This window comes from Monodelphis domestica, chromosome 8, assembly GCF_027887165.1.
Source record: "Monodelphis domestica isolate mMonDom1 chromosome 8, mMonDom1.pri, whole genome shotgun sequence".
Lineage (NCBI taxonomy): Eukaryota > Metazoa > Chordata > Mammalia > Didelphimorphia > Didelphidae > Monodelphis > Monodelphis domestica.
Window position 1 is genome coordinate 233,125,520 of NC_077234.1, and position 144,179 is coordinate 233,269,698.

General features: G+C 37.1%; 2 long non-coding RNA genes across 3 annotated transcripts; both read left to right on the forward strand.

Moving 5' to 3' along the window:
- The first annotated feature begins 17,017 nt into the window (after positions 1 to 17,017).
- Positions 17,018 to 94,274, forward strand: LOC103105253 (uncharacterized). Of its 2 annotated transcripts, XR_471130.3 has the most exons (4): positions 17,018 to 17,418; positions 79,375 to 79,522; positions 93,036 to 93,202; positions 93,529 to 94,274. It is a non-coding gene; the product is annotated as an uncharacterized LOC103105253 (long non-coding RNA). The 2 variants fall into 2 exon arrangements; XR_471133.3 differs by lacking the exons at positions 79,375 to 79,522; positions 93,036 to 93,202; positions 93,529 to 94,274 and adding an exon at positions 32,055 to 32,499.
- Positions 94,275 to 110,351: 16,077 nt separating this feature from the next.
- On the forward strand, positions 110,352 to 119,090 carry LOC103105139 (uncharacterized). The gene is made up of 3 exons (XR_471129.2): positions 110,352 to 110,908; positions 117,727 to 117,889; positions 118,303 to 119,090. It is a non-coding gene; the product is annotated as an uncharacterized LOC103105139 (long non-coding RNA).
- The last annotated feature ends 25,089 nt before the right edge of the window (positions 119,091 to 144,179 follow it).

Here is a 144,179-nt window from a genome sequence, read left to right on the forward strand (position 1 = left end):
TAAATATCTATAGGGGAAAGTCATCAGCTTAGAAGAATCAAAGAAGGCTTCTTGGAGGAAGTGATATGGGTGGGACCTTGAAGGAAATAAATAATTATAGCAAAAGATACTGAAGAAGTGTGTTCTAATATTGAGGAGAACAGTTTGCAAGAATATAGGAAAGGTGGACCAACTATGTGGCTCAGTGAATAGAGAGCCAGGCCTGGAGCTGGGAGGAGAACCTGAATTCAAATCTGGTCTCAGATACTTCCAAATGTCTGAGCAAGTCACTTAACTCCAATTGCCTAGCCCTTGTTGTTGTTCTTCCTTGGAACCAAAACTCAATATTGATTCCAAGATAGAAATAAGGTGTTTTTTTTTTTTCAAAAAAGAATATGAAAAGAGATAGCAAGATCGGAAGATGAGATTGGGGAATATTTTTAGCTTGGTTTGAATGAACTAAGTAGAGCTTAAAATATAAGTTGGGCCCAAACCAAGGCTTCTGTCTTTTATTCTAGAAATAATATGGAGCCTCTGAAGTTTGTTGAGCAAAGAAGTGACATGCTATATAACGAACTTTAGGAAGATAATTTTAACAATTGAGTCAAAGAAAAATTGGAGAAGGGATGTACTAAAGATGGGGAAAGGGAAGACTATAAAACTGTGTGTGCCCTTTGCTTCTGTAACACTACTACTGGGTCTGTATCCCAAAGAGATGATAAAAAAGGGAAAAGGACCTACTTGTACAAAAATATTTATAGCAGCCCTTTTTATGGTGGCAAAGAATTGGAAATTGAGGGGATGTCCATCAGTTGGGGAATTGATGAACAAACTGGTATGTGTTGGTGATGGGATACTGTTGTGCTATAAGAAATGATGAACAAGTTGGTTTCAGAAAGAGATAGAACTATCTACATGAATTGATGTAGTGAAATAAGCAGAATGGGGAGAGCACTGTACACAGGAACAGCAATATCATACAATGAAAGACTGCTTCTCTCAGCAATATGATGATCTGGCACAATTCTGAAGGACTTAGGACAAAGAATACTATCCATCTTCACAGAAAGAACTATTGGAGTCAGTTACAGATCAAAACATACTGCCTTCCACATTAGTTTATTGACCATTTTATTTGAGGTTTTGGTTTTATATGAGTATTCTCTTATAACAATGACCAACGTGGAAGTTTGTTTTGCATACTTTGTATAACTTGGATCAAATTGCTTACTATCTCCAAGAGGGGAGAGAGAAGGGAGAAAGGCAATTTAGATCTTATAATTGTTTTTACATGTAAATGAGAAAAGAAAATCTTTGATTTAAAAAAAAGAAAGGGAGAAGAGTTGCAAGACCATTGGATATAGAAGATAGAACAGTAGACTTTGGAAAACCTGAATTCAGATACTTATTAGCTATGAGATCCAAGAAGTTCTTTAACCTCTATAGACTTCAGTTATTTCATCTCCTGGTTACTATTTCAAGGTATTGGACTCAATGACCTCTAAGATTTCTGCCCGCTCGAAATCTGTGATTCTGAGGGATGATGAGGGCTTCCGTTAAAATGGTGGCAGCATGTGCAGGGAGGAAAAAAGAACTGTGAGAAATAGGATAGGAGAAAAAAAGAGGAAGAACATTACAGAGAGATTGTGAAAGTGTGACAATGGAAGAGGGAAAAGTCAAATATAATTTCAGTCCTGAGTGTGTTGGAAGGATGGTGGTGTCATCAACAGAAATATGGAAGCTCATAAAAGGGGCAGTTTGGGGAAAAGAGTGAGATCAAATTTTAATGCATTGTATTTGGGGTACTGGTAGACTGTCCTGATGAAAATGTCCAACAGGCAAGTGGAAATGTGAACTTGAACTCAGAAGAAATATTTTGGAGTGATTTTTCATAGAGTTGATCATTTAAAAACTGAAAAGGATGTGAACTCCAAAGGAGAGACTGTTAAGGGGGAAATATAGGGAGCAAAAGACAAAGCTTCAGGGAAAGCAACACCACTTAGAGGATGGGAATAAAAAGGAGTCTTAAGAAAGAGCAGTCAGACAGGTAACATGAGAAACATGAGAACAGGGTTACAGAAGCCAAAAGAGGATGTAATCAACAGTAGCAATTGCTGCAGGGAAGTCAAGGAGGATAAAGACTTAGAAAAGATTATTAGATTTGGCGAAACTTTGGAGAAAATAGTTTTGGTAAATTATAGGGTACTGAGGAATGCATAACTAATGTGGAAAGGGAAGCAGCTAGTGTAGACTAGTTCTGGAACAAAGTAATAAAAATCTTTGATGATTAATTAAGAGTAATAATAGGATGGGTAGCTAGGTGGCACAGTGGCAAGAGTGTTAAGTCTGAAGTCAGGAAGACTCATCTTCCTGAGTTCAAATCTAGCCGCAGACATTCACTACTGTGTGACCTTGGGCAAGTCACTTAACCCTATTTGCCTCCATTTCCTCATCTGTAAAGTGAGCTGGAGAAAGAAATGGAGAACCACTTCAGATTCTTTGCCAATAAAACCCTAAACAGGGGTCACAAAGATGTGGACAATACTGAGAAATGACTGAAATGTGATGCTAATTTGAAAGGATAGGGTCATGGGTAGAGTTGTTGATATTGTTGTTGTGTCTGGCTGATCTGAGCATGTCTGTAGGAGAGAGAGAAAAGTGGAAGAGGAAAAAAGAAATGATTTATGAAACAAAATCCAAGATAACGTGGGAAGAGAAGGACTGGGATCAAGGGCACACATAGAGGGATAATTCCTGGCTATAGAAGGTCCTTTAAATCCTCCATGCCTAGGGGAAAAAAGAAAAGAATTGGTGAATGCAGAAAGGTTTCAAAGTTGGAGGACTGATTATGAGGGAGTTCATGATGCATTACCTAAATCTTCAACTGAAAATGAGATGTGGAATTATTAATTGATTGTGGGAGGAGCAGAGTGTGACAGAGGAGTTTAAGTTAGAAAATTGATTCTTAAATTTTTGGGCCCCTAGATTAATTTACACTCTTAAAATTTATTGAGAACAAACCCAAGTAAGCTTTTGCTTCTGTTATATTTGTCAGTATTTATCATATTAGAAATTAAAGTGATACACTTAAATATTTGTTAATTAATTTAAAAATAACAACTCATTTTATGTTAACAAAACATATTTTATGAAACAAAACAACTATGGTTTCGAAAATAAACTAAATTAGTGAGGAGTGGCATTGTTTTTACACATTCTTGCAAATTTCTTTAATATTTGGCTTAATGGAAGACAGATAGATTCTCATATCTGTTTCTGCATCCAATCTGTTGCAATATATTCTTTTAATTGACATAATATATGAAGAAAATTTGGCCTTGAACAGACACATAGTTGGAAAATGGAGAAATATATTAGTAGAAAAATAATATTTTAATATAACTTTTAAAATAGTTTTAACCTCACAGATTCCCACAAAGGATGTCTCAAGGATACCGAGAGATCTGTTGTCTACCCTTTGAGAGCTGATGTGTTAGAAAATGAAAGAACAGAGGAGAAATGTCTTGAAGATGGCCAAGTAGTGAGATGAATAGACTTGTCATTGAGACCTAGGTGAAATTTTTGTTATTGTTAAGATGTTTCAGTTATAACTCACCCTTCATAACTCCACTTTTGGGTTTTCTTGACAAACATATTGGAGTGGTTTGCCATTTCTTTCTCCAGCTCATTTTATACATGAAGAAACTGAGGCAAATAGAGTTGAGTCACTTGCCCAGGTCACACAGCAAATAAGTGTCTGAAGCCATATTTGAACTCAAGAAGATGAGTCTTCCTGATTACAAACCTAGTACTCTATCCACTGTACCACCTAGCTGCCAAAATTAGAAATTAGATAGTATAAACTTGTATTGAATACAGTCAGGAAAAATTAATTGTGTCTCCAGAAATGTTATATAGCTTGGGAGTAGAACTAGTCTATGGAGAGTGGGGGTGTATCAGGACTTGGCATTGAAAGGAAAAGGACAGCAGAACAGGAAATAGAGTATTCAAAGTTGATGGCAACATTTGGTTGAACTAGCTTAGTATAAAAGGTTTAGAGTGAAGGAAGGTAAGTTAAATATAAGGATGAGTGATTGACTAATACGAAGAAGATAAGGGAAGAATTAAGAGCCAGAATAGAGGAGAGCAAAGAGGAGGTCCATGTCGGAAAAGGCAGAATAAAAAAAAGGAAAGGAAAGGAGATGGTAGTCAGAAAGGATAATCCACTGGTCAAGAATATAGAATTATTGCAGTTGTATTTTAAATTTATATTCTTCTAATCGAAAAGAACAGGTTGATGGGATGCTTTGCTTTGATTTAGGATAAAAAGGGCATCTGGGTAGATTTACATATTCCATAGTGCTCATGTGGATTGATTACTGTGGTCCTCTGTAGGGCATGATGTTTGAAAAGAGAGGAGCATAGTAACAAGCATCAGTGACATGAATGAGAATCCTGAGAAGAGAGAAAGAGCTATGATTAAGAGAATGATAAAAGGGAATCCCACTAGAACACGATGCCTTCTGATCATCATCATCAACACCATTATTATTATCAATAATTCTAATCAACCACAACAATGATAATGATGATGAAGGCAAGTAGGTGGCACAGTGAATGGAGTGCTGAACATAGAATTGGGAAAAGCTGAGTTCAAATATGGTGTTAGACACTTCTTATAGCTGTGTGTGACCCTGGGAAAGTCACTTAATCTCTTTTCCTCAGTTTTCTCATGTATAAAATGAAATAAAAAATAATAAAAAATAAAATAAAAAAATGAAAATAATGATAACCCCATCTTATTGTTTAGATCATATGAGATGATATTTGTAAAGTGCTTTACAGACCTTAAAGCATTCCATAAATGCTAGATATTAGATGATGATAGGAGGCAGTTAGGTGATAAAGCACATAGAGTGCTGGGTCTGGAGTCAGGAAGACCTGAGTGCAAACTTGGCCTCAGATACTTACTAGCTATGTGACCCTGGACAAGTCATGATTTATGTTTGCTTTAACAATTGGAGTGTCTGAGTAAGGAGATGGCAAATCACCTTTTTTTAATGGACAGCTAGATGGTATAGACTTTGCAGGAGGAAACAGTATGATCCTGGTGGCCATATAGTCAGAAAAGAGATAGGGAGGTGGCTCAGTAGATTGAAAGCCAGGTCTAGAAATGGGAGGTCCTAGGTTCAAATCTGACCTCAGACACTTCCCAGCTGTGTGGACCTGGGCAAGTCACTTAACCCCCATTACCTAGTCCTTACCACTCTTCTGCCTTGGAACCAATATCTTTTATTGATTCTAATATAGAAGTGTAGTGATTAAAATAGTGGAAGACATAAACTGTTGCTGATAAAAGAGTTGGAGCCTTAAATTGTGACCTCAGAAAATATGTTTTCAAGACAGTGTCTTGTTTTTAAATCAAATATAAGGTGGTCGCCAGGAAGAAATTTCCAAATATTAAATATACCCAAGTGAGCTGGGTTTTTTAGAGATTTTAATTAATACAAATGAGGAATTAAAGAAAGAGATAGAAAAGGAAATAATGGGAAAAAGATAGGCCAGCTCAGGCCAGCCCAGGCCAGCCCAGTCTTAAGCCTTAAGAGAGAGATCAGTCAGTCTTTAATCCACACACCACAAGATTTGTCCAAGCAAGGATTCTAGTGTTCATAGAGACACCAGTTCAGCTTTGGCCAGCTGCCATCTCCAGAGAGAGTTCCTCTGAGACTCCCTGCTCTCAGTTTCTCATCTCCTTTTAAAGGGAATTTTCTCTTATGTCACCTCCCCTGAGTTCTCACATCTACCAATCACAGTAGACATTTTCCAAAGGACAGACCATTCTTATTCACACCTAAGAAGGCTAAACTTTTGAGTAATTCAGGCCTGAGAAAACCTCTGAGTAAGTTCTCACCTCTTTTCTCCTTGTAAATTCACAAGTTGCCTGACCTTTATAGGTACTTAGCACCCTTTTGTATTAGATCTAAAAATAGACACAGCTTAAGAACTTTTGCCTTACTATAAGTATGGGTTTAAGTATTTTTCATTGTTCAGCAAGGAGTTTCTTCCCCTAAAGCAGGCTTAAGTAGGGGTGGAGTAGAGATCTCACATTCCTGATCTAAGTCCCTTCATTGTTTAAAATGGGGAATGGTCTTAACCAAATCTTATGAAGTAGGGTCTGAGAATTTTTAAGATTCACAATAGGTAAGAGTTTAAAAGACAAAAAAGAAGAGAATTTTTTAAAGGAGAGGAATGGGGAACATGGACCAGCAAAGGACTACAGTTCTGAATCTGAGGCTCTAATAGAATGTCATAAATGATGCTATATCAAAAGTTGAGTCAATATGAATTTTTCTTGTTTTGTTTTTAATTTGAACCCAACACCTCCTGTCTCCAAGTCTGACTTTCTATCCATTGAGCCACCTGCCTGTCCCATCTGTATGATTTTTAAATATTTCATTTTTCCTATTACATGTAAAAATTTTTGTATTCATTTTTTAAGGTTGATATAGTTAAGGGGTGTGTCATGTACAATAAGTAATTGCCCCAAGACATTCTTTGCCTTTCAGTCTGAAGTCACTCAGGGTTTCCCTGTCTTTTTGAATCCCTCTGGATTTGAAGAACCCTAAATGTAATCTGACCGTAAAGATGCTATGATAGAAATATTTTCTCCAAATAAATGTGGAGCCTAGAGAGAGATTAAATGTATCAAGGGCCATGGACCACAAACCATTTTTCCCACATAATATTCATCTCCACAACATAACCCAATAGGAGATCAACTAGTCCTTGCTGGAAGACCTCCGGTGCTTCCTGTTCTCTCCCTGTTTCTCTGTTCCATTTTGGTATAGTTTGAATTGTTAAGAAGTTTCCCTCTTCTATCCAGAGGATTCTCACATCTTCTCAACCACCATCCTTTGCTCCTATTTCTCCTTCAGGGGTAAGGCAGAAGAAGTCAAAATAAATCTTCCACATGACAGTTCTCCACATACTTTGATACAGGTAGGTAGGAGGTGTGGTATAGTAGAAAGAGCACCAGGTTTGTACTGAGTTCAAGTCTTAGCTCTGCTGCTCATTATTTGCATGACTTTTCTCAAGTCATGTCTCCTCTCTAAGCCTCAGTTTCCCCATTTATAATTTCAAAGACTTGGACTAGATAACCTTCTGAGGTCTCTTCCAGCACTTAAAATGTGAGCCCATGATCTTATTGATGACCTAGTTCTAGGTCAGGATACTTGCCTCTTGATTTTGTCCCCAAGCTTCTTGTCTGACTCTAGACAACATATGTAAACCTTGGTCTTGCTGTGTGCCCACATTGGAAGTCTTATTCCACTCAGGGAAGAAGACTCTCAATGGCTACCTCATGAGAGGCCAAAAAACTGCAAACTGTGTTTTGTCCTGGTGTATTGATTTCTTTATCCACTGTCCTCAACAACTCAATTCCTGGGATGTCTTATGAACCCCAATTTTTGGATTTGGGACTTTGGAAATTTCATGGTTTCCATAAAATTCTTATCCTGGCTTAGTAGCTAAACTTTAAGTCTTTGCTATACTGATTCAAATTAGTTGATTTTCTTCTGGTTGTGTCTGTGGACTGGATGGGTGATGTGCCCCCTCCTGGCCCTAGTTCCTCTTTTGGTCTCACTATATTCTTGCAGTCTCACTGAGGTCTTAAAAATTTTTTAAACCCTTACTCTCTGTCTTAGAATCAATACTGTGTATTGGTTCCAAGGCAAAAAAGCAGTCAGGGCTAGGCAATGGGGATTTGTCCAGGATCATACAGCTAGGAAGTGACTGAGGTCAGATTTGAATCCAGGATCTCCTGTCTCTAGCCCTGGCTCTCAATCCACTGAACCACCCAGCTGCCCTCATTGGCCTTAGATCTTGACATTTTTTCCATAACCTATTCTTGGAGCATAACTTTGTGATATTGCTTTCCTTGGATTACTGTTGCACCTTTAATATAAATTCATTTCAATCATTTCACATCAATTCCATTCAAGAAACATTTATTCAGTACCTTCTGAGTGCCTGGCACTATGCTAGGTGCTCTAGATATAAAAACTATTCCTGCATCAAAGTAGCTCACATTCTATTGTAAGAAAGCAACATGGATATAGGAAATTTCTTAGGGGACATCCCAGGTCTAATAAGAAGGGCAGTTTGTTAACAATTAAAATAGAATGTTCTAGAGGATATATAATGAAAGGGTAGGGAGCAATGGGATAGAGATATGGAAGGATTGATTTGATGGGTATGGGTATCCCAAGAAAGGTCATTCCTCCATGACAGATATTATGGTCCTTCTGGGCTAATGGTAGATGGTCCTCTTGAGTTTCTTTGGTCACTGAATCTATATCCTAAGCCTTTCCAATTATGTAGGCAACAAGACAAACAATCATTTTTCATTAGATGTGAATATATATTTTTGCTTCTCAGCCGTTACTTTGGAATATAATATTGTCTACAGGACTGATGCCACCATTGTCATAAGCATCCTGACTCCCAATCCTTTTTTTTTTTTCATACCTCATCATATTCCTGGCACTAAAAGATACTCTAAAACTTAATATAATTTAATTTTCTTTTTCTTTCTCTTCATTTCCCATCTCTTTTTCTTTCTAAGGGTTAGTTAATACAGATGATAATGTGTGAAAGGGAATTAAAAACAACACTTTCAATAATAGTAGGTCAAACTAGAGATTTCATCTCAGAAATATTTTTACAAACATTAATTAATCTTCGCAACTCCCAATGGGGCATAGATATCTACATCACTCTTAGATTTCCTGGCTTCCCCAAAGACAAAAAAAAAAGCAATGATATTCAAAACCAAGGCATCCCAGCACTGAAATTAGCCTTCTGAGAGAACAAATGACTTAGTAGACTTATAATAACTGAAGAAGCAATGATGAAATGAAGTTATGCTTAATAATTCTTAGAGAATATAACTTCCCTCCCTCCCTTCCTCCTTCCCTCCTTCCTTCCTTCCTTCCTTCCTTCCTTCCTTCCTTCCTTCCTTCCTTCCTTCCTTCCTTCCTTCCTTCTCTTTCCTTCTCTTTCCTTCCTTCCTTCCTTCCTTCCTTCCTTCCTTCCTTCCTTCCTTCCTTCCTTCCTTCCTTCCTTCCTTCCTTCCTTCCTTCCTTCCTTCCTTCCTTCCTTCCTTCCTTCCTTCCTTCCTTCCTTCCTAATGTATGATTGAAAATCCATTACCCTAAAGAAGAACCACATATCCCAAGAGCTCACCCACTTCCTATCATTACATACTTCCTGTAGACAGAAGATAAAGGGTATGGGCTTTGGAGGCTCCAGCTCTCTGATGTAGAATCAGCATTGATGGTGGTGAGTGGGGTTGACTAAAAAAATGGCTAACCAGCCATGGGCATGTGGTCTTTATTTTGTAACTTCTTTATTCCTTGATTTCTAATGATCATTAATAAATTTCTTAAAATATAATATTATTATTGAGATTTAATTTTAACTTTTACATTGATGGCAACCACTAGTCAGAGAAGAACCTCTCAAAATTTTAAGACAGCCTAGATAATTTTTTTAAGCCACATTTCTCCTGCCAAGACTTTTTGCCCACCCCACCCACCCTCACAAACTCCAACTCTCTTTGGAGCTGCTGCATTTTTCTTTTACTACTTTTTGCCCAGTTGCTTGCTCTCCCTACTGGCCGAGCTATTTTTATTGGGAGAACTCTTGGCGAAGAAGAAATAAACCACTTCTCTCCTCCAACTGCTTGAGTCCTTCGTTCCTTGTTCCTCCTCACTGCTGACTCTGGTGTTGCTGATACTGCTTCCTCCTGATCTTCTGGACCCAGATCACTCATCTGGCTCCAGCTCCTGGCCTCCAGAAATCCTCCTCCTGTTCTCCATCTCTGATCCTAAATTGGCCTCCACCCCAACCCTGATCACTGTTGCTGCCTCTGCTGGGCTGATTGCTGCCATTGAGAAGCTAGGAGTCCTTGGAGTTACTCCTCAGGGCAGTTGGGAAAAAACAAAACAAAACAAAACAAAACAAAAAACCAGGGCGTTTTTTTTTTCTTCATTAGGAAAAGATTAGCCTCCTAACTCCCTCTGGGGAAACTAGCATTTTACCTCAGGGGGGACAGGGAGAAGGAAGAGACTCTTCCAAACAGGAAGTTGATTACAATCATGACATATTCTTTGAAAGAGCATTGCATTACCTATTTCAAACAGCTTCCAGCTTTAGGATGTTTTTTGTTTATTTTCTACAACTGATCCTTTCAATTATCTTGCCTGAGATTCAGGAGATAAATTCATCCCCCTACAACCCTTTGCCATTTGGGCCTGCCCAGTTTGAGATTCCTAAAACTCATGTTCTCCCTCACTATGGGAGATACCACAATGCTGACAATAGGGATCTGAATTTTAGAAAAGGAACTTTAAAGGGTCTGGGGGTGAAATTTTAAGCCTTTTTGGAATCCATTTTTTAACGAAAGTCTCTGTATCTTATTGTATTTTGCTGATTGTTTTATTTAAGATTTAACTTTGTTGTTCTAAGTTCATATATTAATGTATCTGATACTGTTTTGTTACACTGAATCATTTTAATCTACTGTGTTTTAACAATTAGATGTATTGTTACCTTTCCCCTATGACTACAGAACAAAATATTGTAAAATATTGTAAAAGCCCATAAACAGCCTTTTTTTTCCATTTTGCATTTGTTAATTGCCACATAGATGATGGATGGACTTAACCTGGCTAACAACCTTTAGAGAACTTAGTAAGCTAAGAATTTAATTGTAATGTTAAGGGGTCTTCAGAAATAATTTTAATTAACTTGTGGTTTTTGAATGAATGAGTTTTTTTTATATTTATATTTTAAAGAATGTTGTTTTAAAGGTGGAAAAACAAAGAAATGTTCCTACCAAGGTATTTCTATGAAGCAGGAAGCCAAAATGAGCACCTGCAAAATTCTTCAGTTTAATTTACTTCCACCAGAACAATCTAGATTTCTTGGTGATGTTCTAGACCCAAATAAGCTTTACTTTGTTTAAGAATATATTTGCCTAGGTTGAAAGATTTGCTATATTGGTAAAAATTGTGACAAATATCCATCTGTTTATAGTTTTTTTTTGTCATATAGCAACTTATATGAAATATGATAGTGAGTTTGTTTGCTATTGTAATTAAATGGGCTTTAGGGATTTTGATACCCTTTGAAAGTGCATTACCTATTGTACTACTGTTCTTTATAAAAAACTGTTAGTGGATCATGGCCAAATTTGAAAAAGAAAATGGACCTCAGTTTTTGATAAGAAACCTTTGTATTCTACCTTTCCTTAGCTAACACAAAGTGTCAATAATTGTAAACTATATATTTTTTATTTTAAAAACATTTTTATTATTGATTTTGCTTCTATGTGCAATATACTATTTCAGTTTTATTTTTTCTTTCCTTTTTGTATTTGAAGCACATCACCAGAATTGATATTTTCTTTAGCTTTTTTGATTTTGCAGCAATATACGTTTAAAATATATTTGCTAAAATGTCAATGCATGCCCCCAAAGCTTGAGACTATAAAAATGATGCTACTGATTGCTTAAAAAAATAATTATGGGACCTTGCTTAATGATTCTGTCTGATTCCAGGACAAGAGAATACAAAAAAAGCAATTACACAGTGCCAAAGAAGCACAAAACTAAACTGAATAATGCCAATCGAGCACAAGGTCAAAGAGACCAACCAATCCCAATGGGATTGATGAAAATTTCAAGACAAAATAAGAGGAGTTGAACTTGTTTGGGATTCAAGGCTAGAGCTGTTTAACATGTCTTAAAGGCAGGTCTTCCCTGTCTCACATTCTACCAAGTATCTCAAATTTGGCTTCTACCTGGCTCCTATAATCTAGTTCCTTTTCTGTCTTTCATGGGGCGACAAACTTTCTATAATCCAGACAACTGATTGGGTAAATGCATAATTGCTTAAATCATTTTAATTGGGCCCTGATTCAAGGACATGTTATGGATTTACTTTTCCTTTACTTAGAATTTTTATACATAAGACTTTGATAGTCTATATTTCATCCAGAACTTATTTTTTATTTGAATTTTTTAAATATCATTTATTTATATTTTTATTTATTTCTCCTGCCAATTGATTCATATACCTCATAACTCAGCCAGGCATACCTAAGTGATCCCTGTGCTTTTCAACACTCCAATTCAGGGGGGAATGTATTATTATTATCTTAAATTGCAAATTTTAAATTCTTTTTTAGAGTAATTTTAGGTTAAGAAACATGCTACCTCTCCAAATCCAGAAAATGAACTCTTCTTAGAAGGCACCCTGAAGATGCCTCCACAGACCACAAGCTACATCAAGAAGATCTAGAATGAACTTTGGGTGTGGTTGATTGAACATTTAATTTGAATGTATACTCTTATGCCAAAAGGGGACTGCCCCCTAACTGGCTTTTTGTCAATGCACCTAGCAATTATTGGTTTTGTTCTCTTTTCCTTTTATCCTCAAATTATTGCAATTTCAAAGTTGATATATTTACAAGACCCACTAGAGAGACTAGTCTTCCGCAGGCCTCAGAAGGGAATGTATGATTGAAAATCTGTTACCCTAAAAAAGAACTACATATCTCAAGAGTCCACTGAAGTCCTGTCATTACATACTTCCTGTAGACAGAGGATAAAGGGCTTGGGCTTTGGAGGCTCCCAACATTCATGGTGGTGAGTGGGGTTGACTAAAATATGGCTAACCAGCCATGGGCATGTGGTCTTTATTTTGTATCTTCTTTATTCCTTGATTTCTAGTGATCATTAATAAATCTCTTAAAATATATTATTATTGAGATTTAATTTTAACTTTTACACTTCCTTCTTTCCTTCCTTCCTTTCTCTTTCTTTCTTTCTTTCTTTCTTTCTTTCTTTTTTCCTTCCTTCCTTCCTTCCTTCCTTTCTTTCTTTCTTTCTTTCTTTCTTTCTTTCTTTCTTTCTTTCTTTCTTTCTTTCTTTCTTTCTTTCTTTCTTTCTTTCTTTCTTTCTTTCTTTCTTTCTTTCTTTCTTTCTTTCTTCCTTCCTTCCTTCCTTCCTTCCTTCCTTCCTTCCTTCCTTCCTTCCTTCCTTCCTTCCTTCCTTCCTTCCTTCCTTTCTTTCTTTCTTTCTTTCTTTCTTTCTTTCTTTCTTTCTTTCTTTCTTTCTTTCTTTCTTTCTTTCTTTCTTTCTTTCTTTCTTTCTTTCTTTCTTTCTTTCTTTCTTTCTTTCTTTCTTTCTTTCTTTCTTTCTTTCTTTCTTTCTTTCTTTCTTTCTTTCTTTCTTTCTCCTTTCCCTCCTTCCCTTTTCCTTGTTTCCTTCAAACACATCTTCATTAAAAACATAGTTATGCAAAGTATTGTGTCAGATGGGGCAGGGTATAAACAAACAAACAAATAGATAAATAAGACAACTTCTATCCAAAGAAATTGATAATCTAGTAGGTGAAATAGGTAAATATAGGAATACTTAAAATAAAAAAAAAAGGTATGAAAGTATGACACGGAGACAAAAAGTGTGAAGAAAATTAAGAAAAGTGAGAGAATATTTAGGTAGGAGAGGAATTAAGGAGGCTTGAAGGAGTTGGAAGGTGATCCTGAAATCTGAGAAGAAATTAGAAAGACAAATCAGGGAAGAGAAATTCCAGACAGAGAGAACAAATATGAACAAAAATATCAATTTTGGAAACTGTTGGACATATTTGGAGTTTAAATTGATGAAAGCAGAAGCAGGCATGTCAATGAAAAGTAATGAGTGATAAGTTAGATTTAAGCAATATCATGCAATAAGGTTTTGGAGTTTAGAATTCAGCCAGTCCTCTAGAGCTACTGCAAGGTATATTTTGGTGGTGAAGAGGTTAAGGGTGACATAATTAGACCTGAATTTAAGGAATGTACTCTGATAACAGAGTGCCAAGTGCAAAGAAAGAGTAGGAAGAAAAACATTGCAAGCAGGAAGAACAATCAGATTACTTAAATAGCCTCACTGGGAGATAATAACATCTTAAATTAGAATAGTGATAGTAACTGAACATTAGGAATGAATATGAGTGATATTAGAGCAGCAAAATCAAAATCAACAGGATTAGTAACTAACAATGTGTCTGAGGGAGAAAGACAAGTTAAAATTATTCTAAAGTTTTAAACTTAGATTTTGAAGTTGTCAGTGGAGGTACCATTAACAAAAAAAGGGAAATCAAAAGGAGAGGTGAGCTTAGAGGGGAAGATGATCTCGTAAGTTTTGAACATATTAGTTTTGAGAATGGGACATCTTGGTAGGGCTGTCCAAAAGCAATTGAAAACTGGGGTTAGAGAAAATTGGGTTAGAGCTTGTTAGAGAGATTGGGTTTAGAGATTCTGATTTTGCATTCATGGGGATCAAAATTATAGCTAAAAGTGGTATCAGTGAGGGCAACGGTGTAAAGAAAGAGAAAGAGAAGGAAGCAGAGGATAAAAGAACAACAAAAGTTAGGGAATGGTAAAAGGAAGAAATATTTGCTCATTGAAGATCCAGAGGAGTCAGAGAAAGTGGCTAAAGAAGAGAAACATTTGGTACTTTACATAACACCTTCTTTTACAAGTTCCTGTTGTACTTTTGTATCACATCCCCTTTCTGAAATGTAGATTTGCAGAAGGTAAGAAAGATATCCTACTGCATTCCATTGAAAGAAAGATCGCAACTACAGGGATAAGGACTCACTGTTTGACAAAGACTTTTGGAAAACTGGACTGCACAAATATACCAGGTGACATAGTAGATAGAATGCCTCACCTAAAGTTAGGAAGACTCATCTTCCTGGCATTGAACATTTAGTAGCTGTGTGACCCTGGGCAAGTCATATGACCCTGTTTGCCTCTGTTCTTTACATCTACAAAATGAGCTGGAGAAGGAAATAGGAAAATATTCTAGTATCTTTGCAAAAAAAAAAAAAAGAAGAAGAAATGTAGAAGGGCATGTAGCTTCGGTATGACTAAAATCACTGAACATCAAATGGAGAAAATTAGGTTTAGATCAAAGCCCTGAGTGACTTAGATTTTAAAAGTCACATCATAAACAAATTAGATAATGTGAAAAAATTATCTACCATAACTGTTGATAGGAGAAAATTTCATGAACACAGGACTAGAAACACTCATAGAAGATAAAATGGATAATTTTGATTACATAAAATTTAAAAGTTTTTGCACAAATACAAGAATCCAATAAATTTAAGAATAAAAGGGATACAATTAACTGATAAAAAACAAATCTTGGCAGCAAGTTTCTCTGATAAAATTCTCATTTCTAAGATATATAAGGAACTGATTCAAAATGTATTATTATAAGAACTATCTTTCAAATGAAAAATGGCATAAGAATATAAACAGGTCGTACTCAAGGAAAGAAATTTAACTTATCTATAGCCATCTAAAAATACTCCAAATCACTGCTAATTATAGAAATGCAAATTAAAGCAATTCTGAGACTCCTCCTTATACCCATAAGATTAGCAGATGTGATAGAAGAGGAAACTGATAAACGTTGGAGGGACTATGGGAAAACAGGTACAACCAACATCACTGGTTGACTCATGAATAAGCAAAACTATTCTGGGAAGCAGTTTGGAATTATACACCAAAAGTTATTGCACAACACATGCCCTTTGTGGTTAAAAAAAAATAACCACAACCCCCCCTGGTAACTGAAGGGATGCCCATCAATTAAGGAATGGCTGAATAAGATGTGTCATATCAATATGAGGGAAGATTATAATGCTGTTAGAAATTAGGAAATATATAATTTCAAAGAGACATGGAAACTCTTATATGAACTGATGCAGAGCAAAGTAAGTAGAATTAGAAGAGCTGTTAATGTTATAACCTCAACATTAATAAAGGAACACATCTGAAGAATTTTATAACCTGAAAAATGAAATAAGTAGAACCACAAGAATAATTATTTAGTGCCTATTCTGCACAATTCAATATGCCAATTGTTTTTAAGTCTGTCTTTAAAACAAACAAACAAAACCCTTTTTAAACCCTTACTTTCTGTCTTAGAATTAATTCTAGTCCTAGGCAATCAGGGTTAAGAGACTTGCCCAGTGTCACATAGCCAGGAAGGATCTTGAACCCAAGTTCTATCTTGAAATCATATTTGAACCTAGGACTTCATGATTCCAGGTCTGGTTCTCTATCCACCATGCTACCTAACTGCCCCAAAGTTTGTCCTTTTTGGAGAGGGTGGAATGAGAGTAGGGAAAGTTATTAAAGACTGAAGATTTTAGGTTAGTGACCTTTTCTTGTGAAAACTCACTTCAACAGAAGAGATCAGCAATTAAGCTGTGGTCTACAGTCCTTGGTAATTGCTTGGAAGTACCTGGAGGTTAAATAATTTATTCATGGTCATATCTAGTATGCTTCAGAATCAGGACTTGAACCCAGGTCTCACTGACTCCAAGGCTGACCCTCTATCCACTCCATTCTAGAATGGGGGAGACACAATAGTAAGATATCATTTTTTTTATGCAAACCAGAAGTAGAAGTGGGACAGACTGAACTATTTCCTTGAGCTCCTGCAAAGCTCAGGGACATTTCAGAGTTCATCTGAGGGAAATTTGAAGGAAATTTTGAATTTGCTAGTTGTTTTTGTACCTGTGTATTTATTGTCTCTGCCCTACAGAAAAGACATTTGCAAGAATATTTGCTACAAAACATACAGAGAGCTTGGACCCAAACTGGTAGCCATATCTAGTCTTAAATGCCCCAAGCAGCTTAAAAATCACTGACCCTGCTTGCAGAAACAAATAAACTCTTCAGAAGCGTTTATACATCAAGTATTGAGAAAAATGAAAATTGAAACAGAATGACAAATTGTTTCATTTGGAATTGTGAAACTTGCTGCTATTTTCCCCATTTGCACCTCTCTCTCTCTCTCTCTCTCTCTCTCTCTCTCTCTCTCTCTCTCTCTCTCTCTCTCTCTCTCTCTCTCTCTCTCTCTCTCTCTCTCCCCTTCCCTCACTCCTTTCTCTTCCCCCTCCCTCTCCTCCTCCTCCTCCTCCCTCTCTCCTTCCTCCCCTTTTCCTCTTTCTTATCCTCTCTCCCTCCCTCCTCCTCTCCCTCTTTTCACTTTCTCCTCTCCCTCTTCCCTCCCTCCTTTGTCTTTCCCTCTCACACCACACACACATCCCTACACAATCTATGCTTTTCTATAGTCTTGGGATAAAAACGGGTATACATTGAAGCACAAGAGTCCATTAACCAAAAAGCTCTGCCCTGCTGCCAAGGTTTTAAATTTTCACCGCAGCTACAGACCATGCATTTGAGCTATGGAAAACTGCCTTTATCTCTATGAGATCATTTTGGCGCGCTGTTGTGCGTCAGGAGCCATTTTCTTTCACTGGTATCTGTTAGCCCGGTGGGGGAGGGTCAGCAGTGGAACTTCAAAGGTAAGAAAAAGGAGGCTTGGGTATTTATGATTAGAGATTGCCCCCGGGATTTTTACCAGGCAAGGCGAGTGGTCATTTAATTAGGAGAGGCAATGTAAGCATCTCTGTTACTGATCTTTGTACAGATGCCTTCTTAGTACTATGAATATCGGGCGACAGAAGGAGAGGAAAGGACTAAGACCTTTGATGAAGGGAAACATGCCGGCTCTGGGAGGCAAGATACCTTCCCTTATATGAACATTTCTGGTATATTTCCTACAGAACACAATTCCTGCAGCATGCCCAATCCCTTTAGTCTCAGGACTCCTTTACCCTCTTTGAAATCGAGGACCCGAAAGACAGCTTTGAAGTCCAGAAGTCAGTCTTTTACCTTTAGTATTTTAACCCCGATGTACCTAATAGAGTGTCTTGACCGAAACAGAGGCTTTCAGAAGGCTCACTGATGAATTAGTTCCTGGGATTCTGCCCCTCTCCACTAGAAATGGAAGCTAGCGGCCCATAGGTCTTTGAGCTTGCTCCTTTAGGCAATAGGGATGGTTGGCTTGGAAGCAGAACATCTTTACCCTGGAGGCTGTGTCGGGATCTGGATTTCTGAAATTTCAAAGGCACGAGTAGGAATGAAATTTCCTCTTTGTACTGGTGATCCAGCAGCCATAGCAGGAACTAACCCTTGGGGGCCCGATCAGAGTTTGCTTGTTTGTTTCAAGAGAGGAGATCTAAGTAAGCAGTAGCATTGAGAAAGGGAAGAACATAAATAAGAGGGAGAGCGAGCATGGCGTATGATTCTGATTCAGTGTGGATAAAAGCAGTTAGTGTGAACGGAGTGATGCTGGGGAGAAATGAAGCATGTCTGGGAAAATAGAGACCCAGCAGAACTGGAAACACTACATGTCGGGTCTGGATTCTAGTGCTATTCCATGCAACAATATGAATTTGTGTGTGTGTGAGAGAGACAGACAGACAGACAGACAGACAGACAGACAGAGACAGAGAAAGACAGAGAGACAGAGACAGAGAGACAGACAGACAGAGAGGGAGAGAGGGAGAGAGAGAGAGAGAGAGAGAGAGAGAGAGAGAGAGAGAGAGAGAGAGAGAGAGAGAGAGAGAGAGAGAGATTATACTTGGATTCAAAAACATCAATGTGGGAGATAATGTTTAAACAACAATGCATTTGGAAAAGATCTGGGAGAATTTAAAGCTAGGTAGAGGGAGGGAGGTGAAGTAGTGATTAGAATGCTGGACTTACATCAGATCAAATCCAGATTTATATACTTACTAGCTGTGGGACCCTGGGAAATTCACTTAGCTTCATTTCCTTAACTGTAAATTAGTGCTAATAATATCATCTCCAAAAGTTGTTGTGAGAATCAAATGAGATAATATTTGTAAAACATTTAGCATAATACCTGGCACATAGTAGGTACTTAATAATGGCTTAGTTCTTTCTATCCTTCCTTCAAAATCATTATGAGACAAAACTATTCTATGGTAGTCCAAAAATAGTAAATTGGTTTTAAGACTGCACTGAGAGATATAGTGTCTACATCTGACTCCAGTTGAGAAAACTGAAGGTGTTTAGCTTGAAAGAAAGAATTAGGTGGGCTTGGATAACTGTTCAAGTATTTAAAGAATTTTTTTCACATGGAAAAGAAGTTGGCCACAGTGGGGAAAACCCAAATGCAGTGGATAAAAGTGGAAATGGGATTCTAGGCTTGCCATAAGAAAAAAATAATCAGCTTCATAGGTACAAGATATAGGAGGTATATTTGAACAACAGTTCATTTGGAAAAGATCTGGGATTTGGGGATAATTTAAATCTAGGTTGAGGCAGGTAGGCAGTATAGTGAATAGAGTCCTGGACTTGGAATTAGGTAGACCTGAATTCAAATCCAGCTTTAAATATAGCAATTTGAGCTAAACAAAAGGATGAGGAGGAAGAGAGAGGGAGTGGTTCTCCCTCCCTAGAGGCTTGATAACTTCTTTGGGGTGTCATAAAGGGAATTCTCATTTAGGCATGGCTTGTTGTAGTAGTAGATAGTTCTCTGAACTTCTTCATGCCCTAGCAGCATTCCCACCCTGAAAGAGCTCTTGATTGCTTTAGTCCACCCTTCCAATTGGTGAAAGAACTTCCATTTTGAGGGTGTTACCTAGGCAGATCATGCTCAATCCTTCACTCCTTTCATGGCTCTGCTCCTGACTCTTCCCACTTTTCAGCTCCTTTTTATATGTTGTCTTTATCTCATCAGAATATAAGCTTTGTGAAGGCAGGGACTGTCTCCTTTTGTGTACAGAGCTTAGTACAGTGCTGACATGTAATAAGTATTATTAAATGCTTGTTGACTTGACTTCACTTCTGTGGTTCCTTCCAGATCTGAAATTCTGTGATTCTAGAATGAAAGTCCTCTCTCAGATATTCTAGATGTGAAGTACAGATTTCTGAATCTCTCTATAGTCTCTGAGTGAGAAAATGCATTGCGGCAAATGCTCAGGATGTTGTTGGAATCAGCAATTATTATATTGCCATTGATTTGTTTGTATTGATTTGTGAAGCTTTAACACATACATGGCAAACATTCTGTTCCATTCAGCATTCTTTCTATATCTAATATGTTAAGGGAATCTCGTAGTCTTTAAGCCTATCTTCAAGCCCCCTCTACTTCCCCATGTCTTGTGGTTCACTCACAAAGTCTAGCTCATTCTCGTCTCCTCTTTCTGCTGATCAGATGCCTGGATGTTTTGCTCATTCTAATCACTCAATGTTATTAAGCATCATTGGCCACTGTGCTAGGTGCTGTTGATTCAAAGCATAGAAAGAATATACAATAAGGATTTAACGTTGGCTCAGAGCCCCTATCATCATGCAGAAGTGTGTGGTGACTAGAAGGGCTATAGGACATCTGTAATATTTGAAAGGTACTGCATCCTTATAAGCTGATCTCTTTTGTACTGTTTTTGTTGTTGTTATTCAATTTTTTTTTCATTTATATTCAACTCTTTGTGACCCATTTGTTGTTTTCCTGGAGTTGTTTGCCATTTCCTTCTCCATCTTATTTGATATATGGGGAAACTGAGTCAAACAGGATTAAATGACTTGCCCAAGGTGACACAACTAGGAAATGTTTGGGGCTAGATTTGAACTCAGAAAGATAAATCTTCCTGTTTTCAAGATCAGTGCTCTATCCACTGCTTCACTTAGATGACCAGGAATAGCAACAATGTCATAAGCTTTAGCTCCTTGAGCCAATCAAAACTTGGGACAGTGTCTTTGGCTTTTAGAGAAAAAACTAGCTTACCTTATGCATTGTTCTTATAACACCCACCAGGTTGCTGTCCAACTGGTGATCAGCAAATTAAATTACACTCACACATAAATTACAAAACACATAGAATCAACAACAAATCACGGGACCTGATGATTCACGGTCATTAAAAGTGGTTATTGTAGGGGGCATCTGGGTGGCTCAGTGGATTGAGAGTCAAACCCAGATATGGGAGGTCCTGGGTTCAAATTTGACCTCAGACACTTCCTAGCTGTGAGATCCTGGGTAAATCACTTGACCCCTCCTGTCTAATCCTTACCATTCTTCTGCCTTGGAACCAATACATAGTATTGATTCTAGGACAGAACTTAAGGGTTTTTTTTAAATGATTATTGTATACAGCAATATAAATATTGTTTGAAGAATGATTTGTGTATATTCACCTCCAGAGAAAGATCTGATAAATAGAAACAAGATGTAGTTTTATGAATATATACGTATATATTCATATTATATATATATATATATATCTCATTTGGCAAATGATGCCTTTTCTAATGGAGAGTGTGGAGAGAAGGAGTTAATTGAGTATTATAATAAATGAATAAATGAATTTAAATTAAAAAACAAGCCCATGACAAGCTGTTTAGGTTTGACCCGATGCTCCAATTCTAGGGGTTCTTGCACCCACCAAATGGATGTACAATAGACAAGATAATATATACTTTAGGCTTTTTTGTATATCTTACATCAATCCATCAATCTTGTTTTTTTTTTAACCTTACCTCTATATTAGTATCAATTCTAAGACAGATGAGCAGGAAGGGCTAGGCAATTGTGGTTTTAAGTGACTTGCCTAGGGGCATACAACTAAGTGTGTCTTTAATTTATGGGATTAACCAGCAAGAAATTGCCAGAGGATGGGAGAGTCAGCAAACCAGAAAATGAGCATATATAAAGTCATTAAGTTCCTTACTTTGTTCCAGGCACTGTGCTAAGTGTGGGGCATACAAAGAAAGGCAAAAACCCTCAAAAAAGTTCACATTTTTAATAAGGACAAACAATATCGTGACTATGTATATAGAAGATGTATGCAGTGTAAATGGAAAGTAAGCTGAAAGGAAAAACTTTAACAAAAGGAGAGATGAAGAAAGGCTTCCCATAGAAAGTAGAAATATAGGGAAGAGGTAGGTGTCACAGAGGATAGGATGTCAAGCTCGGAATCAGGAAGATCTGAGTTCAAATCCAATCTCAGTCACTTACTGCCTGTATGACCTGGTCAAGTCACTTAACTCTTTTAACTTTAGTTTATTCGTCTGTAAAATGAACTGGAGGATAAAATGGCAAACTACGCCAGTATCTTTGCCACAAAAACCCCAAATGGACTCCCAAAGAGTCAGACACGACTGAGATGACGGAACGGAGAGCCTTGGGTGTGAGGAACTACAACTAGACCAGTGGAGCTTTACCGCAGAGAGCATGGAGGAGATGAAAGCGGAAGAAGACTGGAAACGTGGAAAGGGGCCAGGTTGTGAAGAGCTCCGAGTGCCGGAGAGGAGGGTCCATTTCTTGATTCTGGAGACTCGTGGAGGGGAATAACGTGGTCAGACCCTTTACTAGAAGAACAGCTTTGGCAGCTGAACAGAGTACGGAGAGATGAGGCAGGGGAGCCCTTGAGGAAGTTATGACAAAGATCCGGGGACGATGCGACAAAGACCTGACCTAGAGCAGCAGCCCCTCGGAGCAGGGAGAAAGGGACGGATCCGCCGCGTTATGGAAGCAGAAACATGATTTGCGGCTGGGTTGCAGGGTGGGATGAATGAGAATGTGGCATCAAGGATGACAATGAGGTCATCAGTCTGGGTGATTCAGAGGATGGTGATGCCTTTGATGGTAACAGGGAGGGGTTTCTATCCTGCCTCTACCACCTTTGTGTCCTCAGGGAAATCACTAGTTCCTGATGGATCTCAGTTTATTCATCCGCAAAATGAGGGGGTTGGACTAAATGGTCTGTAAGGTCCTTCCAGCTCTTAACTCTATGATTCTATGTCCTCAGATACCAACTGTGGGACTCTCAGCAAGTCACTTAACCACTCTCAGCCTCAGTTTCCTCATCTGTAAACCGGGCACAATAAGTTGACCTCTCTTACAGGACTGTTATGAATATTGATACTTGATGTACTTTGCAAACCCAAAAGGTTTCTCTCTATGCACTTTGTCACAATTCTCCTGCTGCAGCAATACAGAGGAATGTGCGTGCATGTTATCAGATAGACCCATGGGAATTCTACATTCATAATGAGGAGAAATATAACGTTTTCAAGGCAGCAGCTTCCCTTAAAAGAGTTGAAAAAATCCCTCATTTTTTCTTTCTTTTTTTTTTTGCACCATATGCAAGTGGAGCTATGGAATTCTGCCACAGGCCACTGTTGAACAAACAGCTTGGCATTTAAGGGGGGGGGGAAGCAACATAAATAAAAATACGAAAAGTGGATGCAGATGGGATTTAAATCACAAGGGCTATTCATACTTTTCCTGTGTGGACATGCTGATTAGCTGCTGTGTGAATAAAGCATTCCTCATGGACCGTATGGCATGATACAGTCAGGGTTGCAGTGGAGGCTAAAGGTAGCAGGAAAGGGAACAGACTGGGTGGAGGCAGAGGCAAACCTGAAGTTTTTCCATTGTGGACTGGGCAAGTTCAGACTGAGATAGCAGGGACCTGCTGGCAGGGTTGGAGAAAGTGAAAAGGGGCAGGGAAGGTGACTGTACATTTTGGAATTAAATGAGCACTATGGAAATTATGTGCCAAGATGGATACAAATGTGCATCAATTATTTTTAATGAATTGCATGGGAACAATCTGTGACAGAGCTTTAACTCTCAATAGTGTACTGTTCATGTATAAGCCTTTCTCCTTATGGGACGTGAGGCCAATAGTGATGTAAACTCTTGGAGGTCAATGATTTTCTGTTTCTACACACTCTTCCTTTCCCAATTGCAATCCCTTGCTTCAGTGCTTGACTCTCCTCTCCTCTTTAATTCAAGTTCTCTTGTCCTTTTACGTCTTATCAAACCCCAGACTTTTACTGCCAGTGGGTCTCTTTTGTTCCTAATCCAGAACTCTTCCACAGACCTGGGGAAAAAATCACACCAGTCCAAACCACTACAAATACGTTTTAGCGAATCTCAACTGGGTTCTCACTGCAGGAAGGCCATCTTTCTACTCCTCCTTAACTGATTGCCTAACCTGCTCAACTTAGTGGCTCTTTCAAACCTCTTCTTTCCTCAAGACACTTAACACTCCCTCCATCTACACAGCTGAGGGCTTCACTTTGTATATGAATGAAAAAAAATTGAGACCATTCTTAGAGAGCTTGTTCTTCTTTCTTCCTCATCTCTTATCATTCTAATATCGTCCCATACTATCAACTCCTTCACTGAAATCTCTGTGGCCCAAACCCACCCCCTGAACCCTCAATCTCATTTCCATCCATCTTCTCTAGCAGATTCTCTGTCTTCTTAAAGAACACCTCTCAGCAGAGTTCATCATTGCCACTAATTATTGTCCTTTAACTCCTCTTCCCTTCTCATCTAAACTCCTTGGGAAAAAATTATTTGATATAGGTCCCCTCAGTTTCTTTACTTTCATTTCCTTCCAAACCCTCTGCAGTCTGGTTTCTAACTTCATTTTTGCTATTTCAAAAGCTACTAGAGAGCTTAATATCTTAATTATTAATAATAAACAAATAATAATCAATATCATAACAGTATCTCATAATTAATAGACAGGATTTCCTCCCATCCTCATCTTTCTTGATCTTGCTGCATTTATTACCAATGATCACCTTTTCTTTTGAATGCTCCTTCTCTCCTTGCAGTTTTATGATTATTCTTTCTTGATTTTCCTTCTACCAGTCTTCTTTGCATCTTCACCCATGTCTTACCCATTAACTGTGGATTTTCCCAAAATGTCTGTGTTGAGTCTTTTTTTCCACTTATACTCTCTCTCTCTCTCTCTCTCTCTCTCTCTCTCTCTCTCTCTCTCTCTCTCTCTCTCTCTCTCTCATCTTATAGATTAATGATCATCTTTACAAAAATCCCTCATCTTTCTCCTGAGCCCCAGGTCCATATCAGTAGTGATCTATTGGATATTTTGAAGTGAATATTCTGTTGCTGTTTCCAACTCAACATAACAAAAACAGAACTTACCATCTTTTCTCCAACTCCATCCTTCTTCTGGACATCCTTATTGTTCTCATGTTCACCATCCTTCTAGTCACACAGTTTTGTAAGCTTGGTATCATTCTCAGCTTCTCACTCTTTTGCTCTCCATCTCCCATATTGAATCAGCTGAGAAATCTTTTAATTTCTTTCTCCACATTTCCTTCTTCTCTCTACTCACATATCCATTTCCCCCCTTATTATCCCTTGCCTAGGTCACTGAAATAATGTTATTGGAATGCCTTCCTCATTTTTCTCTTTCAAAAGAATCTTTAAATTAGTTTCCAAATTGATTTTCCTAAATCATAAGTCTGACTGTTATCCCTATATTAAATAATCTCCAATGGTTCCTTAGTACCTCCTACATCAAATATAAACTCTAGTATTTAAGCCTCTTCACAACCTAGGCCTTCCTATCTGGCTCGCCTTTTTTATTCATTACTTTCCTATTTAAACTTTCTGATCCAGTCATACTGGCTTAGTATTCCTCACACATGACACTCACTCCCATCTGTCTATCCTTTGTATTGGATGTCCTCCTTACCTGAAACACTCTCTCTGTCTCCTAATATTTGCCTTATAGAAACATTAGCTTCTTTTAAGATTCAGTTCAAGTGTCACCTTTTCAAGAGCAATTTTCTCAGTTGCTTTACCTACTAGTAGAATCACCTGTCTAACTTTTCCCTTTTCTGTATGTATCTTCTATTAGACATGAAATATAATACAACAATGTATTATATATAATATATATTTCATTTATATGTATGCTTCTCTATATTGGTATCTATCTATTTATCTATCTCCCCTCCCCCCCCATTAGAATGTATGCTTCTTGATGGCAAGAGCTGTTTTTGCTTCATCTTTGTATCACAACATTTAGTCAATGTCTGACAGTCCGTCAATCAACAAATATTTAGAATTTCTTGACCTTGGTCAGACATGGAAGATGCCAAGGTCATCCAGTGCATCCTGGGCCATTGCCAGTCATCCTGACTTTTGTCTTGCCACTGGACTTCAAGAGAGAGGCTGATGACTTTGCACAACCTTGCAACACAACACGTGCAAGTCAAGACTTCATTCTGTGACATCACTGATCTTCTTCAAAATGAAGGACAGACAATAATTAAGCATTTACTATGCACTTACACATAGAAAGCAATATTTGTTGGTTGATTTATTTATAGTTTCATGCTCTTTCCATTTTGCATTTTGCACAGCATCATGACCATGTAAACTTCAATATAACTTGGTAAAAATATGGTTCCATCAACTTTTCTGTGTTGATAATGAAGATTGTTTCTTTTCAGACTAGGCACTACCATAGAGCTGTTTCTTTAAAAAACAGAATAGTTTGATGAGTTTGATGTCCATTATACATATTCATTACCTCTGTGGAGGAAGAGAAAATGCCGATGTCAATCATAAATGAAATATTTAAGATGTTTTCTGCAGCCAACCTAAATGTAAGGTTCTCAGTTATATATCACCCATCACTGACAAGCTGTACAAATATTAATGTGATATCTATTCTTGCCTCTATATTTCCTAACTCCATCACATATGGTTTATGTGTTAAAGCAACAATACTATCATATTTCTGCACTTACAAGATACCACATGCCACATACATATACTTAATAAGAAATGACTCCAAGGAAAGGTGTGTAGATGCAATTATGAGTCATTACTCTTCATGTGTGTACAGGTACACTACATGCATTTTATTTCCTTTAGCTTTCTATTACCTTTACTATATTTTCCTTTTCTGCTTTTTAAAGTTTATTGTAAAGTTGTCTCTTTTATTACTATGACTATAATAGGCAATAACAAACATGAGCATTTCCACATTCAAGAGCAGAAAAAAGAGGACCACATGAGAAATTGTAAATCCCCATGATATACAGCTTTTAAAACATATCTATTTCAAATTTAACATGGTAGTTCTGACACTGCTTTGCTTGTGTGGTTCCCATTCTGCATTTTCTTTTGCTCTTTTATTTGTATATTTAAATGATTCACCAGTGTTCTTTTCTTTCTTTTTTTCTTTGATATAATTTCATGAATCTTTCTTTTGGAACCCTCCCATTCAACAAGAAACTAATAAATATTTTCTCCCCTTCCTCCCACTCTTCCCCAGTCCCCAAGAAGGCAGGCAATATGATGTAAGTTGTACATATATTATCATATAATACATATTTCCATGTTTGTCATGTTGTGACAAGACACATATTGCTTATGCTAAGGAAAAATTCATGGAGGTTTCACAGAGGTCTTGAAAGAGATAATTTGTTTGGGGGATGACGAGGAAGTTGGAGATGAAGAATTAACCTAGATTTCTGCTTTTCTACTTGATGTATTTCTATTAATTAATTTAAGAAGCCATGGAGAGAGAGCAGGTTATATTGCATAGGGGGAAATGCTCATGCTTATAACCATCTTGAGATGCTTGCCCCAGCATGGAAACAAATGTTCTCCCAAAGAAGCTGAATGATTATGTGAATCTTGGATGATTCAAAGTTAAAGGTGGCCTAAAGGCTAATGGAGAGATCCATGATGGGCACAATGAGATTTCAACATAATTCCAGGCATATTATGGAAGTATAATAATATGGTATAATATGATGATTAGAATTTAATAATAGAGGTATAATAACTATGAAGACAACATAATTCCAGGTTTATTATAGAGGTATGATAATCTAGTATAATATAAAAATTTCAATTCAATCATATGTATAATAAATTATAATTTAGTAATATAGACATAATAAATGATAATTTAATGATATTAAGTATAATAATTATGGATGCAACATAATTCAGCTATATTATGGAAGCATAATATAATAATTAAAATTTAATAATGTAGGTATAATAACTATGAAGACAATATAATTCCAGGTTTATTATAGAGGTATAATAATATAGTATAATAGAAAAATAGAATTCAATAACATAGGTATAATAAATTATAATTTAGAAACATAGCTATAATCAATTATAATTTAATGATATAAATATAATTACTATGAAGGCAACAGTTCCAGGTAAATAATGGAGGAAACCTATGATCCAGTCAGGAGCAGATACTAGAGGAAGATCTTTCCCTTCCCCTTCCTCTGTTCCCCACTCTCACTTCCTCTTCTGTTTAGATCCTACCTAAGATATTTGCTACAGGAGTCCTTCTCGCTAATTTTATTACCAATTCCTCTTTTGCTTTTCCCTCTCTAGGCTAGTCACTGATCTGACATCCCCACATACATGTAAGAGAACATAGACCTCCCCACCAACCTTCCTGGCTGCAAGGTGAATGTGACTATTCAAACCACTTGGCTGAGCCATGATTTGCCAGTTACAATGCTTTGGGTAAAGGCCATTGGACTTCAACATCTTCCTGGCCATTGCACTCTCCATATCCTCAGGCACTGCTGTCTAACCTGCCAAAGTACCCTAAGGACTCTTGGGTCTTACCATCTGCTTTGCTCCTCTAACCTAAAGAACACTGTGCCTTTTCTTCTTACCCTGACGCTGAACCTTCCTTTGTTAACCTCCTCAATTATTCTGAGACTTCCTTGACAGAAGAAAGAGCTTTGAAGTCAGAGAAGTTGGGTTCAAATCTTCCCCCCCCCAAACTTAGTCCTTTAGCCCCTTGGCTTCCATGTTCCTAGCTCTGAAAGGAAGGACTTGCCCTCTGATTTCCCTTCCAGGCTTAAATCAACATGATCCAAAGCTCCCAAACAAATGTAGCCTGAGACTCAAAGATCATTGATATGGGACTTACTCCTCAGTGTTGAAGATCACTGCCCCTGTACCACAAATATGTGTATGTGTCTGTACACACACTCCCCTATATATGTATACATAATATATAAACATATATTTACATGTAAAAATTTTTGACAGAAATTCTGTGATTTAATTTGAATGGGTAAGGAAACTCCAGAACCAAGACAGATCAGCCATAACTTATGGACTTACAGAGCTGTTTGGGTCATTGGAAGGTTACATAGCCACTAGATGTTAGAGGTAGGCTGTAAACAGGTGAAATTAGAAGAATGCTTTGGGAGAAAAGGTTAAACCTTTTCATTGATTCTAAGATGGATTTCTGGCATATAAAATGTTTTCATAACCACAATCTCATATCATCCTCACAGTTGTCTTGTGAATTGCTCAGAACTGTGATAAATTTCTCCATTTTGTAGATGGAAATGAGGCATATTGAGATAAGGCCATTCATCCAAGTCCTGGATCTTAGATAGTGACAAAAATTATAGAAAATTGGCCCATATTTCCTTTTATATATAGTATTTTTGTTTAGTCATTTTTCAGTTCTAACTCTTTATGACCCCACCATTTGGGGTTTTCTTGACAGAGACACTGGAGTGGTTCACCCTTTCCTTCTCCAGTTCATTTTACAGATGAGAAAACTGAGGCAAATAAGGGTAAGAGATTTCTTGAGGTCAATATGTGTCTGAGAGTAGATTTGAACTCTGATCCTTCAAGACCAGACCTTAGTGACTCTATATACTGTAGCACCTGGCTGCCCCTTTAAACTAGTACACTTCATCTTTAACTAGTATACATTTTACTACACTAGTACACACTTTAACTAGTGCACATCACTTCAATTAAAGTAATAAATTTCCAAATAAAGAAAATCTATTTGATAGACATTGTTGCAAATGATTATTTTAGTAGGGGAGAGGAATTGATAATATTGTGTTAGAAGAGGCAAAAGGGAGAGAATCAAATTCTTTTTTAAAATAAGAAAATGGTCCCAATCAAAGTGATTTCTTTAGAAAATGACCTCATGATTGTTACCTATTTTGGGGGGCATAAAGATTTGGAGGAGATACTGACTGATTTGAAAGCAGTACTCTTCCCTCTTCTTCCAGCCTTGGGAATCAAGATTAGTTCCTACCTTAAGTCTCTCTGCCACAATACAGGATACATTCTCCTTTCCCCCCCACCCCCCACCCTTACTTTCTGTCTTAGAATCAGTATTGTGTATTGGTTCCAAGGCAAAAGATCAGTAATCCCAATTGCTAGGTTAATTGCCCCCAGAATTATATGCTCTTAAATAATAGTGATTCTAGCTATGAATGGGCAACTTTGGGTGAGAAAACTGAAGGGTGAACATTACCAATCAAGACGTGCATTTCTTACTTCATTATCTCTTAGATTTTTAATAGCAAAATAATCCAGAGTATAAATATTAAGTATTAAATAAATATTAAAATTTCTCCTTTTCAGCCTGGAGTTGTTCTCTTATGCTATAGATACAGGGAAGGCAATGTAGCCCCTTCTGCAATTCCATTGGCCCTAAAACTGTTGGATGCTCTGCCTCATTATTCTGATAAATGGGCAGAAGGGAAAATCTATGACCATTTAGCACAGTCATTTGCTGCTAACACACCAATTTTGCATACTTATGAAAAAGTACCAGACGGAAACTAAGCATTAACCATGTCCAATATGGCTTATGTTCACAATATACATGGAATGCAAAATATGGGTTAGTGCCTTTGATTACAAAGATCACAATTCTCTTTGATTTTATCTATTCTTGAAGAGAGAGAACTATAGTTTCAGAATATATTTTGTTTCCTGTCTCTGGAGTTTTAAAACTTTCAAGAACTTCATGTACTAGTAAAAAATGGTCTGATATTTTCATTATTGATCATGATAATAATAATAATAATAATAACCTCATTATAGCTTCCTCTAGACTTGTGCTGGCTGAAGAGAGTTGACTCAATAATGTGATATAATTCCCATCTCCATGGTTTTTTTTAGAAACATTTTGATTAATTATTTTTTCAAATAACAAAGTATCTATTTTCTATTTTTCCCCATTCCAATTGGTAAAAATTAAAAACACAAACATAATGCTTGTAATGAATGAGCATAATCAAGCAAAACAAATCTTCATATCCAAAAATATGTCTCATTATGCATATTAGATCCCCACCAACTTTTTCTAGAAGGCAGGTAACATTTTTCTTTTCATTAATACTCTGGAATGGTGGTTGGTTGTCATATTGATCAGAGTTCTTGCATCTTTAAAGATTGTTCTTTTACAATGTTGTTGTTATTGTATAAGTTTTTCTCCCGGTTCCACTCACTTCCCGGTGGATCAATTTATATAAGCCTTTCTAGATTACTCTGAAACTATCTCTTTTTTCATTTCTTGTAGCACATTCTATTCATATTCTAGTTCTTTACCACTGCAAAAAAGAGTTGATGTAAAGGAATATATGACTTAGATATAAAAGATTACATCACTAACAAATTAGAGAAAAAAGGAAGAAAGAATCTTTTAGATCTAGGAATTAGGGAAGAACTCATGACCAAACAAGGCTTAAAGAGGATCACAAAAGAAATTAACAATTCTGATTACATAAAATAAAAAGGTCTGACACAAACGAAATCAGTGCAACTTTTAAAAGGGAAACAGTTATTTAGGGGAAAATATTCTTTGCAAGAAGTTTCTCTAAAAAATGAGTCATTTCCAAAATATATTAGGACTGATTCAACTTTATAAGCATAAACGCCATTCTCCAAATGATAAATGGTTAAAACATGCACTGACAATTCTTTTTTTTTTCCATGTTGTATTCCAATACATTTATTTTCCCAATTACATGTAACAACAATTTTCAACATATTTTTTTGAAATTGTTAAGATCCAAGTTCTCTCCCTCTCCCCTCTTGGAGATGATAAGCAATTTGATCTGGATTATATATGTATTCTCATGCAAAACACACTTCTATATCGGTCATTATTGTAATAGAATATTTTTCTAAAACCAAAGCCCCAAAATAAAATCATAAGATCTACATGTGACTCCAACATGAACTGGAGGTTCTTAAAGGAAGAAATCCAAGTATTGTAATTGCATGAAAATATACTCCAAGTTACTAACAATTGGAGAAATGCAAATTAAAGCAACTCTCAAATTCCAGTTCATATCCATAAGATTGGTAAAATTGAACAAAAAAAAATTAGAAAATGGTGTGTTGAAGGAGTTAAGGGGAAAATAAGTACATTGATATCTTCTTGGTTGGAGCTGTGAACTGGAGTAGCATTATTGAAAGCAATTTGGAACTAATCCCTAAACATTACTAAACTCTGCTTGTCTTTTGACATAGGACTACCACTCCCAGGATTATGTCCCCAAAAAAGTAAGAAAGGAGATGAAAAGAAAAAGAAGGAAAAGAAAAGAAGAAGAAGAAAAGAAAAGAACTCTTGGACTAAAATATTTTCAGCCAACTATGTTTTTAGTGGCAAAGACCTTGAAATTAAGGGGTTGCCCATCAATTGTGGAATGTTGAACAAATTATGGTTTACAAGTTTTCCTCCTTTTTTCAATGGGCATTTACCATCTGTTAACCCATAAAAGGGTTTATGAATATATCTTCCTAGCTAGTACGGAGTTTTTAAAGTTTTTCAGTTTGTAATGATGCCTAATAGTTTCTATTATAATGGGGAAAGGGTTCATGAGGACCCAGACAGTATTAGCTTGTGTGGAGATCTCAGCTTAATACACATCCCCTTCCACCAAATGCAAGATCATTAAAGAGAATCTTTCTGTAATTTCTAATGGTGATGGCCTAAATCTAAATCAGCATCAAAACCCACTCCATTTCTTCTTCTTTTACTTTTTTAAAACCCTTACCCTCTGTCTTAATAAAATTTCTAAGACAGGAGAGCAATAAGGTCTTGGCAATTGCGGTTAAGTGACTTGCCCAGGGTCACACACCTCTAGTGTCTGAGGCCATATTTGAACCCAGGACCTCCTGTCTCCACTCCTGGTACTCTACCTAACTGCCCCTACCATTTCATTTCTACAAACAAGTCTGTGTGAAAGCTATTTGTTCAATATTTCTTTCTTGGCACAATTGTTCTGGAGATAACCCTGATTAGGTTACCACTCTGGCTAGTCAGGTAGAACTACTTCTATGATTCTACAGGCTTTGGTACATTTCTATAAGCCAACTCTATATGAAACAATAGGGATGATTAGCTTGTTCTTATATGTTCTTATATGTCTTCATGTTCTTATACCACAAGAAGGTAAAATATACCAGATAAAAAATAAGAAAAATAAAAGTAAAAAATATATCAGATAAAATAAAAATATATACTAGATAAAATAAAAAATAAAAATATACCAAATAAAAAATATACTAGATAAAATAAAAAATAAAAATAAAACAATATACCATATAAAATAAAAATTAAAAATGTACCATATAAAAATTATGGAAAATAGCAACATTCCACCTACTGGAAATATGTATTACAAATGATACTGATACTAAAATGAAAACATTCCCAAGTGACTATCAAATGGAATGAAGATACGACCACTTTTAGTATACACCAATATTAAATTATAACAAAATTGGGACTAGATCCTATCAATTATAAACAAGCACTTCATACTGCTTTTTATCAATTACATTTCTATCATTAAATTAGATAATAGCTCAAAAAAGTTAAGTGACTTGCTCAAGATCACATAGGCTGTGAATGTCAGAGGCAAGATTTTAAATCAGATCCTTTGACTCCAAAGTCAATGATTGTTGAGTATTCCATACAAGTCTTTGAGAAGTTATGCTTTTCTTCTCGTTTTTATGACCCATCAGTACAAATTACTACTCTTGTTTTTTCAATCATTTCAGTTGTGTCCAACTCTTCATGACCCCATTTGGGGTTTTCTTGGTAAAATTACTAGAGAAGTTTCCCATTTCTTTCTCTAGCTCGTTTTGCTGATGAGAAAATGAGACAAACAGTTTTAAATGACTTGTCCAGGGTTGCCCAGCTAGGAAGTATCTGAGACCAGATTTGAAGTAAGATCTTCTTGACCTTCCAGGCCCAGGACTCTAACCACTGCACCAACCAGCTGCCATAGATCTCTAAAATTTAAAAAAATCAATCTGCTTATGAGCTATTCCCATTCTTTATGGATGGATGAATTTTCAAACTTTAGTGTGAAAACATTGGTTCCCAATCCCTGCAGCAAGCACATTTTTATTGAGCTAGAATCACCCTCAAAAATGAACAATCTGCCTTTTGGTTTTATTTATATGAGTTCATTAAATCAATTCTTCCTTTCTCATTATGAAACTGGGTAAGAATCAGCTAAGGGCTTCTCTTTCCTATTGTATCGAAGGGATATTGAATGCCCATTGAGAGAGAAGGTGGTTCTGTGTCTATTGTAGCACACATTCTCCCATTCCAGTGGCCTATTCATTGACAAAGCACAGCTTGGAAAGGCAATAGCAGCTTTCATTGAGAAGGAATTATTTATTTTTATGGTGATTTATTTTTTTCAGATATGTGTAGAAACAATTTCTGACCATCGTTTTCTGCCATTTTGGAATTCAAATTTTCCCTCCACCCCACTCTGTCCCCAGGTGGTAGAGAGTCATGTAAGTTATGTCCATACTTGGATGTGATTCCTATTTCCATAGTGTCCATGTCATGGCAAAAGACAGATATCACACATGAAATAAAAATCTCATGAAGGAAATAAGGCAGAATATGGCATGTTTGATCTGACTCCAAACTGCAACAAAAAGGTATCATGTAATGAAAGAGAGGGAAGGACATGAAGATAAGTAGGGCCATGGTGTGATGGAAAGAGTACTAAATTTGACGCCATCTTGGGTTTTCCTCCTGGCTCTGCCACTAAACTAGGACAAGTCACTGAAGCCCTCCATGCCTGTTTCCTCACTTGTCTAAGAAGGATTCTTCTGATTGGAAGATTCTCCGATACTATAATTGTCTCTAAAACCATAATTCCCTCCAACCTTTCTGGGAGCTCCGGGTTCTGGACCTGGGTCCGTCTTTGGTTATGTATTCAGTTACTGCATGTGGCAAGACAAATGAAAGCCTGGAATGGTGCCAGAATTTGGGGAATTGAAGGCATGATGCTAGAAAGCCGCTCCTGTAAGCCCATTCACTCCATAAGGAAACAAGACTGAATACCAGATTCACAAATGCCTTCTGTGCAGTGAGCCAACAGAGGGTCAAATGGACGATCAAATGAAAAATTCCCAGTTATCCAATGGCCATGGAGACAGCTGGGAAATGGCCTTTCTTGGGAGCACCTGCTGGAGCCCAGCTGTTGGCAAAGAAAGCAGCCGCTTTGTCAAGAGGCGGGATGGATTCCATGAGGAACAAATGTCTGGGTCTCTCGCAGAGTCAAGGCCACCAGGTGAATATGCAGGACTGAAAGGAATTTAGACCAGCTGGCACGAAGAGCATCTGAGACAAAGGGCTGTAGTCATTGGCCGGTTTAGTAGAGTTATTTTTTGATTCACAATAAGAAATACCACTAAGAGCTTCTCTTTCTGGAACAAAGGAATTTAGATTGGGTGTCTTAGTATCCTAGCATAATGGATAGTGAATTGGGCTTGCAATTAGGAAATTGCTGTTGTTCAGACATGTCCAACTCTTTGTAATTCCCTTGGAGGTTTTCTTGGCAAAGATACTGAAGTTGGTTGACAATTTCTTTCTCTAGCGCATATGACAGATGAGGAAACTGAGGCAAAAAGGGCTCTGTGGGTTGCTTAGGGTCACACAGCTAGTAAATGTTGGAGGCCAAATTTGAACCCAGAAAAATTAGTCTTCTTGACTCCAGACCTGGTACTATTCACTGTGCCACTTAGATAGAAGACCTGGGTTCAGATGCCACTTCTGACACTTAATCAATCGAACAAAGGACATTTATTAGGCACTGTTATGCTACAGTGACTGAAATCCAAAGAAAAAGTTAGAATGTGTTCCCCTCAAAGAGATAAAATTGTAGCAGGAGTTTTCCTCACTGATATGAGGTATTTTACAGGAATGAGCAAAGGGTTGTGATTCATCATTATCAGCATTGTTGCCTTTATAATGGATAATTATTTTTGGACTCTTTGCCATATTCAGCAAACAACAACCACAATAAAATTTGTTTGTATTACACGTTTGCATACATTTTCCATTCAATCTTTTTAACCTCGTGAGGCAGGAACTACAGATAGGTATTATTTTTATTTCTATTTTACTTATGAGGAAAGAGAGGCAAAGAGCTGATTAAATTACTTGCCCAGGTTCACATGTATTCATTGGAATGACCAGAACTTGAACCCAGATCTTTTTGACATCAAGTTCAATGCTCTTTCTATTATATCATACTGCTTCTCAAAACTCTCTTGTTTAGTCATTTTTCAGTCCTGTCTCTTCATGACCCCATTTGGGGTTTTCTTGGCAAAGTTCCTGAATTGGTTTGCCATTTCCTTCTCCAGCTCATTTGACATATGAGGAAACAGAGGCAAACAGAGTCAAGTGACTTCGTTGGGGTCATACATCTTGTCAAATCTAGATTCCAAATGAGAACGATGAGCCTTACTGACTCTATCCACTGCACTACCTTGCTGCCCAGCTCCCACCAAAAATTCCATTAAATGCTAGAATACAAAGATATGTAAGCCATGCTCCTTGGTCCCAATAAATGCACCACGTGGATAAAAACAAAACAAAACAAAACAGGACCTGCTTTGGGGAAGGTCAATTACAAAACAATAAAAAAATTCAAAATGGTGATGCATTCAGGGCCAAATGACTAGTAAGTAGTTCTAAAAGGCAATATGGTGCTCAATCTGGTGTCTGGGAGGCTGAGTTTAGTTCTGCTACATACTTCCTGCATAAGTCAAGGCAAACTATTTTGTCTCTCTAGAGGTAAGTTTCTTCATGTTGAGGGGATTGTACTAGATGGCTTTTAAGATGCCTCCCATCCTAAACAGATGAAAAAAACCACCATGAACTAGAAGAGTAAGGGAAGGTGCATCTCAAACTAAGCCTTGAATGAAGACTAAGGCTTAGAGGAAAGAAGCGGCATTCCACGCATGAGGAACAAAGCTACAGTTATTCAGTTGGTTACCATTTGTTTTATAATCTTTGTCCTGGTCATCCCCAATAATTACTTGCTCATTCAAAATAAGTCCATCCATTAGGAAATCCCAGGCCCAAAGTAGAGGATAATATGATCATGGACCCAAAGTTGGACAGACATCAATGGCCATCTAGTTCAATTTTTTTTTTATTTTACAGATTATGAAACTGAGGCTCAGAGAGATTAAAGATTTGACCAGGATTATATACTACAATGGAGGGGCAGGATTTAAACCCAGGTCTTTCAACACCAAGGCCTGTAATCCATCCACCACACCCCCTTTTTCCATGTCTTAAAGCTAATTGTAAAATGGAGTCATTGGAGAACCTTTAGATTCTTAGCAAAATAGTTTGGCTCCAGTGGTTTGAAAAGTTGGAAAAAAGATGATTATTATAAATTATCAAAAAGCTTCCTCTCTTCCTAGCATCCTTATTACTTATTGTTCTTTTGTCATGCAGTCATGTATAGCTCCTTGTTTCTGTAACCATCCATGGGGTTTTCTTGGCAAGGATCTTGGAGTGGTTTGCCATTTCCTTCTTCAATAGATCAATTGTATGTCTTTTGATCAGAAATTTAAGTGACTTACTTAGGGGTCACTGAGCTGGGAAGTGTCTGAGGCCAGCTTTGAACTCTGGACTTTGTGACTCCAAGCCCTTTGCTCTTAACCACTGAGCCACAGCAGTTATTATATTGCTTATTACTCCATTCTCCCAACTGCTCAGGTTGGCCAACTGGGTATCATCCTCAACTCTTTTCTTTCTCTATCTTATCCCCATCTACCATCATTTGTCAAGTCCTGCCATTTCTACCTTTGTAACTTCCCTCACATATGCCCCATTTTCAAATCCCAACTAAAATTCTACCTTCTGTCAGAAGCTTTTTCCAAGCTCCAATTCCTTTCCTCTATTGGTTATTTTCTTTTTATCCTGTACATAGCTTGTTTGCACATAACTGAATATTTTCCCCCCAGTAAGATTATGAACTAACTCCTCCTGCTGCCACTCTGAAACATGCCATTTTCCACCTCACTCCTACACTATTGCAATAGCCTGCTACTTGGTGTCCCTGACTCAAATTTCTCTCTACTCCACTCCATCATCTATCTAGCTGCCAAATTGAACTTTTTAAACTATTGGTCTGAATGTGTTACTCCTCTACTCAATAACCTTCCATGGTTCCCTGTCATCTCTAGGATCAAATATAAAATACTCTGACTTTTACAGCCCTTCATCACCTGAGCTCTTAGTACCATTTTTCCAGTTGTCTCACACCTCTCCATAGACTCTGCAGTTGGTGACACTGACCTCACTGATGTCCCTCAAACCCCATACTCTGTCTCCCCACTCTGGGCTCTCACCCTTTTCATGTGGAGCAGAATCTTGAGTCGATTTGCTCAGTAGAATTTATATGTATATACATAAAACCTCCTCTGAGTCTGCCAGCGCTGGTTGGGACCAGGGAGTGTTTGACATGTGCTCTTGCCAAGAAGTGAGATAATGTGATGCAATCTAGGCACAGACTTGCTTCCACCCACAGACTTCATGAAATATCTCAGTCAAAATGTCCATGGACAGACACAGTTAAATGAGCCAAGTATGAAGGGAGGAGCGCATGTAATCCCCATCCTTTCTATTTGTGTTGTGTGTTATGCCTTACAGACTTTTCTTATGCATTATTTCATTTGATAGGGCAGCAAGATGGTGCAGTGGATAGAACACTGGAGTCAGAAGACTCATCCTCCTGAGTTGGGAAAGTCACTTCATCCTGTTTGCCTCAATTTCCTCATCTGTCAAGTGCTAGGGAAGAAAGTGACAAAGCATTCCCATATCTTTGCCAAGAAAATCCCAAATGGAGTCCCAAATAATCAGACCCAACTGGAATGGCTCAACAATAACATCTCACTTGACCTTCACCCTAACCTTGTGATGTTGGCATCGAAGGGATTCTTACTTTCTATTTTGTAGGTGAGAAGACTGAGGCTCACAGAGTTAGTGACTTATCCAAGGACTCCTGGCTAGGAAGGAGGATAGCTGGCATTGTCAATTAAGTCTTGCAACTCTGAGTCCTGGACTCTTTCCAATAGACCAGCTCCAGCTTCTCAGACCATGTAATTCCACCCCGATATTCATTAAGATGGCTCTGTGTGTGTGTGTGTGTGTTGAAATGAGAGCAGGGGTTCTTTCTTGTCGGATCAATGTAGAACATCCTTTTAAGTATGTCATAGGCCAGTGCTTGCCAAGGCATCCAAAGATAACTGATTCGTTTCTTGGCTGAAGGCCAGGTGCAAGACTTACTTAGATGACAGCCTTGGGGCTTGGGGTTGGGGAACAGTGAATTAGGTATACTAGTGCCAGCAGCAGTGGAATTGTTTGTAGAAACCATAATAATCATTTTGGACAATTCCACATTAGAGTGACTTAGTGCTGTTGCTATTCTTTTGTCATAGGAATCGTTCTTGGTTATAATAATAGCATTTGTGTAGAGCTTTAGGATTTACAAAGATTTTTACACATATTGTTGTTCAGTCTTATCCAACTCTTTTTGGCCCTATTTAAGGTTTTCTTGGCAAAGATACTGGAGTGGTTGGTCATTTCTTTCTCCAGTTCACTTTGTAGGAATGAGGAAACTGAGGCAAACAGGGTTAAGTGATTCCACCAGGATCACACAGCTGGTAAGAATCTGAGCCTGGATTGGAACTCAGGAAGATGAGGCTTCCTGGCTCCAGATCTAGCACTCTTTTACATATATATTGTCTCCATATTCCTTTTAAAACAAGAGAGCTACTATTCGAGTGACACCAGTGTTGGTTATGTGGAGCAGCTTTTTGCGAAACTAGTTTATGAGTCCAAGAGACAGAAAGCTCCCTTCATTAGGTCATGTGAATGCCTACAGTCCACCCCAATCAGTGACCAAAGTTTCACATTGTAAAATGAGAAATTAGCTAACTGATGTTGTCTGCCAAAGAGGCATTAGCCTCTTTCTCTCTCTTGTTCTGTGTTCTTCGTCCATGGTATTCATTTACTCCTTCATTCATTCTATAAACACCCATTTAGTGCTTGCTCTGTGTAATGTATTGTCTTTGGTGATGGGAGATATGCAAAGTTTAGATCCCTGTTCTCATGGGACCCCTTTCCAAAAAAAGGGATAAGAAACATACATGGGTAATTATGATTCATAGTAATATACTGCCAATACTTTATAGGATTATAAATTAACTATCATATAACGTCTAGGAGAGAAGACAGAGATTATTACCATCAAAAGAGATCATGGAATGCTATGGATCAGATTATAGGATCATTGATTTAGAATCCGAAGAGGCTTTAAAGATCATTTAGCCCAATTCCCTCATTTTACAGTGGAAGAAACTGAGGCTCAAGGGAGTTAGGCCACCTGTGGTCACACAGGTAGTATCAGAAGCAAGATTTGAACTAGGTCTTCTGAATACAAAGCAAATACTCTTCTCTTGGTGTCCACCCCAATCTGTCTCCTTAGTGTCCAAGTAGGATCATGAGTGGGGAAGGTGTATGGGGTGTTCATGGAAGACTAGCACATAGGGTGGAAGGATTTGCCCAGCCATTTTCAGGGCTGCTCATCCACCTTTGTGTCCACTTGTCACCCAACTCTCAACAGTGGCTCCAAAAAGCTGTAGCATGTGCTGTGGCCACACTGGTAAAATCATCTTGACAGGCAGGCTAAACCTGTTATTGATCTAGGAGGATGTCTAAGTGTGTGAAGACTTCTTCTGGTGGAATGGGCAGATGAGAGCATTTTGTTTCAATGGCCCTGAAAGTAGCTGAGTAAACTTTGTGGAGCACTTGGAGCTTGGTCAGATATCAAAGACACCATGATCGTTCCCTTCATCCTGGTCAACTCACCCTGTCATCCTAACTTTTGTCCTGCTGTTGAACTTAGATGACTCTGGAAGAGAGTCTTGTGGCTTTGTGTAACTCTGCCTCACTTAAATTCTATTCTTATTCAAGTCAAGATATTCATCATATCACTGGATAACAGAGGACAAGCACAAACAATGACACCCCCACCCCCCATTAGATTGATTGTATGTGTGTAGAGGGCAGAGACTGTCATTTACCTTTTTTTTATATCCCCAGCACTCAGTCCAGTGCCTGACACATAGTAGGAAATTTATCAATATTGATTGATTGTTGTTCTGTGTATGGTTTATTTTAGTATAGAGAACTCAAGAAGAGGACACTGCTTCGACAAAGGCAAATGATCGACTCTTCTAAAACTCATAATCTTAGAGACTTGCCTACATAGCTGAGAGGTGATGAGTTGTTCCAGGGTACCCCATCGATATATACCAGAGGTCAGACTAAAAACTAGGTCATCCTGGCTACAAATTTTGCCCTTTGGTCATTATGTGTGTAGTTTGTATAAATATTATTATACTCATTTTGTAATGAGGGATCTGGTGCCTTGTTCATGGTTACATAGTAAGTATCAAAGTCCAGATTTCTCAGGATCATGGATTTAGAACTAGAAGGAACCCGAAAGGTCATAAAGTCAATTTTTTTTAACAGATGAGAACCATGAAGCTTAACGAGGTTAAGTGACAGGTCCAAGGTCAAAGAACTATTAGGAATCTGAGATGGCATTCGGACTTAATAGGAACCTGAAGTGGTATTTGAACTGAGATATTTCTGATTATAAGTTCAGCCTTCTCTACATACTCTACCACCTTGCCTCTGGGAGAATCAGACCATGGGAGAGAGACTATTCAAGAGGAAGAAGAATTCACCATCTTTCCCAACGCTTTCTTCAATTCCCCTTCATCTACCCTGCTCAGGCAGTGAAAAAGCATGAAGTGCCCAAATAAAATTTTACATTGCAACACACAGAGTATAATAATCGAGTTCAGACAATGACATGTTCTGAGGTAGATTATCTTCCATTCTCCTTCTTTTAAGATCATTATCTTTGACTCCCACCAGCTCTAGATAAAGAGCTATCTCATAGCAGAAGCAGGATCCCATCCTGTGAAAGAATGTGAGCTCTCAAGGGACAAGACTATACTGACAGCCCAACAGTGAGTTCACTTGACATTTCCTCTGCTATTTTGAAGCATAATTGAGAAAATTATTCTTGAGGCATCATTGAGATAGCATTTTATGCTCACATGGCTGACATGGAAGACTCAAGATTATTGCAATATGATTTCCCCTGCTTCTTTCACAAAGCAGAGAAGAGGGATAATTTGTGCTGGATTCCACAGGGCTGAGTTATTTGCTAAGACCAGAGATGTCAAGTGTATTTTAAAGGGACCAAGAAATACCTGTGTGGTTCCCTGTGGAAGAACTGATAGTTTCCACAATATTTGCTCGCCTGCCTATTCTTTCCAGACTTTTCCTTTTGATGGGGAGATATTTCACATAGACAGAAAAATAATGAGCTTTGTTCCTTTTTCTAATCTTCAATAGAGCATCTCTCCCCCTAGGCTGCTTGGCATTCTTCACCTTGATGCTCTTTAAGAAAACAATCCTACAATAAAAGCTTGCACATTGGGTGACTGGCCAGCTTCGTGTGGAAGAGTACACATGATGCATGTGATAAGCGTTCGCAGCTGCCTGAACTCAAATTCACAAACAAGGAGCCATGTTGGTCCTTTGTTTTGAAAAGAAAAATGAGATGCTTGTGAATGCTTGTGAAAAATTCAAATACAGTTAAGGCAAATGAGGGAACTGGATCTTTTCACCATTGCATCCATGGAGCCATTCAATCAGAAGAGAATTGGCTAAGCAAAAGTATTAACCACCACATAGAAATTGCTTTTACTACACTCTCTAAATGTATTCCTATTTTGGCACCAGCACATTTATGTTCCCCGTTTCCCAATAGGAACTGTGAGTGTGCCCTTCACTTCAAATTGCCTATTCATCTTCAGTGTGGTAACAACCATAATGGGCTGCTGGAATAGACTCCTGTAAGTGCAGCCCTAAACGGTTGAAGGAAGCTACCTTCCCCTGAACCCCCTTCGAGAGGCACCAATAGAATTGATCCAGGGAAATCTATGTGCTGAAAGGCTACCATATAGTTGTCTGAAAGCTCAGCACTGTCTGTCGACTATTTTATAGTGGGGACTCTGAATTACATGTTTTCCCCACTATATCAAGTGATCAAACGTTTAGTATTAAAATTAGGATGATATGTTTGAATAATAACTTAGGGCTGCTAGAACTCATTTCCTGTTTCTGAGAAAATTTGTCACAGCAGCATTTATGATGCATAAAATATCTGTTTCTCAGAAAAACTTAGTGATGTAATCCTTGTACCAGATGCTCTCCCAAGATAGAAAGAGCCCAGGTACAATTTAAAGGATTTCTCAGCTCCCTGGTTTATTGGTTCCCTCTGGAAAGTCTAGTATCTTCATTCTGTGACATTGCCCAGGTTGTTGTTCTCCAGTCCCCCTTGCAAGGACATGATACATAAAAGTTAAGGAAGAAAAAGTTTATTAATGAGTCAAAGGAAACTCCCATCAGCACACTCATGGAAAATATCAAACTCTGTTCCCAGAGGAGACCTGTATAGATTCAGTTACTTGGAATCATATGCTAAGAAGGCTGTACATCTTGCAATTCTACTTGGGGTGTCTACTACAGCTTGGAGCAGAACCCAACTTTGGATTGCATGGCCAGAAGAAGATATATTTGATTCAAGATTCAAGTTCAATGGAGGATCAGTCTCTCAAGCTGAGGAGTACTCTGACTTGGAGTTGGACTGGAGGACAGACACTTGAGGAGAGACTGGACTGGAGGAATTGGACCCCTGGAGGAGCTGATGCAGGAGACCTCAGACTGCTTTCATTTTAGACAGTCACTGTGGTGAGTGAAAGGCTGACTTAGTGACCCTGACTTTTCTTGGAGGTGTAAACCTCCGAGAAAGGCCCATCATCTTGAGATGTTTTTTCCCTGGCTGGGGCTTAGAAATTCTAAACTGATATCAGAAGAAGCTAGATCTCTCTCTCTCTCTCTCTCTCTCTCTCTCTCTCTCTCTCTCTCTCTCTCTCTCTCTCTCTCCACCCCCCCCTTTTCTCTCTTCCTTAATATCTTCCCTCTATTGTAAGTAAACCTCCATAAATTCCATTTATTTTAGTAATTCTTTTTGGGATTTTGAAATTAAATCCCTGGCAACCACATATATAAATATTAAGTCCAAACACAATTAAATTTAACAATAGTAAGATTATTTAATTTATCCAGATTATTTAATTTACTTTTTCTCAGAGAAGTTCAGGGAGCCAGCACTCCCCAATCTTTGTGTTATTTAAACATTTCATGAATAAGTGTCTGAGGTCAGATTTGAACTCAAGAGTTCCTGACTCTAGACCCAGCACTCTATCTAATATTCCATCAATCTTATTGTATATTAAAAAGGGAGAAGAAAAGACACCATCTTGAATTCTCCTGACTTCCTACAAATACCTATTCTTCTGTCTTCTATTCCTTACTTCAGGTATGCATATACCACAGGACCTCATTATATGACCAATACATAACAAGACCCTTTGTGTTAAAAATGACACAATAGAGAATCTCATTATTTAATAAGTAATTCTAATACAAACATACGCAGGCAACTTTACAACTTTTTAAAGACTTATCAGAGCCATCACTTAATCTTTAAACCCTTCCACCCATATTTCCTCAGTCCCCAGCCTCCCTTTCTGGTGATTGACCCACACAAGAATATCATGTAGCTGCTGCACAGCTACCAACACTTCTCAGAGATAGAATGAACACGACTAGGCAAACTGCTGCTAAATTTTATGCCATTTGGGAAAATGGCACAAATTTAGCATGTAATTAAAAACTTTTACTTTATGCATTTTTTGCCTTTATTTGTATTGTTAATCACACGTATCTAAATTCAAAAGTGTTGAGTTCACATAAATGAGGACCTATTGTAGTCTATAGAATATTTGTAACACCTGTATTATGTCATAAAGTGTCACTAAACTGATGAACATTCAAATGGCATCATCCAGAATTTTGTTTTAGAGATAGGTCTGTCGATGTCTCTCCTAAACTCAAATATCTTCAATGGCTCCCTAGGTTGTCTAAAGTTCTCCATAGGATGGCTCCCATTCCATATTCCAATCAAAATGGTTCACTAGCTGTTCCTCAAACTTGCCATTCCATTTCTTATCTCTTTGCTTTTGTCCTGGCTGTATGTACCAGGAATATACTTCTTCCCAACTTCTGACCCTTTAGAATTTCTAGTTTTCTTCTAGTCTTGGCTTCTCATAAAGGAAACCTTTTTTCTGATTTGCCCAGGGCAAATTCCCTCTATTGCATTGACTTATATTATATTCTTATCTGTTTATATGTTGTATCACTCTAGGAAAATAAAGGACAGGGACTGTTTTGATCTTGGATTAGTATGTCCAGAGTCAAGTACAATAATTTCCAACAATTAAATGATGAAATTTATTGAATGTCAACAATTTAATAAGAATTTATTCATGCTTATAAATGTTCATTAAATTGTTGAATTGAACTATATGGGAATAGATGGCATCCTAAGGGTTCATCTTATTTATTTCCTTTCTTTTGGTTGGAACTGCATTCAAACCAAATCAGATTTTTTACCTTGAAAGCCTTCAGAGAGATATCATAGCATGTTTTGGGAATCATCTCATTTCCTTATGGTCATTCCAGTCAGTATGCCTTCTTTTTTGATGAACTTAAATTCCTTCATTTGCAACTTATAGATCTACTTGTCTCATTTTTGGTGGAAACAGGACAATGATGTTCTGCCATTCAGTGTATTCTTTCATAAATTTAAAGACTAATTCCTTTCTTTCTCATTCTTCTTTTCTTCATTTTCTTTGCTGTTTTCATAAGTTTTATCACAACATTAAGCCATTTCTAGATAGTATAGTAGATAGAGTCCTGGACTCAGATTCAGATAGATGTAAGTTCAAATCTGGCCTCACGTAAATGGTCCTAGGTAAATTATTTAACTTCTCTCAGTCTCAGTTTCTTCATTCATAATATGATGATTTTTTTAAAAAGTGCCTGCTTCACAAGGTTTTTGCATGGCTCAAATGAGATAAATCCTATAAAATTTCCTTTAAATGATTATATGAATTCCAGTAATTATTATTTTTACTTATTTTTTTCTGGATACTTTCTAACTTTTTCTTCTTTATAGTTTTAGGACTCCAGATTGCACAAATCCTACCATAAAAATTTAATTTGACTTATGCTGGGTAGATTAACTTAAAATTCATAGATGCTAAATCTTATTGACATCATTATTTAAAAATGCATTTCTAGCATACATTTAACCTGTGGTATATTATAAATATAATCACTACTGTGTTTGTTTATTTTATGTGATATTGCCACAAAGCTAACACAATCTAATCCTTAATTCTTTATTTGGTTTTCTCAAAAAGGGAATTCTCGTTCTTTGTATCACTATTAGTGTCTCATTTAGGTATACATTGTGTGATGAAAGGATTTGAAGCTTAACTCTGCAACTGAAGACAATAAGAAAAGCTTAATAAAGCCAAAATAGAAGAGGTTGGAAAGTCACAGTTGTTCAGAAGGACATAAACTTTCATCCTCTGACTTTTCCCATCTTCAGTGATCTCTTTGAGCCCTACCTCCTCGGGGAAGCCAAAGGATCTCTCTTCTTTCCCTGAATTCCTACAGGGTGTAATATCTGTATTATTCATTCCACCATTAATCATTTACATTACAAATAGTATTTTCCCATCTCCATAATCTATTTGCTGAATGATATTTTAAGCATTATGAAGGCAAGGATCCCCATATCATACTTTTCTTTCCTCATAGTTCCTAGCATAGGGTGGATATTTTTTGAGCATCTCAGCAGAATCATGGAATCTTAAAGCTAGAAGAGATTATGGAATGCATCCTGTCCAATTTATTCATTTTACAGAAGAGTAAATAGAGACTCACAGAGGTTACATGACTAACTTAAGGCCAAACAATTAGATGTAGGACTAGAACCAAAGTCTCCTGCCTCCTAATCCAAGGATTTCCTATTTCTGGGGAGTGATTTATTATAGTGATGATGAGCATTTATTGATTTAAACTTTAAGATTTGTAAATCATTTTACATTTTATTATCTCACTTGCCTTTGAGGCAAGATCTATTATTGTCCTCATGTTACAGATAAAGAAACTGAGACCAAGAGAGGTTGAGTGATTTGATCAAAGGTATAACTATTAAGTGTCAGAGGCAGGATTTGAACTCACAATTCCTGAGGCCAAGTCCATCACTGTATATTAGCTGCCTGATTTCTCTAAGTACTCTTGCTGAAATGTCAATACTACCAACTTGAAAGGGAGTAAGGGACTTTCAAGTTATTGTCTAACATTTTGAACTTCTGGTGAGTCCAAGAGTCTGGGCCATTGTGCCTTTCACTAAGGTGTCTATATGTTCTGGTTATATACATGTTGTCTGGGCTGGATTCAGTCCTGGGGAGCCTGCCCACCTAAAAGAAGGGTCTGACTACTTATACTCTTAAGCTTCTTATGCCTTCACCCCAGAACCCTTAGGAAAATTACTTAAGTCTTACTTAATTTTTAATTTTAATTATTAATTAATTAATACTTATATTTTAATAAAAAAAACTTACTTAAGTTTTGACACTTGTCTAGGTAATTCCTTGAGTTGACTGTATAGATGTATTTATTGTGTAATATAACTCGGGTAGAGATAATCATTTATTTTTTTCATCTAAAAGAAATGTTAAATACAAAAAAGTCTCCCATCAGCTCAAACTGACTTGTGTAAAACACAGTCTCTGTGACTTATAACTACTGTTAGTTTCAACAGTCATTGATGAAAACAAACTTAAGCTAAACAAAAGGTAGTAATAACTACTGTTATAGTCTTAAAATCATCAAAGTATAAGGCATTTGCAGGGGCATCTGTATAATCATTTCAACTTATACTATTGCAACCTTTCCTATACACTGTTCCCCATGATAGTTATCTTCCAGAAAGCCAGGAAGGGAATCAGGTTCATCTTCTAATCAGTGGCATCTTCTTTTTTTTCCTTTTAGACATTATTTTATTTGGTTGTTTTCAAACATTATTCATTAGAAACAAAGATCATTTTCTCCCCCCCCCCATTGATGATGTGTGATTCCTCTGGGTATCACATGTGTCCTCAATCTGAACTTATTTCCATGTTATTGGTTTTTGGGTGTTCATTTAGAGTCTTTCCTAAATCATATACCCTCCATCCCTGTAGTCAAGCCTTTCCTCAGTGTTTTTACTCCCATTGTTTGTCCTCTGCTTGTGGATAGTGTTTTTTCTCCTAGATCCCTGCAGATTGTTCAGGGACATCGCATTGACACTAATGAAAAAGTCCATTATGTTTGATTATACCACAGTGCATCAGTCTCTGTGTACAATGTTCTCCTGGTTCTGCTCCTCTCGCTATGCATCACTTCCTGGAGGTTGTTCCAGTCTCCATGGAATTCTTCCAGTTCATTATTTCTATGAGCACAATAGTATTCCATCACCAACAGATACCACAGTTTGTTCAGCCATTCCCCAATTGAAGGGCATCCCCTCATTTTCCAGTTTTTTGCTACCACAAAGAGCACTGCTATGAATATTCTTGTACAAGTCTTTTTCCTTATCTCTTTGGGATACAAACCCAGCAGTGCTATGGCTGGGTCAAAGGGCAGACAGTCTTTTAGTCTCCCTTTGGGCATAGTTCCAAATTGCCCTCCAGAAGGGTTGGATCAATTCACAACTCCACCAACAGTGCATTAATGTCCCAACTTTGCCACATCCCCTCCAGCATTCATTACTTTCTTTTGCTGTCATGTTAGCCAATCTGCTAGGTTTGAGGTGATACCTCAGAGTTGTTTTGATTTGCATCTCTCTGATTATCAGAGATTTAGAACACTTTCTCATGTGCATATTAATAATTTTGATTTCTTTATCTGAGAACTGCCTATCCATGTCCCTTGCCCATTTATCAATTGGAGAATGGCTTGGGTTTTTGAACAATTGATTTAGCTCTTTATAAATTTGAGTAATTAGACCTTTGTCAGAGGTTTTTGTTATGAAGATTGTTTCCCAATTTGTTGTTACCCTTCTCATTTTGGTTACATTGGTTTTGTTTGTACAAAAACTTTTTAATTTTATGTAATCAAAATTATTTATTTTACATTTTGTGACTCTTTCTATGTCTTGCTTGGTTTTAAAATCTGTCCCTTCCCAAAGGTCTGACATGTATACTATTCTGTGTTCACCTAATTTACTTATAGTTTCCTTCTTTATGTTCAAGTCATTCACCCATTCTGAGTTAATCTTGGTGTAGGGTGTGAGATGTTGATCCAAACCTAATCTCTCCCACACTGTCTTCCAGTTTTCCCAGCAGTTTTTGTCAAATACTGGATTTTTGTCCCAAAACCTGGGATCTTTGGGTTTGTCATATACTGTCTGGCTGAGGTCACTTGCCCCAAGTCTATTCTACTGATCCTCCTTTCTGTCTCTTAGCCAGTACCAAATTGTTTTGATGACTGCTGCTTTATAATTCAGTTTCATCTTCTTGAAGAATATTAGAGTAGATGCTGGCATCTCCTTACAAATTTCCAGCACTGACTCAGAATCCAGGACAATGGATCTCATGAACTCACAAGGTCAGCCCAGACACGTCCATCTCAAGATTAATGTCCATTCACTTTGGATTAGGCAAAGGGATTCCAACTAGACAAGGCAGTCAGAGACCCAGATTCGAACATCCCAAAATGAACTTTCCTGCTCTAGTTACTGCATGGGAGCAATATTCATGTTTTTAGACTGGAGAAGATCCATTCCTTCACCCCTCCAGGGATTCTCTAACTACATGGAGGGTCAAAGAAGGAAAAAGGAGTAAAATCATCTCTTTTTTAAAGATCCACAGAGGCCAAAGCTCTTTCCACTTTGTGTTCAATAAAACCCAAGTCCAGTCCTTCAGTAATGAGGTGGACATAAAGAATTCATCATCTTCACAGGGTCCAGACACTGATCTAATAAAAAATGGTTGGCTGAAATGAAGGGTAGTGGTTCTGTGTATGCATCTGCTATAATTGTAATAGAATTCTATTTTACAGGTTCGTGAATAGAGTAGGTTCTTAATATTAAAAGGAACTGATGAGGATCTCGAAGTCTTGAGTTATTATTTTCAAGGGATTGTTCTGAGTGGAACACTTTCCTGGTCCAAATTGGCTGAGCCCTAGAGCTATGGAAAATGATGCTATAAGAATACAAGGTTGAGAAAAGGAGGCGGAGCATAGGTCATACTAACATGACAGCATCCAGGTGCACATGGTCACATTCAAATGTATGGTCCTTCGGTAAGCAGTAATGTCATTGTAGCTGGAAGTCAGTAGATACAGCAGGATGGATGGTGGTTCCCATCTTACTGAATGGAACAATCAGAGGCAAAATAGTATAGGGAGCAAGATGCAGTGATCAGTGGACCCATAGCCATCTAAGCCAAGGGTAGTGCCAGACTAACAATGCTCATCCTTTTCCCTAGCAAGTCCAATGAGTATTTTTTTAAAAATGATCCCATTCCCTGTTTCCTGGTGTATCTAAAACTCAGTATGTCACATGACATTGAAGATGTGTAGGGACAATGGTTAGAAGCTGCAAAGTGCCAAATTTAGGTTTAAATGAAAGGAAAAATCAAACGGATTTCCTAAGAAGAAATTTACCAAAGTAGAATGGAGTGCCTCAGGAAATAGTATTAGCCTCTTCATTAGACATGGTCCATGTCATCTGTTGATAGTAGAGAGGATTCTTATCTGAGTATGGTTCTGACAACAAGGCTTCCAAGAATCTTGTTGGCCCTGAAATGTTGGTATTCTTGGGTTTTTTAAGAAAGATGTACTCAGAGACTGAATCCCTTTCTTCTCCCCTCCCCAACCTGTCCCTTCTCTCCACCCAGAGCAAAACTCTGAAGTCAAACTTGAAAGATTTCTACTATTACTAAGGTAAAATTTGATGGATTTGTTCCATTACTTAAGGGTAACATGGCCCTTGGGCCTTTAACTTGTAGAACATGTTCTTTGGAATGCTTTTCTATAGCTATCTTGAAATTCTATATTTTGGCACAGATTTTTCAGGCACAAAGTAAAGTTTGTCATGGGGCTACCAGTGTTATTGGAGCTGTTTCACTCCTTTCTTATTCTTAAAAACTGTTGGTAAGGAAAGGAAGAGAGGAGGGGGGCCCAGAGTAAGGCCAAATTCCTTTGACTACATATGCCTGAAAAACTCAAGTTATTCAAACAAACAGTGCAGATGACTCAGCAAATGTTTCCAGAAACAGCTGTGCAGAGAAAGCCTTCGTTGGAAGACTTTATTTATCTCGTTGCTACATAATATAGTAGATTAATTAGGAGTAGGAATGAATGAAACTATTTGGAAAAAGGCAATCACGGTCCCAAAATACCACCCACCCCTGAATTAATAAAGGAAGTGAGATGATATTCCTGTCGATGAAATACATCAGTGGGAGAGTGAGGAGGGGTGACAATGAAGGGGAAAAAATTTATTGCAAAAATGTTGATACTCTTGGCTTAGGTATCAGATTTATGGAATTAAGAAACTGTAGAGATAACCAAATTGGCTCCGGATTAGTATGTGGTTGTGATATTTAAAGACAGCCAAATATGAAAAAAGTAGCTTCCAATATTTTGAGAAACACGGTGTCAGTACAAACCTGAACTCAACATCACTTAAAAATGCTCTTTATCATCTGAATCTGTAGAGTTTTGGTCAAATGATTGGGACACAAACATAATATATTCAAAGATTTTCTATTCTGAGCTTGGTAAATGTTTTAGGACATTTTTGAAGATAAGTTCCTAATAGTCCAGGACAAAAACAAAATGGAGATCTTTTCACATAGAGGACCTCAGGTGAACTTATGATGGGTCTTTATATGCCCAATCAGAATTGCCAGAGAAGATGATAGATAAGGGTTCTTCGGCTATTCAATACTCCTTCTTCCCTAGTAAGAGATACTCTGATTCATCCTATGGCCTTTTCTAAAAGTTGTGAATTGAAGTAGAAATTAAAAGGTAGGAGAACTTGTGAGCTTTATAAGATTGTTTTTTCAGTTTTTCCAACAGTTTTGTCAAATAGTGAGTCCTTTATGCCACTTGGTTTTAGCAAAGAGGCTATTGTGTTTATTTATAGATCTTGTATGCTTAATCTGAAATTTTTTTCCTACTTTTTTGATAGGTATAAAGTATTTTGATAGATATAAAGTGATTTTTTTCTTTGTGGCACAGTTTGAGATCGGTACTGCTAGCCCTTCTTGTTTCCCCATTTAAAAAAAAATTCCTTCTCTTAATAATAAACCTTTCTTTTTCCCCCTCTACTTAAACTTAATTTTTCCTTGTTTTACAAAGTAATTAAAATTTTAGCATTTTTATTATATTGGCACAGCTCAGTGTTGAGCAATTAATGCATCTCCAGTCATTTGACTATCTTTATTTTGTTATGAGAATTTTGTAGCTTCAGTAAGATAATTTATACATATTTCTTGGTAGCTACAGTCCCAAATACATTCTGTAGTTTTAAAAATGGGACTTTGCTTTCTTTCTCTGCCTTCCAGATTTTGTTAGAAATATAAAGAATAACTGATAATTTTTGTAGATTTGCTTTATTGTATGATTTTACTGAAGTAGATATTTCAATTATTTTTAGATAATTCTTTAGGGCCACGATGGTGAACCTATGGCACACGTGCCAAAAAGGGCATGTAGAGCACTCTTTGTGAACATTCCTGTAGTTACTAGAAAGCCAGAGGGACTCAGGGCGGAGCTGTTCTCCTCCTTCTCTTCATGCGCCTGAGGACATTCCTCACTTCACCCCTCTGCCCAGCAGCCCATTGGGAGTACTTCCTCCCTTTCCTGCCTGGAGTAAGGGGATTGATGGGACTGAGAGGGTTCAGAGGGTGTATGTAAGGTGTGGCACTTGGTTTTGGGGTAGGGGGAAAGGCATGGCACTCACTCTGGGGAAGATGGGGATGAGATCTGGCACTCCATCTAAAAGGTTCACCACTACTCTAGGCTTCTTTAAGTAGATCACATCATCTTCAGATAACTTTTTTCTCCCTTATTTCCTATTTACTTAATTTTTTACTTATTGTTGTAGTTAGTATTTTTAGAACAATATTCAAATGATATATTTCAGGTAATACTAACTTTTTTTTAGATAGAAAGATATATATCTTGTGGTAGTCCATTTATTACTATTTTTTAAACTTTTTAATGTCTTTAATGTAAGAAAGTGTTGCATATCATAACCTTTTTCTATGTATTTTTCATATTTTGGTTATTAATGTAGACTACTATGTTTATATTTTTCCTAATATTGAACTAGTTATTCACTCTTGAAAACAAACCCAACCTGGTGATTGGGTATATACTTTTTGATAGGTGGCTATAGCCTCTTTGATAACATTTTATTCAATATTCCTCCATTAATATTTACTAAATATTTTAATTTCTTTGATTTATTTCTCTCTGGTTTGGTCTAGGTTGTTCCATAGAATGATTTTACAGTATTCTTTCTTTCCCTTTGTTTGCTTTCAATTTCTTTAATGTTGAAATGAATTGCTAGTTTAATGTCTCATAGAAATAACCTATAAATACATCAGATGCTGTTTTTCTCCTTTTGATGTTCTTTTATCCTTTTTAAAATTATTTTCTTGAAATTTGGTTCTCAAGATATGAGTATTTTATATTTCTTGGACAAATGTTTTCAATTTCATATAAGTTATAAGTTTTGTGGATATATAATTGGATAAAATAGAATAATTTTCTTGATTTCATTTTAAGAAGTTTTTGTTTTCAATTTTAATATTGGTTATTTGATTTTCCCCTTTAAAAATCAGATAAACTAATGTTTTGTCTTTTTTAATAAAAAAAACAGCTCTGATTTTTACTTGTCAATTTTGACTTTTTAAATTCCTATTTTTTTCCTGGTTGAGATTTTTGTTACACAATCTTCAACTTCACAAAATTCTACTTGATTTTTTGTTCTTTAAATTATTTATAGTTACATAACCTATTCATGGATTTATTCTTTCTCTTTTGTCTATTAAAGTTTTTAGATATATACATTTTCCTCTAAGGACTGCATTATCTTCATCCTAAAAAGTTTGTTTTGTTTTCTCACCTTCTATTTTGTTGACAAGGGTCTACCCTTGTTGACAAAGTAAGTTATTTGATAGAGATTATACATGTGCAAGCATGCACAATATATTCCCATATTAGCCATGTTGCAAAAAAAAAAAAACACAGATCAAAACAACAACAGGAAGAAAAATACTTTTAAGAGTCTGCTATGTTCTGCATTCACACTCCATCATTTCTTTCTCTAGAGGTGGATAGCATTTTTCATCATAAGTCTTTCAAAATTGCCAGGGATCATTGTATTGTGAAAATAACTAAGTCCTTCATAGTTGATCATTGTCCAATTCAATATCACTTTTGAGCATAGGCCTATAGTTGGTATAGCTGGGTCAAAAAGGATACACTAGCTGGTAATTTGTTTGGGAATACTTTGAAATTGTTTTGCACAATAGGTGGACCTCTTTACAGGTCTACCAACAGTGTATCAGTGTGCTTGTTGTCCACAGCTCCTCCTCTTTTTTTTTTCTCATTGTTACCACTCTGATAGTTGGAGTCTCAAAATTGCTTTAATTTGCATTTTTCCAGTTAGTAGCAATTTGGAGAATTTACCCCCCATAATTATGGAAAAAACCTGAGCTTCTTTCTTTGTGAACTGTTTGTTAATGTCCTTAGATCATTTTTATATTGGAGAATGAGCCTTTTTTTCTCATTAATTTGAATTAACTCCCTATATATTTTGGAAACCAGATGTTTATCAGAGAAACTTGCTTAATATAAAAAATAAATTCCTAGAAATCTGAACTCTCCAAGAGTGAATTAAATATGTGAATGAAGTGAAACATTATTAATGTGTTGTAAAAAGAGACACATGATGAATACCAAAAAGCATAAAAAGACTTACACAAACTAATACAAAATGAAGTAAGGAGAGCAATGAAAACAAAATCTACCATGAGTATAATGGAAATGGAAAAAACACTACAAAATGATGAAAAACAAACACTACAAAATGACAAAAAACAGCCTTAGCTCCAAGAAAGGGATGGGAAAGGATACTTTCTTCTAATCTTTTGCAAAGGTCTGGAAATCCCATGTATGGTCAAATGTTTTTCAATGTATTGCTAAGTCTAACGGATTCCCCCACCCCCATTTTTCTTCTTTTTCTTTTTTTCTCCTTTAAGTTTTTTTTTTATTATAGAAAATGGCTCTCTGTGAGAGGAAGATGGAAAAGTATATTTCCAAAGCCAAAATATACCAAATAAAATCATTTTTAACAATTAATTGAGTTGTTTTGGAAGTAGTGGCTTCTTGTCATGGGGGATGTTTAACTGGAAACTGGACTATCCTTTGTGTCTATGTTCATGATTTGATAATATTCGAACTTAAGGATCTCTGAGGGATCCCTCTCAACTCCAAGATTCTCTGATTCACTACAATTCATTATTGAGATGAAGGCAACTTGGCCATATGAATAAAACAATGAATTATCCTTGGTAGTCATTTCAAATTATAGCTTATTTTGTTTGGGCATCTTCCCATAGTTCATTACAATACCATTCTTTTTTCCCTTGGGTTTTTCATTTCTTTAGATGAAATGTTGCTCACTTTCATACTTAAATGAAAAATTCTCTTCTGACTCCACATTGCAGGAGATGCTGTAGATTAGTGGCAGAGGGCAAATGAGGAATGCTGGGAAGGGGCAAGTCTCTAGGAGTCTCTTCAGTAACAAATGGCTATTGAAGCAAATTTATACAGCTGCCTAAGCGTCTGTAAACACTAGAAGAGGCCTTTGCTGCATCCTTTTTTTTTTTAAAGCTGAATACTCTGAGTTTCATAAAGCTATGGTTTGAGCTTTGAATCTTGAAATTAGATCAGACAATATAGTATTTAGAACCATATAATTTGTGCTACCAGATCTCTAAATGTCTTTGTGCTATTTCCCAATGCCTTAAATCTTTAATTTAACAGTTCTCAGAGTGTGAAATCCCCTCTAATTTATTCATGATTGCTCACAAACCCTTTGGCATCCTAAAAAAAAAGATAAAGGAGGGAGTCTATTTTAATTGAGGCAGAGTGATGTAGTAGATAAAGTCTTGGACATTAGTCAAGAAGACCTGATTTTAAATTCTATCTTCTGATACTACACTATGACAGGCAAGTTATTTAATCTCTGAGGGCTTTCGTTTCTTCATCTATAAAATGATATTGGATTTAGTAACCTCTATGATCCCTTCTACCTCTAAATCCATGACACTATGAATAAACATATTTATTTTATAACAAATATAAATCCATTACACTAGAGCAAAGGCTCTTCAACTGAAGTCCATAGACCCCCCCAAAGGGAATGCTAGCTCTCAGCATTCTCTCCACCAATCTGGAGTCATGTCTCCTTTATTAAACTACCACACACAAAATTCCCCAGAGTTAGACATATTTCTCATCTTTACAGAGGAGGAAACCTGGGTCTTAGATAAGTAAAGTCACCTGTTTAAAGAGTTAGTGGGAGGAAGACATCTTTCCCCAAAGTGACCTGGGTGAAGATCTTCCTTGGAACCTTTACAAAGGGAGAAGGGTAGCTTTGAACTTGGAGCACTACTGTAAAGGGAAACCTGATGCCAAAGGACAGAAATTGGGACTGGTCTAAAAGAAACGTAAATGCTAAAGGAAACTTTGCTCCACACATCATCTGGAGAGCTAAGGAGATCATGCTGATACTCCTGAGGGTTTCTACCTAAAGGCATACTAGAGTTTTCAAGTCCAGCCCTGGAAATCCATACTGCTCTTCAGTATCTGGAAGTTCTGTAGACAGGAGAAAAATGTTTCTTGAGATAAGAACAAGATTTCTCAAGATCTAATATATCTCTATAACTAATATAACGCATAGAATTTAGAGTCAGCCCTATTTTATCCAATATTCTGTTACTTTTAAATCTTGCCTCAAACACTTTCTTTCTTTCTTTCTTTCTTTCTTTCTTTCTTTCTTTCTTTCTTTCTTTCTTTCTTTCTTTCTTTCTTTCTTTCTTTCTTTCTTTCTTTCTTTCTTTCTTCCTTTCTTAACCCTTCCCTTCCATCTTAGAGTCAACATGGTGAATTGCTTTCAAGGCAGAAGAGCAGTGAGGGCTGGGCAATGGGGGTTAAGCAACTTGCCCTGTGTCATGCAGCCAGGAAGGATCTGAGGTCAGATTTGATCTCAAGACCTTCCTTCTCTAGCCCTGGCTCTCAATCCAACTGAGTCAACTAGCTGCCTCCACATCAAATGCTTTCTATATTTTCATCTTCTTATATAAAGACGTGATAAATTTGGGGAGGGGATCATTTGACTAATTTGATTATAAACTATCCATAATTTAATATTTAACCATTTCCTGAGGCTCAGAGAAATTAAATGACTTGGTTTTAGTCATGTAGCTAACAAGGGTCAGAGGTGGGATCTGGACTCCTTATTTCAACACTCTGTCCCCTCTTTCTTCCTCCTAGTGCTATTTTAATAAAGAAAGAAACTTCTTTTATAGAAACCCTAGACAAGTTTCTAAATTATGGACACCAGCTGCCATTTGTACTTGCAGAGAGCTGGAATGCAGAGATTATATAACCTTACTAAGAGTTTTTCAAACCATGTGGGCATACCCCACTCAAGCCCCTCTCAGAGAGGCTCTGAAGCAATGGCTCAAATTAATACATATTTTCTGTGCAGATCCCATTGTGTTGTCTAGATCTAGGCTTCCCTTTCCCATATCATCCTCTACTTATAAGCAAAGGACGTTCCCAGATACGCTAGATCCCGAGGCTTCCTTTTGAGTCTACTGGGGTAGGTAACAATCCCACAATTGTTTCCACTTCTGTACAGGTGCTCAGTTTTCTTTAAGGGCACAAGTGTAAAGAATGGGAGGGCAAATGCTCCAGCTGGTATTTGTCCATTTACTTTTGGCAGACATTATGATGCAACCAGAAAATACTTAGATTCTTCCATTTATGACCTAACTTACTGGAAATACTCATTTAACTTTTCTGGGTCTCAATTTCCATATCTCTAACACAGAGTTGGACTAAATGACCTCTAAGGTTTCTTCCAGATCTAAATCTATGACACTATGGCAGTACAGCAATCACATGCATTATTTTTATTATAAATTCAGCATTTATTTTATGTCATAAAATGGCAATAAATAATTTTATTTAATCATATTTATGTTGACTTTATAAATTCTATTTCTTAACTTTTATTTCAATCAAATAAAAGCTAAAATTTATATAGCTAGTTTTTGGAGGCAAAATATGTGTATAAAATAGGAATATTTATATAGAGAGACATATCTAGATAGTTAGGAAGATAGATGATAGATGACAGATGAATGGATGAATGGACAGGTGGATAGACAGACAGACAGACAGATAGAAAGAAAGAAAGATAGATAGATAGATAGATAGATAGATAGATAGATAGATAGATGGCTAGAAAACAGATGGATGGATGAATGGACAGGTGGATAGATAGATAGATAGATAGATAGATAGATAGATGGCTAGAAAACAGATGGATGGATGAATGGACAGGTGGATAGATAGATAGATAGATAGATAGATAGATGGCTAGAAAACAGATGGATGGATGGATGAATGGACAGGTGGATAGATAGATAGATAGATAGATAGATGGCTAGAAAACAGATGGATGGATGAATGGACAGGTAGATAGATAGATAGATAGATAAATAGATAGATAGACAGACAGACAAGGGAAAGAGAGAAAAAGAGAGAGAGATCAACAGATAGATAAAAGTAAAGTATGGGGCATTCCACATAGAGGTTGAAATCACTATTTAAAGCTGAAGTACTCGGCACCTGCCAAAACTTCCAAGGAAATGGGAGATATCTAACCTTTGGATAAGATGCCTTGAGAACACAACCTATTTCAGTAAAGGAAAACAGCATGGTAAAAGAGTCTAAAATGTTCTTCTCTAGGAGTCATTAGGAATGGTCTTCCTCACCACAATGCAATCAATAGCCTCCTTCATTGAGCTCCTTTCCCAAGGTAATACCTCTTTTGAACCACAGTACTTAAATCTAGAGATTGTTGCTTGAAAGAATTCTGAGGGAACACTTCTCCTTCATCATGCTGAGAAAGTGGGGGAATGGTTCTACTTCAGCACAAGATGATTAACGGTTCCCAGCTACACAGCAAGATGTGTGGCATTAAAGTTAGAACTTTATATTTTAAATATCCCACGTTGTTAAAAAGATAAGCTACATATAATGGCAATTGAAGATTTTTATCATCTTAGGGCAGCCAGTTGGACAAAGCTATTTGCATCTCTATCATAAACGGCACAGAAAAACTGGGCTTTGTGCAGTTGAATACAGACACGAAATGTGGTGTCAGGGAAAGAAACCTAGTTTTGAAATCAGAAAACGTTGAGTTAAATTCCAATTCTACTACTTACTAAGGTGACCCTGAGGAAGTCACTTTGCGTCTGTGGGCTACGTTTTCTTCATCTGTATAAATGAGATGAAACTAGATGATCCCTCAAGTTCCTTCTAGTTTTAAATTCCTAGGCTCCCCGAATATTGTAATGGACTACTGGCCAATGATCTTGGCCCTTATGTGCATGAGAAAAATACTTGGCTGCTGCAATCCTTTGTATAGACATTCTATATAACTGAGAGTTCTGGTCCATTGGCCATATGATGGAGAGACTTTCTGGTTGGCTGTGTAGTTAGAACTTTGTTGTTGTTCAGGGTTTCAGTTTTGTCTAATGCTTTATGACTCCATTTGGGTTTTCTTGCCAAAGATACTGGAGTGATTTGCCATTTCCTTCTCCAGCTCATTTTACAGAGGGGTAAACTGAGGCAAAGAGAGGTAAGTGACTTCCCCAGGCATTTTAGTCACATCCATTTGGTGTTTTTTTTTTTGGCATTACTGGAGTGGTTTGCCATTTCTTTCTCCAGCTTATTTTTTTGCAGATGAGGAAACTGAGGTAAACAGGATTAAGTGACTTGTCCAGGGTCAGACACCTAGTAAATGTCTCAGGCTAGATTTGAATTCAGAATGATGAATCTTCCCATCTTGAGGCCCAGAACTGTATTTACTGAGTCACCTAGATGCCCATTTGAACATTTACACCAGAACTCTAGGGTCAGGGAAATGGAAGCTTTGTCCCTAGCACTGATATTTGGCATGACCTTCTCACCAAGTCTGCGGCTTCCACTGCCTTTTAATGCCTTTCTTAATCATCACTGTGCTCCTTAAATCACTACTGCTTCCCTTTGTTTGGCTTCCATCAGGGATTTGGGGCTTCAGACTTACAGACTAGCCCTTCTCCTGCTGTAACTCGACACATGATCCTACGGCCACATATCCCTCCACTGAACAGATTCAGTCTCTGGAGGAAAACATTCCCAATCACAGATCGAAATCAGGACTGGCTTTGGAGAAAATGATGACATAGTCAAGTGTTTCTGGAGTCTTCTAATCTCTCTCACCCTTTCCATAGACGCCTGTTTTGTTCCTAACCAGCTTCTAACTGATCCATAATATTATGTTAGGAGAAAATTCTTTATCCTTCTCAGGAGAATCTGAAGTTTAATTGGAAACTCACCAGCCCTCCAGCCTCAAAAGCAGAACTGCAATAGAATTTTAAGCAAACTGAAAGACAGTGGGAGATACTGGGGGATAGCAATAGCTCCTTCAAACCACACCCCTCATATCTAGCAGCCTATCCCACCTCTTTAAAAAACAGCCTTACTGGACTGTATTGAAAACTTTCTTTCCCTTTCTTAGGCATCTTTATTCTTTCCTACTTGCCTTGGTGTTTGCTGTGTCTCTCCTTTTTCCTAGTGATAAAAGAATATTTTGACAAACAAAGATTGTTTCTTGTTATAAGGGAAAAAAGCCAATCAAGTATAGCCAGGACTAAATGAGCTCACTTCATCCTCTGTCCATTTCTCATGGCTTTTGCTGGTCAAGCCTTGAATGTTAACAAGTAAAAGAGAATTAATTGATCAGTCAAGAATTAAACTCAGGATATCACACTGATAGAATATCAGATGATGCTATCATTCAACCCACTCATTTTACATATGAGTAAACTGAGCTTTCAGAACCTAGAAAAGTTATTGATGTTCATTTAAAAGTTTTATCCTAGGATATATGTGACAGGTAGGTGACACAGTGGATAGAGTGGAAGATTCATCTCCTCTGAGTTCAAATCCTGCCTCAAACACTTATTAGCTGTACAATCCTGGGCAAGTCACTTAACCCTGTTTGCCTCAGTTTCCTCATTTGTAAAATGTACTGGAGAAGAAAATGGCAAACTACCACCACTGCAAAGAAAATCCCAAATGACATCACAAAGGGTCAGACCAAAATGACTAAACAACAAAAAAACTGAAATTGTCTCTAGCTTTCAGGACCTGGAAGAGTTATTAATGATCATTTACAAATTATATCCTAATCTATCAGATTGGCTTAAATGATTAAGAAAAAAGGATATAATCATGTGGGGAAATGATACACTAATTCACTGTTGCTGGAACTGTGAACCGATCCAGTCATTTTGAGAGATGGTCATTGGAGAACATTGGGGAACAATCTGGAATTATGCCCAGAGAGCTATAAATGTGTGTATATCCTTTGACCCAGTAATAGTACTGTTGGGTCTGTTTCCAAGGGAGTGGAAGGAAAGAGGAAATGTACCTATAGGTTCTAAAACGTTTATAGCAGCTCTCTTTGTAATGACAAAGAACTGAACATTGAGGGCATGCCCATCAATTGAGTAATGACTGAACAAGCTGTGGCATAGGATTGTGATGGAATACTGCTACACTATAAGAAATGATGGGCAGATTAATTTAAAAATAACATGAAATTATGAAAAGCAAAATGAGTAGACTCAAAAGAATATTATGTATAGCTATAAAGCTAATTCGTGAATGTCCACCTCCAGAGAAGGAACCAATAAATAAAAACACAACACAAAAGACATAATTTATATATATATGCACATTTTTTGTGTGTATGTGTCAAATGATGCCTTCTAGGAAGAGAAAGGAAAGAGGAAGATATCTGGGAATTCTAATGTAACCAACAAATAAATTAATAAATAAAAATTAAAACTCCATCCTAGAATCTATAGGACTCATCCAGATCCCATTCTTTGCTTAAATCTAGAGTTTGCTTCCTAGTGCCTAGTGACAATATGGTATCTGAAAGTTGAAAATAGAAACAAAAAAAGATTAGCCATGAATGATTCATTCCAGCCCAGGAATTTATTCATTGGAAGTCCTTTCTGCCCTTGGGGCCTCTTGCTCTGATAGAATGACTCTTCCTAGAACCTCCATTTAAGGAGGGCACCCATGCCAGCCATGTCTCACTCTTCTCCAGTCTAGACATTCTCTGCCATTCCCCTACACTATGCATCTTTGTTTCCCCTCTTCTCTTTTCAGCTTCTTTTTAGGCACTGTCTTTTCCTGTTAGAACAAAAGCTTCTGGATTTCTCCTTTTTTATATTCTTAATATTTGTTATATAGTGGGAACACAAGGAAAGGCTGTGACTGACTGAAATATACTCTATTAAAGATAAATGTCTCACCAGTAGACATGAGGGTACACATAAACACACACACACACACACACAAACTTTTGGAGTTTTTACTATGAGGAGGTAACATCATTTCTGGGGCATGTACAACATATCAAATATGTCCTTTGAATGTCGGGGGTTCAGAAGAGCCAATGGCCAAATGAAATATACTTTATGATGAGCAATAAGGAAACAAAAAGATTAAACAGATAAAAGTATCCCAAAGGGGAATGGACTGCCTCAAGAGTTAATGAGTTCTCCATCTCTGAGGACTTTTAGTGGTTGTTGGGTCTTTTAGTTGGAGAGGATTTGTGCTTTAGGTATAGGTTGCATTAGATGATTTCTGAGGTTCCTTTGAACTCTTAGACCATGATTCTTAGAGACACCATTAGGGCTTTCTTGAGGTCAAGCATTTCTGCCCTGCCCAGCACTCTTCACTTATTCTTTTGAACCAGATGAATTTTTTGTTGTTCTTTAGTTATTTCAATCATGTCCAACTCTTCATGACCTCATTTGAGGGTTTCTTGGCAAAAATACTGGAGTAGCTTGCCATGTCCTTCTCCAGGTCATTTAATAGATGGGCTAAACAGGTCTAAGTGACTGGCCTAGGCTTGCACAGCTAGGAAGTGTCTGAGGTCACATTTGAACTCAGGTCTTCCTGATTCTAGCCTTGGCACTCTCTATTCACTATACCACCAAGCTGACCAAAACCAAATGAAAGACTTTGCTTTTTTTTTTTTGCAAGTATTAAATCCATTTTTCTTTCAAAAGCTAAATCACTCAGAGACTAGGGAAAATCAATAGGATAGGCAAAAGGAGGGATCATAGATTTAAAGCTAAAAAGGAATTTTAAGATCTTCTTTCAAACTCCCTTATTTTATAAATGAAACTGAGTCATAGATGGACAAAGTGCCTTGCCAGTGGTCTCACAAGTAGAAAATGATAGCAGAAGGATTTGAACACAAGAACTTAAGATCTTCTTAAGCCAGATCTGTGGAACTTCCCACTGGACGACACTGCCTCATCGGACTTTAGCCTTTCCATATGTCGTATGTATATTAATAATACGTCTATATATTATATATCAATACATTTCTATATAATATGAATATATTTATATTATTTATATAACAAATATATTTATAACATAAATATATATGTACAAATATATGTATATATGTAAGATATATATCTTATATATACACAAATGCATGTGTTTATATATGTGATGATAACTTTATATTATATGTAAATATACATATATGTAAATGTATATATTTTAATATACATGTGTGTATACATGTGTTTACATATGTAATAATAAATTTGTATTTTATATTACATAAATATATTTATATTGTTTATTTATTAAATTTACATGAATTTATCTATGTGTGTGTATTTACATATATAGAGTTTTACATATGTTTTCTATATATTTTTATATGTTTTCTATATATGTTTTATATAACAGTTACACATTTCCCACAACTCCTGGCAATGGCCAGCCCAGAGGTTTCTCTGCAAAATTGTATCTATCTGTAAAGTACTTTAGCTCCTTTGTAGAAAGGCGGCCATTTTAATGATTATCGTTACTTGGAAAAAAATAATAATTTTGAATATGCCTTGGAAATTGAAGTAGCAAGTTTCTTTTTTGAATAACAACAATAACAATAAAATAATGATAATAATTTGTTCATCAATTGTGTCCAGTTCTTCATGACTACATTTGGGTTTTCTTGGCAAAGCTTCTGGAGTGATTTGCCATTTCCTTCTCCAGCTCATTTTTTACAGATGAAGAAACTGAGGCAAATAGAGTTAAGTGCCTTGTCCAGAGTGTGTAAAGGAAACCCCTTACTCCCAGGGTCATGATGTTCTTGCTCATCCAAGCCAACCCTCTCAACCCTGAGAAGAAGGGGTTCCCTTTACACAAGGGTCATTTAGTTAGTAAATATCTAAGTTTGGATTTGGACTCAAGAACATGAGTCTTCCTGCAGTGTTCTATATACTGTACCACTTAGCTGCGAGTAATAATAATAGCTCATCTTTATACAGGGCTTACTATGTGCTAAGTATGGTGCTAATTGCTTTATAATTATTATTGCATTTGATTCTTATACAATCTTGGGAGGTAGGTACTATTATTATCCTCCACTTTACAGATGAGGAAACTGAGGCAAACATGGGTTAAGTGACTTGCCCAGGGTAATAAAACTAGTAAGAGTCTGAGGTTAGTTTGAACTCAGGTCTTCCTTATTCTAGGTTAGGTACTTTCTCCCTCCCTTCCTCTCTCTCTCTCTACTCTGTCTCTCTTTGTCTCTTTCCCTCTGGCTCTCTGACTGTTTCTCTCTGTTTCTGGCTCTCTGTCTCTCTTCCTATCCCTCCCTCCCTGTCTGTCTGAGCCTCTACCTCTCCCTCTTTCTCTCTCTCCCTGTGTCTGTCTTCTCTCTCTTTCTCTCTCTCTTTTTTCTCTCTCTCTCCCTCTGTCTCTGACTCCATCTCTGTCTCTCTATCACTGTCTTTCTCTTTCTCTCTATGTATGTATATATGTATGTATGTATAAACTATATATTTTAAAATTATAATTACTGTTGTTGTTAGAGAGGCAACTAAGGCTCAGTGCTTAAGTCAGGCTTCAGATCCAGCCTCATATTTCCTAGCACTGTGACCCCAAGCAAGTCACTTAACCTCTGATTGCCTAACAAAAGAATCCACTGGGGAACAAATTTATATAACCAATGAAATTATAATCATATCATATTTAAGATTGATTTTATTCATCAGTTTAATTTATATATTTATAGTTTATTAAATGATATACAAATTGTATATAAAACATATAGTTATATAAATTATATGAAATTATATAAAAATATAATTTTTTAAAAATGTATTTAGATGGAAATCCCAATGATGAAATTCCTTCTACCAAAGCAAAGTGTCCTCTGCTCTGTGACTTATAGTCTTAGGTCCAGGGTCCTGAAATAGGAATGATTGATCCAGGATTATAGTGTTAGTTTGTATCAGAGGTGGGACTTAAACTCCAGGCTTTCTGCTTCAGAGGGCAGCCTTCCACTTCTTTATTATACTATACCACCTCTATTTGAACAAGAAAAATCCTTTTTTTTTTTTAAGAACTAAATGTCATCTGTATTACTTGGGGATGGCTCTGAACTAAGACTAAAAGAAATAGGTAAGGGTAATTCCTGGCGAGTATAAAGCACGAATAATTGCTGGCATTTCTGTAATGCTTTAAGGTTTGTCAAGTGACTTACAAATATTGTTTCATTTGCTTTTCACAAAACCTTGCGTGGTAGGTGCTCTGATTATCCCCATGGTATAGAGGACGAAAGTGAGGTGACAAGTCCCTGAGGTCCCACAGCTAGTAAGTGTCTGATGCAGGAAACTTGGGTCTTGTTGATATCAAATCCAATATTCCATCTACTGAACTATGTGTCTGGATACCTGATTAAGGATGAAAGCACCAAGAAGCGAGAGTAGTCCCAAAAAACCGCCTCTCTGACAACAGGCTATCTCTGTTCTTGTCTCAGCCAGAGACGCTGCCCTTCTTTGGAATTTTCTGTACCTAGGAACATTCATGTTGGAAATTTCCATTCTCTGGTGCCTTGCCAACCAATCCCTAGAGCCTGAGATAATAAGAAATGGGAAGCCAATCGAATGTGCCAGAGACTCCACTCAGAACTTTTTAAAAAATGACAGACCCAGCCTGTATTATCAAGCCATCCCATTTGGAGCACCTTGGCGGTACCCTTCCCTGAAATGATTTGGAGATGCCAGTCATGACCTATCTAGGCACTTAGTTACTAACCTTCCCTGTGAGCCCTGCCCTTGTTGTTGCCTTCAATCTTCTAGGGAGCACAGTGAGTGGACTGAGCACCAAAACATGGAGTCAGGAGGACCTGGGTTCAAAACTGGCCTCAGACACTTCTTAGAAGCTGTGCGACCCCTGATGATCGAGCTGTTTAACCCCAATTGCCTACCCCTGGCTGCTCTTCTTTCTTAGAATTAAAAAACAAACAAAAAATCCTTCTCTTGTGTGATCTAAAATGTGCCCTAATAAAGGCCTGGCTTTAAGCATCTGGGGAAACCTCCTTTAGGTTCCCAAACAAATGGGGCAGATTAGGCTAGAGATAAAGCAAGAAACTATTGAATATTTCCTAAGAGATGAAGAACTAAAGAGTTCCAGAAAGAAAGGTTCTCTTGTTCTTCCCATATGAACTCTCCTCCGGGAATGTTTCTTAGGGCTATTGAAGGTCTAATCAAGTTGACATGGTCTGTTAGGGCCTTGGCCTTCATTCCCATCCAGCCTCTCAAACAATGGGCTTGGGAAAAGCCACCAAACTTTAATTTCAGGCTGTGACCTCTTGGAATCAGTCAGTCTGGCGTTCTAAAGGGGGCAGAAATGGTTAACCTCGGTGGATTTTCAAAGATAGAGAGCTGATAAATGGAAAGTGCTTGTTTGCGTGGGGAACGCTTCTTAGGGTGTCATGGCTATGAGTCTGCCTCCTGGATGGACACTCTATATGGCTCATTATGTTAGACATCCAATGGGACTGATGTGGCAGAGGAGAGGCAGCTTAGTTTTTTGAAATGCCTTTTGCCAAAGGCCAATCAACTTTTAGCCAAGTTGCCAAATGATCTAGAAGGTACAAATGATGTCAAACCAAAATAATCTGGCTTCACTTGTCTCCTTTAAGAATCCCCAGGTGAATCAAAGAGCCCCAAGTCCCTTTAAACAGAAGAGACCTTGCTGACAATAAAGAAATCACTTTAAAAAAAAGCACTCCTAATTGAGGAGGAGATGGAGAATCTGAGAGATTGGAAGAAGAATTGCAGACTGATAGGAATTGAAAAGTTCCGAGGAACCGTCTGGGTTTGGGGAGAAGGATACTGTCATGAGATAATGCAATGGTGGGGCAAATTGCAGGCTCTTGCTTTCTGCTCATCCTATATGACCCCCTCAGTTCTGCTGAAAACTGAAGGCAAGGCAGGGTTCTTATTCATTAGCCTGTGCTGGTACCTTCCCAAGCCAGAAGATGCTTGTGGGGGGGTGAGGTCTGGTTACAATGAACTGCAGGCTTTCCCAGGGATATCTGCACAGCTTGCTATAGATGCACAAGTTGTGATCCACCCAAAGCATACAGATTTAGCACTTTTTAGCTCTTTCACAGACTTCAGAGGCCAACTTTGAGTGAGAGAGTTAAGGGTTGCTGTGTTGGATGTAAGGTTAGTGATTGGCTAGTGCAAGAAGAGTACGATGATTCCTTTCAAGTCACAGTCCCATGGAGGGTCATAGAACAGCCCACTGGGGATGTGTAGCTTCCGCCTTGCAACCACTACCCCAAAACATTTGCTTGGAAATCAGAACCATTTTTGACAGCCTATTACCCATTCCTAGAACTACTTTGAGTGAAGTGGATAAACATTGGTCTTGAAGTAGGGGAAGTCCTTAGTTCAAATCCTGCCTCACACATTTACTAACTATGTGATTTTGGGCAAATCACAACCTCTTTAAGCATCCTTTCCCTATCTGTAAAACGAAAGAATTGGACTAAATAGCCTCTCAGGTCCCTTCTGGATCTAAATTGTTTTTGTTTTTGTTTTTACTTTGCAATATATATATATATACATATGTGCATATATGTGTACTTGTCCTTTCCTCCTTCTTGAGGATAGGAATGACAGGAATGAACCGTTATAGTAGACCTTCCATGGCAATAGATTCCCCTTTGGGTTACTTGTGATCATGATTGGATGAAAGGGCAAGCTAGAGTTAGTTGAGTTGGCATCAGCCCTTGTTCTTCAAAGATATCTACAATTTCTCTGCTTACCTACCGAGTCCATTTTCCCCCAATGGGCTTTGAAGTTCAAGCAAGAGGATGCTGACGTCAAGGGCTCTTGTTGATCCAAAAGGCAGCAATCATAATTGTCTATATGAGGCTGGTTGTTAGGGTCACCATCAGCCCATCCTGATGAAATGTTCAGTTCTTCTTCAGCTTTGAAAAAAATTTTTTTACCAGCATTAACTAGAATTCTTTCACACATTCAGCAAATAGATATTGAACCAGCCAGTGTCCCCAGGCTGATTAAGTTTAATTTTTTACTGCCCATGTCTGAAACTGATTTGAAATACATCATCCTAGACAAGTATGTGACTTGGGTTTAGAAATTTTCTTATAATTTCTATTTCATATCTCATGAGAATCAAGTACTCAAGTCCATTTTTGATAAGTGTGTCGGGCCCTAAAATATCCACAGGACTTAGGAGGAGCGTAGGCTCCCTGGTTATTACCACAATTCTCTCTAATTAGCATGAACATGAAGGGAAGCAAAAAGAGAATGAAGGGAAAGAAAGAAAGCAAAGTCACTTTTTTCTACTTTCTGGTGCACAGTTCTACATTTGTTTTGTATGTCTGCCAGTAACAGAATAAAAACCAAAACAAACCTCTGGATTTTGTGCTGTAATCTGGCTACTGCAGTACCTTTCCATCATATCATTTACACCAGAAGAATCAGATTCAAATAGAAAACCCCTGAGAATGCATAATGGCTTAGAAAACCACAAATGAACATTACCTACATTGTCTCACACTTTTATTTATCCTATCACACATTTCTCAATTTCATTTTTAATCTCTTCCCCTCACTTAGGAGTTTTGCCCCAGTTTGCAGTTAGGCTACAGGGCAGACCCCAAATTTGAAACCTCCGAATTACAAAGAGCTTACATACAAATTCTGTATATTTCTTTCAATCAGAGAAAACATTTGTATTTGTAGACAGGGATCTTCTTGGTTTCCTTTTCTAAGAAAAAGGGTCTAGTCAAAGCATCAGTAGGCAGGAAGCCTCATAGGATATAATGATCTAAGTGATGAATGACAAAAATTCAAATCCTTCAGAAATACAGCTGCTGGGGGCAGCTAGGTGGCTCAGTGGATTGAGAGCTGAGACCAGAGATAGAAGGTCCTGGGTTCAAATGTGGCCTCAGACACTTCCTAGCAGTGTGATCTTTGGAAAGTCATTTAACCCCCATTGCCTAGCCCTTACCATTCTTCTGCCTTGGAACCAATAAACAGAATTAATTCTGTGACTGAAGGTAAGGGTTTTAAATAAAAAAAAAATACTTCTTCAATTGATTTTTAGTGGCCAAGTCTAAATAAGGGCACACAAACACTTTCTGTTGTTTCTGTTGTTATTTGTCCTTTGTTTTTTAAGAGGACAAAGATATCATGGGGAGAAGTCTTGACTTGCGTATGAATTAGATTTCAGTGAGGCAATTGCACAGTTATTAGCCTCACTCACTCAGAGTCATCAAAGTCCAGTGGCTATATAGAAATCTGTATACATAAAAATGTCTTTATTATATATTATATAGAAATATATTTGTATATTATATAGGAATATAACATAAATATATGTTTATATGTGTAATTTTATATAGATTTAAAATATATATAATATAAATAAACATATATAGATATCTATAACTCCCCTAAAACTCAGTTTTTTTTTAAGATGCTGACAGGGACCTTTGAGAAACATTAGACTGAGAGGAGACCAGATAATGGTAGAGTCCTTAGAGTACAGATCCTGGAGGTAGGAGGACTTGAGTTCAAGTATGCCCTCAGATACTTACTAGCTATTGTAGAAATAATATACTAAATGAATTGATTACAGTTATAAACTGATTAGATACTCTGCTTGCTGTGCTTACAAAATATCTTCAGTTCATATAAGTGAAGTGAAGCTCATAAGTGAACTTCTCTTCAGGGCCACATGCAAGGACACCAAGGAGATTTTTATTATATAAAAATAAACTATTGAGAACATAAGTATATAAAATGATTTCTAACTCTAAGGGATTCTAACTCCACCCAAATAAAACTCCCTGGTTCCACAAGGAACTGATTGCCCTGTTTCCACAGGCTACACTGATCCTTCCTGATCTGACTAACCCAAATTTTCCCTATTCTTCCATAAACTAACACTATTATCCTTATAAGAAGTATATGCTTCTTAACTTTGTCTCCAAGTTATAAAAATAACAAAGGCCAGCTGGCTGAGCCTCAGCAAGAACCAAGTTAGTTAACCGCCACTCCCAGAGACTAATTGCCACACCCAGAGAGAGTAACTGCCACAGAAAAAATGTTATACCTTCCCCACACACTGTCAACATTTGAAACTGACACTGTCAACATTTGAAACTGACACTGTCTCAGATTTGTTTCAAACCCCAATTTTTTTTTCAAGCCAGCTTCTCTACTTCTTATCTCGAAAGTAATATAACAAGACTTAATTTCTAATATCATCCTTATACTGTGTGACCCTGGAGAAATCACTTCACACTGTTTTCCTCAGTTTTATTAATCTATAAAATGAGCTGAAGAAGGAAATGGCAAACCACTCCAGTATCTTTGCCAAGAAAACCCCAAATGGAATCATGAAGAACTAGACACAACAGAACAACAAGATTTAGAGGTATTTGAATTTAGAGTGGAAAAGGTCCTAAGGGGGAATCAAGTTCAATCTCTTTGCTTCATAGATGATGAAACTGAGGCATGGAGAAGTTACACGGCTTGTCTGTGGTCATACAAACATCTGAGGCTAGATTTGAACCTAAGTCTCTTGACTCCAGAGCCAGTGATCTTTCCACTGAACTAGTCAGACTCTGATGTATCCTGAGGGAATTCTGATTCCCAATAAAATGAATGAATGAACAAATGAAAAATATTTTAAAGGGTTTTATTATGTGCCAATCACTATGCTAAGGATTGGGGCTATAAATACAAAGCAACCCAGGAGCTGGGGGAGGGAGGGGAGGAATAGAGAAGAACAAAAATATTTAGTTCCTAGCCTCAAGAATCTTACTGTCTAGTGAGGCAATTAAGACTAACATGCATGAAATAATAATTAGAGAATAATTCAAGATTGTAAATAATTAAATGTTAAACTAGTTGGTATGAACAAATGAAAAAGATGTTTAAAGCAGACAGATCAATATAGTCGATTGCAGGCAAGAGATATTTCACTAAAGGAGGCAACATTTGAATTGGGCTTTGAAGGATGAATCAGAATTGAACTGACTAAAAGACAGGTAGACAATATGAGGGAAATAGTTCAGATGTAAAATAGTTCACTTTAATATTGAAAAAAATATTTATTTCACAATATCCATATAATCATGATGATGATGAGAATGTAGAATTTATGTCGCACCTTAAGGTTTGCAAAGCACTTTTTAAATATTATCTAAATTTGATTTTACATCTTACTAATTATTATACAAGACCATGTCAATATAATGATCCAGGAAAATCCTGAAGGATTTAGGACAAAGAATGCTATCCAGCTCCAAGAAAGAACTGTTGGAGTTAGATATAGATCAAAGCATACTATTGTTCACATTAGTTTATTTATGGTTTTATTTTGGGGTTTTGGTTTTATATTAGTATTATATTATAACAATGACCAATATGGAAATGTTTTGCATGATAATACATGTATAATCCAGATTGAATTGCTTACCATCTCTAGGAGGCAGGAGGGAAAGGAAGGAGGGAGACAATTTGGATCTTATAATTTTCAAAAACATATGGTGAAAATTGTTATTACATGTAATTGTGAAAATAAAATATCTGTGAATAAGAGGAGAAAAAGACCCCTCCGGTCCTCACTAAACGTCTTTGGTTAAGGAGAGAAGTCATTGATAACCTTAAGGGACTCATGATAAAAAATGCTATCCACAGTCAAAGAAATAACTGTTGGAATCTGATTACAGATCAAAGCATGCCATCTTTCGCTTTATTTCCTTCATGAGTTTCTTATTGTATGTGTGAAATGCATCTCTTGTCATAGCATGGGGAATATGGAAATATGTTTTGGCATGAAAACACTGGTATAGTCCATATCAGACTACTTACTGCCTATGTGATAGGGATGAAGCAGAGCGAGGGTGAAAATCTGAATTGAAAAATATTAGAAAACAATTGTCAAACATTGTTTCTACATAAAATTGAAAAAATCAAAGAAAAAAGAGAGAAACCATTGATCCAATTCATTGATTACTGTTAGCCTAATAATATGTTGATCATGCTCAACAAAACAAAACAAACATTATTTCATTTGATCCTCACAGCAACACTGGGAGGTGGATACCATTTTTATCCACATACTACAGAATCTGAGGCTAAGATTGACTTGTTCAGAGTTGCATAGCTTATAAGTATCGGAGGTCAAATTTGAATTCAGATCTTTTGGAATCCACGTCTAACACTTTATCTGTTTGTTATTTGTGATCCAGACTCAACAATGTTGATCCAGATCCAGATCCAGATCCAGAATCAACAAATGATGATCACAGAAATTTTAACCTGTTCCATTTTTTTCTAATCTGGATCACTTTCCCCTTCTAATCTCAGGTGCTCACCATGCCATTCCAGACTTCTAGAAAACACCCAATCAAGGCTATCTCTACTGCAGCTCAGAATTATTGAACAGAAGGAATCCCAAGCCTTGGCTTCCTCTGATTCAAGGATCATTATGTCTGACTTTTCTCTTTTAATTTTTTCCCCATCATATATAAAACATTGGCTCATCCTCAAGTTATTTATGTTGAGGTTTTGGAACTTAGACTTGGTAGGCATTTGATGTTCTGAAAATTAATGTCAAATTCAAAAATGAACCCACAGGTGAAGAACAGATTTAGAAATGGAAAATTGTCCAGTTGCTCCAGGCTAAGCCCTTCCTAGCTCTCATCTGTCACCACCCACCACCTTTATGCTTGGAATGTCTTAGGAAACATTCCAACTCACTTGTAAGTGAAGAATTTGGGGGAGGTTTTTTCCAGATTTTCTGAATCTAGTTACATTGCTGGCTTGTTTATTGAGTTGGTGTGTGTGTGTGTGTGTGTGTGTGTGTGTGTGTGTGTGTGTGTTTGTGTCTGTGTGGGTGTGAGAGAAAGACAGAGACACAGAGAGAGACACAGAGAGTTAGTTAGTCCCTTTCCTCTGCTGCCAGCCCCAACAAAGATTTTAGAATTCTGCCCTACAAAATGCATCTAGCACATGTGAACTTCTCCTTCTCCATGAAAGCTTCAACCAGTTTTCAGACCTTCTCACTTTCCACTTCCCTGAGGATCATGAGACATAATGAAAGATTTCATTCAAAAAAGACTTTCCTGCTGGGAAAGGTCAGATTTATTCTGCAGTGTGGATAATGCACCTGTTGTGTGCATCCTGACTGCTGAGTTGAATTTCATTATCACTGTGGCTTCCACAGATGGTCCAGGCTATCACTCCATTCACCACTTTTGCAAAAGCCTTGGTGACTCAATAGTGATACCAGTGTCTTCTTTGTCAGCTGTTTTCTTAGTCCACCAAAGCAGACCATGCTAACTCCTCAGATTCCATGATACCAACAAGATAGGTTTGTAGACATGGAGGTTTAAGGAGAAAAATGGAGATATCCCCCATGATTGCAAAACTATAGTAATAATCATGATGATGATGAGAATATTAATTATAACATTGGTTAGATTTTATATTATATCTTAAAGTTTGCAAAGCACTTTACAAATATCTCATTTGCTCCTCAAAGCAATCTTGGGATGTGGGTGCTATTGTTATCCATATATTATTGAATCCGAGGCTGTAAGAATGACTTGCTTAATGGTTACACAACTTGTAAGTATCTTCCTGAAATCATATCAAAGGAAACAAGAGACAACATGAATCTTGGCAATTTAGGGATTAACTATATGAACTTGGAAGTAGCTAGGTGGTACAGAGAATGGAGCACTGGGTTTGGTATCAAGAACTCTCAAATTCATGAGTTAAAATCTGGCCTCAGGCACTTACTAATTGTGTGACCCTAGATAAGTCACTTAACCTAACCCTGTTTATCTGAATTCCTCATCCATAAAATGAGTCTTAAAAGGATATGGAAAACCAATCTCTGTGTATCCAGTATCTTTGCCGAGAAAACACCAAATGGCATCACTAAGAGTCAGACACAACTGAAACAACTTGACAACAGCATATAAACTTGGTCATGTAAACAAGGATAAAATGAAATTAGATGTGGGACCCTTTATTTTTTAAATAATTTTTAATCATTATATTTTAATCATTTTGATTATTTAATCATTAATTGATTTTTTTTTACTTTTTTTGTTTCTTATATTAGCATTTTATCCTATTTATGTGGGGACCTTTGTATTCAAGGGGTTGTTTAGTTGTAACCGAAGGGGTCAGTCTTTCAGTATAGAGAGAGAGGAAAAGAGAGGAGACCCCCCTTCTCAAAGCAGGGTTCAGGGGAGATAGCAAATGTAAATGGTTGGCTCAGAGAGAGGAGAAGGGGGTTGAAGATTTTCCCCCTTCTGTCTTCCCTCCTTAGCTAAGGTTGCTCTCCCAGATTTGCTCTTGTCCGCCTTGTCCCCCCTTCCATTACTTGAGACCAAAGGGTCTCCCCTTGATCTGTTCACTCACACTCAGCTTGGGGAAAAGATAACTATTTTAATGTCAATTCAATCAGGGTAATACAAAGGAATAACTAGCAGGGAAAGAATGGGAAAGGAAGGTGGGAAAAGGGGGTCCCTGTCTCTATCTAAAACCCTTTTTCCTCCCTCCTCGAGTTTGGGGGGAACTCAGGCCTTGGTAGCCTGAGCCCCTTAAGAGAAAGTCAGGTTGACTCACCCTGGGTTTGGGCCCTTGGCCACAGTTCAGACTCAGGGCAACAGGAGCTGAGATAAAGACAGAGATTTAAAATGTCTTTTCTCTCTCCTCAATAGTCTTTTCAATTGGGAAATGTTGGGGCGGAAGATTTCCAGTCACAGACAGGGAAAAAGGAGTAACCCTCAGGAGAAAGTCTTTTTCAACCTTCTCTCTTCGGCTTTTCCTGACTGAGAGACCAACTCCTCTCCCAGACAGAGTCTTCTCCTCCTCAAGATTCCAAACTCCTGGGGTCCCTCCCCAGTTGAGGAGACACACTCTTCAGCCTGGCACTTTTCTTTTGTGCCAGCCTCTGTCACACCTTTAAATAAATTTAATAAATATTCTCTTGACTATCTATGGCCCTTTGGTTAGGTTCTCATTGTATTCTATCTACCCTATGAATTCTGTTCATGGGACTTAAGTCCTTTTGAGAGGCAACACAACATAGTACAAAGAGAGTCAGCCTGGAATAGGGAAGACCTAGGTTCAAGTCTTGCTTCTGACTCATATTCATGTGTGAATATAGAAAAATCACTTCATCATGGTGAAGGAGGACCAAATTACTTCTTAATTTTTTTTTTTACTAAATTACTTCTATGGTACTTTTTAGCTCTAAACTTGTGCTTTTATTTTATATGTGAGCTTCTAGGCAACTCTAAGGAACATAAAAGACATTATCAAAAATTGTATAAAAGATACACATGATTGGAAAAGGACATGAGTAGGTCATCTGAGAGTATGAGAAACAACGTTCAATATTCCCAGGGATACCTTTGTTTTAAGAGGTTAAAAGATCAAGAAAGCTTTCAAATGGAAAAATGTGAACATGAATCACACAGAATAAGAAGGCAAAGAGTAGCTATAATATGCATCAGCTGAGAGGAATTCTATTTCTAGAAATTGAGAGAATTTCCTTCTCACCTGTTTTCTAAAGCTTGAAATTCTCAACATTTTAATTTTAGAAGTAGAGGAAATAAAACATAGATTCCCTGTGGACCTACTAAAATTCACAAACATAAAATGACTGATAGATGCTAATTAATTCATTCTTTTTCTTGAAAAATGTATTGAATATTTGTTATGGGTATAATAGAATTTGTCCCTCTCTCACCCTGAGCCAACGTGAAGCTGAGAGCATTCAGTACATTTAGTGAACACACAGTGAAAAGAAAAGGGAATTGGTCAGTAAGCTCAGTCCTTATGAGCATGTGCAAAGTGTTTGGCTGATGTAATCCCTACATACATTTTGGGCATTATGAAAAAGACTACAGCCTTAATTTTCTTTCTATGTAATAATAATCTAGAGAAAGGGGAGAGAAAATGCTTTTTGGGGATAAGCCTCTGTTCCTCCTCAGCAAAGGAGAGCATGTGATGCATGAATATGGGCTTAGCTCTTTGTCTCAGGATTTTGTTCTTTTGTTTTAAATGAAGCAGCTTAGAGGTGGCAATCTTATGAGCTTTGAAAGGTCAGGAGAGTAAGATGCAGGAGGTATTGGAGTAGAATCTAGGCAAATAACTAGTCCAGCTTTAAGGGTTCTAGGAGCAGGGTGCTATCTTTGCCACTAAGCCCAGTTGGAAGCTGAGTTTAAGACTCAAGTAGCATTGCCATATTCAGACATGAACTTGACAGGGCCCATGCTACATAGAAACTGTTGTTTGAACTTATTCTCCCTGGGGAAGTGATGGCAAACCTTTTAGAGACTGAGTGCCCAAACTGTAACCCTCATGCTGTGTGAGCTGCTTCCTGACTCCAGACAGGGGAGGGAGAAAGCACTCCCAATGGGCTGCTGGGCAAAGGGGCAGGTGATGGGAGAAATGTCCTCATGCAGGGTAGAGAGGGGGAGGAGAGCAGCTCTTTTGGGAAAACATGCCATAGGTTCACCAACATGGTACTAGGACAAAGGTGATATAGAGAAAAGTGTATTCTGAAGGTGTCAGGGTATGGGGAGGGATCATTTGTACTCTTATTCTTGTTATAACATGAAAATAATCCTTTGAAAAAGCTGATTATATTCATTGGTTTAGAACTAAAATGCTAATCACTGGTAACTAATAGTGTATGTGGAGGAGGCATTCTGGGAATAGGGCTTAAATTGATAGCATTGGAGGTTATTCCACCCCCTTATGGGTACCTCTAGACCTCTGAGGAGTGGTCCAGCCTACCTTCTTCTGAAAGAATGAGTCCAGAGCACTCACTATTTGTGAAAAGCGTTGTCCTAGATACTGCCTCAGCAGCAGAGCTAGTTAATAAGCCCAGATCCCTTCACAAACATCCATGTACTTACAATCAAGGATAGGCATGCAACAGAGTGGGAAATGCAGTAAGATAGGTACAAAGTGCCATCAAATTGCAGAGGAAAGAGAAATGGCTTTAAGCAATGAAGGTTGAGGGAAGGCAGTGAAACTCCACAAAGGAAGTAGCACTTGAATCTGGCAAGGCAGGATTTGAACAAGCAGAGATGGGACTGAAGGGTACTCATAGCAAAGGAAAACACCAATAAATGTATGGAGGCATAAAAATATATACATTGTCTGGGCAATGCAAGGTAGTCTTGTTCAACTCAAGTATAGTTTGAGTGAAGTGCAATAACAGTAAACAAGAGAGGAAAGGATGTTTTGTGGAGTCTTAAATTCCTAGATAAACAATTAAAGCTTAATTTTATATTTGAGCCACTAGATCAGAACTCTGTTTTAGGAAAGTTAATTTAATAGAATTGTGAAGAATGGATGTAGGAATGGGAGAGAAAAGGAGGCAGAAAGACAAATTAGGAGACCATTAGTATATTCCAAATGAGAGATAATAAAGCCTTGTCCTAGGGAGTAGTAGAAGAGGAAATGGAGGTAAGGTGATGGATGCTAAAGATGGAACAGAAAAAACATTTATTAAGCATTTACTAGATGCTAAACACTGAGCTAAATCCTGGGAATACAAATGGAAAAGCAAGATAGTCCCTGCTCTTAATACCATTCCCCCAACATGCCATTCTCCTTCATTTCAATGGTATATAAGTTTATGGAAGAGGGGGAAAGAATTCAAAATGATGCCAAGTTTTTGAAACTAGATGATAGGAAAGATAAAATTGTGTTACTAACAGAAAAAAGAAAGTTGGTAAGAAGAAGAGATGGTAATTCGGTTGTAGATATGTTGAGTTTGAGATACCAGTGAAATATTTAGGTGGTTAAGGAAGGAACTATATAGACTATGTTATCTTTCTATCCTGAATGCTTATGTGATACCTTACATGAAGTAGACTCCAAAATTATAATTAGCCCTAACTGCCTGTGGCACATTTATTTGAGGAGCTGCATGGTGATGGTGAAGAAAATAATTTAACTCTAGGTATACCTGAGCCAAAAGAGAGGCCAGTCATTTCCATCCTCTAAAGAGTTCAACTTTCAGTCCTATGGGAGAGAAGAGAAATGCAGACACTTAGAAGAATGACATTGTGATTGGATCTGGCAGTTGCATTGTACACTACCAGCTGATCCTAAAAAGTTGGTAGGAAAAGTGGCTATCACACGGGTAAATCTATTGCACAATAATGTGTAGTTGACAATTCTGCATCCTATTTCTCATCTCTCAGGAGACCCTAGCACCCCAAGAAGAAATTCATATCCTTCTCTCTAGGACAATGCTTACTCCCATGACCAAGGTATCAACTCTTTGTTTACTAGGCACTTTCATGACTCTCAGAAGGAATTTATTAAATTATCCAAAAAAAAAGAAGCAAGATCTATGTTTAGATTTCAGAAGGACTTTATATCCCCAATGGTAAAATCAAACTGGTCCTTTTGTTATTGCTCAGACATGACACTCCCTCTCCTATTTATGTGCATTTTCATGGGTTCACCCTACATCCATTCTGTCCTCATTTTATTTCTTGTAATCTCTATTTTCTTCTTCTTGAGACCTTTCTTGATTCTATCAACTACAAACAAACCAAAAAAATGTGTATTTCTGTGTTTATTGCATAATACTTTTATATGTACCTATTGTGTCTTCCCAAGAATGGGAGAAGCTCTTTGATGGCAGAAACTATTCTTTTTGTCTTTGTATCTTCAGTACCTAAGAGTCAACTAGGTGTCTCAGTAGATAAAACGGCAGACCTGGAATCAGAAAGACCTGGGTTCAAATCTACCCTTAGACACTCACTAGCTATGTGACTGTGGACCAGACCACTGTTTTCTTCAACCCACTGGAGAAGGAAATGGTAAGTACACTCCGGTATCTTTGTAAAAAAAAAACAAAAAAAAAAAAACAAATAAACAACAAGCAACTCATACAGGGTCACAAAAAATCAGACACAATTGAATGATTGCATTACAACAATAAATCCTCAGGACCTGGCACTATGCCTGCCATAGGTACTTAATAAATATATGTTGATTAATCGATTGATTAAAAACCAGAAGAGTACAAACTTAAAGAAGTCAGGGAAAGAGAGTCTTAAGGAAGAGGGAATTAGGTTAGTAAGGTCAAATGTAGCAAAATATCAAGGGAGGTGACTATTTTTAAAGGCTTTTATATCTGTGGTTAGGTGGTAGTCCATGACTTAAGAAAAGTTTAAGTAGATAAATTAGTGAAGAAACTATTTCTAAGGAGCTGAAAGATTTATAAACATGCAAGAAAGGAAAAAGTTCAGGAGGGAATTGTCTTCAGATCAGGTTTTCATGTAGGAGGAGGACTCTTCTCTCAACCATGAGAACACTGATTGTCTTAAGGGAGAGAAGAGATTATCTATATCCTCATGGAAAGGAGGAGGATGGCCAGGCTGGTAAGGTCTATTTCGTTTGTTTCATGACTTTACCTAGGGTTAGACTTGTCAAAGTAACTAAAATATATATTTAAAAATTCTCTATAATTCATCCTTTCAGATAACTTAAACAGACCTTCCTTCTAGTAAGTTCAAAGCAGAAGAATGTTTCCATAGTTTCCCATCACAACCAGTCATCTAATACCTCCATACGCACATGCTGTCTTCCCCAAACACCATAAACTTCTTGAAGGCAGGGTCTACCTCATTTTTGTATTTAAAGCTTAGCACGATGTAGGTGCTTAACCAGTGCTGAAAGATTTATGAAGAATACTTTTTAATGGCAAATGCGAATAGACCAATCTACATCCCGCAATTTAGTGGAAATGCTTGGAGTCAATTTCATCCCATGCCACCCTGTGTCTAGTTGTACATTGAATGAAGTCAACTTATTTTACATGGGTTTGCAAATAAGTCCTCGTTGTTCAGCATGGCACCTAGAAGTACTTTATTATTATTGCTTTTATTATTATTATTAATGATTGACCCTGTCTTTCTGTAAATCTTTCTATAACATCCACCCAATGTGTTCCTCCTTTCGGTTTTAGCAGGGGATTTGCTCTGGGAACAACAGTCTTACGGATAAGCCAGCTAGCATATTGCATGGCCCATTAACCAAAGAACACAGTTCCCAGTAGCCTACTCATATTTCATAAATCACCAAACAATTGTTATAGCCCATCTGACCAGACAGTGCAGTTTTAGTTTAAAGCCATTATTTTGATTGATACAATACGGGTTAATTAGATTTACTTTCCTCTGTATTCTTTTAAATAAATAAGGAGATACACACTAGCTTATTGAGCTGTGAAACTGACAGTGTCTTACATCTGTAGCTGCATATCATTTATAAAAATAGGTCTTCAATGAGCTTCTCTACCGAGTAAGAATTCCAATTTAAGGGCCCCGTGGCAAAAATCTAATTGAGTTTTTGGTTCACTTTAGTTCTAGCCTTCCAGTCAGAAAGATTCCTGGTAACCCCACCCAAATATAAAGGAATATCAGCCAAGATAACTGAGACTTTCCATGAAGTAGTTCCCCGGAGACTAAATAAAACTCAGTTGCTAGATTTACATCATGATGGCTTCCTTCGATGCTCCTTTTTGGAGACTAAATACCTTTGGGTTTAGGGAAAGGAGGGTTGATTTTAAAATAGGAGATCCAAAATAGAAATCTCTCTTTGTTTCATGGAGTCTGACTTTGTTTTTAGCAATTAGCCTAAGGGAGGAAAAACCTAGACACAGCTAAGTTCTTGGAGTATTTGATGTAAGCTTAAGCTAACCAAAAGCACACAGTTCAAAAAGAAATCAGAACTGAGCGCTCATTTCAAAGGTTTGTTGTTGTTTGAGGATACATATGAAGTGGCAGCGTTGCGAGGCCACCAAGTAAACTACTCAGTATTATTTAATATGATCAGAATTGTGTTTCAACCAGTTCAGGAATTAATGAATCAGAAAAGGGTGTGTACCAATAGTGAGAAGGCTGGAGAAGGAGATTATCAAAGTTGCTCCGAGCATCCTTTTGTATCCAAACTATTAACAAGACTTTTTTTTAAAGAGTGGCAAGAATTGAAATTATATATATATATATATATATGTGTGTGTGTGTGTGTGTGTGTGTGTGTATGTATGTATATACATATATATTTATTTAAAATTTTATTTCTATATAGTTTAATTTTGTAAGAGAATAATCATATAAAACCAAAACTCTTTAATAAATTTAAGTGAAAAAATCATATGCTTTGATCTGCATTCCTCCAATAGTTCTTTCTCTGGAGGTAGATGGCATACTTTGCCATAAGCAGGGGTGAGAATTTTATCTGGTTATAAGGACTAAAAGGGGAGAAGGAAGTAGAAAGAGCTACCAAGATATACTATAAAAAGTTCTCCATTTGTAACTGCATTTATTAGGAATCATAGAATCATGGGCATGGCTGAAAGGGCCATTAGAAGCCATCTAGTTCAATTCCTTCATTTGCAGATGAGGAAACTGAGGCCCAAAGAGATTAAGTGACCTGTCCAAAGTCATGCAGGTAGTAGATGGTTGAGTCATTCAATTCTACTTGATTCAATAAGAATTAAAATTAAAATCTAGTATAAGAATATATAGTATTATATTATTATATATTATGCATATATTATATGGAACATATATATTGTGTTATATGAAATATATTAATATATTTTATTTTATATATAATGTATAAGAAAAACATATATAATGCATAATAAGGGAAAAAATACTGCCTGCCAGCCATCCCTCAAGAAGCTTACACTCTCATAAGGAACCATAACATATGCAAGACAAACAAATATTAGGTAATTTGAAAAGAGAGAGAGCATTAATAATGTAAGAAAATTGGATCCGAATCAGGAAAGGCTTTACTGAAGAGTCAGGTCAGATGCTGAGCACTTGAAAGAAAAAGAAATAGTTAGAAACTAGAAGAGGAGAGAGAAGATCCTAAGCATAAGGAACCAGCCTACATATGGAAGAAGAAATCAGTGTGACACAGTTTGGTTGTAACAGAGTTTATCAAGGGAAATACTGTGAAATAAGTCTAATAAGTTAGAACCAGAGAGCAGAGAATCTTATCTTAAATGGTAGGCAGAAAGTATGAATTTTAGTTTAAAAGTTTCCAGTCGGGGGCAGCTGGGTAGCTCAGTGTATTGAGAGCCAGGCCTAGGTTCAAATCTGGCCTCAGACACTTCCTAGCTGTGTGACCCTGGGCAAGTCACTTGACCCCCATTGCCTAGCCCTTACCACTCTTCTGCCTTAGAGCCAATACACAGTATTGACTCTAAGATGGAAGGTAAGGGTTTTAAAAAAAAAAGTTTCCAGTCCTTTTATCCTAAAAGGGGTGTGTGTGTGTGTGTGTGTGTGTGTGTGTGTGTGTGTGTGTGTGTGCATGGGGGTAGGGGTGGGGTATGACAGAATCATGCCTTGGGAAAAAGGAATTTGGCAGTTATATGGAAAATAAACATCAGAGCCTTGAGGTCTCAAAACCTTTCCAGCTTGGTAGACCTGACATAGCTTATGGTAAAGCCTTTGAACAACCCAAGTCAGTGGCACATAATAATAAGGCATCAGAGTAGAATATATCCTGAAATTCTGCCTTGATTTAATCAAATGAAAAGAATTGGACTGGGAGGGAGGAAACTCTTGGGAAACAACATGCAAACAACTATGTACCTGTAAAATATGAATAAGATAAATAGAAAGTACTCTCAGAAAGAGCATAGGGTTGGGGTACGGGTGGGATTTGAGTTGAGTCTTGAAGGAAACCAGAGAAGCCAAGAAGCAAATGTGAGGACAAGCTTTTCAGTCATGGGGACAGGCAGAGAAAATGTCTCAGAGATGAGAGATGGGGTGTCTTGTTCATGGAACAGCCAGGAGTCCAGCATTACTGGATCAAAGAGTACATGGTAGGGACTAACATAAAACTGGAAAGTTAGGAGGAAGCTAGGTCATAGTTTTAGAAGCCCAACAGAGGGTTTTATATTTGATGCAGGAGATAATTGGTAACTCCTGGAATTTATTGAATAGGGCTAAAATATGGACAGAGCAGAGTCCCAGACCTGAAGCTAGGAAGACTCATCTTTCCAAGCTCAAATTCAGCCCCAGATAAGCTGTGTGACTCTGGGCAAATCACCGAATCCTGTTTGCTCATCTGTAAAGTAAGCTAGAGAAGGAAATGGCAAAGCACTCCAGATCTTTACCAAGAAAATTCCAAATGGGGTCATGCAAAATCAGATATGGCTGAAACAAGTCAACAACAGCAACATGGAGAGAACTGTATTTTAAGAAGATATCTTTGACAGCTTAGCAGAGGATGGATTGGAGTGAGGAGAGGCGAGGGGCAGGGACACCAACCAGCAGGTCTTGCAATCGTCTGTGTGTAAGATGGGGAGGGATTAAACCAGGATGGTAACAGTGTCAGAAGGGAGAAGGGAACTTCTAATGTTTCTTCTCTTTATAAATCATCTCTTATAGAAGACTATTGATGGACTCCTCTGTGTTTTCAATATTATCTATTGTTTTTCCCTTGAGAGATGCCTGCTAAATCCACCAATTGGGAAATGGATATGAATAGACAGTTCTCAGATGAAAAATATCAAAGCTATCAATAATCATATGAAAAATGCTCCAGATTACTATTGATTAGAGAAATACAAATTAAAACAACTCTGAGATACCATTTCACACCTACCAGACTGGCTATAGTATAGTATAGTAGTTGTCTCTCGGTAATATAACAAAAAAGGGAAATAATAAATATTGGAGGGGAATTGTGATTTGTTGCAACAATTCTAGAAAGCAATATGGAACTACTCCTAATGGGCCATAAAACTATATATATACCTTTTGACCCAGCAATATTACTTACTACTGAGTATGTATCTCAAAGAGATCAGAGGTGGAGGAAAAGGACCTATTTGTTAAAAAATATTTGTAGCAGCTCTTCAAAAAAAAAAACCTTTATCTTTTCTCTTAGAACCAATACTGTATATTGGTTTCAAGGCAGAAGAGCAATAAGGGCTAGGTAATGGGGAGTTAAATGACTTGCCCAAAGTCACACAGCTTGGAAATATCTGAGGTCACATTTGAACCCAGGATCCTGTCTAGAACTGGCTCTCAATCCATGTATCCACCTAGCTGTCCCAAACAGCTATTTTTGTAGTAATAAAGAACTGTAAAATTAAGGGATGTCCCTCAATTGTAGAATGGCTAAACAAGTTGTCATATATGGTGGTAATAGAATAGTATTATGCCATAAGAAATAACAAACAAGTTAAGTTCAGAAAACCCTGGAAAGACTTATACAAACTGACACAATGTGAAGTGAACAGAACCAAGAGAACATTGTATAACAGAAATATTGTATGATGATCGCCTGTGATGGATCAAACCATTCATTATCAGCAAAGCAAAATTCCAAGACAACCCCAAGGAACTCATCATGAAAAAGTGCTATTCATAGCCTAGGAAGGAACTATTGGAATCTGATTGCAGATGGAAGCGTGTCATTTTTCACTTAATTTCCTTCATGAATCTCTTATAATATGTATGCTATGCATCTTCTCTCACAACATGAGGAATATGAAAATATGTATTATATGACAATTTTGGCATAACCTATTACAGATTATTTAGGGCTTCAAGGAGGAGGAAGGAAAAAAATTCTGAATTGAAAATGTCAGATAACAGTTGTCAAGATTTGTTTCCATGTGAAATTTAAATAATAAATAAGTAATTTTTAAAAAGATATGATTCCTGATAAATTTCTTCCCTACAATAAAATCTCAGATTCAGTGAAATTCCAATGAAAATGGGTTCTGAAAAATTAAGAATAGACATGATGTAACACTAACGAAACAGGTTGACATATTAGGTGACATCATTTCTTGACTTTAGTTGGGTCTGATATGGCCCAAATGCAAGGGTGAATATACTGTATAAATAGCGTGAATGCCTGGAATGACTGGCATCTTGGAGGAACTGACTAGAGATTCCAACTATGAGGCTTCCAATCAGACACAGAATCCTGGGCAAACCAATGCAGCTGTTGAGGGCTCAACACAGTTGCTAGAAATTATTCACCCAGGTCATGGATGGGGCTGCCAACCTGTTTTCCTTGTTACTGGAATGCCATTAGTCATGCTTCAGTCTTCAGGGATGAGGGGCCTGCCTAGGCAAAGCCAATTCTCATATTACACCAATTGGGTTACATACAACCTTGATGGAACTAAGTTCTGAATGAAATTCTGACATGATAAAACAACTCTAGAAAGAGGAAAAAAAGAAAAGAAAACCAGAGAACTTCTTCTTAGAGCCAAGAAATGGATGATTAACCCATTTTAGGTTTCATTCACTTCCTTCTCAGAGCTAGTAAATCCTCTGTTTCCCAGAAGAAATTATACAATTAAGAAATCATGAAAAATTAATAAATTAAGAAAAAATAGAGATATTAAGAAAAAAGACCAGTAGGGTTTTGCTGGATAAAATTTTGCAACTTGTACACTATTGAGGGGAAAGATTTCTTCCTGCCTGGATCATAACCATTGGAAAGGCAATGGGGCTCCCTCAGAATACCAACAAAAAGCTACAACAATGGTTTAATCCTTAGTACCTGGAATCAATTATATCCCCTGGTTGTTTCTCTACTTTTTAGGCAAAAATTAGTCTTGCCTGTGTGAGATAGGTGCTATTCCTGTGACATTCCCTAACTGACAGGTTTGACTACACCCTAACATATTTGTGCTATATAGGCATAGAATTATTTCTTCATCTCTGAATGCATATTTACATGTAAATATGGTCTATGTCACATGTGGGGATGCTCTCTTGCAGGGTAATTCTCTTTTTAAAGATTTAAACTTTTAATGATACTTTTTGTTCTTATATTACAATTATTTCTAGATATGATTACCTCACCCAGTGAGCATTCCTTTTGAGCCCATGTTAAAACAGTTAACCAAAAAGTTGCCCAAATATGAAGCATTCTTTCCCTTTAGTCCTTCCCCCATCCAAGGAAAAAGGGAAGATATTTTTCTCCATCTCTTTTCAAGATCAAAGAGTTGTCCCTGTGGCATAATAGTGCGGTTGTGCCTCAGGGAATTAGAAATATAAGGATTCAGATAAAAAAGGAAAGACTTGTATCAACTGATGCAGAGTACAATGAGCAGAACCAGGAAAACAGCCTGTAGGACAATGGCAATAATGTACATTAAAATAAGAATTAGAACTTGAACACTTTGTAATTAGAAAAAGCACTATGAATTCCTCTTCAGTTAAAGTAGGCAGACCATCCTATGAACAAAGAAATTCCACCATAGATATCTACATAACACTGCGGATTTTTACTTAAGGACTTTAAAGGGGAAGCAGGTACTCTCACATTATCTCATGTCTCCTGAAGTCATGCTTACTTACTGTGCAAAGCTTTGTGGGGATTGCCAAGGACCTTTACATTTCTGTAGGTTTGCCACCTTTTTGGATGTGAATCACTTATATAAGTGAGACAGAAAAGCTTTTGGAATGGCTGCAATAAGCTGCATAGAACTGAACAATGCCCAAGGCATTCACTGAATTCAGCCAATGGTTTATAATTCTTCCTGAGAAAACATTAGATCTGTATGCTTTGTATAATCATAGAGCCTGACGTTAAAAGAGACCTCAGAGGTCTCCTTATACAATCATATATGATTTCTTTCTACAACTTTCAAGGGCAGGTAGATGGATCTGAAGTCAGAAAAGACTCATCTCTCTGAGTTCAAATCTGGCCTCAGAGGCTTATTACTGTGTGACCTTGGGCAAGTCAATTAATGCTGTTTGCCTCAGTTTCCTCATCTGTCAAATGAGCCAGAGAAGGAAATGGAAAACCACTCCAGTATTTCTGCAAGGAAACCCCAAATGGGGTCATGAAGAGTTGGACATGACTAAAAAACAGCAACTACAACTTTCTGTGACAAATGATAGATACCTCGCCTTTGCTTAAAGACCTCCAAAAACCAAAGCTTCTCAAGGGAACTCAACCTGCTCTGAGAGCTCTAATTGGTAGAATGGTTCCCTCCTTAAATCAAGTCTAAATATGACTGCAACTTTTCCCAATTTTTCTTAGTTCTGCCTGGTAGAGCCAAGTGGAATAATTCTTATTTCTATTCAACATTAGGGTACTTTATTTACTCTGAGGGAGATTTCACAATTGCCTTATTTTAAGTTTTGAAGTAAAATATTTTTATAGCTTTTCCTGGGCTATTCGCTTCAATCCTGTTGGAGGTATTAGGAGTGCCTTGCAGGACTTGGGAGAGACCAAGGTTTGAATCTCTTATCTGATCAATGTAGGCAATGTGATTGAGCCTCACTTTCTTCATCTGTACAACTGGGCACAAAAAATGCTGTATTATCTACCCCATAGGATCTCTGTGGGGAAAATCTCATTGAGGATTAAATTAGGCTATATATGTAAAGTACTTCACAAACCTTATAGGGGCATAGGTGTGTCAACTGTTTATTTATGATGGTTCAGTGGAAAAAGCAGAGAAATAAACCTGGGTTCAAATTGTGGTTCCAACACTAAATACCTTGATTTTTTTTGAAGTTTTTTTTTAATAGTATTTTATTTGATCATTTCCATGCATTATTCATTAAAGACAAAGATCATTTTCTTTTCCTCCCTCCCACCCCCCCCCCCCCCGTAGCTGACGTATGATTCCACTGGGTAAATACCTTGATTTTTGTTGATTGACTGATGTTATCACATCAGCATATTTCCCACATTACATTTAGAAAATTCAGGATTTAAAAATCAGGAATATGTTTTTAGAGCTCCTGACACCAAACAAAAAATAAAGAAAAATCCATAGAAGCTATTTATTCATCAGGGCTATAGTCTGTATTAGTTTATGACAGATTTTATATATATATATATATATATATATACACACACACACACGTATATATGCAGAGAAAGAGAGAGAGAGAGAGAGAGAGAGAGAGAGAGAGAGAGAGAGAGAGAGAGAGAGAGAGAGAGAGAGAGAGGAGAAAGCCTGACTAATCTCAACTTCAGTTAAATATCATCTTCATTTAAGAATTTAGGAACAGATTAATAAGAATTTCTTTTTTCTCTTTAAAGAATGTTCCCTATCTCAATTGGTGAACTTGAGATGTAAAAAAATTCAAAATATCAGAAAATTTTGACGTTATTCATAAAATATCAAGGCATCCAATGAACAAATAATAGTTATAGCAATTATGCCTTTAGGGTCAGAATCTAAAGAAAATATATTGGCGAGGGAAGGAAGACTCTAACCTAATATAGCTAGGCATTTTATATACAATAGATGCTAAAGAATCGTCACAGAAAATTGACAGCACAAATGCCTTAAGCTAAACATATTGATTGAAAAGGTCAGCATATTAGCAAGCCTGTCTAGCCTTCTAATCTATTAGTCTCAAATATTGAGTGTAACCAGGGAAACCAGGAAGAAAATGGAAAGCTCTTAAACAATAAAATGGTCTTTGTCTCCCTAAGATGAGATCTGAATATCTAGATCTGTCTTTGAGGTGCTTTTCTGTGTATTCCCAAGCATGCTGACAATGTGGTTATTGTGTTTTGAAAATTAAGCCTTCAAATGAGAGAATAATGCATTGAAGGGATGGTTCAGTGCGGAAAAAACAAGGAAATAAACCTGGGTTCAAATGATGGTTCTAACACTAAGCATCTTTATAACTTTGGACAATTCACTCCATTACCCTGGGACTCATCATCTGATTGGCTTTTTTTTTTAACCCTTACCTTTCATCTTAGAATCAGTACTGTATATTGATTCCATGATAGAAGAGCAGTAAGAGAAGAGCTAGCCAATGGGGGTTAAGTAACTTGCCGAGGATAACACAGCTAAGGCCACATTTGAACCCAGGTCCTTCTCTCTCTAGGTCCAGCTCTCAATCCACTGAACTCCCTAGCTACTCTCTGCCAACCCCAATTGACTTTTAACCTTCTTCACAACTTAGCCTAGCCCTATTTTTTTCAGACTAGTTATATTTTACTCCCATCCACATACTGTTTAGAAATGTTCAATGTTGTCTGCCTTTGTGACCCTATTTGGGACTTTCTTGGCAAAAATACTAAACTGGTTTGACATTTTCTTCTCCAGCTCATTTTACAGATGAGGAAACTGAGACAAACAAGGTGAAGTGACTTGCCCAGGATTCCCGAGGTGATAAGTATCTGAGGCTAGATTTGAACTCATGAAGTTGAGCCTTCCTGATTCCAAGTCCTGTGCTCTATCCACTGTGCCCCTTAGTTGCCCATCTATATATTGTGCAACTGGGCAACAATCACCTCCTTGCTTACTCTAGACATTCTCATCTCCTACTTCACCTAAAATGCCTTTTCATTGGCTTCTCTAGGATTCTTGGCTTAAATATCAGCTTAAATTAAATTAAATTAAATTAAATTAAGCTATCAGCTTAAATCCCACCTTCTAGATGGGACTTTCCTTGCTTGTCCACACCCCTTTTGCTGTTAGTGTTTTCCCTCTGCAATTGCCTCCAATTTACTCTGCATTTGTCTTGTATATTCATAGTTATTACATTTCCTTCTCTAGATGAATGTGACCTCCCCAAGGGCAGGGATTTTTTTTTAAAGACTCAGTATCCCATCCTACCCAAGCTGGAGTATAGAGGCTGCTCACATATGGTCTGATCCTACCACTACTTTGAATAGGAACTAACTGTGATCTGGGTCACCTTCTTCCCCCCAAGCATACCCATACTTCTCATCGACTATCAGTCTCGTGCAGAGAGCCATTGACGTTAGCCTACTGTAGCTAAAGATACATGGGCTCAAGAGATCTGTCATCCTCAAACTCCTTCAAGTGGGATGATAGGCATATGCCACCATGTCTCACTTGTTTTTGTCCATTTTTGCATCCATAGTGCCTGGTACGTTGCTGTTGTCCAACTCTTTTTAGCTCCATATGGCAAAGATATTAGAGTAATGTTAAATTTATTTGTGGTTGGACTCTGAATATATTAATTAGGTGATCACCAGGGATTTAATTTCTAAATTCCAAAATGAATTACTAAAGTAAATGGAATTTATGGTAGTTTATTTACAATATTTACAATAGAAGGAAGATATTAAGGAATGAGAGAGAGAAACTCTGGCTTCTTCTGATACCAGTTAGAATCTCTAAGCCCCAGCCAGGGGAAGAGAGTCTCAAGAAGATGGGCCTTTCCTGGAGGCTTCATGCCTCCAGAAAGGCGGGGTCAACAGTCTAAAAGAAGTCTGAGTGTCTGTCTTCTAGTCACTCCTCAAGGGTCTGTCTTCCAGTCCCTCCTCTGAGTCAATGCCTGAATGAATAATCTCCTTCTGCCTTTTGGTCCTCTTTTTAAAGATCTTTTTCTCTTGTGTGACCTCCTCTAAATTTTCATGTCTACCAATCAGCAGACGCTTTTCTCCAGGACTGCCCATTGTCTGGTTAGATTTTCTCCAGGACTGCCTACTCTTTAGTTCTCACCTGCTCTGGTTAGATTATATCTTTTTGGGTTACTTAACACCTCTTTTGGTAAATTCACCTTTTGTGGTCCCTTAACATCTTTTTGTGGTTAATTCACCTTTTGTAGTTACTTAATACCTTTTTGTAGTTAAAATCTAAAAATAGACTGTAGCTTACAATTCTACCTTCTTTATAAAGGAAGAGCTAAGTACCTTTATTGTTACAATAGGGGAGATTACAATTTTATAATCACAATAAAGAAAGAGCTAAGTATCTTCATTGTTATAATCAGGGGAGAGCTAAATCCAGTCTTCACAGTGGTTTGCTATTTTCTTTTTCTAGTGCATTAAGGCTAGCGGAGGTTAAGTGGCTTGCCCAGTATCACACAAAAAGTGTCTGGGGCCAGATTTGATCTTAGGGCTTCTTAACTCTAAGCCCAGTGCTTTATTGACTAAGTCATTTAGCTGCCTGGCACACTATAACAAGGTTAATATGCATAAATAGTGTGTATAGCAGGTAATATCTGGAGACTATTGTGTCATAGTTGAGAGAGTGTTAGACAGAAATCATGAGACTTTCAGTCCAAATCCTAGTTCTGACAATTAATAGCAATGTGATCTTGGGCAATTTATTTCCCTCTGAGAGTTTTAGTTCCTTTATCTATAAATTGAAAACAACAGTACTTGCACCATTTTCCTCACCAGTTATAGTAAGGAAAATAGTTTTTATACAAATTAAAATGTTATAAAAATGAAGTTATTATTTGGCCTTTTAGATATATGATAATATATAATGGCTTACATATTGCTGAAGGAAAGAATGTGTTTAGGCATTCCAGTGGATTAATACATTGTTCAGTTATTTCAGTTGTGTTTGACTTCTTGTGAACCCATTTGAGTTTGGGGTGTTTTTTTTTTTGGAAAAGATACTGGAATGGTTGGCCATTTCTTTCTCCAGCTCATTTTGGAGATGAGGAAACTGAGGGAAATAGGGTTAAGTGACTTGACCAGGGTCATACAGACAATGTTCGAGGCCAGGTTTAAACTCAAGAAAATAGTCTTCCTGGCTTCAGATCTGGCACTCTATCTATATAACTGCCCCTAGACTAACATAGTGGTGTTTGCCAATGGAATAGTGACCTTTGCAGCTTCCATGGTACCACATAGCTTTTTCCTCAATGGACTCTGCAGGGCTACCATTTGTAGGAACATATTTTCCCATCATGAGGTCCAAAAAGCAAGATTTTGCAGAGAAAGTAGGCAGGAAGAAGAGTTCAAGTGCTTCCAGGTTTCCCTAGTTCCAGATTCCATCCCCAACATCAGCTCACTGACCTAGTTATTGTCCTGGGTTGCCACTCTTCTCTCTGACTGACCAATGAATCAAAGTGGGATTAGATTTAAAGGACATTCTCTTCTTGCTCCCAGTCTTGATAGGACCACTTGAAGATGTCAGCAATTATTCCTTTCTGCAAAGTTCTCAGAATGAGGCCTTTGAAATAATTCTATTGGCAATTGTGGTTGCTAAAAAGGTGATGCCACCTCACATGGATGCCCTCCAAACATGGGAAGCTGCCATGTAGAATAGACCTTAGGATCTAACACAGGGAGCAGTAATCAAGTCAGAAAATAAAAACGTTCTTTTCAAAGACATTTAGGGGACTAGGGAAGCGATCATTGAGAATTTATTTTCAGAAAACTTCTGAAATATTCTCCTTTCTTATTCTTTCTTATTCTCTCTTTTGTTCCCACATGCTGCTGCCTTTAATTAATGAAACAGCAGGACTGGCTGCTTTAGGCCATGGAAAATCCTTTGACTAGAGTAATTAATTTAACTCCTCTTTCTGTTTCCTCTAATTCTACCATTTCTATTTCCTTCTGTTTTTGTCTCTCATCTTCAAACTCTAGGCACACTTCTGCTTTGAAGAAGACAGCATGGAACCCTGGGAAGAAGCCTTGATCTGGGGTCAGAAAACTCTAGTTCAAATCCTGGCTTGGATTTTTGATACCTATGACTTCTGCCAGGTCATTTTCCTTCACTGGGATTTTTCTCATTGGACAAGATGACTTCTGAGGTTGTATAAATGGATATTTTGAACCCTAGACTTCATTCCCCAGAAGTCCTTGGTATTTCCCAGAATTCCCTATAATCTCTCCTGGGTTTCCACATTGGCAAGATCACATTTTTGGTATTTAACTTGCCGTAACGTCTCCCACACTTCTTCCTTTGCAATGATGCAGCAAGTATGGTGGTAAGGTGGGGATGGCTAAAATGGCTAACCAACCATGGGTGCGAGGCTTTTATTTTGTATCCTCTTTATTCCTTGATTTCTAATGATCCTTAATAAACCCCATAAAATATAATATTTTTATTATAAAGATACAAATTTAATTTTTACAGGTCTCTCTTGGATATAAATGTGTAATCCTATGAAGTCATCTTTGATTAACTCACCCACAGACTCAATAACAATACTGACTCCCTCCTTAACCATTTCGTGCTCCCTTGGCATTTGAATTTTGCACACTTGGGTGAGTTGGCATCTATTTGTATTGTTTCCTTTTTTATTAATAGAATTTATTTCCAAGTATCTCAATCCCCCCTTTCCTTCCCTGTACCTCCCTGATGCCTATAGAAGGCATCATTCAACAAACATATGTGTACATAGATTATGTCTTTCATATTTCTACTTCATCCTCTGGATGGGAATGTTCATAAGTTTTTCTTCAAATATTAAATCCGTAGCTGTATATAATGTTCTCTTGCTTCCATTCATTTCACTTTTCATTAACTCATGTGGTTCTTTCCAACTTTTTTTTTAATTTTTTTTTATTTTTATTTTTAATATATTTTATTTGATCATTTCCAAGCATTATTCGTTAAAGACATAGATCATTTTCTTTTCCTCCCCCCCACCCCCCATAGCCGACGCGTAAGTCCACTGGGCATTAGATGTTTTCTTGATTTGAACCCATTGCTTTGTTGATAGTATTTGCATTAGAGTGTTCATTTAGAGTCTATCCTCTGTCATGTCCCCTCAACCTCTGTATTCAGGCAGTTGCTTTTTCTCGGTGTTTCCACTCCCATAGTTTATCCTTTGCTTATGAATGGTGTTTTTTTCTCCTGGATCCCTGCAAGTTGTTCAGGGACATTACACCGCCACTAATGGAGAAGTCCATTACGTTCGATTATACCACAGTGTATTAGTCTCTGTGTACAATGTTCTCCTGGTTCTGCTCCTCTCGCTCTGCATCACTTCCTGGAGGTTGTTCCAGTCTCCATGGAACTTCTCCACTTTATTATTCCTTTTAGCACAATAGTATTCCATCACCAACATATACCACAGTTTGTTCAGCCATTCCCCAATTGATGGGCATCCCCTCATTTTCCAGTTTTGGGCCACCACAAAGAGCGCAGCTATGAATATTTTTGTACAAGTCTTTGTGTCCATTATCTCTTTGGGGTACAGACCCAGCAGTGCTATGGCTGGGTCAAAGGGTAGATATTCTTTTAGCACCCTTTGGGCATAGTTCCAAATTGCCCTCCAGAATGGTTGGATCAGTTCACAGCTCCACCAGCAATGAATTAATGTCCCTATTTTGCCACATCCCCTCCAGTATTCATTACTTTCCTTTGCTGTTATGTTAGCCAATCTGCTAGGTGTGAGGTGATACCTCAGAGTTGTTTTGATTTGCATCTCTCTGATTATAAGAGATGTAGAACACTTCTTCATGTGCTTGTTAATAGTTTTGATTTCTTTATCTGAGAACTGCCTATCCATTTCCCTTGCCCATTTATCAATTGGAGAATGGCTTGATTTTTTGTACAATTGATTTAGCTCATTATAAATATGAGTAATTAAACCTTTGTCAGAGGTTTCTATGAAGATTTTTTCCCAATTTGTTGTTTCCCTTCTGATTTTAGTTATATTGGTTTTGTTTGTACAAAAGCTTTTTAGTTTGATGTAGTCAAAATTATTTATTTTACATTTTGTGATTCTTTCTATATCTTGCTTGGTTTTAAAGCCTTTCCCCTCCCAAAGGTCTGACATGTATACTATTCTGTGTTTACCCAATTTACTTATGGTTTCCTTCTTTATGTTTAAGTCACTCACCCATTTTGAATTTATCTTGGTGTAGGGTGTGAGGTGTTGATCTATTCCTAGTCTCTCCCACACTGTCTTCCAATTTTCCAAGCAGTTTTTATCGAATAGTGGATTTTTGTCCCAAAAGCTGGGATCTTTGGGTTTATCGTATACTGTCTTGCTGAGGTCGCTTTCCCCCAGTCTATTCCACTGATCTTCCTTTCTGTTTCTTAGCCAGTACCAAATTGTTTTGATGACTGCTGCTTTGTAATATAGTTTTAGGTCAGGGACTGCAAGGCCCCCATCATATGTGTTTTTTTTCATTATTTCCCTGGATATCCTTGATCTTTTGTTCTTCCAAATGAACTTTGTTATGGTTTTTTCTAAATCAGTGAAGAAGTATTTTGGTAGTTCAATGGGTATGGCACTAAATAGATAAATAAGTTTGGGTAGGATGGTCATTTTTATTATATTGGCTCGTCCTATCCATGAGCAGTTAATGTTTTTCCATTTGTTCAAATCTAGTTTTAGTTGTGTGGCGAGTGTTTTGTAGTTATGTTCATATAGTTCCTGTGTTTGTCTTGGGAGGTAGATTCCTAGGTATTTTATTTTGTCTAAGGTGATTTTGAATGGGATTTCTCTTTCTAGTTCTTGCTGCTGAGCTGTGTTGGAGATATATAGAAAAGCTGATGATTTATGTGGGTTTATTTTGTATCCTGCAACTTTGCTAAAGTTGTTGATTATTTCAATTAGCTTTTTGGTTGAATCTCTAGGATTCTTTAAGTAGACCATCATGTCATCCGCAAAGAGTGATAACTTGGTCTCCTCCTTGCCTATTTTGATGCCTTCAATTCCTTTATCTTCTCTAATTGCTACTGCTAGTGTTTCTAGTACAATGTCAAATAGTAGAGGTGATAATGGGCATCCTTGTTTCACTCCTGATCTTATTGGGAATGCATCTAGTTTATCCCCATTGCAGATGATATTAGCTGTTGGTTTTAGATATATACTGTTTATTATTTTTAGGAATGACCCTTCTATTCCTATGCTTTCTAGTGTTTTTAATAGGAATGGGTGTTGTATTTTATCAAAGGCTTTTTCTGCATCTATTGAAATAATCATGTGATTCTTGCTAGTTTGCTTGTTGATGTGGTCAATTATGTGGATGGTTTTCCTAATGTTGAACCAGCCCTGCATCCCTGGTATGAATCCTACTTGATCATGGTGAATGATCCTTCTGATCACTTGCTGGAGTCTTTTTGCTAGTATCCTATTTAAGATTTTTGCATCTATATTCATTAGGGAGATTGGCCTATAGTTTTCTTTCTCTGTTTTTGACCTGCCTGGTTTTGGAATCAGTACCATGTTTGTGTCGTAAAAGGAGTTTGGTAGAACTCCCTCTTTGCTTATTATGTCAAATAGTTTGTATAGTATTGGGATTAACTGTTCTCTGAATGTTTGATAGAATTCACAGGTGAATCCATCAGGCCCTGGGGACTTTTTCTTAGGAAGTTCTTTGATGGCTTGTTGGATTTCAATTTCTGATATGGGATTATTTAGGAATTCTATTTCCTCTTCTGTTAGTCTAGGCAGTTTGTATTTTTGTATATATTCATCCATTTCTCCTAAATTGGTGTATTTATTGCCATATAATTGGGCAAAGTAATTTCTAATGATTGCCTTAATTTCCTCCTCATTGGAGGTGCTGTCCCCCTTTTCATCTTTAATGCTGTGAATTTGCTTTTCTTCCTTCCTTTTTTTAACTAGATTGACCAGTACCTTGTCTATTTTGTTTGTTTTTTCAAAGTACCAGCTTCTTGTCTCATTTATTAAATCAATAGTTCTATCACTTTCGATTTTATTAATTTCTCCCTTAATTTTTAGGATTTCTAATTTGGTTTTCTGCTGGGGGTTTTTAATTTGATCGCTTTCCAGTTTTTTCATTTGCATTTCCAATTGATTGATCTCTGCTCTCCCTTGTTTGTTAATATAAGCATTCAGGGATATGAATTTACCTCTGATTACCGCTTTGGCTGCATCCCAAAAGGTTTGAAAGGATGTTTCGCCATTGTCATTTTCCTCGATGAAATTATTAATTGTTTCTATGATTTCTTCTTTAACTAAACGGTTTTGGAGTATCATATTGTTTAATTTCCAATTGGTTTTAGATTTGGTTTTCTATGTACCATTACTAATCATTATTTTTATTGCCTTGTGATCTGAGAAGGCTGCATTCATTATTTCTGCTTTTCTGCATTTGTGTGCTATGTTTCTGTGACCTAATGTATGGTCAATTTTTGTGAATGTGCCATGTGGTGCTGAGAAGAAGGTGTATTCCTTTTTATCCCTATTTATTTTTCTCCATATGTCTATTAATTCTAATTTTTCTAAGATTTCATTCACTTCTTTTACCTCTTTCTTATTTATTTTTTGATTTGATTTATCTAAATTTGATAATGGTTGGTTTAAGTCTCCCACTAGTATGGTCTTATTGTCTATTTCTTCCTTCAATTCGCCTAGTTTCTCCATTAGAAATTTGGGTGCTATATTATTTGGTGCATACATATTGATTAATGATATTTCCTCATTGTCTATAGTCCCTTTTAACAAAATATAATTACCTTCCCTATCCCTTTTGATCAGGTCTATTTTTGCATTGGCTTTATCAGATATCATGATTACCACTCCTGCCTTCTTTCTATCAGTTGAAGCCCAGAAGGTCTTACTCCATCCTTTAATTCTGACCTTGTGGGTGTCAACCCGCCTCATGTGTGTTTCTTGAAGACAACATATGGTAGGGTTTTGGATTCTAATCCATTCTGCTATTCGTCTACGTTTTATGGGTGAGTTCATCCCATTCATGTTCAAAGTTATGATTGTCATTTGTGGACTCCCTGGCATTTTGATTGCCTTCCCTAATTCTAACCTTTTCTTCTTCGGCTCTACCTTTTAGTCCAGTGATTTACTTTGAAACAGTCCCCCTTGTCCCCTCCCTTGATGTTTCCCTTTTTAGTCCCTCCCTTTTTGTTCCCTCCCCCTCCCCCCTCTCTTTCCCTCCCTTTTTGTTCTCCCTCTCCCCCTCCCCTCCTTGGTTTTCCCTTCTCCTTACCCTTGTTGGGTAAGATAGAATTCAAGATCCCAATGGATCTGGATGTTTTTCCCTCTCAGAGCTGATTTCCCTGAGATTGAGGTTTAAGTAACCCCCCCCCTCTCTTCCTCTCCTTCTTATAGGAGTTTTCTTCCCCTCCCCTTCCCATGTGAATCTTTGTGTGAGAATGATTATTCTATTTGGTCTTTCTTTACCCCCTATTTATACATTACATTTTCCCCACATGTTAGTATACATAGGTTGATATAAATGTAGTCCTTATAGAAGAGAGTTTGAGTAAAAGAAGAAGATAACATTTTCCCCTTTCCTTAATATTTACCTTTTCAGGTATTCCTTGCTCTTTGATTTTCGGTATCAAACTTTCCACAGAGCTCTGGTCTTTTCTTTGCAAAAAGTTGGAAGTCTTCTATTTTGTTGAATGCCCATACTTTCCCTTGGAAGTATATAGTCAGTTTTGCTGGGTAGCTGATTCTTGGTTGGAGACCCAGCTCTCTTGCCTTTCTGAAGATCATGTTCCATGCCTTACGATCATTCAGAGTAGAACTTGCAAGGTCTTGGGTGACCCTGATTGGCATTCCTTTATATCTAAATTGTCTTTTTCTGGCTTCCTGTAGGATTTTTTCTTTTGTTTGATAGCTTTGGAATTTGGCAATTACATTCCTGGGAGTTGTCTTTTGGGGGTTTAGTGTAGAAGGTGTTCTGTGAGCTCTGTCAGTGGCTGTATTGCCCCCTTGTTCTAGAATCTCTGGGCAATTTTCTTTGATTATATCTTGTATCACCATGTCCAGTTTGGTGTTTATTTCTGGCTTTTCTGGGAGTCCAATTATTCTTAAATTATCCCTTCTCCCCCTATTTTCCAGATCTATCACCTTGTCGGTGAGATATTTTATGTTCTCTTCTAATTTCTTGGTATTTTGGCTTTGCTTTATTGATTCTTGCTCTTTTACACGTTCGTTGTCTTCCAGCTGCCTGATTCTGGCCTTTAAAGCCTGGTTTTCTTTTACAGTTTGGTCAAACTGGTTTTGTAGATGCGTGAATTTCTTTTGCATTATTTCCAACTTTTCCTCCCAGAAGGCTTCCATCTTTTTGGTCATTTCTGATTCAAATTCTTCATAGGTTTGTGGAGAGTTTCCATTTCCTTTGGAAGGTTTTGGAGCATTTTCTTTTATATTATCTTCTGTCTGCTCTGTATTTTGTATTTTGGCTCCATAGAATGTGTCCAAAGTCGCCCCTTTCTTCTTATTTTTCTTGGTATTTTGGGGCTTCTGTGGTTCTGTGGAGTTTGCCATTTCTGAATGTGGAGGATTAGTTTTTCTTGTCTCTGTCTGGTGTTCAGAGGCTTTAGTCCTGGGCAGATGGTTCTATGAGCTTTCCCTGGGTTAAACTGAATATGCCTCACTGGAACTGGAATGGAAGGGTCGGACCACAAGGCCACACTCTCCCCCGGCTCGCTTTCCGGAAGTTGCCTTCAGAATCGCTGGCCGTGAGGCTGTTTCGTCGGCCTGCGGGGGGATGGGCTGCAGCTAGCCCAAGCTCCGAGGGCAAGGACTTTCACTGAGACTTGGATAGCAGGATCCAGCCCGTGAGGCTGTCTTGCCCGCCCTGAGGGTTGCTGTTGTTTCGACCAGCTCTCTGCAGCGGAAGCCCCAGGCAGTAACTTTCACCGGGACTGTAGAAGGCCCTGAGGGTTCTGCTCTCTGAGCCCGGCCGGGCTGCGGCTTCCGGGAGCCTTGGACTCTGCGCTCCTACCCCTGAGGTCCGAGGGATCTCGGGTTCTGGCTTTTAAGGGGAGCCGTACCTTTTGATCCGGGTCCAGGTCCAGGAGGAGGGTTCCCAGGGTCTGTGCTGTTGATCGTTTTGAATTTCGGCGCCTTAGGAGCTTATCGTTTGAGATTGGTCGGGAAGGGTTTTCAGGAGATCTGAGCTTTAGCTTTCTCTAAGCCGCCATCTTAACTGGAAGTCCCTCTTTCCAACTTTTTACAAAAATTAATTACTCCTTGTTTCTTATGGCACAGTAGTATTTTATCACAATCATATATCACATTTTGTTTAGCCATTTCCCAATTGATGGAATCCCCTTGATTTCCATTTCTTTGCCACCACAAAGAGCTGTGCTAAATATTTTGGAACTGCCAACCTTGTTTTATAAAATCTCAAATTGATCCTTGTCCAGTGAGATTTTGTCTTCAAGAAACCCCTTCACTGACCCTTGTCCCAGACTGAACAACTAACCATTGAGCACCTTAGATAGGACTAGGACCCTTGGTTACACTCCCTAAAGTATAATATAATCCCAAATTCTTTAGGTTAGCAGAAATTCCCATTAGCCTTGTTCTGTACGGTGTATGGTGACCAGTGAGCCAACTGTATCCCTTATCCTGATTAAAGACTGTCCTATTATAACTGCTTTGGTAGTTCTGTGTTTTTTAAGGTTGACAGAACATATAGTTTTCCCCCTTTTTCTTTGATCTCCTTGGGAAATAGACCCAACAATAGAACAGGATGCCTGGGTCTAAGAGCATACACAGTTTTATAGCTATCTAGGAGTAATTCTAAATAGCTCTCCAAAATGGTTAGATCAATTCACAATTCCACCAACAGCATATTAGTGTCTCTGCTTTTCCATATCCCCTCCAACATTCCTCATTTTGCCCCTTTTTTCATTTTAGTCAACCTGATTATCTCAGAATTGTGTTGGTTTGCAGTTCCCTAATTAGTGATGATTTAGAGCAGTTTTTTAATGTACCTATATATGGTCATGATTTCTTCATCTGAGAATGTCTGTTTGTATCTTTTGCCCATTTATCCATTGGGGTATGGCTCTTATTCCCGCACATTTGACAAAGTTTTCTATATATTTTAAATATGAAACCTTTATCTGAAAGACTGTATATGAAATTCCCCCCTCCAATTTTCTCCTTCCCTTCTAATCATGGCACGCATTTGTTTTATTTGTACAAAATCTTTTCAATTTATCTCAAAATTATCCATATTGCATCTCAAGATGCTCTCCATTGTTTGCTCTCTTGATTACCCACAAATTCTTCTCCTATTCATAAATATCTGAGAGATAATACCTTCTCTATTCTTCTAATTTGCTTATATTATCTCCTTTTATGTATACATCATATCCTTTCTTTTTAAACATTCAGTGTCTTTTTGATATCTACTTATTCTGCCTCCCAAACTATACAGAGGAGAGGGTACCTAGAGTTTTGCCCCAAGTGCTGAAATACAGAGTGCTGCCAGCACTTACACTCCTTAAGCAAGGCAGAAACAAATGAGCTCAGAACCTAGTTAGCAAGAATAATTAGTTAAAATAGGAAGCTACCATATGGTGCATGCTTCTTCCCCCTGGCTACCACACCCCAGCTGTAGTTTGCCTTTCCCCCACCTCCAGATATTTAATTGTCTTGCTTGTTCCTGAATGTTCTGCTCACAGGGGTCCTTGTAAATCATTCTCTGCCTTTCTCCCATTCTATACTGGACTCCACATATTTATTTATTTATTTATATTCTTTCCCTGCTCCTGACCCTCAGCTTGGAGCTCAATCTCACCTCCCTCTCACCCATCAGAAAAACAGACTCCCCTAACCATTGAGTACTCCCTTAGCATTTAGAATTGGTTCATATTTTTCTTCTTTTTTTTATTGAATTTATTTCCAGGTATCTCACCCTTCTCTTCCCTCCTCATACCATAGAAAAAAACCTTTTAGATATGAAAGTGAACGTGCAAAAGGTAAAAGTAAAAGCAGAAGAGACCACTGCTGCCCCCATCCACCTCTCACAGTTTGTGAGTGACCATAGATAACTGAAACCACTAAAAGTGGACATAAGGTGAGAATAAGTATTCATACCATAAAATATTATTAGGATAAAAAATATGAGTTTTCAATAAAGGTTGTTAGTCAGATTTAGATACTGTGTATCTGGCAGTGATGGAATACTATTGTGCTGTAAGTAGTGATGAACTGGGAAATTTCTATGTGAATTGGAAAGACCTCCAAGAACTGAAGCCAAGTGAAATGAGCAGAACCAAGAGAACATTATACACAGAAATTGAAAATTTGTGCAGCTATCCAAGGTAATGGACTTTACTACTAGTTGTAATACAATAATCCAGGACATTCCTGAAGGATTTATGAGAAAGAATGCTATCCACATTGAGAGAAAGAACTATGGGAGTAGAAAAACAAAATAAAAACATGACTTATCACTTGTTTATATGCACATATTATTTGGGATTTGGGCTTTAAAAGATTGATTTATGACAAAAATGAATAATGTGGAAATAGGTATCAAATGATAACATTTGTACAATCCAGTGGAATGGCTTGTCGGCTCTAGGAGGGGAGGAGGGAAGAGAGGAAGGAAATAAAAAGGAATCATGAAAACATGGAAAAACATTTTTTTAAAAAAAATAAAAAGATATTCTTAAGTGACTTTTAAGACCCTATAAGTTTTACAACAGCATGGATACACCATAGGTCTTTACTGATGTTTTTTCTTTTTTTTTTTATAGTAGTCAATGAACAATGAGGTGTATGGGATGTTCAGGGAGGGGTAGTATCTCTGGTATGGAGGGCTTGTCATGCCCTCCTAGGGCAGCTCTCCAACCTCAGACCCTCACCTGACACCCAGCTCTCACTTGTGGCTCCTAGTAGCTGCTAGCATGCGGCAGCGGCCACACCCCAGGCAATGGCTTTGACAGGCCAGCTAAACCTTGTGAGGGTAGCCATCAGGTCATTGACCCCTGGTGAACCAGGGCTTTGCTCACCCAGCATGTGAAAACTGCTTCAGCCAAACAGACAGAAGAAACCAACAAGAAGGTTCAACGGCTGAGAGGGCGATGCAGCAGAGCACTGTGGAGTGCTTAGGGCATGTTGGAGCACAAAAGACAACAAGGCCATCCAATGCAGCTGAGGAAGTCTCCAGGTGTAACGATTTTTCCTGCCATTGGACCCAGGCTTCCAACGCCGAGAGAGTGGGACTGTCTCTGTGCATTGACTTTTCCACTTAAATCTCCTTCACACACAAGTGTCTTTGTGCACACTCATCTATCATAGATGAAAACGCACAAAGACAATCTTCATCCTCGGTTACTGAGAGACTACTACTATTAGCCAATGAACTCCCTCTTCCTTCTCCAAATAATCTATCTTATAATAAATAAATGCAATGAAACAAAGGGAAAAAACATTTATCACATCTTAAAATGTACGCTTCATTTTACTTCTCTAGTTCTTCATTTCTCTATTGAGAGGCAAGAAGCATCATTTCCTATCTTTTAAGTCACAATTAGCAGTTATGGCATTCTGATCTGGGACTGGGGATTTGTTTTTGAATTAAGATGTTAGTTTAGTTTAGTTTGGGCTTTGGTGGCTACTTTAAGGAAACATATACCGATTCTCAACTTTTTTTCCTTTTCCCTTCTACACATTCCCCAACACACTGGATACACCAAAAATTGGCATTGGTCCTTGTGTGGCCTCCCAAAGAACTAAATCAGGTCTTACAGAACACCTAGACAAACTCCCATGATACTAGTCCGTGAGCCAATATTTCCAAAAGTTATAAATAGCTTTAATTATTAGACTATGTGACTCTACAAATGCCTAATATCCCTTTCTGGATAGTTCAGCCATTGACCAGATAAGGAACAAGAGAAGCCAAATGACCAAGACAGACATCAACTGTATTTTCTGTTTTTCATCAACAAAGATCCACTCTCAGAAGGACAGGGAGACAGAATTGTTTGCACATCTTCTTTCATCCCTGGCATGATCAATGGCATTCATCTGTAAGATGACCAGTCAAGGTTAGGGTTATGGATTTGATCTTTGTATAAAATACAAAAATGGCAATAGCAGAGTTTGAACCAGCAATACTAGGCTCTTAGAAACCTATTTTGACCAACTCATCTAGGTCATATGGAATCATCAGTGGCAAAGTCCAAAGGACAAATGCAAATTATATATATATATATATATATATGTATATGTATATATATATATATAATATGTGTATATAATAAAAATTAATCACTACCATGACCTGGAGATACAATGGAGATGATACGTTTATTTTCATTTTGAAGGATGAAGGGGTTCATCTCTTGGCCAGACGTGGATTCCTCTGATTTGTAAGGAAAAACAAGCTAGGTGACTATTTTAGATTTTCCCAAAGCATTTTTGCAACAAATGATCTAACTCTATAGGTGATTATTGTTGTTTCCATAGCAAAAATGAGGAGAAAAATAACTTTGGGTACAAAATGGAAAACCCTAGAGCCATTGTAAAGTAAACAACTCAATATCTCAAGAGGAAGTGTGATCATTAAGCTTGGTGCTGAGCACCAAGGTTCCAGTGTACTTAAATGCACATACTAATTTTTCTCCATAATATCAATAGTCAGGGAATGTACAACAGCTGCAGTCGACATATTTTACATATATTCCATAATGCTTTCTGAAATATTGATGAATTTGCATGTAATACATTATCTTTCAAAGAGGCACTAAATAATTAAAATGTTTCCAGAACATTTGACAAATATGGATCAACAATAGTTAAGATATTATATAAATGGGGTTCTTTTTCTTGAACAAAGATCTTGCTGATCTTGCTAAGTTTTTCTCACGAATTTGATTTTCCTCATCAAAATTATAGGGAAAATGCCAAGATCCAAAGAGCAATGGCTCTGTGCTCTCCCTCAGTTCTGTTTATAGCTATTTTATCACATTAAAATATTGACAACACTTGAGAGTTGATTCTCCATTACATTATTAGAAATTCTGTATTCTCAAGGAGAGAGGTTTTAAAGAAAATAGGAAATAGAGAAAGTGCCTGGAGGTGAATATGTCTTATTTAAATGAGAAACTTTATGTTTCATTTAATTACATTTGATCTTTTACTCTGGTCCTTGTCACACTCTCTTCACTAAATGGATAAAAAAAACTCCCTTTTTTATATCACCCATGAAATTATCCATTTTTTTTCTTTTTGGCTCCAAGCTCCAAAGTCTTGCTTTCTATAGCACATTCAAGCTTTCAAAACATTTTTTTCTCTCACCACAACCCTGGGAGGAAGTAATGCAACTATGATTATCCCCACTTTACAGATGACACAAGCATCCTAGGTTTCCCAAGGCTATGCAGCTGTTAATAGCAGAGCCAGAATTTGACCCCAACTTGCTTTCTCCAGGGCTAGCACATGACACCCTTTCATGCTGTCTCATTTTGAGGGTCAGATAAAAATTAAGGTGGAGAAAAAAGTTGTTGTTTAACAACAACTTTAAAATCTTTTGGCCATCAATTCTCTTTTCTGAATCATTTTCAAAGAAAGAAAAGACCATCTTTCTTGGAAATTTCAGACATGCACCTGCCCAAAGACAAGACAGAGGACCGCATCTTTGGGGCACCTTTCGTAATCTCTTCTGGCTCTAGTAGGGTAGAAAGAATCCTAGATTTGGAAATAGAGATGTGGGTTTTAGAATAAGCTCTTGACTTCGTTTTTGGAAATTTTTATGCCCCTGAGCCCATTTCCTTTTTTTCTTTTTCTTACTCTTCTTTAGGTATTTCTACCTAACAACCAATTAAAAAGTGAAAACGTAAGTACATAGTAGCTATAAGCCCACAGCTTCATCCAAAATTGAAACTCGATAATTTGTTGCTAAAATAATAAACAACAATGAAGTCCTTACTATGTGTCAGGCACTATGCTACATTCTTTGCAATTATTCTCTCATTTGATCCTTGCAATGACCCTGGCAGGTATATAAGTTACTGAGGTTAAATGGCCAAAGTCATGTGGCTAGTATGTGACTTTAGGTCCAGCATTCTATTCAGTTTACTTGCCACCTAGCTGCCTCTGATACATTATTCTCATTTAATCTTGTAATGAAGCTTGTTTTTCATGGAAATGGCTGTATTAACCAGTTATTTTGACATTATCTTAGCTAAAATTTATATACTGTTTTAAAGATGTCAGAGAACTTCTGATTATATTAGCTTAGAAAAAGAAAAGCCTCTTGCTTACCTCTTCTGTTCTATATTTTTTATTTATCTTCGATGTTTAGTCCACCTAATGCCAGCATCACCAGTGGTGTCACAAAAGGGGGTCTGGACCTGGGATTTCATTGGCAAGGGAAAGCTCCCCCCACTAATGCGGGACTGCTCCATTTACAGGACTCAAAGCCTTAGAGAAGCAGTTCTTGACCTTTTTTTATTATTGACCTCTTTGACAATTGGATGCAACCTATGAATTCCTCAGAATGTTTTTAAATAATTGAAGAAAGGATAAGTTTCAGCTAGATGTCAGTACAAATAAAGATGAATTTTTGTCCTAGACAATTCCCAGATCCCCTGAAGTCAAGAATCCATGTTTAGATAGGTATACAGATTACTGAAAAGGTAAAGGACTTACCTAGGGTCATATAAACAGTACCTTTTGAAGGGAAGACCTAAACTCAGGTCTTTCTGATTTTGAGGTCAGCTCTCTCTCTGTTCACTTACTGTACCACACTACTTCTATACAAAGAAAAGAAAGAAAGGAAAGAACTGTGCTGGAGAACATAGGAAAGATTACATTTTTAATCCTTTGGAGAACAAAACTAAGGAAGACAGGTAGAATGGAATGTTCTCATTCTCAAAATTTGTAATTATCCTTTTTATTTGTTTTAAAAAAAACTTCCTATTGACAATACTTGCAAACAAAAAAGCTAATTTAATTAGCATATATGTAAATACATGTATTAATTTTAGTTAGAGTCGGTTATTTTTATGATATAGGAAATGCCTGTTGAGGAAACTCCTTTTTCCAATGTAGATCAGGACCTACTTAGCAACTGATGGGAGCCTAGGGAGACTGAGATGTCAATGATTTTCTCTGGATCATAAAACCAATATAACAACAATGAGATTACTAGTGCTGCGGTTCCTGTTGCTGCTGCTACTAAACATAAATGAAAATAACTAGCATTTATATAGTGATTTGATATTTGCAAAGCATTTTACGTGCAGTAAATGACTTGTCCAGGATCACACAGCCAGTAAGGGTTGAACTCTAGTATTCTAGTGCTTCTAGGGCCTATTGGATTCTTGCCTTTATTCAATAGTTTTAGTCGTGTACAACAATTTGTGGTCTCCTTTAGAGGTTTGGTTTTGTTTTGTTTTTTTTTTGACAGAGATACTGAAGTAGTTTGCCATATACTTCTCCAACTCATTTTGCAGATGAGGAAACTGAAGTAAATAGGGTTAAGTAACTTGCCAAAGATCATACAGCTGATGGTGTCCAGGGCTGCATACTCCATGCCACCTAGCTGCTGGCTACTGATTGATCATTGATTGATCATCCACTATTCTACTTAGCTGCCATTATGACTCTAAGGTTAGCTTTCTGTCTGCTACACTGTGCTTTCCTTCAATCCAAGATCTAAAAAATTTTAATTGAAACAATATCACCTAATTATCATATATTGCAATATTCTTAGGGATGCCAAGTCATTAAATGTGTGAAAGCACTTCAGGTTATTGACTCCTAATCACCAAACATTTGGACCAGGAGGGGGAACAGGTACAGATAAAAGATGACCAAAATTAAGTCTCAGGATAAATCATAGATTTAGATCTGTTTAGCATCTCTAAGGTCCTTTAGAAGGACTCTTTTATTATACAGATGAGGAAACAGATTCAGAAATATTAAGTAACTCATTTAAAATCACTTCTATGAAGAAAAAGAGTCAGTATTCGAACCCAAGCACTCTGACTCCCAATCAACAACACCGTCCACTTCACTGAGGGCAAAATATAAGGTACTGAGCCAGATGTGAGAAACTCCAACCTTCTGGCTGATGGGATCCATCATCTGCTGCCATGCTCAAAGGTGCCATCTTTTTACATTACACAAAGCTGCTGTGTTACTGAAGCTTCTACATTTGCATGGCCAAGGGGGAAATGGAATAATACTAATATGCAAATGTAATTCTTTTGCTAGGTTTATAAAAGAGGGCATAATTAATTCAGCAAATAAATTATCCTTGCATGGAATTAATAAGAACAGAAGAGAAATCTTAAAGAATACAGACTTGAGACTAAAGCTCATTGAAGAATTTTTAAAAGGAGTTTTAAAATCTGTTTTCACTGAAAATATCAATCCCTTATTTCAGAGTATCATGTTGGTCTCCTATCAGTCACCCTCCTGACCCAGAAACTCCATTACTGTAATCAAGGGAATAGTGCAATGCCTAGGGTTAAGGTTTTATGCAGACACATTAAAAAAACAAACTAGCATTTCCAGTTCCATTTATAATTTTGAGTGTGGATTAATTTTTTTAATTCCTTAGTCATTTAAATTTTGCTGATAGAGTAGTCTTCCCAAATTGGCAACTTGTTCCTCTGATCCACCTCCTTGAATAATGATTGCCCTGTTCCATGCCATACAGTCTCATCACTCTGTACCTAAGCTATATGACTCTACTATCTCTCTGAATTTTCTGCCCTCTTCTGATTAGTCCCATTTTTCCAGACTAGCTCTCATTCAGTTTGACCATTTCCCAATTGCCCATTGCCCAGTTAGAGTGTCCATTCCTTTGGCCACTCAGATTCTTAAAACAAACTCCCCAATGACCTTGAACTTTGCAACAACATATACTTTGTATTTCATCTTAACTTGGCTCTCTCCAGAAGACTGTCATTTCCAGAGAGCCTTGGATATGCTTTCTCCTCTCTCCTCTGATCCACAGGCCTGAGACGAGAGTTGACACTGGCATGCTCCATGCCATTTCCAGAATATTCCTCTATTTTCATCCTTTAATAATTTGTACTCTTTTGAAATATATTCTCTCCTGCCCTCCTCCCATTCTTCTTTCCATTGAGCTCTAGGCCATTTTCCCAGTTTTCTCAATGAGGTTAGCTTATGGCTTATACTTTTACTATTTACCCCATCCCTAGAATCATTCTTCAGAATTTCAGTATTCACCATGGTGATCTCTTTATCATCCTGACAACAAAATTCCTTAGCTCCTTATAGTTTTTGTCTACTCCAGCTTCAGCCATCCATCAACCTACATATCATACCCTACATATCACATATTTCATAAAGTGCACCATGTCCAACACCCTAAGCTTCAAAATGACACTCTGACCATAACATGCTATTCAATATCATCTGCTTCCTCAGACATACTGAAATAGCTTTTGTGCCAAAGATATATTTAGCAATTTTTTAATCTGAGACAAACAGCATACAATATTCCCCAAATCAGCTTTCAAAGACAAATTTATTTGAGAAGCATTTAAGGGGGGGAAGTGGGTAGTTTATTTATAGAAAAAAGATAGGAAAAGCAGAGAAGGATGAGGAGAAAAGGAATGAGAAGAGATGAGAAGAAAAAGAAGTAAGTAAAGTGACTCTTGTCTATATATTCCTCTAAAAACAGTCACATTGATAAACACAATGCTGGGGGTAAGGAAAACATAGAAAGAAAGACAAATAATAATAGAAGGTAGAGGGGCAGTTAGTGATTCAGTGGATAGAGAGTCAGATCTGAAGATAGAAGATCCTGGATTCAAATCTAGCCTCAGATACTTCTCTGCTGTGTACTCTGGGCAAGTCACAATTCCCATTGCCTAGCCCTTACCTCTCTTCAGCCTTGGAATGGATACTTAGCATCAATTCTAAGACAGAAGGTAAGGGTTTAAGAAAACTAAAAGAGAGAAGAGGAGATGATTGAGAACAAGGTGGAGAATGAGGAAGAGAGGCACTAAAGAACACCTCAGAAAGAATATGAGTTTTGTTTTATTTACTGTTCCAAGAAGAATGATCTTTGTGCTGAGGAAGTAAAGAACAAAAAGGGGTAGGAAAGAAAACCCATGCTAAGTGAAATACTCAGGTAACATCTAAGGGACTTTTTCAGTTAAAGTAACCAAACTCAGATAGGGAATTTCAAAAACTGACAGATTGATGACAATGGTCAGTGATATTTAGAAGATCATGAAATCAAAGAGGGGTCATATGAGCCTGGGAAAACTCAAATACTGTTCCAATTTATTTTTTAAAAGATAAGGTGAATTCTCTAATTTATAGAACAGAAAGCAAAATTCTAAACTACATAATTGAGTGTTAGTAGGAGAAAGAGAAACAGTAATGACTAAAAGTCATTTTATCTTCATCAAAACTAGTCATACCAGTCTGACCGCCATTTTTTTCTTGACAAATATAATAGAGTAGGACAGCAAGGTGGCTCAGTGGATTGAGTGCCAGTTCTGGAGCCAGGAGGATCTAAGTTCAAATTTGACTTCAGACACTTACTAGCTTTATAATCCTGGGCAAGTCACTTAATTCTGTTTTTGTTTTTTTTTCAGATCCTCATCTGTAAAATGAGAAGGAAATGGCAAAGCACTCCAGGATCTCTGCCAAGAAAACCCCAAATAGAGGCCACAAAGAGTTGGGTATGACTGAAACAACTCAACAGCAAAAACAATAAAATTTAGACTTAATACAACTCCCTAATAATAGAACTATCCAAACATGAAATACACTTTATGAAGTAAAAAAGTTCTCCTTCACCGAAAGCCTTCAAGAAAATTCGGAGTGAGTATTTATTGATGATGTTGTAAAAAGTATTCTTGGTCAGGTACAGGCTGAAATAAATGTTCTCTGAAATCTTTCCCAATCATATATTCTGGGATTCTATAAAGCTGTTTTATTTTTAATCCAGGTTCAAATCCCAGCTCTTATGCTTACTAGGTACATGAACTTGGTTAAATCATTTCTCTGAAACTCAGTTTTCTCATTTATAACATGTGATGATTTGACAATATGTGCTCTAAGGTTTTTTCTAGTTCTAACATTCTATATCTCTTATTTGTCACAATTTATCTTTCTAGAATTATCAAAATGATACATCAGAATTAGAGGCAAATTATGCTGTGTCATCTCCCCTCAATACTCAGATGCTTCCTTGAATGAGGGAAGAAAATGTGGGTGGAAAGAGGGTCAAAACAGGAAAATCACCTTATTGGTTACACTCTAGAGAGAGCTATAACCTATGAAGAATTTCCTACTTTGTGCTATATTTCCAATCCTTTTTGCCTCATCCCAAAGGTTTCCTCAGGACACTCTTCCAGAATTCATTAATCATGCATTTTCTTATTATTTAGCTTTCAGCAAGTGACATCAGCAAATTAGAGCTGTTCCGAATATAAAAGAAGACATAGTACCATAGTACATATTTGCTAATTACTATCTACAGCTCCAGAAATGCATCTCCTGCTGCCTACGTATGGGACGCCATCATCTGGATGTCCCAAAGGCACCCAAACTCAACATGTACAAAGCCAAGCTCATTATCTTTCCCCCTAATCCTGCCTCTCCTTCAGAATTTCCTATTTCTGTCTTTTGTATCTCCTTTCATCCAGGCTCCCATGCTTGAAACTTTAGGACCATCTTTAGTTCTTTCCTCTCCATCATTTCTCATGAAATCTCCACAGTGTCAAGGATTCTATTTCTCCTATCACATACCACAATGCTCTACATAAAGTAGAGGCGGAGATCCTTAAAAAATTGTTTGCTAAGGCGGAGAAGCTAGGTGGACCCTTGGATTGAGAGCCAGCCCCAGCGATGACTGGCCTCAAAGATTTCCTAGTTGTGTGACCCTGGTCAAGTCATTTAAGCCCCATTGCTTAACCCTTACCATTCATTTGTCTTGGAGTCAATACACAGAACTGATTCTAAGATGGAAAGTAGGGTGTTTTTTTAAAAATAGTTTACTAAATTAATATCCAATCAGACAACAATTCTACATTTAATCATTCCTCCACCCTTTTTATCCACATTCTAATATGCAGAAACAGGCCTTACTTCATTTTCCACAGGAACTAATACAATTGTCTACTAGCAGATATTCCTACTTTCACTCCTCTTCAACAATTGCTGTCAGAATAATCCTTCCAATGTCTTTCAAAAACAAAGAAAACTAGATATAGTCATGGCCCTGGGGGTGGGGGTGGGGGTTAACCATTCAACAACTGAGTCTTTGAAAGGCCACAACACACTTTTCAGTGCAATCTGCATTATTAACATCTTTTCTATCATTTTCTTAAATGTAGATAGTCGACAAATCAATAAATCAAGCGCCAACTTATAGCATTTGCAAATTTCCAAGGTATAAATGCTCACACTTTGGCTGGTAAGTATGGCACTGGATAGGGCACAGAGTCTGAAGTCCAGAAGACTCATCTTCATGAATTTAAATCTTGCCTCAAACACTTGCCTCTATTTCCTAATTGGTAAAATGAGCTGGAGAAAGAAATGGCAAATCACTCCTGTCACTCTGCCAAGAAAGTCCCAAAGGGGGGTCATGAGGAGTCAGACACAACTGAAAATGACTGAACAACAATAAATGCTCACACTGAAGTATTAATAATTAGCTTTCTTGAGGCTCCATCCAGCACACTCTTTTGCCACTACTTCACTTAAAAACTTTCAGTGGCTTCCTAATGCTCAAGCTCTTATTTAACATTTAAAGTCCTCAACATGGTCTGACTTTATCCTTCTTGGAAAACAAATAACTACCCCCAACAAATTTTATTGAGACTCCTTTTATACATTACTGTCATTTTCCAGCAATTCCCTGTTCTCTCTGCCCTTTCTACCAACATAATGCCTCCTGCATTTGTTTAAAGTAATTGAAACAAATCAACACATTGGCCCCATAGGAAGGGTATCAAAAATCTATATCCAACCACATTTCTTCCAAGAGGCAGAACTACTAGTCTAACTTTTCCATTGTATCTCATTTTTCTCCTCTTTCTAGACTCGGTGTTCTGTTCAAACTGAAATACCCTTTTCCTAGAACAGAGGTTCTCTCCTTCACTATTATTTCTGTGGGACCTGATAGCTAAACTATCTTTGTTTTATTCCTACCTATTCTTTACTGTATAACATGAATCCTTTTATGCTCTACTTATATCCTATGAAGTATACTGTTTTACTCTTCTCTAATATGCTTAATATGTAATATTGTGTATTATAGCTATCTCTGTTAGCCTTTTATTTCTTTACTAGACGATTAAGTCCACATAGGCTGGGCTTATATATTAACTGGCCCCCCCAAAAAAAAAGAAAGAAAAGAATCAGAGATATATGGTGATACTCTCCATTTTCCATTAGCAGTTCTGCTCAGTTTTGATTTTGGAACATCATGCCTCTCCTGGGACATCCTCTGGGATAATACAAGCATCACCATGTATATTGACTCCATTTTTTATATTCTATATCTTATCAATTCTGTCTGTTGCCTCTCCCTTCTTGTTTGGAGGGCCAAAGGGCAATAGAATAATCCCAAAGCTTTGTTTTGATGGAGGGTTCAGAACTTTCCAAATAACTAGCCATTTTCCAACAATGACTCTACTTCATTTTTACCCCATAAAACTTCCTGCCCTCCCCCTATTTTTCACTTTCTTTTTGTGTGTTGTCTTCTCATTAAATTGTAACCTCTTTGAGGCAGGGACTGTCTTTATTTGTATTTCCAGTGGTTTACTCAGTGCTTGGCACGTGGTAATTGATTAATTAATGTTTATTGAATTAAATTATGAGTAAGAATACCAATATAATAAAATCCAGGAAAGAAGCCTTATAGAAAATAATCAATTTTTGTCATCTCCTAGTTCAATATTAACTCTGAAAAAGAGAGGGCAGTCAAGAATATTTTTACCTAATGAAAATTAAATCAAATACGTTATATGTAATGACAAATTCAAAATGGATTTTGACCTGAATATTAGAAAAAAATGCTATACAAATTAGAAGAGAAGCAGATCATATAGCTTTCACAAATATGATGAGGGGTCAATTCTGAATTAAACACAGAACAAGGAAAATTAAAAAAGAGAAAGAAATAATTTTTATTACATTGATTTGAAAACTTTTTTAATCAACAAAATAATGTATCTAAAGCAAGAAAGGAAAAATTTGATTGTGAAAAAAATTTTCTGCCCAATATATCCAATAAGATAACAATATCCAAGATATGTAGACAGCTACTAGAAATATGTAAGCCACTGCTCAGTAGATAAGAGGTCAGAGGATATTGAGAAACAATTCTCAAAAGAATTATAAACTGTTAACAATCATATGGGAAAATCCTATAACTCACTACTAATAAGCTAGACTTCATGGCTCATGACTTTAATCCCTAATATTGGGTGAAAAAGTTAAGGAAGGCAAGAAAGGTGGTAGATAATTTGAGTTAGTTCTGAACTGCAGGTGACCTATATAGCTTATTAGGTATCTAAATTAATTCTGATACTAGTAGCCCTTTAAAGTTGAGGGCCACCAAGATACCTAAGAAGGAATGGCATAACCCATTTTGGAGAAATGGAGATGATAATTTCAGTGCTGATTGAGATTCTGCTTTTATAGTCCCTCCCCTATACTATACTAGTTCTCTTCTCAGCAGCCTGATCATTCATTTCTTATTTCCTTTTTGATATCTACTCTTGAATGGCAATCTACAGTTTTAGATGTTTTTGTTGGATCATAAGATTGAGAGAGCAAGGAAAAAAATGTTTTTATTTGGAAATTTTTATTTAATTAATTAATTTAGAATATTTTTCCATGGTTACAATATTCATGTTCTTTCTCTCCCCTCCCCTTACTCCCTCCTGTAGCCAATGCACAATTCCACTGGATTTTACATGTGTTACCAACCAAGACCTATTTCTATATTATTAATATTTGCACTAGGGTGATCATTTAGAGTCTACATCCCCAATCCTATCCCCATCGACCCATGTGACCAAGCAGTTGTTTTTCTTCTGTGTTTCTACTCCCAAAGTTCTTCCTCTGAATGTGGATAGTATTCTTTCTCCTAAATCCTTCAGAATTGTCCTGGATCATTGCATTGCTGCTAGTAGAGAAGTCCATTACATTCGATTGTACCACAGTGTATCAATCTCCATGTATAAGGCTCTCCTGGTTCTGCTCCTTTTGCTCTCACTCTGCATCAATTCCTGATGGTCATTCCAGTTCACATGGAATTCCTCCAGTTCATTATTCCTAGCACAATAGTATTCCATCACCAACATATGCCACAACTTGTTCAGCCATTCCCCAATTGAAGGGCATCCCCTTGTTTTCCAATTTTTTGCCATCACAAAGAGCGCAGCTATGAATATTCTTATACAAGTCTTTTTCCTTATTATCTCTTTGGGGTACAAGCCCAGCAGTGCTATGGCTGGATCAAAGGGCAGGCAGTCTTTTATCGCCCTTTGTGCATAGTTCCAAATTGCCCTCCAGAATGGTTGGATCAATTCACAACTCCACCAGCAATGTATTAGTGTCCCAACTTTGCCACATCCCCTCCAGCATTCATTACTTTCCATAGCTGTCATGTTAGCCAATCTGCTAGGTGTGAGGTGATACCTCAGAGTTGTTTTGATTTGCATCTCTCTGATTGGAAGAGATTTAGAACACTTTTTCATGTGCATATTAATAGTTTTGATTTCTTTATCTGAAAATTATCTATTCATCTCTGAGCAAGGGAACATTTAAAGTAAACAAATTGAATCATTTTAATTTATATGTAGTGGGAAGTTTATCAGAGTTCACTAAGCAATGGAATCCTTCCAAATCTTCTTGATGAAATTATGGGATGGAAGAGGCAGGTATCAGAGACAATGAGATACAAGGGTATAATCCTTTTAGACTTAGAAAACCAATTGTACTTTATGAGCAGCAAGAGAATCCTCTTTGTTAAGAGTAGAGCTATCCTGGAATGCATTTCAGTCCTTTAAAACAAGGTTCTCCATCTTAGAAAGTGGAAAGTGTTAAAGATCTAATTAGCAGGCTAGTCTGTTCTGAAAGACAGGTGTACACCATTGTGAAAAGACAGAAGATAGCCTCCATGGGCTTTAGCCAAACAAAAGGGAGGCTGGAATGGTAGGATAGCTATAGTTAAGTATCGAGTGAGATTAGGAGTTGTGCCCTAGATAAGCTCATTTAGTATGGTATCCCTAGGGCTCTCTCCCATTCTACATTTGCAGGTTGGGTTCCCTAGGAACTACTACTCTAGGTTCAAAGTTCTCTCTGGGTTTATACTACTCAAGAGCCTCCCACTTACATGTTTACCTTTAAATATTCAACCATGGGATGTAATTAACTTTTTTTTAAAGGGCATTTACTATCTACATGGTAAGAAACAAAATATTTCCCCCATAAGTCTGAGATCTATTCTCCCACAAATATATACTGCATCTGTAGAGAAAGTGGGAGCACAGAGAAATCACAAGTGAACTGGCACCCATATAGGAATCATGTGTTTCTAAGGAAAGTGCAGAGACAGGCAATTCATGTTTCCAATGCTGTATGGCTACAGAGATGCAGAAGTCTTTGAACTGTTACCATTTCCTTTGACCTTGTGGTTTCTGCCATAACTTAGCTTAATGCTCCATCACTTGGAACAGTGGCTGACATATTTGAGGTCCATAATAAATGCTTATTGACCGACTGCTAGGACAATGCTCCATGCTTGACTGTGGTTATGCTTTCTACCAGAGTAAATGGCCTTGATGGCTAGCCACGTTTACTGTAATCTCCGGTCAATATAGAGGTAGAGAAAAGACATCTTGGCAGGCCCACTGTTCTTGCCAATTCTCAGACATATCCTTGTCCTTACCTAATAAGCCACCCAAAGTCTGAAAGGGAAACACTTTTACAAACTGCATATTTATTCTGAAAAGGATTGTTCCATTTCATGACCATCCCTTATATCCTGTAATTTTATCTAATGGATTAAAAGGACTCAATTAATTTGTCACCTCTGGTCAACCCAGGGGTATGCTGGTAAGTGTTTAACAAAATTTACCCTTTCAAAATACCTTGAAAAACTTTTAAGTGTAATTTGCATCATTAACATTTTCTCCATCACTATCTTAAGTCTAGACAATCAACAAAACAGTAAATCAAGCCCTAATTTGTAGTAATTTGATTATTCTGAGTTGCAAATGTTCAAATTAAACATTTAAAAATTGTTTTCAGCACACAATCATATTCTTTTTCCTTTTATCATTCCCTCTAAAGATCAGCAAACTTACAGCCAAGTCCCCAATCTAGTACTCTTTCTCCTACTCCAAAGAGATTCTCTCATCTGGATTGATAGAGCATTTAGATCATGTGAAGGTGAATCCCATTATGATTCTTGTGAAAACTGAAAAAAACGGTAAGCTTAATCAGTCTGCCCAAAGGCACATGGCAAATGAAGCTGAATAAGATGGTTCCCAAGACTCCTCCCAAACTGGAGATTCCATGAGAATTTCAGAAATTTCAGTGAATTTAGTCTGATTATTGAAATAACCACATGCCATAATTGTGACTTTCCTCCTTGATTCCATTTTCTCTTCTCCTGGCAGATAATTAACACTTTCGGAAATGTATTTCCCATTTCTAAGCTCCATTCTCCTAACTTGTAAAAGGAAGGAATTGAACAAGATGAATTCTAAGCTCCGGTTCTAGACCCTGTGATTTTGATTATCCCAAGGCCAGCCATGAATATGCTTTATCCATGATACGCAGGTAGGTAATCCAGTTTAATAAGTTGTAATCAGTGAAGTTGTTAGCCAAAACAGAGCTCCAAATAGCAGCACATTCTGCAAATAGCAGCTTGCAGCTGCAAACCAAAGCAGATTTAGACCTCCGTTGTGTGACAAGAATGGCTCCCCATCTCCCCACCAAAGTCGTCGCCATTAGCCCTGAACGAAGGACAATAGTGTCAATAGCATTCACATTGTCTTTTAAAAACCATTTCATTTGAAGAAATAAATCCCTTTGCTGATATGCTTCAAAATGAAGATGTCTTTGTGCTCTGTTTTTGCTCTTTTTTCTCATTTATTCACACACATCACATCATATCCCATCCCAGGTGGGTGTGCTTATTATAGCAAAAGCTGAGCTAGCTTTTAAATCAAATTCTCCTTTTTCTTTGACAGCCTTCAGAAGTTCCATCAGCTAGACCATACAGGTCAGAAATGAGTATTCTGCAACCAGACTAATCATACAGTTACACATCTCACAGTCTTGAAGCATATAAATACTCAAGATGCTCTCTTTTGTCTTCATTTGCTACCACATGACCCGTATTCTCATGGTAAACTCGATTAGTCAAGCAAGACTCTCTGCAGTGAAATGGGGATTCAATAACTCAGTGTCTTCCTAAAAAAATGAACATGTCACATGCAGTTGTGTCAAAAATAACACAATCATGCTCAGCATTGTTCTTGGGCAGAACTGGAGGGAAGCAGGGCAGTTCTATTCTTATGATGATTTCTCTCCTAATAAAACCCAAGGCAATATGTTTGGAGAGAACGTGCTGCTTCTCCCCATATAAATCTTCTTGGCTGTGCTGTATTCAGAAGGGTTTGATTTGGGGGTAATTTTTTTTTTTTGCTTGTTTGCTTATTTTCACAGCTTGAAAATCTGAGGTGAAAACTTAGGGTGGGATGAATGCCTGAAAAGTGACTATCAGGTGACGTTGCCATGGAAATTTTTTAAATTAGATGGTGTTTCACTAAGATGTTCTTTTCAGGAAGGAATCCATACTCTTTTTTTTTTTTTAATTCTTCATTTTACAAATAGGTATGACCGTGACATCATTATTTGGGTCTGGTTCTGGCTCTCTCAGTGGCTGTGTATTTCTGTGTCATGTTTGCAAACCTCACTGAGGACTAAAAAGAATTTGAGAGGGCAAATGTTTAAAATAAACCATTTTTGCAACCAACTGGGAGACATCATTTTCACGAGCAGACCAATTTTTCTATAGGAAATGGAACAATTGATTGAACCATGTTGTCATTACAAAAATCTAATGTTTCTCACATTCTTTTTCTTTGTCAACTTCACCCACTCAGTTAACAGTTGGTAATAAATGAAGGTGTGTATATGTATAACATGGAGTCAGTAAACACACTGAGTTCTATTTCCCATACCAACATTTACTTTTCTGTTCAGGAATTTTATCATCTTAGCTCTCCTGTCCTGTGTTGCAGAGTTAATGTCTCATAGCTCATCAGTTTGGAACTAGAAGGTGGCTTAGAAGACAGAGTCCAGTCCCCCTCATATTACAAATTAGGAAACTTAGACTCAAAGAGATTAATTGATTTGCTAATAGTCACATAAGTTTCAGAGGAAGCTTTCAAACCTCTGTCACTCCTGACCTTAATTCCAGCACATTTTTCACCACTTGGTATCATACAATTAAAGAGTTAGAGCTGAAATAAGTACAAGTATGGACACCAAGTAATCCATACCATTTATTTTACAGAGAAGGAAACTAAGGCTAAAGGAGTTTAATTAACTTGTTCCAGATCATTGAGGTGTTACCATATTATCTAACTAGAAAAACTACTTAATAGTAAATGAAATTAGATCAATATCTTATAAGCCATTATAAATGGATAAATGATTAAATATAAATATTTGAAAGGAGAAAATGACTTAACTAAGTTACTTAAGCTAATAGTGGGATGATGAGGTCAAAGGGTGTGACTATTTTGTGACTTTTAGTCTATAAATTCATGTTACTTTTCATAATAATAAGAACAACTCACAACTGTACTATTTTAGCATTTTCACAAATGATTATTGAAAGTCTATTTATGGGAAACACAAAATCTAAAGAAAGAAAATAAGTCTTGAAAAATTAGAATTGAACAAATGGGAGCTAATGACTCCATAAGCCATTAGGAAGCAATAAGACAAAATCAAAAGAATGAAAAAATAGAAATCTGAAATAACTCACTTGTAAAATAACTGGTCTGGAAAATAGATCTAAGAGACACAATCTAAAAGTCATCTGAATACCTAAAAGACATAATTTTTTAAAAAAAGAGTCTGGAAGCCATATTACAAGGAATCATCAGGGAAAACTGCCCTGATATTCTTGAACAAGAGAGGAAATAGAAATCAAACAAATAGAATTATCAACTCCTGAAAGAGACCCTATATAAAATATTCCATGAAAATTATAGCAAAATTCAAATATTCCCAGACCAAGGAAAAAGTAGCCAGAAATTAACAATTTAAATATCATGGAATCCCAGTTGGGATTACATAAGACCTTTCAGCTTCTACATTAAAAATGTACATGGAAGGCATGGCATAGCATTTTCTGAATGGTAAAGACCTAGGTCTACAACCAAAACTCACATACCTAGTGAAACTAAATATAATCCTCCAGGGACAAGAGAGAGAGAGAGAGAGAGAGAGAGAGAGAGAGAGAGAGAGAGAGAGAGAGAGAGAGAGAGAGAGAGAGAGAGAGAAGTACAATTAATGAAATAGAGGACTTGCCAGGAATTCCTGATGAAAAAACAGGAACTGAAAAAATTCAGTGACCAAATTTGATAATCAAAAGAAGCATAAAAATGCAAATAGAAAAGTGAAAATGGAAGGGTTTTGGTGAGGCTGAATTGCATTCAATCATACCTGGAAATGTGATACTTTATATATATATATATATATATATATATATATGACTCGAGTCATGTAAGGTACTTACAGTATTTAAGATACTTAAGAACTTTATCACTATCAAGACAGTAAGAAAGAATATACAGAGGAAGAAGGGAGTAAATAGAATAGGACAGATTGATATCTAAAAAAGGAAAATCAAAGAATGGGAAAAAAGAGAAAAGGAAAGATAGAAAGTGGTAAATTATCTGACATGAATAAACACCTAAGAGTGCTGTTTACAAGAAACACATTTAAAGCAAAGAGATACACACAGAGTAAAAGTAAGGGACTGGAGCAGAATCTATTACGCTTCATCCAAAGTAAAAAAGCAGAAGCATTAATCATGATAGAGGGAATTGAGACAAATTTATAAGAATGCACAGCATTCCCTAATTGATAATGGTGGAAGTATATAAACAGGCAATTCACAGATGAAGAAATTAAAGCTATATATAGTCATACGAAGAAATGTTCCAAGTCACTACTGATTAGAGAAATGCAAATTAAAACAAATCTGAGATACCACTCACACCTATCAGAATGACTAATATTACCAAAAAGGAAAATGATAAATGTTGGAGGGGATGTGAGAAAATTGGGACACTCATGCACAGTTGGTGGAACTGGAAGTGATACAACCATTCTGGAGAGCAATATGGAAAATATGCCTCAAAGCCCATAAAACTATGCATTCCCTTCAAACTAGCAATATCCTTACTAAGTCTGAGTCCCAAAGAGATCAAAGATAGGAGAAAAGAACTTACTTGTACATTTTAGCAGCTTTTTGTAGTGGCAAAGTGAAAACTGAGGAGGTGTGTCTACCAGTTGGTAAATGGCTATGGTATATATTTGTAATGGAAAACTATTTGGAGGGGAGGGCAGCTAGAGTTAGGTCTGAAGACCAGAAGTTCTGGGTTCAAATCTGACCTCAGACATTTCCTAGATATGTGACCATGGGCAAGTCACTTTACCCCCACTGCCTATCACTTACCACTCTTCTGCCTTGGAACCAGTACTTAGTATTAATTCTAAGACAGAAGATAAGGGTTGGAAAAAAAAAAGAAAACTATTGCACCATAAGCAGCAAAAACTGAAAAGACTTCTATGTACAAATGCAAAGTGAAATGAGCAGAACCAGGAGAACAGTGTGAACAGTTATAGAAATATTGAACAATGATCAGTTCTGAAGGGCTAACTTATTATCAGCAAAACAAGGTTCTAAGATAATTTCAAGGGACTCATGATAAAAAAAATTGTTATCTAGAACCAAAGAAAGAATTGTTGGAATCTGATTGCAGATCAAAGTATGCCATCCTACATTTTATTTACTTCATGAGTTAATTCTTTTTAAATTTTTTATTATATATGTGTCTTCATGATATGGGGAACATGGAAATACGTATTGCATGAAAGCACATGAAAGCTAGTCTATATCAAACTATTTACTGCCTCAAGGAGAGGGGGAAATGAAAGATGGAGGGAATCTATATAGATAGCAAAATGCCTGGAAAAATGTTGAATATTGTTTCTGCATATACTGAAAAAGAATAAAATTCAATTTTTTAAAAAAGAAAATTATTTTGCAAATCTAAAGGCAATAGCTTCTTATTCTTTTGGCTAAGAGTAAATGCAAACCTCAAGGCATAAAAAAAATAACATCTATGGCATTGGACCTAATGGACAACAAACTCTTAAGGCAATAATTTTGAATATCTGAATTGTCAAAGATATTTAATGTAAAGATTTTTTTCAAATCTTTACCTTTTTTTCTTATTCTGGATATATTGCTATTATTTGTGCAAATGCTTTCTATTGTCATTATTGAAGTAGGCAAGAAATGGATGGTTTAAATTTTTTTTAATTTTAAATGTTTTTCCATGATTCCATGATTCATTTCTCTCTCTCCCACTCTTCCCTCCCCTCTCCCAGAACTGAAAAGTGATTCTACTGACTTATACATGTATTATCACTTAATACCTAAGGAAGTGGATGTTACTAGGTGCTTGAAATCATTTAATAAATGTAGTTAAGCATAAAATTTAGTACACATTTTCCTAATAGCTAGCAGGGCAAAATGGGAAAATGACGATTTTCAAAGGTCTCATTACAACAAAAGAAAGTGTACATAGCTAGAGTGAAAAAAAACTTTTCCCCTTATTAAATCCAAGGAAAGTTATTAAGAGGTCCCTAACATAAGGGACATTGGTTAATGTAATTCACAATGTCTTCAACTATGGTCTTCAAAATAAACTGAAATGTTCAGATGGATGCTTTTGTTTTTTGTATCAGTGCCCCATAAAAGATTAAAATATAAAATCTTAACTCAGTGAAAACATTTCTCTGAGGAATTGAGTTAGCATGGTCCATGTTTGCTCTTCCTGGTAACTTAAATTAGTAGTGTTAAAGCATATTAAAAGAATGCATAGTGAGCATAATAATTAAGCTGCCTCTTATGAGAATATTTCCAAGAGAACCATTGTCAAGGGCTGGATTACAATCAATTCACGGTTGAATTCTCTAATGATTACTTGAAGTGGATCAAAGGATTCATATGCTTTTGATATTAGATGTGGTAAGCAGGGTTGACATTTGGTTTTGAAATTTTTGATTCCTACTTTTGGGGATCTTATTTTCTCTCCTGGATATAAGTTTAGTTCATTTCCACCCATGTGGGTTGCAAAAGTACCAACAGATGTGAGATGATATCTCAGAGTTCTTTTGATTTGCATTACTCTAATCAGTAATGATTTAGAGCATTTTTCATATTTATAGCTTTGATTTCTTCATCTAAAAACTCTCAATATCTTTTGACCAATGATCAATTGGAGGATGGTTCATATTCTCATAAATTTGACAACATTCTCAATAGATTTTAGATATGAAACCTCTATTTGAGAAAATGTCTATAAAATTCCCTTCACCCAACTTACTACTTTCCTTTTAATCTTAGCTACATTGTTTTTGTAGGTAGAAAATCTTTTTAATGTATTGTTTTGAAATTTATCGATTTTATATCTTACAATACTTTCTTTCTCCTGTTTATTTATTGAAAAATTCTTCTCCTATCTATACATTTGCTAGATAATATGATCCCTGTCTTCCTAATTTGCTCACATCTCCCTTTATGTCTAGGTCATCTATCCACAAACAAATTTAAGTGTTAAAAGTATCTATAGGTATGAACAATATTTTTTTCTTGAGTGGAGATTTGGTTCTATTCAAACAAGTATCCAGCTGAGATGCCACAGTTAGTTTTCATGTCACAAAATATGGAAGAGATAAATTGAGCTAAAAAAATATGAATGGGTGGGGATTATACAATTAATTACATCGGCCATAACTCACTATTAATTATCATAACCTCACTATTACCTCTGTACAAAGACTGACAATGAGTAGAACTGCCTTCTTGTGGGTCTATCAAGAAGAGATAGCCTCACAGTATATCCCAAAGTAGCTGAATGGCTTAGCTTATTGAATATGTCTATTGAATACTTTAATGGATCCATGATTTCTCAGTATGAGTATATACTCCACTGATGATAAAAAGGAAAAAAAAAGTATTAAGCATTTACTATGTCTATCACTGTACTAAGTGCTTTATAAATATTATCTCACTTGATCCTCCTAACAACCCTGGGAGGAAGGTGCTGTTATGATCCCCATTTTAAAGTTGAGGAAATTAAGGAAGACAAAAGTTAAATGACTTGCCTAGGGTCACACACACACACAAAATTCTGAGGCAATACTCCAGGATCCACACTATCCACTGCGTACCTAGATGCGTCAAAATGACAGAAATAGTAACTCCTCCACACCTTCTCATCCTATATGGTTCTTGTCCCTAGTAGCTTACAAATCTCTCCTAAAAGATCTATCCAAGATGGGGAGCCACTCTTCTTGCTCTTTTAGTGTCTCAGATACTAATGGATCATTTGGACTGTATCATCTATCATTAATGCTTGCTATATAGACAATCCAATTTCCAGAATGAGGGAGATAATATTTTTCCTTTACTCTCCCCTCATCAGAATATACATGGAACATTTTGTTCTGTACTGGGCACCACATATGAGAAGGGAAATTGCCAATATAGAAAAGGACAACCAGAAGAGTGAGCAGCCATGTCTTATGAGAATTAGTTTCAGATCCTGAGGATTTTTAGACTAGAGAAGAGCACACTAGTGAGGATATGATAGTTACTTTGCAGTACTGGAAAGATCTGTCATGTGGATAAGGAAGGAGGCTTGTTTTTCTTGACTATAAAGGACAGAATTGGGAGCAATAAGGAGAAGCATTAGAGAATAGTGAAATTGTTTGCCATTTCCTTCTCCAGCTCTTTTTACAGATGAAGAAATTGAGTCAAGTAGAATTAAGGGATTTGCCACATCAAATGTGGAAGAGTGATGCTTAACAACCACTTGATTTAATGAATAGTAATAATATGGCAACCAGGTGATTCAATGATAGAGCATGGGTTTAGAATCAGGAAGTCTCATCTTCCTGAATTCAAATTCCATCTCAGACACTTACTAGCTGTGTGACCCTGGGCAAATCCCTTAATTCTACTTGACTCAATTTCTTCATCTGTAAAAAGAGTTGGAGAAGGAAATGGCAAACAATTTCACTATTAATTTGCTAATGAAAAGTCAACTAACTGGTGGCATGAAGAATCAGAACCAACTGAAATGACTGAACACAACAATAACTTGAGAAAATCAGTTCTGCAGTTAAGAAGAAAGCTACAAAAAGGTGTTGACCAGACACAAAAGGGACTAATAGGACCAGAGTTTGGGGAAGATGAAAACCTTCTTTTTTTAAAGTTGAAAGAAGTCATATTTAGTAAAATCTGAAATAAGGAGCTCAGTTTTGAACATGTTGAATTTACCTAGAGTATATCCAAATTGAAATGTTCAGTAGGAAGTTGGTGATGGGATTGCTGTTAAATGTACCATATGATAATATATGTACAATCTATATAATATTGCTTGCCTTCTTGGAGAAGGGGGAGTGGCAGGAGGAAGAGGAGAAAAAAAGAATGAGAGAGATTTTTGAATGTAGCTAATATGAGAATTTATTTCTCCTTGACAAGCATATTTATTATGATATATTACATATTTAAAATAAAAAACGAAATCTGTTTTCCTAAAGAACATCTTAAGAGAGTAATAGAAGAAAATTTCCAAAGTGAGTTTTCTATTTCAAAAGAATTATTTTATTTTACTTTTTTCTCTTGATAAAAGACACAGTAATATTATATGTTCGTATGAAAGTATGTTATAACATGTTCAAATAGTTATAATATGATTTTTCTAATAAACAAAAACTGTGTTTAAAAAACTACTATGTACTTCTCTCTCAAAAAAGAGATAATGGGGTGGGGGTGCAGCTGGATAGCTCAGTGAATTGAGAGCCAGGTCTAAAGATGGGAGGTCCTGGGTTCATATCTTGCCTCAAATACTTTCTAGCTATGCCAACCAATACACAGTATTGATTCCAAGATGAAAGGTAAGGGTTTGTGAGAGAGAGAAAGAGAGAAAATAGAACTCTAGATAGAGAGATTTAAGGGTCATTACATAGAGATGATAATTAAACTCATGAAAGCTGATAAGATCAACAAATAAAAATATATAGAAAAAAGAGAAGAGAGACCAGGATAGAGACTTGGAGCAAACAATTAGGGAGAATAACATGAAAGACGATCTAGCAAAAAAGACTGAAAAAGAGCAATCAGACAAGAGAACCAAGAGAGAGTAGTGTCACTAAGATGCAGAGAAAAGAGCATCTAGGAGAAATGGATGGTCAACAGTATCAAGTAATGTAGAGAGGTCAAGAATGAATAAATCCCATTAGACTATAAATACATTTCTGTGTGTGTGCACACGCACGCTTTTTAGCAGTGGTCTGAATTAAAAAAACAACAGAAAATGGGTCATCATTTGAAACTAGTCTCTACAAGGAAGTTAACCAAGTTATTATTGCTTATAGACACATCTCAAATAGGAATTGTTTCATGATTCATACTTGTATCCCTAGCTCAGTGCCTGCCATTCAGTAGATATTTAACCATATCTACAATAGTAGATATTTTACAATAATAATAATACTTGTTAATTTATTGATTGATTGGTTGAATGAATGAATGAGAAGACATCTATATAACACATACCTTCTGTTAGTCATTGTGGTAAGTGCTAGGAATACAAATAAGTGAAACAAAACAGTCTCTGCCCTCAATTAACTTAAATTTTAATAGGGAAAGATGAACTACATAAGAAATGGCTAGAAAAAAAAGTGTTTTGGTCAGGGAAGTCACAAAGATATAAAGTGGAGCCATGAAGATGATTAGAGAGCAGCATTGTAGGTATGAATCAGGGAAGCCCAGGGCCCAGACAGAATCCAAGGGAAGGATCTGGATTGAAGGGTCAGAGGTAGGAATTGACAGTAGATATAGCATGAAAATTGCTAGAGAGAGGAGATGGGAAATGAGAAAAATCTGCCATTAGATGGGGCAATTAAGAGATCACTACTAAATTCGGAGCAAGTGGTTTAAATTGAGTGATAGCCAAAAAGAACGAGAGGAGAGAAAATGGAGAGACTGAGGGAAAGCAGAAAGAAATTTTAAAAGGTGATAATTTATAGGGATAGTAAAGAGGGTTTTTTTCCCTTAAAGTTGGAAGAAATTGGGATATGTTTATAATCAGAAGAAAGGGAGACATAGGGTTGGGATTCAAAGTGGTGGCAATCTACTGGGGAATACAAGAGGGAATGGGATCAAAGGTATAAGGGGAAAGACTGATTTTGGTAAGAAGGGCACTTTCTTTATCAGGGACTGGAGTAAAGAAGGAAACAGTCAAGATTCATGGAATCCTTCAGTTTAATGAGTTAGAAGATATCTTAGCATCCTCCAGCCCTCTAGACCAGTGCTGACAAATAGAAATGGTTCATTGTAGTCTGCATATTGACCTAGAAAACCATAAATTAATATTATCCATGGATTTCTATTTATTTTGTTAAAATTTTCCAATTACATCTTTTTTCCCCTTTTTTTAAAACCTCATTTTCTGCCTTAGTGATGGCTCTAAGAAGCACAGGGACTAGGCATATAGGGTTAAGTGACTTGCCCACAGTCACAGCCAGGAAATGTCTGAGGTCACATTTGAACCCAGGTCCTCCCAAATACAGATCTGGCTCTCTATTTACTGGACCACCTAGCTGTGCCTCTCAATTACATTTTATTTTGGTTGGTTACATTTTATTTTAGTTGAGTACATCATAGGAATTTTGTGGCTGGTTGGTGCCCCAAGCAGTAAATTTGTCTCCAGTAGTAGGAAAATTCAATATCTTGCAAGTCAGCATATCTTTGACACCTCTAATTATTCAGAAGTTTTTCCTTATATTTGATGGCCCACCTTAAATTTTCTAACCAGTCTTCATTCTTCTTCCCAGAGGAGTAAACAATAAATCTAATCACTTTACCTGGATATCACGTCAGCAACTCAGATTTGCCTTGCCCAAAACTGAATTGCCAACTTCCACCTTACTAATAGAAGGACTGGGATTTAAGAGTGTCTCAAAAAACCAAATGCATCACCAAATGAATTTTTGTCAATGGATCGCACCTGGAGCTCATCTACTACCCTATCAAGGTGGTTTGAGATCCCAGCGTTATCGTGTTATGCACACACTTTAGAGCTCAAAGATAATGGCAGCAAGATACTAGTTCTGATAGGTTTCATCAAGTTCCAAAGGCTTCAGTTATTATGTCTCAGTGGTAGATCATGTCTGCTATCTGTGTAAAAAACTGCATCTGTCATTTGAGGACAGATAGTGTAGCAGGGTAGAGAGTGACTCATCCCAGAAAGTGTCTCATCGGTTCTGGATGCCTTGTCCCTGATGACCTCTGAAAAAGATAAAAATAGAAAATGGCCCTGAGGTTTAGGCAACTCTCTTCTCTTTCCATAAGATCAGTGAAGGAAAGATACAAAGTGGGAAAGGGGAGTTGAGTATCAGTGATTAAACCATCTAGAAATATTAATTTAATTTGGGGTACTTAAAATGTAAATTCTTGATCTAATGACTAGTAAACTTAAATACTTCTAAAGGAAGTGAAAGATCCATAAAGACATTCTTACTATGAAGGTTATTTCCCATAAAGAATAAAGGGTGTGGGTAACTCAACAAATATTTATCAAGTGTTTCCTTTGTGCCCTACACTATGATAAGTGCTATCGAAATAAAGAAAGGGGGGAAAAACAGTCCCTGACCTCAGGAAGCTCTTATTCTAAAGGGGAGACATTCAAACTATGTATATGAAAAATATATATGGGGTAATTTGGAGGCAGTCTCAGAGGGATCACTAGCAACGAGGGGAATCAGGAAAGACATCTTGCAGAATGTAGGATTTAAGCAGAAATTTGAAAGAAGTCCACAGAGCCAAGAAGAGGGATGAGGAGGGAGAGCATTCCAGGCATGAGGGACGCTGTGAAAAGCAACAACTGGGAGACGGAGTGTCATGTATGAGGAACAGAAAGGAGGCCAGTGTTAGTGGCATTAGGCTCATCATGAATCAGAGAACTTTAGATTTGTTTCATAGCATTCTGTTCCCTCCCTCTAAAATTCAAATTTAAAGTCCTTTGGATCAAATAGGTAAGTTCTCTGCCAAGCAGAATTCTCGGAAACTTCATGAGATGCATTCCATCTGCTATCATAAACCATGGTCCAGAAAATGAAATCCTGTTCTTTGACACTGTCTATGTAGCCAGTTGTTCCCTTTTCACAGCTTTTATCTTCCAAAGTTATAAATTTTATTCGGAAGAAGAGATGAAAAGATTTACCTGTGCTGATCTAGAATGACAGAAACAAGGCAAGGACAATATATTCAAGATTACAATATTATAAATAAGAACAACACTAAAAGATAACATGATGTGATCAAACTGTTGTGATCAATCATGGTCCAAGGACACAGATTAAATACACTTTTCACCTTTGCAATGGTGGAATCCTTTGTGTGTGTGCAGAGTATGTTATATGTTCTCAGATGTGATCATTGTGTTGGCTGGCTTTGGCGCCATTTTTTCTTGTTATACCAGATAGTTCAAATAAAAGTAGTACGTGCAAAAATGTCCAGGTTAGAGGAAAAAAAACATCAGTAGTTTTAAAAAATAGTAAGTCAAGAAGAAAAAAAATACCAGTACTCTCAAATAATTCCATCAACTTCTATCCAGTACTTCCAAGTCACTAGAAATAAATTCCAGATTTTGTAATGCAGGAGCATTCATTCCCATAGCAATCAGCAGAACTAGAAAGCTGTCAGTCATACATAGCATTAGCAGACTATATGTTATATAGATCCAGGCAGCTAAATGTCCTAGTGGATAGAGCACTGAGCCTGATGTCAAGGAGGGCTGAATTCAAATTCAGTCTAAGACACATACTAGCTGCATGATCCTGGGCAAGCTACTTAATTTCTGTCTGCCTCATTTTTATCATTTATATAGTGGGGATAATAATAGTACCTCCTTCCTAATAGTTTTATAAGGATAAAATTAACTATATACTTTGTAAGTCTTATAGCTCTATAGAAATGCTATATTTTATTATTATTTTCTAAAATTAATTAGTTATATTTCCTCCCTTCCCCTATTAGAAAAGGCATAATTTGATAAAAAGATGTATATGTGTAAATATATGTATACCATTTACACATATAAAACAATGTTTTGCTTATTTCTTACTACCTTCCAAGAAAGTCCCTTCATCTGGGCTCAGCTCCCATTCTTCTTTCCTTACGTACCACTGCCAACTGTCATTGACGAAAAGGTAAACTCAAGAATCCATAAAGGGGCAGCACCTTTCTCCCAAACCTCCAGATCTCTGGTCCTGCTTCCAGCCCACACCCAGCTGCCATCATCCTTGGAAGTAGCCCTGGTGGAGATGGACCCCAGTAGTTGCTTCTATAGATAGTTCAGGCATAGCTATTGAAGTCCCAGAAAGGAAAGTACTTGGCCCTGTTAAATGATTCAACATAAGAAATGGATGTGACTTTTATCAGCAGAAATGATATTAAAGAAAACATATTACTGTGTGCTTTACCAGCGCACCATGGAGTCTTTCATTTGCAGTTGAAGCCTTCCATATGTGATGTCTTGTTATGAGAGCCTAGTGTAGACCATACTGTTTTGCATATAAAGACATTTTTTAATTTAACCTTGAACAAAATGTTCATTTTTTTATTCATTTGTTCATTCCTAAGAAGGCTTTTTGAGCTCAAGAAAATAAATTGAATGTTAATTAGTTCCATAGAAGGTAGAGAGTAACATTTCTTGACTTGAGATTCAGACATGCACATGGAGAACCAAAATTCATGTTCTTATGCTTTATACATTCTCAGTCAACTCATGTGGAAACCATCAGGAAACTTCTGATTGGCAGTCAAGTTTATGACATCATCATTATCGTTCTAAATAAACCAGTAAAGCAACTTTCCTAAGAGTAGCTTCATAATGATTCTGCTTGGAACATTTCTATACGGGCTAAGGAAAGGCTTGGCAGCATCCCAGGAGTGACATGCCAAGCTGCTGACCTCGGTTCATCCTGCGTGCTCAGGTGCAGGTGGTAGAGGTGAGAGTGAAAAAGTAGGGACATTAAGGGTGAGTGACCACATTGATTCCCTTGATAAGAGAAGTGGTAATGAGCCATGACCCCTGTGAACACTAGGGCAACGAAGGACACTTCTTGCAGTTGGTGAAATGGGGCCACAATGGGGACAAGCTGTCCAGTCTATTGAAAATAAGCAAATTAGAAATCTTTTGCATATATGTATAGACTCCTAATTCCTGGACCAGATATGACTTAGAGAAGTGAATCAGTTAGAAGCAAAAAGGGAAGGAAGAATGATGAACAGATTTACCTAAGGACAACTTCAAAAGATGCTACAGAGTTCTGCTCAGTTTAATAAATATTTATTAAGTAAATGCTACGGACAAGTCTCTGTGCTAGGTGCAAGAGTTACAAAGATGATATGAGATCTAGTACCTCCTCTCAAAGATCTGTGGGTTTTTAAATTAATAATCAATAACTAAATATTATATTTTATAACATTTTATTAATAATAACTAAAACAAAATAACTGCCTGACTTCAGCCTGGTCACAGGTCCAAGAGCACAAGGAAGAGTTACAGCCACTTAAATACAATTATACAAAATGAGGGGATGCAGGAAAAGGGAATTTTGGGAAAAACTAAGGGACTTCTGGGGGATGAAGTCCAAAGGCTTAAAACTCCATTTATACATATACACCCCCTGTGATCCTATTGGTAAACCAGTTTCCCCAAAAGGATCATGGAAACATAATCAACTTAAAAATTGCAATAATTTGTGGATAAAAGGAAAAGAGAACAAAAGCAATGATTACTAGGTTGACAAAAAGCCAATTCTGGGGCAGTCCCCTTTGGCATAAGAGCATACATTCAAAGCAAAGGCATTTCAAACCCCCATAGTTCAATTCACATCCCAAAGTTCACTCTGGATCTTCTGATGCAGCATGTGGTCTCTGTAGCCCTCTATCTTCATGGCACATTCTGGATTCTGGGAGGTAGCAAGTTTCTCATCCTCAAATTGCTCAAATTTAAATTGAAGTTCACAACAATAACTTGGCCCCCCTGAGGTGAATAATAACAAACACAGGGATCACTCAGGGATGCATGGCTGAGTTATGAGGAATCTGAATCAATTTGCAAAAGAAAATCAAAAATATGAAAAAATCCAAATAAAAGAGAAAAATAACTTGTGGATGAAATACAAAATGTAAAAGTCTTATGTCTAAAGAAATCTAAGTAATGGAAAAACAAATCTATAACAGGTCCTTGAATCAGGGCCCAATTAAAATGATTTAAGCAATTATGCATTTTCCCAATCAGTAACCAGGACTACAGAAAGTTTGCCACACCATGAAAGACAGAAAAAGGGACTAGATTATAGGAGCCAGGTAGGAGCCAAATTTGAGATACTTGGTAGAATGTGGGACAAGGAAGACCTGCCTTTAACGCATGTTAAACAGCCACAACCTTGAACCCCAAACAAGTTCAAGTCCTCTTGTCTTGGCTCAAAATTGCATCAATCCTACTGGGATCTGGTCTCTTTGACCTTGTGCTCCAGAGGCACTCTGCAGGTGCTCTGTGCTTCTTTAGCACTATACATTGGCTCTTCTGTATATTCCTTTCTTCTGGAATCAGACAGAATCATGAAGCAAAGTCCTATAATTCTTTTAAACAATCAATGGCATCATTTTATAGTCTAAAGCTTTTTGGGCATGCATTAATATTAGAACAAATGTATTTAAAATGTATATTACTGAAAAATAAAAAGAATTAAAGAAAAATCTTCTCCATACTGTTTACATGTACTTCAAATACAAAAAGGAGAGAAAAAATAAAACTCAGATACTATACTGAACATGTAATAAAAATCAAAGTTTTTTTTAAAAAAGCTTTAAAAATTAAAAATATATAACTTAAAATCAGTGACACACTGTATCAGCCATGTGTGATACAGTGAATACAAAATGATTTTCAAAATAAAACAGTAACATAGTAAATAATGAACATTCAAAGAAGTACCAAAGTCCCAAAATTCACAATAGTCAAGTTAAGTATAATAGTAAACAAATCCACAATCATATTTCACATAAGTTGCTATATGACATAAAAAAAAACCTAGGAACTGATGGATATTTGTCACAAATTTTACAGATGTAGCAAATATCTCAACCTTGGCAAACATATTTTTAGACAAAGTAAAACTTATTTGGGACTAGAACATCATCAAGAAATCTAGATTGTTCTGGTAGAAGTAAATTAAAATGAAGAGTTTTGCAGGAGCTCTTTTTTCCAGCTTCCTGATTCATAGAAAACACCTCGATAGGATCATTTCTTTGTTTCTCTATCTTTAATACAACATTCTTTAAAATATAAATATAAAATATCATCCATTCAGAAACCACTAGTTATGTAAAATTATTTCTGAAGACCCCTTAAAATTACAACTAAATTCTTAGCTTATTAAATTCTCTAAAGGTTGCACACAATTTAACCAGTTTTGTTGAAATCCATACATCATCATCTATGTGATAATTAACAAAGGTAACATGTGATCTTCAATGGATCTAGTGACAAGGGTTTTAGGCAAGATGTTCATGGGCTTATATAGTGATATTTTTCTTCTTCAGCACAGTTAAAGGTACAAATTAAAGATCAATATAGGCAAAATATAGTAGCTTAAAATGATTCAGCATTACAGAAAGGTATTAACTAGATTAATACAGATCAACTTAAAAAATTTTGAGGTCTGAATTTCCTCATAGAAGCACAGGACAGAATCTCCACTCTGCATGTTGAGAGCAGTTGGGACTTTTAGAACTTTGTCAAAATATTTCAGGTTGGTTTGTAGCATAAGCAGCCTAGTTTGTGGCATAGTCTTGAGGAGAGGGAAATAAAGCAGGAAATCTCCAATGAAGATTAAAATTCCCAGGAAAAGAATTAAGCAGATCCAAACTGGACTTTTTAGCTCTACCAACTCAAACTGTTGTTTCAGAGTTTCAAGCATGCTTTGCAATAGCATTTTTCCTGGAAAAGTCTGAATGGGGTTTGTTTAAGGAGTAAACAGAAAGAAGTAAAACTTCAAGGGAAAAAAAAAACAGCATATTTGCATATGAGAGAAAAAATACTTCTCCTTGGTGTTTTGGGTCAAGAGAAAGAAGGGGAAAAAACAGATTTATTCCCCAAAACTGACTTTAAATCTATGGATTTGGAACTAACTGCCCTCCCTGTGAAAAACCTTTAGTAACAGCCTTGTAAACTAGGGGTCCAGGATCAGTTTTAAAAAAATCTGCTTGAAAATTAGAAGGTGTGGGGTTCTTTTATCCACACTGAAAAATGGCTATGGCAGACTAAAAACACACACTGAGTGTGGAAAGGGATTGGGGCAGAAAGATTTTTATATGTCACCCTCTGTGGAAAAAAAATGGCTAGGATTGGCAGGCTTTCATGGCAGGTCCAATCTTGGCAAGAGGAGGCTCCAAGCTGGGTGGAGAGTGGTGAGGAATGCTGGACAAGCAGATGGACAGGAGAAACAGCAGGCAATGGCAGGCAGCAGGGCAGGGCAGGAGCACAGGTACACCCCTCCACTGGACCCTCATGGTGGGCAGCGACCAGGCAAACTTACTATCTTTACTGTAAGGCTATCTGCTCAAAAATTTTTTTGAGAATTCATAATTACTTTGTGGTAAGTCAAAAATGTGGGTTTTTAAATTAATAATCAATAATGAAATATTATATTTTATAAAGTTTTATTAATAATAACTAAAACAAAAAAGTGCCTGACTTCAGTCCAGTCACAGGTCCAAGAGCACAAAGAGGAGTTATAGCCACTTAAATACAATCAATATGCGAGGACACAAGAAAAAGGAATTTTGGGAAAAACTAAGGGACTTCTGGGGGATGAAGTCCAAAAGCTCAAAACTCCATTTATACAGATCTTACAGTCTTAACAAGGGAATCTACAAGTATACAAAGTTGATATATACAGGGTGTCCCAAAAGTCTGAGCATAGTTTTATGTTAATAGATTTAATTTACACTATTAAAAGTTTGAAACTTAGCACAATAGATAAGACACTAAGCCTAGGGTTGGCAGGATCTAGGTTCAAATTTGGTCTCAGATACTTCCTAGCTGTGTGGCCCTGGGTAAGTCACTTAACCCCCATTGCCTAGTCCTTACCACTCTGCTGCCTTGGAATCAATAGGGAAGGGAAGGGAAGGGGTTTTTGTTGTTGTTGTTGTTGTTGTTGTTTTTAATTTTATAGTATTTTATTTGATCATTTCCATGCATTTTTCATTAAAGACAAAGATCATTTTCTTTTCCTCCCTCCCACCCCCCATGGCCGACGCGTGATTCCACTGGTATCATATGTGTTCTTGACTTGAACCCATTGCCATGTTGTTAGTATTTGCATCAGAGTGTTCGCTCAGAGTCTTTCCTCTGTCATGTCCCCTCAGCCATTGTAGTCAGGCAGTTGCTTTTCCTCGGTGTTTCTACTTCCTCAGTTTGTCCTCTGCTTATGGATAGTGTTTTTTTCTCCTTGATCCCTGCAGATTGTTCAGGGACATTGCATTGCACCTAATGGAGAAGTCCATTACGTTCGATTATACCACAGTGTGTTTGTCTCTGTGTACAATGTTCTCCTGGTTCTGCTCCTCTCACTCTGCATCACTTCCTGGAGGTCGTTCCAGTCTCCATGGAACTCCTCCACTTTATTATTCCTTTTTGCACAATAATATTCCATCACCAACATATACCACAATTTGTTCAGCCATTCCCCAATTGATGGGCATCCCCTCGTTTTCCAATTTTTGGCCACCACAAAGAGCGCAGCTATGAATATTTTTGTACAAGTCTTTTTGTCCCTTATCTCTTTGGGGTACAGACCCAGCAGTGCTATGGCTGGATCAAAGGGTAGACAGTCTTTTATCACCCTTTGTGCATAGTTCCAAATTGCCCTCCAGAATGGCTGGATCAGTTCACAACTCCACCAGCAATGAATTAATGTCCCTACTTTGCCACATCCCTTCCAGCATTCATTACTTTCCATAACTGTCATGTTAGCCAATCTGCTAGGTGTGAGGTGATACCTCAGAGTTGTTTTGATTTGCATCTCTCTGATTATAAGAGATGTAGAGCACTTCTTCATGTGCTTATTAATAGTTTTGATTTCTTTATCTGAAAACTGCCTATCCATGTCCCTTGCCCATTTATCAATTAGGGAATGGCTTGATTTTTTGTACAATTGATTTAGCTCTTTATAAATTTGAGTAATTAAACCTTTGTCAGAGGTTTTTATGAAGATTTTTTCCCAATTTGTTGTTTTCCCACACTAAGACTTTTGGAATATCCTGTATGCATAAGAGAGTGGTTCAGCACATTGTGCCACTCTAATAGATTTCTCATCTTCTCATTTGTATTATAGTTACTTGAATTAATGCTTACAAAAAGTGTGCTCATTAATGCTACCAAAAAAAGCAGTGGAAAAAATATCACTAACCACCAACCCATATATCTACCTTTCCATTATTACAAAAGCTTCATATGAATAAGCTATATATGTTCAAGGAAATCCTTGATGAAAGCATGAGTAAAAAGAAGTATTCTTTTGCAAAGACCATTTCAAAGCAGATCACATCATTATAGTCATGTAACTAACTAAGAGGTTGCAGGGAATACAAAATCCTTTGAGAAGCCTAAAAAAGGCATTTGATTTTGCTCTCTATCCACTGAGTCACCTAGCTGCCTCCTGTGCAATGTCTTTAATAACAACAAGCATCTCCTTGAAGGAATAGCTCATCTTCTTAATAGGTAGCTTAGAATTAGAATTAGGAAGAGCCAAGCTTGAATCCAACCTCAGACATTTAGTAGCTCTTGGTCTTACTTTTCTTATTTGCAAAATGAGAAAAATAATAGTACCTACCTCCAAGGGTTGTTGTGAGGATAAGGTATTATATATATATATATATAAAAGAATTACAAAAACTTTTAAGCACTATGTAAATGGTAGTGATTACTACTACTACTACTACTACTACTACTACTACTACTACTACTACTACTACTACTACTACTACCATTCTGATGGCAATTTGCTGTTGTTCAGTCCTTTTAGTCATGTCCAACTTTTCCTGATCCTATTGAGGGTTTTCTTGACAAAGATATTGGAGTGATTTGCTATTCCTTATCCAATTCATTTTATAGCTGAGGAACTGAAGCAAATGGGCTTAACTGACTTGTCCAGGATCACACAGCTTATATGCATTTAAGGCTGGATTTGAACTCGGGAAATTGAGTCTTCCTTACTCTAGGACTGGCACTCTATCCACCATGCCACATAGATGTCCTTCTGTTGGTTCTATCTGGCTATAATTAACAGAATGCCAGTCTCCAGAAAATTAAAACTGTGAGCCATCTAAGGTGCTATGGAGACACACATAGTGGTTCAACACACCCATCATATTACTAAAGAACAACTGCATATCAATAATGGTTTTGAAGCAAAAGTAATGTGTTGTGGGTCTAAAACAATACAGCCTACGGGTCTGCTGAGGAACCTCTGAAAATAGCAGCTACAACTTCAAATCATAAAATAGCTTTTATAGGATGGTGACAAAATGAAAAGGATGGTTGCTTATTGTCAGATCAACTCATATATATAATAGATCTTATAAACAAAATTACAGTATCCACATTCAGTGTCCGTGATATTTACTGGATGTGCAAGCAGGCATAATCCCCAGGGTCCTAAACAAAGTTTGCCAAGTGAATGCAAATTCCCATCATGCCAGGCCAAAAAAGCTGAAGTTTCCTAGGAGAATTAGGCTCTATGACTCTCTTCCCTGTTATCCTTCCAAAGATGTACAAAAAGTGCCATTTCTCCACAGGCTACCAAACTCCTCCTGGACCTCTCTCTGCATTCTACAGGACACTCATGGCTTTTCATCCCATTTTGGCAGACTATCTGCTTTTCCGTGGATCTTTTGTTGTCAAAAGAGGGGAAAAAATGGTTTTATTCTTCCCACCTTCCACATTTGTTTCAGGAGTTGTTGGCAACATTAAGTTTTCCCCAGTAATGTAAGTGTGTTCTTCAGGCCAGCACTGTGCGGCCCATTAGCTAGCCCATGATTAACCTCAAATAGCAGCCTCTCATCACTGTCACTCATCATCTACCACCCCCCACTGGTTGCCACCCATCTTCCTTTATGCCTTTTCTCTCCCTCCCTCTTGAATTCAGACAGTGAAATAAAAATAAGTCCTCTATAAAAGCTCCCTTTGTGACTGTTCACAAAACCTGCCATTTTGGTGGAAAACAAACAAACAGGAAAGAGGGGAAAGAAAGATCCATTCATTTAAAAAGCCAGATGGGTTGGCATGTGTTGTGCCAAAGAGGAGAAAAGGGACTCTCAACCTTGAGTTTTCCATCTCCTGTGGTGGTAGGGCTGTTTGAAGGCAAGAAGTAGTCAGGTAGGTCAGAAAGTCCAGAGGGGAGAAACAATCCAAGAAGGGGATAAAGGCAGGATTGTGGTAGGCAATCAGAGTGATTAGTTCCACCTGAGTCAGCCTTTAACCACCATCTACCCAGGGGTTTGGGGTATTATGTGAATGATGGGCCATTTAAACATGTATTACCCCACAAATGATCTAGATGGCCCTGTGTACAAAGAATCGCATTCCTCTTCAGCAGGGGGTTGGCCCTCTGTTCAACAGAGAGTCTATGTCTTGTGGGGAAGATTCCTTGCAGTGCTGATGGTCTTTCCTTCTGTGAAGACTGAACATTTCAGATATAGCCACAATCGCCTATTATCAGTTATACACAAGAATACAAATGGTACCCACAGTCTGAAGCCTTCCTGAAGTTTCTACACCCAGCCCCCTTCTCTCATTTCCTGTTCCTTCTAAAAGGAACTTTAAAAGACAGCACTGTGTATAGTATTGTGTGTCTCTATGACACAACCCCAAACCTGCAGATAATTCTAGGAAAGACAACATGCTCATTGTCTGGAGTACTCTAAAATGGGGGGATGGGGAGGAGACAACCATGAAAATGACTTCTGGGCTTGTTTTGACTGATACCAAGGGTCAAAAGACCATTCAGTGCAAAGGTCAGAACATGAAGGATGGAATTCCATGATATTTTCAATAGGCATCACTACAATTTGTAACCACAGACACAAATTTACTTTGTTATTTGGTTGTTTCAGTTATTTCTGACCCTTTGTGTGACCCCTTTCGGGGTTTTCTTGGCAAAGATACTGGTTTGCCATTTTCTATTTCAGATCATTTCACAGATGAGAAAACTGAGGCAAACACTGTGACTTATCCATGGTCATATAACTAGTAAGTGTCTGAGGCTGGATTTGAACTCAGATCTTCCTGACTCTAGTTCTAGTATCAGCTCTAAGAATGTAAACATGAAAACCACATATTTGCTTGATGTGACAATATATCTGTAGCAGCTTACCTAGCCCTTGGCTTATGCCAGATGACATTTTTTGCCTAGGGCTTGGTAGAGGCTTCAGTAGCAAAAGCTATCAAGTAGGTAAAAGACAATTCCTGATGTCTACTAATTTGAAGACTGACATTTTATCAATTGTAAATTTAATTTGTAAATTTTAAATATTACTAATTACAAATAAATTTTAAATTATGGCATGCAAATGTAATCATTTACATAATAAAAGACATTTCTATGTGGAAGAGTCGAAAGCCATTGGATGTGTAGCTGGAGGGATCAAATGATACATTTGCAAAATTCTTTGAAAATCTAAAATTCCTACCTAAAAGTTATCATTATAGTCGTCGGTAGTAATATTAAAAATAGTAGTAGGGATTGACATTCCAGTTCCCAAGGACTGGGGCAACAGTCATTGATTCTATTCATATTTCTGGGTCATCATAGGAGGTCTCCCTCCTCTAGTGCTTACTATCTGTGCAACCACGGGCAAGCCACCATTCCTCTCTGAGACACAGTTTCTTCCTAGAATGGCGATAAAAATCCCTGCATTCTCCTCCTCAGTTATTATGAGGTTGTCATAAAGCCCAAATGAAACAATGTTGTTGTTCTTCAGTTGTTTCGAGTTGCATCCAATTCTTCACAACCCCGTTTGGAGTTTTCTTGTTAGGAATACTGGAGTAGTCTTCCATTTCCTTTTCCAGCTTATTTTCCAGATGAGGAAACTGAGGCAAACTGAAGTCAAGTGGCTTGCCCAGGGTCAAACAGCTAGTAAGTATCTGAGGCTGGATACTAACTCAAGTCTTTTTGATTATATTGACCATTCTGTACTTTCTATTTTGTGTGTATGAAGGTGGGACTAGAATTATTGTTTACATAATAATAAATAATAAAGGACCTCGGTTTTTTAGGGAAAACAGGTGGACTCTAATAGACTTGTCCCTATAACAGCTTGTAAGTCCCTGTTGGCTGAACCATAGAAATCATGGAAGTCAATGGGAGATAGGATAGGGAGAAGGGAGCAAAGAATTTTTTATTTTTATTATATAAAATACTTACAGTAGTTCTCTTTGTGGTGGTAAAGAGCTTTCACTGCTTCTTGCTTCTCCCCTCTTCCTCCTCCATCTTTACCTGTTGAAGTTCAACCCATCCTTCAAATGCAACTTTTTGTGAAGCCTTTCTAGATGCCATTTCCTTCTCCCTTGCCTCTCTCCCCTCACTGAATTTCTAGGATTCAAGGACTTCTGGCTCATGAGGTTCCACTCGAATAAGCACTCAGAACGGCATAGGCTAAATATGTTTTCACTAAGCTCATTGAGGGTGACAGGACAAGTAAATAAGGAAATCATGATGAAAGTCAGACTCCTGGCAGTTGGATGCTATTCTCCAAGCTTCCCAGTCCCTCACAGAGAAGCTCAGTATTGGTTATTATGGCAGCAGCCCAGGTGAATGGCAAGCATCTCGCCAAGGTAAGAGCACAAGGACCCACTCCTCAAAGACCACTTTGATCTCACAAATGCTCAATCCTTCATTAGCCCAGTGGTTTACATAAGCACTTGTCTACTCTAAAGGATGGTCCAAAGGGACCTTGGAAATAAATGGCTCTAGACTTTCCTCCTCTTCTGTCTTTTAACTTTGTTTTTCACATAGTTAAATCTCCATTATGCTTTCATCTCTCTTCTGATTCCCTGTCAACAGCTTAGTTTAGAGACTTCATGAGGATGAAAGCAGGGCTTATCCAAAGTCCACTATAACCACCCCTTTCCCCAAAGTAAGAAATGATCATTGCTTTCTTGGTCTTCACATGGCACTTTGAACCTCTTGGAATCATTTATACTTTAATTTATATGAGAAAGAAAGAGGAAGGGATGGAGGGAGAGGGAGACATCTCCCCAAGGAATTAGCAAAATGGTTAACAAATAATAGCTGTTTAATAAATATTTGTTAAATTGTTGAATTTCCTTCCTCCTTGAATGGAGCAAACTTAAGCTAGCTCATCACTTATAGTCTTCACACTAATTACTTCCCCTTGAATGTATAGGCATGTATCTTTTTTAATCCAGTTTCTATTTGCTGGCATAAATAGCTTGTCTGAATAGCTCAGTTAGAACTCTTTCAATCAGATTGTCAATTCCCACAATCTCATAGCTTCCCTTTCTGACCATTTCCTTTCCACTGGAAACTTGGATTCCACCCCAGTTATAGATGAGCCTTTTGTCTTATCTTGTCTAGGACCAACCTTCCATGCCACTGCCATTCAATGTTGTCTCCTCGGTACGGCCCTTGAAGGTAGCCTCTTTTCTTCCCTCCTCCACATTTCCTATTTCCTTAATGTGTTGTCTTCCCCACTAGGATGTAAGATACTGGGGAACACAACCAACTTGTTTGCTTTTTAAAAAATATATATTACTAATGCTTAAAACAATGTCAGGTATACAGTAAACACAGTAAATTTCTTTCTCTCTATCTCTCTGTCTCTCTTTCCCCTTTCCTCTCTCTCTCCCTCTATCTCTATCCATCCATTTATCCATCTGTCTATACATCTATCTCTCCATTTATCCATCTTTGTTTCTATTTATCTATTCATCTATCTCTGTATCTATTTATCCATCATTGATCTCTATATATTTATCCATACATCCATTCAACTATCTGTGTATGTATGTATGTATGTATGTATGTATCTATCTATCTATCTATCTATCTATGTATCCATCCATCTATCTATCTATCTATCTATCTATCTATCTATCTATCTATCAATCAATCAATCAATCTATCTATCTATCCATCTATCTATCCATCCATCTGTCCATCTATCTATCTATCCATCTATCCATCCATCCATCTATCTATCTATCTATCTATCTATCTATCTATCTCTCTATCTCTCTATCTGTCTGTCTATCTATCAATCTATCTATCCATACATCTATCCATCTAGCTCCTCTTCTAATTCGATGTGTTGATTTTGAGATTTACTCAAATAAAGCAACAGTTTGACTTCAGAGAAAACTGATTTAGAGATAACCTCTATATCACTGACTAGTAATTTCCTATCTATTAAGATATATAGCCAAATTAAATTTTAATGCTATTTTTTTTGCCTACTGGGCCTAGCAGCTTCTGACCCTTTTTTTTTTTTTTGAGAGAACTTTCACAGGGTCACAGACTTATGAATTCCAGGACTAGAACCTTAGTTCAGTCCACACATTTTATAGTTGAGAAAACAAAGATCCCAAAAGTTTAAGTTACTTAGACAAGGACACACAAGTTGTAAGTGATCAAATCAGATCCAGATGGAGGTACTCTGACTTTAAATCCAAGTCTTTCTACTACAACGTGATGCCTCCCACTGACTTACAGGTAAAAAGCTTCTATGTAATCCAGAAACCTTTGGTCTCTTTCTTTTTTAAATCATGACTCATATTTTCCAAATTATTTTTCAGTATCCTATATTATACCCTATTTTGCTTTGAAGTCACAAAGTATTAATATGTACTTTGATTTTATTTGAAGGCTTTTTGTTAGTTCTTCAAATAATTCTATCTATTCATATCTCCTGCAAGCTGTATTGTCTATACATTTAGACAACTCACATGTACTAGGTATCTATATGGAAAACACAAATATCACATTTAAATCAGTGGATAAGGACAGCTAGGTGGACATTTCCTAGCAGAGTGACCCTAGACAAGTCACTTAACCCCAACTGCCTAGCACTTATTACTCTTCTGCCTTGGAACCAATATTTAGTATTGATTCTAAGATAGAAGGCAAGGGTTTAAAATAATATTAAAAATAAATTAGTGGATGATGTCATTAGCTCCTTCTTTGTGAGACACAAGATATTTAATTAATCAACAAGTACTTATTTCTATCTATGTTGTGTTAGGTCCAGTGAATACAAAGATAAAAAATGAAGCAATTGCTGAATGAAAAGAGGTTATATTCCAGTCCACCTTCTTATGCTCTTTAACAGAAGTTAATTTATATGCTGCCATAATTTTCAAGATGGTACTTTTTATCCTTTTTATGCTTATGAGCAACATTGTAAGAAGATGATCATCGAGAACCACACTTGAAAGGATGCTTCTTGTTGCCCTTGGTAATACTGAAATAAGCTTGACTGATTCTTTTTTTAAACCATTAAGGAGAAATTGTAAGTCATCTTTCCACTTAGCTTCAAGTACCTTATATCTATTGGTTTCATCAACAAAGAATGAAACTAGTGATATACATCATTTCTTCCAACAGTATATCAATTTGATTATTAGATAAGGAACTAACATTTAGGGTATCA